At 40.2% G+C, this 111,610-nt stretch overlaps 1 protein-coding gene across 1 annotated transcript; it reads left to right on the top strand.

The window, feature by feature from the left end:
* The first annotated feature begins 34,565 nt into the window (after positions 1-34,565).
* Positions 34,566-97,318, top strand: NCEH1 (neutral cholesterol ester hydrolase 1). The gene is made up of 5 exons (XM_079923150.1): positions 34,566-34,757; positions 78,729-78,957; positions 80,937-81,006; positions 94,113-94,284; positions 95,742-97,318. Exons 1-5 carry the CDS (start codon positions 34,620-34,622, stop codon positions 96,357-96,359), a joined length of 1,227 nt encoding a protein of 408 aa, XP_079779276.1. The 5' UTR covers positions 34,566-34,619; the 3' UTR covers positions 96,360-97,318.
* Positions 97,319-111,610: the final 14,292 nt, after the last annotated feature.

The raw sequence follows: 111,610 nt of genomic DNA, 5'->3' as shown, positions 1-111,610 counted from the left end.
CATTTCCTAACCATGTGACATCCTTTTCCATTTCCTAGGCAAGTAACCTCAAGCAAATAATTTAACCTCTCTATGCCTCAGTTTGAGTCTTTATAAAAGGGCATGATAATACTTACCTCAGAGTATTGTTGTGAGGATTAAAAGTTAATATATGTAATTAAAACATATTCTAGCATATAATAAACATTCAGTAGATGTTAGCTGTTAATATTACTACTACTTTGCTGCTGTGGCTGCTGCTACTATTACCACTACTGTTACCTCAGCTGAGACCCTATACTTGCCTGATGGGACTGATGGTCCTCTACACCGCCTTCTCACCCCTGACCACAGGAGCAATGGCAGCAGTGTTTCTGTTCCCTTTGCCCCACCCATCCCCAGCCACAAATCCCGCCACCCACCAGACAAAGCTTGGTGCAGTGAAGACCTCCATTGCATTCTTTTCCTACCAGAGAGAGGACAGTCCTTCTACACCAAACTTAATCTCTCTTCTCTTTTAAGGGAAAGCCTGCAATGCTCAAGATGTCTCCTCTTGTCTGAAGATACGGCGTTCTTGCTGCTGCCCTTGGCCAGGCTTCTGTCCCCTTCCAAGGCAAGTCCAGCCAAGATTCTTTATGCTAAATGCAAGCCTCTTCCTTCAGGTGCCTTCACTGGAAATGTAGTTATTGAATTCATATGTCAAGGGGACAAAACTGTTTACAGTACAGGATAAATAGATAGATAGATAGATAAATCAATATGAGAAGTTCCTTGAAAGAATAAACCATTTAAAAAATTCTTACATGTCATTCACAGCTCCTAAGATGCTGAATGAACAGTTTTCAACAAAAAATACTAAAGGAATTGAACTAAAGTACTTAGTATATTAAAGTACGTGACATATTTTCATCAAACAATATGATAATTTCTGAGGTGGGGAAATGAAATGTGGAAGATAGAACTACTGAGATTCTTCCTTTGGAGGATCAACTTCCCCACCTCCATCTCTGAATTGAGTGACACGCTGGACCATCTTTCCTGACTCTCATCTTAACACTTGTTCCTCTTCCTGTTTATTCCCTCCTCTTTATTTATAGTTCCTTTCTTTCCTTACACCCTCCCCTTTCCATCTCCATCTTTGTTTTCCATATGTACTCCTTCAGGGCAGCAGAGAATGGGGAGTTAGGAAAGTTAGTTTGGGGTTATGGAATATCTTTTTCCACCCTATATCCACCCGCATTCACAAGTATGCACACTGCCCACGCCATCACTCTTCAAATCAGAATGAAGAAGATTTCTCACACTTTTGTAGTTTGTTCTAATCTGCTAATAAGAATTAGTATATCTGAAAAGACTATTAAATTTTTGCAATAAATGGGCAATATTTGTTGTGGTGGATTTTGTTTTTATTACCTAAAGTTGTGATGAAATATAATTTCTAGGTTTTACTTTTTATTTTTTAAAGGAACATTTCTTTCTCTTTTTTTTAATAAATTTATTTACTTATTTTTGTCTGCATTGGGTCTTCATTGCTGCACACAGGTTTCCTCTGGTTGCGGCGAGTGAAGGCTACTTTTCTTTGCGGTGCATGGGCTTCTCATTGTGGTGGCTTCTCTTGTTGCAGAGCACAGGCTCTATGTGCATGGGCTTCAGTATTTGTGGCACATGGGCTCAGTAGTTGTGGCTCGCTGGCTCTAGAGCAGAGGCTCAGTAGTTGTGGTGCACAGTCTTAGTTGCTTCGTGGCATGTGGGACCCTCCTGGACCGGGGCTTGAACCCATGTCCCCTGCATTGGCAGGTGGATTCTTAACCACTGCACCACCAGGGGGGGAAGTTCTAGGTTTTATTTTTAAGTATGAAATGTCATCGACCAATAATACCATCTACTTTATAGTAAATTTAACTATTTCATCATAGAATTAAATGTTTTACTGTAACTAAATATTAACATTGTAATGGCACATAGAACTCATATAATTGTTTTTCTCCTCTGTCACCATCCTTACCACCTCAAAGCATTTGTGAAATACATAGCTATGTATAAAGCCACACTAGGTACAGTTACAAAGATTCAGTCCCTCTGAGAATTTATCACTTAAGATTTTTGTTTCAGAATCTTTAATGAGTAGCCATGGAATTCTGTACTTTCTTGGAATTATTAACATTTTCCAATTAAAATGTTGTATTTCCAAGTCGGTTATAATATAGCATCTTCTAACCTGTCATCTCTGCCTGTGAAACAAGCTTTAGAAATTATAATCACTGTGAGCCAGAAGAAGCTATTTTACATACCTCAATAGTCAGTAATTAGGATATGACATTGGCAGTTTTATTCATATGAATCATTAGGCTGTAAATCACTTGACATAGATTTGCAATACTATACAAATTTACCACTTGAAGTTTCACTTGGACAAATAGAATTACCATTCCTTGATGGAGCAAGAGGTTTCCAAATATGGTGAGGCCATTTTTCAAATTATGTAATTTGATTAGCAAAATTTTAGATGTAGAAAAAAGAATCTCAGTTCACTAGTGTCATTCTTTATTTTACAAATGAATTTTACCGAGGCCCGCAACATAGAGCTTATATTCCTTTACCAAGGTCAGGTAACTGGTTAATGGAAAAACCAAGATCAAAAATTTTATTTCTATTAAATCTATTTTGTCTTTATTAAATTAAAGATACTAATATTTATATTTTACATTAAACTTATAAAAGTACCAGTATCTTTATTCATACTACTTGTATATTTTACTTTTGAGGACATTAAGATGCTTTCAGGGACTTCCCTGGCAGTCCACGCAGGGTGCGTGGGTTCCATCCCTGGTTGGGAAACTAAGATCCTGCATGCCACCCGGCATGGCCAAAAATAAAAAAAATTTTTTAATTAAAAAGAAAAAGATGCTTTCAGTCCCATAAGAGCCTTGTTGGTCTTGTTCACCAATGTATCTATCTCCAGCACCTAGCAACAGTTCCTGGCATATAAGATGTTCTCAAAAGTTGTTGCATGAATAACATTGTAATTGATCTTCAGAATCCATATTGCCTTCTTCTAATTAATTCTCAAGTTTGCATTTAGAGTGACATTATGCAAATCCAAACTCATCATATCACTACCTCCTTAAAACCCTTCAATACTACTAGGCCTCCATGGCCTGACCTCTACTCATTTCCAGCTTCATCTTACACCATGTTCACTTTCTTTCTCTTGAGTTCTATACCTGCCTTCCTTCTCAAGGATTTTTGCATCTGCTCTTCTCTCTACCAATTCCTTTGATCCCCATCCTTTTAACCTAAGAGACAACTTCTAATCCTTTTAGCATTTGCTCACTTACTACTCCTCAGAAGATGTTTGCTAACTACCCATATCATCAGAATCCCCATTATATAGCCCCCAGCACCATGAGTATCTCTTTTGTGGTACTTATCAAAGATGTGATTATTGGATTACTGTCTCTCTCCTCCACTATCTAAGCTACTTGAAAGGGAAAATGTTTTTTTGTTTACCATTTTGTCCACAGTGAAGGCACTCAATGAAATATTTGTTGAAATAACAAGTAAATGAATTAATGATTAAATGAACTTATTTTTATTATAATATCAGTGATGTCCTTTCTAAAGTTATTTTAAAAGTTTTCTTTTTTTTTTTTCTGATTTTGTTTTTCTTTGGCTGTTCTGTGCAGCTTGTGGGATCTCAGCTCCCCAACCAGGGATTGAATCCAGGCCACAGCAGTGGAAGTCCAGAGTCCTAACCACTAGGCCACCAGGGAACTCCCCTAAAAAAGGTTTCTATTATTTTTACTTTTATCTAACCCACTATTTATGACAATTTTTCAGGAAAGATTAAGTGGCATATTTCCAAAATTAATAAATTTACAAAAGGATAAAATAATTTACATCTTTTATTGACAGTTGAGTAAATTACCCAAGGATTGAATGCTTTTTATACCACGCCTATTCCAGCTATGAGTGGAAGAGAGTTAATGCTAATAGTACTAAACTGATTGGATAAAACTTGCCAGTGTTTATGAACATAGGCAATTATCCATATCAAAAATTCAGTTTTTATACAACCTACACTTTCATACATTATAAACTGATACTTATAAATTGCCTTTTCCACACTGTCAACTGACTTGTAGACATCAAAGTTTTCCCAAAGTGATTTTGTCTTCAGTTTAGTTTTGACAGTAACTCCGTCTTTGTAGAGTAGTACTAATATTTACTATGACAACAATTTGAATACTTTGATTGTACTTAGCAATATTTTGCTGCTGCTATTCAAATGAATGGAAAAATGGAATTGCTAATGCAATTGAAATAAAAATGGAACCCAGGTCCTCAAAAAATGGTGGATATTTGACCTCAGTTGGCATGAGGATTTAGCATAAGCAGATTAACTGTGGGTTTAATAATGAAGGAAAAATTACATGTAAATAGAAATGCATTGGGGAAGGTATTTTAAAGGTGAGATATACTGTTGTAAGTGATATTCAAGTGTATAGTGCAACTATATATAAATCCTATGCCTAGAAAAAAATTAACATTAATGAAATACACAAAATGTTCTTAGTGTCTCTATCTTGGCCATTGCATTTACATTATTTCCCCTTCTTTCCTTTTTTTTTTGGTACTTTTCAAATTTTCTATCATGAGCATTTTAGTGGACAGTTGTTGCTTTCCTGGCTGTTGAACATTTAACCATTCCTTCCTAATAATAGTCTGATTTCCCTTTTGAGAAATCCCTCATTGAATATGGTTTTAGTGCAAGGTCATGTTCATCTGTTACCATAGATCTGAGTGGAGCCACATTCTCTTCCCATGCTTAAAGCTCAGTCATCATCTGCTCTTTCAAAGGATTTTGAATTTTTAGCATGTGCTAAAGATATGGGAAGGGTTAAGGATCATATATTGATACATTCTAATAGCATCAACAGTGTGCAGACCAGCTTCTTTGAGTCCAGTAATCTTTGATGGTATTTCCACTGACTACACCTCTGGAGCTCTCTAGCTCCTCCCAATTCCCAAGGCTGACCCTCATACTGATTCTGTGAATTTGCAGAATAAATTAAATCCTTTTTTCCTTCAAGATAGTTAGAATTGGTTTCTATTGCTTGTGACCAAGAATGCCCAGATGTGTTGCTTTTACAAATCCAAATCTTGTTGGCTCTACCTTCAAAATATGTCCATAATTAAACTAGTTCTTATCCCTCCATTACCCTTTTCTACACTACCGTCATCTCTCACCTGAATTATTGCAATAGCCTCCTAACTCATGCCCCCAATTTTACCCATAAATCTTCACCATCTATCCTCAAAGAAGCAACTGGAATATTCCTGTTAAAATATAAGGCAGATCATGTCACTCTGCTCAAAACCTTTATTGGCTTCCAATTTCTTTCATACTAAAGCCAAAGTTCCCACAATAGTCTTCATGGCCCTACATAATCCTCATTGACATCCTCACCCTCTCCCTTTCACACCTTTACTTACCTCTAGCCACACTGGCTTCTTTGCTTCTCCTCAAAGACACGAGGCACACTCCTAACTCAGGCTGATTCCTCTGCTTTTATGTTCTTCCTTCATATGTGCCTGACTTACCCCCTCTTCTCCGTCAATTCTTGCTCAAATTCACCATATCAGCTAGGTGGCTACCCCTCCAAAAATTGCAGCTCCTCCTCAAGCTCTCCTGGTCCCCTTTGCCTTGCCCTTTTAATTTTATAGCCATTATCAACTACAAGTATATATTTATTTGTTATGTTATTATTTATTGTCTGTCTCTCCATACTAGAATGTGAGTTCCATGAAGGCAGCAGGGGGGTTTTGTCTGTTTTTTCCCTAGTATATTTCCAGTGACTAAGTCAGTACCTGCCACATGATAGGTACTCAGAAATTTTTTGAAGAAAAGAATAAATGAAAGAAGAAAGGAAGGAATGAAAATAAGGAAGAAAGGAAATAAATATTTCTAAATATTACTTACATAATATAATGAAAATTTAGTTAATAGTTTATCCACTGTTTTCAAGCTTTTTGCATATTTCTTCAAATGAAATGTCACAGTGAACTCCAATACATAAAACAGATAAATGCCAAGCTGAATTGACATAGAAGAAGAGAGGTCATGATTTATCTTCGTAGAGACTGCAGGAATTTTAATTCTTCTAGAACATAGAATTTGAAAACCACTGACTACTGACAGAATTTGAAAATGATTGACCACGGTATCTGAAGGGCCAAAGCCTTTATTTACAAAACAAGAAGATGAGATTTACTCCTAATAGATATTCACACCCATCTATGAAGTTATCTAGAAAAAAAAAATTCTTTTTGAATTTGAATCTAGTTAATCTCTAGATCTGATTTTTTAGGAAATACAGAGAACAGAGAAACGTGAAAAATTATAGCACAGGGATACAGTCAGTAAGATCTAGCCTTGTAGAAACTCTACAAGAAACCCTGATTTCTTCAACAAATAATTGAAATGGGAAAATGATTAGTAAAGGGATAATCAATAGATGAGACTTAAAAGACATAAAACCAAATACAACATGTAGATTTTATTTGGATCATGATTCAAACTTTTTTAAAAATTATGACACCAGGATTTCTGCTTCTCCTATAGCTGAGTAAACTGCTAAACAACCAACTCTTTCACAAGTAACTATAGATATAGGGGAAAAGTACAAAAAACAATTATCCAAAAGATTTGAACAGTGAACAAAAGCAGGTAGACTCTGCAGAGGAGTAAAAACTTGGATTGACATGGGGTGTTTAAAAATGTTATGACTTTTAGAATAAGAAAACTCTGCAGTTATTGTTATGCAGAGGCCAAAACTAAGAGAAAAGTCAGTCTTTCTGTCATAAGGAGCAGAGGACAGAATTTGGGGCAACCACAGCTGCTGGAAAGTAAGGGGGTACAGAGGGTCCTCTAGAGAGCCTAAGAGAAGCATGCTAAATTCTGCATATAAACTGAAACGATCTCTAGCTGAACCCTTAACCATGCAAATACAAGGAGGACTGCAAGTAATCCTGTCAAGGAAAAAAGAACAGAACTGAGATTTGAGCTGCTGCTCAAAAGACAGAGTTTTCAGTTTCAGTTCAAACAAGTAATTGCCTGACAATACAAAAATATCAGCATTTTTTTGAAGAATAAAACAGAATTCAGAATCTCCAAGATATAACCATCATGTCTATGTTCTGTGCCATATCAAAAAAAAAAAAAAAAAAAACAGGCATGACACATTCTAAGAAAAATAAACCAGTAGAGGCTAATTCTGAGGTAGCCCAGATTTGAAGATTAAGATACAAGGATTTTAAAGCAGTTATTATAACTATGCTGAACGAGATAAAGGAAAGTATTCTTGTAATTAGTGAAAACACAGAGAAATCTCAGCAGAGAAATAGTATTAAAAAGAATCAAATGGAGCACAAAAAGCAAGAATCATCATATAAATTAAGAAAAATTTTATAAATTATATTTCATAAAATTAAAACTTCTACCCTCCAAAAGTCACTGTTAAGAAATGTCAACAGTTAAGAAAGTGAAAAGACAAGCCACGGACTGGAAAAAAATTACTTTCAAAATACCTATATGACTAAACATTGATATTCAGAATATTTAAAGAACTCTCATGACTTAATAAAACAAGCAACACAATTTTTTCAAATGGGCAAAGAAAGATTTGACAGATACCCCACCAAAGAAGAGATACTAATGGCAAATATGCACATTATAAGATGCTTAGCATCACTATTCATCAGGGAAATACAGGTTAAAACCACATTCAGGTACTACTACACATCTATTAGAGTGGCTAGAATTTAAAATAAAAATGGTCAGTACCAAGTTCTAGTGAGGATGTGGAGCAACATGACCTCTCATACATTGCTGGTGTGGATGTCTTTTACAAAGTTAAACATAATTGCCAAATGACCCAATAATCCCATTCCTATGTATGAGAATCATTGAGGAAATTTTATTCATAATTGCTAAAAACTGGAAAGAACCCAACTGTATATCATTAGTGAATGCATAAACAAGTACATCCAAAACATGGGAAACTACGCAGCAGTTTACATGCAACAAAATGGATGACTCTCATAAGCATCATGTTAAGTGAAAGAAAACAGAAACAAAATACATGTTGTATGATTCCACTGATGTGGTATTCTGAAAAAGACAATGATAAAGGGACAAAATACAGATAATGGTTGACAGAGGCTAAAGGGTAGGAGTGGAGGCTTACTGCAAAATGGCACAAGAGAACTTTGGGGGATGATGGAAGTATGCATGTCTTGATTGTGGTAGTGGTTACACAAATGTATATCTCTGCCAAAAGTCATGAAGTTACTGTATTGAATAATGTCTTAATAAGCATAACTTAAAAAAAAGAACAAAATGGGAATTCTAGGATGGAAAATAAAATAGCTAAAACAAAAAATTAACTGGATGAACTTAATAGTAGATTATGAGCCTGGCACACTGCCTACTGTGCTAAGGAGACAGATGGATGGACCTAACAGAAGAATGAAGAGTCAGTCAGCTGGAACATAGACCAATAAAAATTATCCAATCATAAGGACAGAGAGAAAACTTTTGGATAAAAAATGAGAGCTTTAGGAACCTGTGGGAAAACATCACATATAATTGGAATCCCAGGAGGAGAGAGAGAAAGAGGAAAAAATAATTTTAAGAAATAATGGCCGAAATTTTCTCAAATATGGGAAAAGACATAGCATTTGCCAGAAGAAAAGGTTTCTATTTCCAGAAGCTCAGAAACCCAAATTAGGATAAATACAAAGAATGTCTTTCATATCATAGTCAAATTGCTGAAATCCAAAGATAAAGGCAAAATCTTAAAAGTGGCCATGGGGAAAAAAAAAAAAGACACATTACAAATAGGAGAACAAGAGTTTGCAAATATACTAACTTCTTATTAGAAACTATGGAGACCAGGAGACAGTGGTACAACATCAAACAAATACTGAAAGAAAAAACTATTAACCCCAAATTCTATATCTAGTGAAAATATCCTTCCAGAATGAAGGCAAAATAAAGACATTTTCAAATAAAAGAAAACTAAGAATTAACTGCTAGCACACTAGTATTACAAGAAATGCTAAAGAAAGTTTTTCAGGCTGATGTGAGATGATTCCAGCTAGAAACTTTAATACTCATGAAGAAATGAAGAACTTTAAGAAATGGTAAATAACTGAGTAAATATGAAAGACTATTTTTCTATTGGTTTCTTTAAAACACATGTAACGGCTTAAAACAAAAATTATAGGCTTTTTTATGGGGTTTATAATGTAAGTAGATGTAATACATATGACAACTACTGCATAAAGAAAGGCAGGAGCTCTAAACGAACCCACATGGTTGCAGAGTTTGCACATGTTGTCTTAATCTGTTTAGGCTGCTTTAACGAAAACAACATAGACTGGTTGGTTTATAAACAGCAGTAATTTATTTATTTTATTTTTATTTTTTGATTTTTTGACTGTATTGGGTCTTCATTGCTGCATGCGGGCTTTAGTTGCGGCGAGCAGGGGCTACTCTTCATTGCGGTGCGCAGGCTTCTCGTTGCGTTGGCTTCTCTTGTTGTGGAGCATGGGCTCTAGGTGTGCAGGCTTCAGTAGTTGCAGCACGTGGGCTCAGTAGTTGTGGCTTGCAGGCTGTAGAGTGCACGCTAGAGCTAGAGCAGGCTAGCTAGCGCAGGCTCAGTAGTTGTGCCGCACAGGCTTAGTTGCTCTGTGGCATGTGGGATCTTCCTGGACCAGGGCTCGAACCTGTGTCCCCTGCATTGGCAGGCGGTTTCTTAATCACTGCACCACCAGAGAAGCCCCAATGGCAGTAATTTATTGCTCACAGTTCTATAGGCTGAAAATCCAAAATCAGGGTAACAGGTGGTAAGGTTCTGGTGAAGACCTTCTTCCAGGTTGCAGACTTCTGACTTCTCCCTGTGTCCTCACATGGTGGAAGGGGTGAGGGATCTCTGTGCAGTCTCTTTTAAAACAACAGTAATCCCATTCATGAGGGCTTCAGCCTCATGACATAAGCACCTCCTAGAGGCCCCACCTCCTAATATTATCACATTGGGCATTGAGATTTCACCATATGAATTTTGGGGGAATGCAAATATTGAGACCACAGCACATATTATACGAGGTAGAATATGAAAAGTTGACTGTATACTGTAATCCCTAGAGAAAACACTAAATTAATAATTCAAAGAGACATAAATAAAAATGCAAAGAGGCAGAGAAAAAAATTAAGTAAAATTCTAAAAACATTTAAATAAACCAGAAGAAGGCAGAAAAAGGGAAAGGAGAGAATAAAAAACTGAGAATCCAAAAAACAAATAATAAATGATAGATCTAAATCCAGAAGGTTTAAACAGACACTTTACAAAAGAATACAAACTAATGGTAATGACCAAGAAGCACATGAAAAGGTGCTCAATGTCATTAGTCATCAGAGATAAGCAAATTAACAGCAAAATGAGATAGCACTATACACTCATTAGAATGTAAAAAGACTGATAATTAAAAATACTGATAATACCAAATGTTGGCGAGGATATGAAAAAATCAGAACCTTCATTGTTGATCCGTGTAAAAGCTACAACCTCTTTGAAAAAAGATCGGAACCATTTCCTGTAAAATAAGTATGCACCTATCCTATGACATTAATGCTTACTCAAGAAAAATCAATACATCTGACCACAAAAAGACTTGTATAAGAACTTTCATAGCAACTTTACTCATAATACCCCAAAACTGGAAACAGCTCAGATATCCATCAGAGACTATATAAACAAACTGTGGTATATTCATACAAGGGAATATTATTCAGCAGGAAAAAAGGAATGAATCACTGATTTCCACAACAATGTGGATGACTGACTCTCAAAAACATTATGCTGAGTGGAAAAAAGCCTCACACAAAAGAGTAAGGCTATTTATATAAGGTTCAAGAACAGTAAAATCTAATCTATTATGGAAAATAATCAGAACAGTGGTTTTCTCTTAGGTAATGGAGTTAGGGAGTAAATGGGGAGGGTCATGATGGCAATGGCAATATTCTGTATTTTGACAGCAGTTTGAGTTACAGATATATGCATTTGTCAAAACTCAATATATACTTAAGATTTGTGCATTTTATTGTTTGGAAATTTTATGACAAAAGAAAAAGTAAACAAATATTTTACTGTAGTTAATGATGTGCATATTGAAGTAAATATTTAAGGGAAATTGTACTGATATCTGTAATTTACTTTGAAATGTGTAAAAAAAAATAGATGAACTAATGGATACACAGAGGGATAGATATATGATAAAACCAGAAATAGAAAAACATTAATGGTATCATCTAGGTGGTCTGAAAATAAGTGTTCACTGTAAAATTATTTCGACTTTGCTGTATGAAAATTTCACAATAAAATGTTGGGGGAAAGATTCAGTAAAAATTTATTTAAAATAAGAGGATATCAAAGAAATGTGAATGCAGACTGGATATTTGATGGTATTAAGGAATTATGTTTATTTTTGTGTGTGTGATAATGGTATTGTGGTTATAGTCTTTAAAGGTATCTTTTAGAGATGCATTACAAAAAAAAATCACATTTTTGAGATCCTTGCATGTTTTTCTTTGTTTGTTCCCCAAATTTATACTTTTTTATTCATGTAAATTGACCTTATGGGCTTCCCAGTTCTCTGTTTTCCTATGATTGTGATATATTGACCCTGAATATGATACCTTTACTAAATTCTGGAGCAGAAATAGAACAAAAGAGTGACTGTTAGCAGGATTCACAACTTATGGGATATGAGTTCAAAGGCACTGGGACTCGAGAAGTTTTAGACCCATGATGACTGAGCTACTAAAATTCTAGCAAGCGTTAGGGATCAAATAGTATGTAAGATGCTATAGACCAGAGCCACACACAGGAAAAGAAATTCCATACTTTGGACAACAAATGTGAATCAGAGGAAACCTAAAATTCAGGCAATTGTGTGATTCCAGAAGTTCTTAACCTTTGCCCTATAGCAAATAAGCTAATGGGTACCCCATGAAGTGGTCTGTGAGTTTTTGTGCGAGTTGTATAAAATGGTGTTAGTGCTTAGAATAATGACACATAGAAAGCACTCAATCAATGCTAGATATTATTATTATTATGTATTTGACAAATATTTTTAGGTACTTATTATACATCAGGCACTGTGCTAGGCACTGGGGATAAAATTATGAAACAAATTCGTGCAGCCTTTGCCACCATAGAGCTCAGAGTTTAGTGAGCTCTATGTAGAAAATCCTCATTCCATCATAGTGCTTTCCTTTTTTTACAACTGGAGTTCACAAGGCCATATAGCATGCTAACCATCCATAACAGGTAATTTTATGTTAATATGTATAAAATAGAAAAATGTTTCCCTAATGCCTACTAACATGAAAGTTGTGATGCTTGGTAGAATCGCAGATGTGAAAAAAAAACACAACTAATGCTTTACGTCTCATTATTTTTACCTTCTCTTTCACACACAGTTGAACTTATAGAGGCTATTAAAATATTAGGCTATTTTCTCCTTCATTAAGCATAATTTCCTTTAATTTTTAATTAACATTTTGCATGCTTCTCTTTTTGAAGATTAAATGGAGCTATTATGTATAGTATCATAGAGTTGAGATGTTTATCAATATTTTCAAATTATATTGTTTCATTTTCCTAATTAAAATCCTTTCTTTGTTCTCTTTTTTGCATGAATGTGACTGACCAAGGAATTGGTATATATTAAATCACTGCTCTTGAGAACACCAATGTGAAATTAAAAGCCAATATCTTATCATATAGTAGATACCTTTAGACAGCACTTGTATGTTGATTTTTTTTAAATTGTAAACATGGATTACTTTTATAATTTAAAACTTGGGAAAACGAAGCAGTCCTAATTATGCCATTTTCTTTATCAAACCTTTGACTTCCTGTTACCAGTAGCATATGTCCAAGCACTTTCCCATGAACATCCAAGGCCTTTTACCAACTCTCTCCCAAGCAGAAAGTACAAATATGTTTCCATGCTTTGAAATTAAGGAACATAAGTTAAAAGACCCATTTCCTGGAAACTCTTGGAATACTTTAAGGTAGAAACCACAATTCATATATTTATCTGAAGTTTTAATAATATCTAATTAGATATTAAATCATCTACCCATAAACTTTACAAGTATAGTGTAAATCTCAAAACAAAACAAAGCTTGAGTTTCTAGTCTATTCATCTATTACATTATCTTGTTAAAATTGTAATGAATATATTTAGTATTTTACTATCTTAGGTTCCTAAAGAAAAACCAAATATGTGTTTGATTATCACAAGATTATCATAGGGAAAAGAAGTTTTAGTAAAACAGACTTTGTACTGTCTTAAGCAAGGTCTGGCTTGATTTCTTGAGCGTATTTTAGAATTCCTCAAGACAGAAAAAAGTTTATTATTGTGGCACAATTACTTTTCTTGAACCAGGAGAAGGGGGTTTAAGTATAGGCTTTGTTTCCTAGGCCACAGAAATGAAGGACTGGGTTCTAGTTCACCATCTTTGGCTTATACCACATTACTGGGCTTTACCTCCACCTGCTTCACTTGGTGGTCCTTTTTTATATCTCCTCTCAAATGTGGACACATTCACCAGGAACCAGGGATCCCACAGTGGTCTCCCTTTTCTATGGGTCCTAAATAGCTTAGGCTGGGTCAGAGTACACTGGGCTCCACTATATTTGTAAAGGATGTGAATCTGCTCCACAATCATGGATCCAAAAAAACATCATTTTCTTTATTGTTCTAAATTAGATATGCATGCCTAAGCTTTCTACTCAACAGGATTTGTGGGATATTTAATTCATCTTGTTTAGCTGATTATACAGGAGAATGCATATAAGGCAGACGGGCTGCACCCCTCTCTAGTATCATAAACAATCTGGGTCATTGTATACAATCCAGAAAATTTGGGGGAAAGGATTCTGGTCTTCAGTCCATTTTGATCAGTGCTGAGATGTTAATTATTGCTGCCTGCATAAATTATTTACAGGCAGCCACCTCTACTCTTGTCATACCATGCTTGAAGAAGAGTACCATCTGTTCCCCAAATGATGACACTTCGCTTCAGTCCCCAGGCATCCCCAAGCTGCCCCTACTCAGCAGCTGCCCCGTTTCTTACTTTTCCTGGGGAGCCGCGTGGGAGTGGGTCTGAGATCTTCATCACTCTCAGGACTGCCTCCACCATGTTTCAGGAAAAATGCCCCAAAAGTCAGACCAGAATCCATCTTCACCTCAGGGAACTGGTCTCCATCTTCTCCCTCTCCTTCTTTCCAATCTTCTGAAACACAAAATGGCCTTCTTCCTTGAGGGCAGCGGTGGGAGCGCAGATGGGATCTTCAGTGTTATGGAGCTTTTCACAGAAAGGAATGCTCACTCCTATATGTACTTTGTTTAATGCTAACTTACTGCACTAACTAAACATGAGTTATTATGAGACACTAAATCAAAACAAATTTAAACAGTGATTATTTAATGAAACAAGTGTATAAAAAATTTCATATTTATTAATTAAAAATCATGTCTGATATATCAGGTCTTCTTAAATAATATATACACATTTATCAAACTAAAAAACACAGATTATATTGATTAAAAAACTTATTACTACTTTTATACTTCAAGCAATTAAAAAGTATTAATACTATGGATTTAAATTTATTTTTCATTATTTCTATACTATTCTCATTCTTATTTCTCATAACTGTTAGTGGTTACGTTCCTAGGGTTACAGAAATATTAATTACCTGGAGGGGTATAGTGCCAAATTAAAAAGCAGAAAGCATCAGTGCAGGGTAGCCAAGGTTACAGTTTCTGGATTGTTGGTATGTTAGGTCTGGCTGTGTCTTTCAAATCTCAGCTGCTGATCTCCAGGCTGTACTTCCTTTTCATAATTATTTTTGTAGCAAAGACTCTAATGTGAAATTTATGATAAGGTATTGTGGGCAAAGCAGAGCCAGAGTCAATAAGAACAGCAGGGGATAAACCATGGAATATTAAAGCTAGAGAACACCTTAAAGTCAGTCTCTGCTCATTTCATTTTTCAAATGAGGAAAAAGAAAAGATGCTGGTGGTAAGGAGACAATTAAGATGGCCTTTTTTTCCCCCCAGAAAACTGTTTATGTGATACTCTTCTTTTTTTTAAATAAATTTATTTATTTGTTTGTTTTTGGCTGCGTTGGGTCTTCGTTGCTGCGCGTTGGGTCTTCGTTGCTGCACGCAGGCTTTCTCTAGCTGCGGTGAGAGGGGGCTACTCTTCGTTGCAGTGTATGGCCTTCTCATCACGGTGGCTTCTCTTATTGTGGAGCATGGGCTAGGCATGCGGGCTTCAGTAGTTGTGGCATGGGGGCTCAGTAGTTGTGGCTCGCAGGCTCAGTTGCTCCATGGCATGTGAGATCTTCCCAGACCAGGGCGCAAACCCATGTCCCATGCATTGGCAGGAGGATTCCTAAGCACCGCGCCACCAGGGAAGTCCAAGATGACCTTTTTAATAGCCCAGGAATTGTGACTCTATGGTCTTGAACAAGGATGGCAGCAGTAAAAAAGAAGGCAGATGTCAGAGACAGGGTAAACAAAACTGAAGACTTGCTGCTGACTAAGTTGAAATGCAAGTTTCTGTAATTGGTAACATGCTATCGGGAGTTGATTTGATAACAAAAGTGTAGTATATTTACAGCAGAGCTTGCCTTGTTTCTCAAAGCAGTAAAATTAGTAGAGCCAGCCAGCGAATGAGTGATTGCCACTGAACAGTGTTATATCCCCAAAAGGATTGGTTATCAAATTGGTTTTTCTTCATACTATGCAGTAATTTTAGGTGTTCTAAAACAATGTTACCTAAAGTATGATCTGTAGATCAGAACCAGTCTATAAACAGTTATCAATTCACAGTGAGATAAATACAGAAATTGTGAGTAAGCATTTAGAAACTTTAATACCAATTTAACATTGCTGTGACATTCAACTGCATGATCAGAGTAACTTAACAAAATATTGATCTGAAAGGATTGGAAAAATCCCTGGTCCTTCACAGTTTGAGAAACTCTGTTTTCAAAGACAAGGGAAGACTGGTGGCTCAGTGGTTAAGAATCCGCCTGCCAATGCAGGGGACACGGATTCGATCTCTGGTCCAGGAAGATCCCACATGCCACAGAGCAACTAAACCCGTGCGCCACAACTACTGAGCCTGCACTCTGGAGCCCGCGAGCCACAACTACTGAGCCTGCGTGCCACAACTACTGAAGCCTGCATGCCTAGAGCCCGTGCTCTGCAACAAGAGAAGCCACCGCAATGAGAAGCCCGCGCACCTCAACAATGAGTAGCCCCTGCTCGCCGCAACTAGAGAAAGCCCGCGCGCAGCAACGAAGACCCAGTGCAGCCAAAAATAAATAAATAAATAATAATAATTTTTTTAAAAGACAAGGGAAGATACTCACAATATATGAAATTACAAAAGCAGGTGACAAAAAACTTAATATTGTATGAAACTATTTTTATAAATATATACACTTATCTATAGTAAAAATAGAAATATATTAGCCAAAAGAGAGATTAAATAAAATAATGTATATAAAATACTTAGAACACTGCCTGGTACAGAGAAAGAAATACTCCATAGGTGTTCCTCATGATGATGATGACAATGCTGGGACCGATCTGCAGTTGCCAGTCCTATTCTGGCTGTTCTATAACCATCAAGGATTTTAATTCTATTCCATAGCTGCTGCTACTGCCACCATTGTGCTTGCTGGTCCCTCACTATTGGTACAGACCCCACCCCAGGGTCTCTGCCTTATCACTGTGCCATTCCAAACATAAATTCATCATTAATCATGGATTGTTCCCTCGGCAGCCAAGTCTCATGGCTCTTTCTCTTTCTGAGTCAGTTTCAACAGGAGTTAACAGGATGTTAAGCCTACCAAGAAACGTAACAATACTTTAGGCTGCTTAAAAATCAAAATGCTTAGAGTTGCTTGTGAAAGTCAGCTTACATCTTCCTTGTGGTTCTTATCTAGACTTACAAAAGAATACATTTATTTAGAGGGGTACAGCTGAAAGAAACACAAGAGATCACCTAATGAAGGTTAAAGAGTAAAGCTTTGGTAACAATGTGTCAAAGTCCATAGTCCAGCTCTGCCATTGCCTAACTTTGTGACTTTGGGCAAGTTACTTAACCTCGCATAGCTCCTCTCTTAGCCTGACAGAGTAATATTACTTATCACTCCTTCAGCAGTGACTAGCAAAGTATGTGCTCAATAAATAATAGCTGTTGTTATTAACACAACCCTACCATTTACAGAGGAGGAAACTAGGTCAAAGAGGCCCAAGATCACATGATTGGTGCATTATTGAACTAGGACTAGATGCCAATACTCTTTCTCATACCTCTTGCTGCCTTTCACAACTCTGTTCTGAAATTCTATAAATTCTCAGAGATGCCTCAGCATTGTGTTTATTTGTGTCTTGGAAAACATGGTAAAAAATATAGATATCAGGTTCAGCATATGTTTTTATTTTGTGCATTCATTAATTCTGGAAATGCGGTGGTATAGACCTATAGATGGATGTATACAGAGGAGGAGAGGAGAGGAGGAGAAAGAACAAATGCAACTAAGTTGTCATTCCTCTGTATCCTATGGATGTGCCACCACTGGCTAGCCTCTACATTCAGGAATTCTCATATATTATTGATCTGGGTTTATAAAGTATTAAAAACCATCATAATTGTGAATTTATTCTGTAAACGATTGTATCTGGGCTTTCTGTTATAAACAACAGAACCAACTCAGTCTAGCTAGTTTTAACAGAAAAGGACCAATCATTCTCAGAGGCTAAAGCTTCTTGGAGCAGTACCAAAGCCATGAGACTGTCCACTGTGCCTCTGGGAACAATGAGGACAGACAGTATCACCAACCTTCACCTCTGACACCGCTGAGAGCTCTGTGCCTCTCAGCCAGACTCTTCATGATGCTCTTTTGAGTCAAAGGCATTCCATGAGTGCTGCTAATGGCAGAACCTAGGGCACATACTGGGTGTCTGAGATGTGAAAGAGACTGGAGCGTGACATTTATAGCTTCTAGCTTGCAGACCTGGGATTTACAATGTGGGAAGTTACCAACATTTAGAGTGTTCAAAAGATTCTGAGAGGCCACAGATTTTCAAAATGCCCACTATGATCCTCATGCAAGTTTTTTTGGAATAGTGTCCCATTCACATGCCCCCAAACATATTTACTGTAAGATGTATGAAGAGTCAGATGATTCACCTTTTAACATGGAATAAACTGAATATTTCTGAGGAGTTAAATAGTTAAAAATTTTTTCTTTTTGTTCTCTTTCCCTCCAACACTCCCTCTTTATCCCCTACTTTCCTTCCTATTCTCCCTCCTTTTTCTCTTGTCTTTTTTCTGTATCTGTGATTTCTCTAAATACTTATCAATAAGCTGTATAAGTGACAATTGTCATTAAATTTTAAGAAAATATTGAGTGAATTTACCAAGTTTTTTCATACTGTTAATGTTTTAAGTATTCAACTCTACATTTCACTAAGATCTCTCTCCTGAGATCCACACCTATACATTGAACTGCCTCCCAGAATCTCCCTTTGGAAGTCTCACAATTACTCAATCTTCAGTTAAGCCCCAAACTGAACTCAATATTATCTTACACAGACCTTCTTCTGCTGTATTTTCTAAGTGAATGGTGCCACCTACCCAACTGTCCATGACTTTAGAAACTTTGGAATCATCTTCCACTCCTCCCTTTTTCCAAGCTGTAATAGCCCAGCAATCCTGTGTACTATGCTCCTCTAAAATCCATCCAGTATTTCCACCCCTTCTGCTGCTATCTTATTCAGGGTCTCAGCTCTTTTCACACAGACCTTGAAGTGATGCTTCCAGGCTAACATCCTGACTTTCATCTTGCCCTACCCACTACAGCAAGCATATGTTATCAGAATTATCTTTTTAAAAATGTTGATCTGATTATGTTATTTACCTTCCATTAGACTATCTCAAACAACTTCCTTAGCCTTCAGGTCAGTACAAAGCTTAAGCTACACCTTGACAATCGAAGTCCTTCATGATGTATTTACTGTCCCCTTCTCCTGCCAAGGGGTAGGGCTTAACCTGAGTTGTATATTGGAGTCCAAGGGTCCAACTGGGGCAGGGCACTCTACCTACCTAAGGATGGCATATATGCACACTTTGGACCAAGGACAGCTTTGCAGCATTCCAGGTTACCTTCCTCAAGTTTTTGAAGGGTTGCATTTAGCAAGTGAGTGATATATATTTGTTTAGTATCTGAGACCATACAAGATTGAACATTTGTACTTACGAGATTAAGCTTAATAAGCAGGGATTTTGGTTAGTCTTAAGAGAGATAAGTGTTTTCCTGTTAGTTTGATTAATCCTGAAAGCAAGTTGTCAAATCTCTAGAAGTGTTCAAAAACGTAATCTTTTTTTGTTTTCGTGGTTCCCGGGCCTCTCACTGTTGTGGCCTCTCCCGTTGCGGAGCACAGGCTCTAGACGCGCAGGCTCAGCGGCCATGGCTCACGGGCCCAGCCGCTCCACGGCATGCGAGATCCTCCCGGACCAGGCCACGAACCCGTGTCCCCTGCATCGGCATCAGCAGGCGGACTCTCAACCACTGCGCCACCAGGGAAGCCCCCCCAAAACATAATCTTATTTTAAGTAATTAGACATTAATCTAATACCAGGAGACATGCAGTTGTAGGAAAGAATTTTTTTTAAAACAAAACATTTTATTAACAAAGTAATGGATTTAATATACACAAAAATATTATATCTTATCACAAGATACCATGGTCCACTTTACATACTAAGGGGATAAGGCACAAGCTTAAAGTTTTATGGGGAACGTCATCCCCCCAGTCCTGCTGGAGTAGCTCTGTATTCATCCATTTGACCTCATTTGGAAATAATTCAAGGTTCATCTTTGAGGTTGTTTGTTCGTGTGAGTTCAGGGCCAAATGGCCCTCTGCAACAACCCCTCCCTCCAGTTTCTGGTTATGACTTTTATTTTAAAAGAATACTCTTTGTTCAAATAATCAGTACAAATTAACAATGCTAAAATAAATAGCTACACAGTTTCAGGCAATGCTTGCCAGAAGGGTCTCTAAATGTTCACTGATTCATCAAGGGTAGGTTCCCACATCCTCTTTTGAGGGGCTTTAACTTGCTGCAGAAGACCTTGGCAAAGTGATATGTGATGGTTCCCTGCTCTGCCCCTGAGTGTTGGGCTGCAAAAAAGAGCCAGGATCAGGCAAGAGAAACACGGATTTTAGAGCTGAGCACCAGCAGAACCTTATTTAGAGTTTGTGTCAGTACTCCATATGGGTGTCTACAGGGCATTCACTGTTCCCTAGGGAAGGGTTATATCACCTCAGCACTGAGACATGAATGGGGTTTCAGTCAGGCCAGTGGTCACTGTCACAAAACAGCTTTGCCCACTGTGCCAATCATACTGTCATTCTTGTTGACCTAAAACAAATAGACTGCCAGTTATTTCACCAGCAGAAAAGAAGTGAGTTTATTCAGGATCAGCAGAGAATTGCAGTTTGGGTTCTACAACCGTGATGAGCCACGGGCAAGTCCTTGCATGGCAAGGGAAGGAGAACGCTTTGACAAAGGGGTAAAGAAAGTTGGGAGGCTATAGTAAACAAAGAGTCCATGGCTTTTCATTGGTTGAGTCCTTCCAGGAAACCAGTCTTTTTTCTTCCTGTTGGGCTCTGCTATCATTCAGGGTGTGAGAGCTCCCCCTTCTGGCTTCCCAACTCAATTTTTTTGAGGTTTCTGTTCATTAATATTTTAGTTGTAATAATTGTTATCATTGGATCAATACCTTCTAATGTATATCACTCTTTACAATTTACAGCATACTCTCACTTGCATACTCTCAGATTGTTCTCCCAACCATCCTATGATGTGGGTGTTATTATACTCCCATGTGTCAAACGAGGAGACTGAGGTTTAGAGAGATTATCTCACAGCTAAGTCATTGGCATAGCTGGGATTTGAATTGAGAGTCCACGTTCTTTTTTTTTTTTTTTTTGGCCGTGTCACACAGCTTGTGGGATCTTAGTTCCCTGACCAGGGATTGAACCCGCGCCTTCGGCAGTGAAAGCAGAAAGTCCTAACAACGTGCGAGAGTTCATGTTCTTAACTGCTCCACTGCAACCATCTCAGCCAGAGCCTCTCCATCCCCAAAGCTGGTGCCAACCAGACTCTATTTGTTGAAATAGTCTGCTTTAGTGACTCAGCAGTCAGTGCAGTGGAGTGAAACGAGAATGGCTGTGCAGTCAGACCCAGGTTCAAATCCCAGCCATCTATCTGAGTAACCTTGGGCAAATGACCATGTCATTCTCAGCCCCAGCTTCCCGTGGCGAAATGAGGCTATTGAAAGTATGCCTCAGGGAATTGTCATGGGTGATGGATGAGGGTGGGCAGGGCAGGAAGGGCAGAATTTGCTACTTCTTTTACCTTTATTGTATCTGTGGCTATGTTGTATGTTGAATGTCACACATATGATCTGGTCCCTAACTTCAAAGAGGGGAGGGCCTTATGTAAAGTGGGAAACGAGTTAGAAAATTCAGAATAGGAATTAATTCTGCCAAAGGAGGCTTCACCCAGAAGAGAGTATGCAAATAAGGCTTTGAGAGAGATGAGGCCACTGGCCGGCTACACTCACATCTGCACAGGATATGTGGTTGACAAGGAATCTCATACCTGTTATCCAGTTGATCTCCACAGTAATGCTGGGCTGAGAAGGGTCTTTAGCAGATTACACCTTTGCAACTGGGGAAACTGAAGCAGACTATATTCAGTCAAGGTCACAAGTCAGCAGGGAGCTTCCTGCCTGTCTTCTGACTCTAGACCAGTGCCCAATGCCTCTGTTCCTCTCATAATAAAGTGACCCCAGGGTACCCGACTATCCCTGAACGGCTTGACAGAGCTTGTGTGCCTTTCTTTGGTCTCTGGCTGTAGAGACCAGGGTTATTCACATCTCCCTGGATTCCCACAGGGGACAGGCCCCACTTACTTCAGAAGGGGAAGGTGCCCAATTTGTGCAGATTCTCCTTCAGCTTTCCGTAGTCCACTTCTGCAGTGTCAGTGGAGGGGGTGGTCATGGAAGTAGATGTTTGTGATGCCCACCTTCCTCCCCTCCCTGAGGCCCAGCCGCCCAGGTTCCTAGACAAGTTCAGGGGCCCAGCATCTCTGTAGGAAGGAGAGGCCCATTTGGTCTCTGCCCCAAGGGAGGCTAAGTTTGGGCTCCTTCCTACCCCTATTAATGATAAATGTGTCTAATTAAAAATTTGCTACCCCCTGACTTGTCAGCCCTGGGGCAGGCCTGGGCTGGGTGGACTTAGAAAGTCCACATGGACTTAGAAAGAAGAGTGGAAAGGATAACATTTTAAAACAACAAAGAAAATCGACAGGGACTTAGAAAGAGTGGAAAGGATAACATTTTAAAACAACAAAATAAAAGAGTTAGCATAAAAGATAACTTAAAAACTAGGGAGATGCAGTTATTAAGTAGATGATCAAAGAATTTATAAAATTAATGAGACCTTCATTTAATAGAAATAGACCATTATATACAATAAAAAACTCATTATATATATGTTTTTCAGGCTAGCCTGGGAAGTAAGTTTCTTCTTACTTCCTTACTAGGACTAGAAAGAACACAACTTCCTTTGTTGGGTGCTGAGATCTCTACCACTGATTATAGAATTGATCTTGTAATTCAATTCATTAAAGCTCTATTTATAAAGTAATTAGTAATGAGTTAGTCATAAGTATTGCAAAAGCTGAATGATTCATTTTACCTAAGGAAAGGAAAAATAACTTTAGGCCAGTGAGTCTAGAAGAGCTTAATTATGCTCCATGTTTTTTCCCAATGATAGAATTTCTTGCAAATATACATTTCTGTGGATTATGATCACCTATTGAACTAATACTGTATTTTAATGATTCCTTATTTTTTCCCACATAAATTACTTTTTTGTGTGATAGATTTTGTATTTTTCTTATAAAAGTACATTTTTAGAGCCTTAAAGTGCCTTTTGGAATATGATTAGCCTGTATTTGCATTCTCATATGACTGGTAGCTCTTGGAGCTAGAAGAAATCTTAGAGATACTAGGTCCAAACTATTATTTTACAGATGAAGAAACTAAGAGTCAAGAATGATGAGTAATTTTCCCTAGGTCATATAGGTAGCCTGTGATAGAGCCAAGTCAATAACTCCCAGCCAGCTTCCTTTCTATTAGGATAGGCTGTTTGAGGCAAATAAATTATAAAGAATTGTTTTATAAATAGAATTTTAAAACTGGATAAACAGATGTAAATAATGTAACTTTCAATGAAAGTCCAGGTTTATCTGGTATAAGATGGTTCCAGTACCAGTTTTCTTTGGCATCTTTGTGACTTTTTGTTTCTAAGTTATTTTAAAAACATTATAGAGTAATGAATGAAGAAAATAGAAAATTTCAAAGTAACAAAAAGAAAATAAACGTATTCAAAGTTCTGTTATACAAACACACATGCATTTGAGGTTTGGGTGTATTTCCCTCCATTTGTTGTATTTGTGGTGTTTTTTTTTTTTTTTTTTTTTTTTTGCGGTACACGGGCCTCTCACTGTTGTGGCCTCTCCCGTTGCGGAGCACAGGCTCCGGATGCGCAGGCTCAGCAGCCATGGCTCACGGGCCCAGCCGCTCCGCGGCATGTGGGATCTTTCCAGACTGGGGCACAAACCCGTGTCCCCTGCATCGGCAGGTAGACTCTCAACCACTGCGCCACCAGGGAAGCCCTGTGTTGTTTTAAACGTAATTGTTGCCATAATATATATTCATTCACTTATAACTAAGCAGTTGTTTGTGGTGGTGGTATCCTGTTTTTTAAATTATTTTAGGGAGGTGTTCTATTTACATTTAGATATTTATTTTACCATGTAGAAGAAACATTTTAATATGTAGAAGAAACTTATATGTATTTATTTTAAAATAAATATTTTTCTACAAGAAAACACTTACATAGTTTCCAAGGTGTTTTTTAAGAAAACGTAGATAACTAATCTGTACTAAAGAATGTTTTCTACATAAAGATTCATAGCATCATTTATAAAAGGAAACTGGATACTGTCTATTTACCTACCTTCCCCAACATCTGTGTAATCTATTCTAACTTTATAATTTTTTGGAGGAAAAACAGGACCCTGGAAATTATTTTACATTCCTTGACTCTTGGAAGGTTAAACATTCTCCTATGTGTCTCTTTACTACCTGTGTTTTCTGCTACATGAATATAAACATTGTTAAAATGTACTTATTTTATCAATGGAGTTTTATGCTGATAAAAATTTTTAAATAACAGAAATTTTTAATGTTTAAACAAATGCCTCAAAAGTCTACCATATTTTTTACTATGTGTAGCAAATTATCATACCTGAGTTATAAACTTGAGGGGAAAAAAATCCTAAAACAGCGTTGACATGATACAATGCTGCAATAGTTGAATCACTTTTCAGGAGTCTTGAAATTACAACTTGCTGAATTAATTGTAAAACTCCCCCTTTAATGACACACATGCACAAGCAAAAAATAAAATCCTGCACATTTTAACAATTTTTTCCCTTACCTTTTAATTCTTTGTTTCAAGAGTTTGTTTGTTTGTTTGTAAGGGTGGGGGCACTGATATTAATATGATGGTTCCATAGATATCCCTCATTTCTGTCTTCCCTCCCACCCCAGCAACAAAAAAGTCAGCATCCATCCACGGGCACAAGTGCCTCTGAGGGGGCTGTGGGTCCCCACATCATATGTCAAGGGACCCAGGAGGAGTCTTGCCTACCCCTGTGTCAGGTAATAGGCAGATAAACCTTGACTCCAACTGTGAACCTTGCAGTGACCCATAAACCATTTCCAGCTTTTCTCGGTCAAGATCTGGGAGTCCCTGGAGAACACTGACTTGGACAATCACTCACAAACCAAAGAGCCTTTGTGGAAGTCCATGTTTGCAGAGAAGTTCCCACACTCCACTGGAGAAAAAAAAAGTTGAGACACATTGAACTGAGCATTTAGTAAAGACTAGAGGAAATGAGAAGACAGCAACACAAAAACTCCAAGGAACATGAAAAATCAAGGACACATGATACCACCAAAAAAATCACAATAATCTTCTGGTGACTGAACAGAAAGACATGGAGGTCTCTGACTTACTGAACAAAGACTGCAAAATAACTATTTTAAGGAAACTCAGTGAACTACAAGAAAACACAGAAAGACAATTCAGCAAAATCAGGAAAACGATACATGAACAAAATGAATTTAACAAAAAGATAGAAATCATCAGAAAGAACCAAACAAATTCTGGAGCTGAAGAATACAATGAATGAAATTAAAAATGCAATAGAGAACATAAGAGCAGACTTGATCAAACAGAAGAAAGAATCAGTGATTTTGAAGACAGGAGCTTTGAAATTTTCCAGTCAGAAGAGAACAGATAAAAAAGAATGGAAAAGAGGAAAGAAAGCCTATGCGAGTTATGGGATACCATCAAAAGGATCAGTTTGTGATCATTGCTGTTACAGAAGGAGAAGAGAGGGAGAAGGGGGTAGAAAACTTAATTAGAGAAATAATGCTGAGAAGTTCCCAAATTTGGGGAGAGATTTGGATATCCAAGTTCATGAAGCTCATAGGTGACTAAACAAAATCAAAGAAACCCTTCCAAGACACATTAGAATAAAATGTCAAAAATCAAAGACAAAAAAAATCTTAAAAGCAGAGAGGAAAAAGGGAAACCCTCAAAAGGCTATTAGTAGACTTTTCAGCAGGAGCCTTACCAGCCAGAAGAGAGTAAAATGATATATTAAAAATGCAGAAAGGGCTTCCCTGGTGGCGCAGTGGTTGAGAGTCCGCCTGCCGATGAGGGGGACACGGGTTCGTGCCCCGGTCCGGGAGGATCCCGCATGCCGCGGAGCGGCTGGGCCCGTGAACCATGGCTGCTGAGCCTGCGCGTCCGGAGCCTGTGCTCCGCAACGGGAGAGGCCACAACAGTGAGAGGCCCGCGTACAGCAAAAAAAAAAAAAAAACAAAAAACCAAACATCAGAGGGGAGGAGTAAAGGGTAGAGTTTTTGTATGCAATCAAAGTTAAGTTGTTACCTGCATAAAATAGACTGTTATGTTTATACTTTATGTAAGCCTAATGGTAACCATGCAGCAAAAACCTAAAGTGGATTCACAAAAGATAAGGAGAAGAGAATAAAAGCATACCAATACAGAAAATCATTAATTCACAAAGGAAGGCAGCAAGAGCGGGAGAAAGGAACAAGGCAACTGCAAAACATCCAGGAAACAATTGATAAGATGGCATATGTAAGTTCTTACCTATTAATGATCTCTTTTTCACAGTCAGGCTTTCAGATCTAAATATTAGACTTTACCAGCTATAACATTTATTGAACTTCAACTATGTGCCTAGAACTGAGAAGAGACCTGGATATAGGGCTCAGAGCAGGCACCGGAGTAGATAATAACTTTAATTTTGCATTCAAAGTTTTAAAAAGAATAACTTTCTGGGAATATGCTACAGAACTAACAAAAGTAAATGCCCAAAAGATCTAACCAATAGTTTATTTTTCCAAGATGAGTATTTAAAAACCATGAGGCAGTAGAGAAACCTAACTGTATACATAACTCACTTGATTTACTTTTAACATATCTAGTTGCTAAAATTAAAATGTCATTTTGACTACTTCACCAGACATTTTTAATAGCTAGTTATTACAAAGCATATTTTTATCAATATAAATCATTTATTCCTGAGAAGTATACACTGATTATGCTATCATTGATTTACATAAATGCAATTAAATCACTGAAATGAATTATGATTGTAAATCACTAACTCGGGTCCCACCAGTAGTTCAGTTAAAAACAGACTTGTTTATATGATTCATAAAATCAACAGAAGTTGCTCCTTGAAAGTGTCATGCTCTTGCACCCAAACCTTTGATTACACAATATGCTTGCATATGCCTTTCTGCCCTTGTCTGTGTACTTCTACTCCGATATTCTTTCTATACCTCTCCTATAGCACTTAGCAAGTTTTCTTCTGTTTATTTATTTTCTTTCCTACTAGACTGAGAACTCCTTCCCTACATGGATATTATCCCATTCCCAAGAATGAAACAGTGTTCAATACTTAATAGGTCACCGGTAAATGTCTACAGATTTTGAAAATAAATGACATCTATGTCCAAAGATAATAAGGGAATTGTAACATATTGTGATATTATATAAGTTTAAATATTATCAATTCCTTTCTACATAGTTTCATGCATAGACCATGAAAAGATGTCTGGTTCTTGAATGCACACATAAAATGCAAGGAGCTACTTTATATCAAGAACTATGAAATCATTTTCTCAGGGTTTAAAGGAATATAAGCCTTAAATGTGTTATGCACAGTCGTTTGCGTCAATCTGAAAATCTGAAAAAAAAATGGAAAATGAAGAAAAGATACTTAACCAGAACCCTACTAAAAGGCTAGCTTTTAAGCAGGCAAATATTCAATAATCTTTCCGAAACAAGATTCTGAAATAAGAAAATCATGTTAGTATTTCAGAAATATTGAAAATTACTTTAAAATAGGTTTCTTCAGGATACATATATCCAATAACATAACTTTCTGTCTAACTCATCCCCTTTACCCAGAGGCAGGTCCTTTAAGTTGGCTTTGTGAGAAAGGTAAGAGTCTTAACTGCTGACTGATCAGGTAGCAGTTATAGAAGGTGCTTCTATGACAAGCTTCAAGGTCCAAATGTATTACATGCTTAACATTGTAAGATATTGTCACTCCGAGGAAGTGACATTTAAACAGATACCTAAATAATAAGAATGGGCCAACTAGGATGAAAAGTAGAGGGCAGAGAGTGCCAGGTAGAGGAAATGGCACAGAATGACACAAATAAAGACCCAGAGGCAGAAGAGCCTTCATAGAAGTGACTTACTGAAAAGAAGCCAGTGTGGCTGCAGCATAGAGGACAGGTGAGGAGGGCACTAGGTGAGTTACAGAGTAGGCAGAAGTGGACCAGCCAAGGTTGGTAGGCTTGGGAAGAACTTTGGAATTTATTTGAAGATTATATTCAAATTCACAGGTGACTGACTGGAACCCTGATTTCCAACTCATCACTTTCCATCAGATGCACCCCAGGACCAACAACCATGCCCAGTCATCTACCTGGGTCACACCTTTTCTGGTGGATAGATTCACCAAGGACACCTTAATAACAATCAGTTCCTTGGAGAGCACAGAAGATTTTAGGTAATGGAATGTGCCTGACTTTAAATGAGAAATACCTTTGGTCAAAGATCCCACCTTGTATCTTATTGCTGAGTACCTTTCTCCTTTGGGAGTACCTGAGCTAATGCTGACCAGATGCTGGTTTAAAAGAATGGTGTCATGTTTTCTACTGACCTTACTTACCTTCTGATTTTTAAATTTCTATCTTATTTTATTTAATTTTTTTTTTAATTTAAAAAAAAATTTTTTTTTTTTTTTTGCCGTACGCGGCCTCTCACTGTTGTGGCCTCTCCCGTTGCGGAGCACAGGCTCCGGACGCGCAGGCTCAGTGGCCATGGCTCACGGGCCCAGCCGTTCCGCGGCATGCAGGATCCTCCTGGACTGGGGCACGAACCCGCATCCCCTGCATCGGCAGGCGGACTCTCAACCACTGCGCCACCAGGGAAGCCCTCTGTCTTATTTTAGAAGATGTGTGTGTGTGTGTGTGTGTGTGTGTGTGTGTGTGTGTATGTGCGTGTGAACGTGCATGCACGCTGTAGATTCTTTGAGCAGTGCCATGGCCATGTTTCTGCAAACAGCCATCACCACTAGCCATGATCCTCCCCACATATACTCTTCTTCTATCAGCCTGAAATCTGAACAGGACAGTTTTTTTGTCTTTGTCAATCCAAAGACAAAAGACTGAGCTTCAGAAGATGAGCAAGGGGAACATCACCTGTATAGGAACTGCCCAGACTATCTCAGGAGGCCTGGGAACCATGTGCACAGCCACTGTGGGGGAAGGGGCAGGATGCCCAGCTAATGTGCTTCCATTACTCATCTGACTCTTGGGTACCATACTGGATTGAATAGTGCCACACGCCCTTCCCAAATTCTCTTCCTTCCCAGTACCTCAGCATATGACCTCATTTAGAAATAAGGTTGTTGCAGATGTAATTAGTTAAGATGAGGTCACACTGAGATAGAAAGGACCCTTAATCCAATATGACCGATGTCCTTATAAGAAGATGAGACACAAAGACCTGTACACAGGGGGATAGTCATGTGAAGACAAGAGGCAGAGATTGGATGCATCTACAATCCAAGGAACGTTGAGGATTGCCAGCAACCACAGAAGGTAGCATGAGCGAGGCAAGGAAGTATTGTCTCCTAGAGCCTTCAGAGAGACCATGGATGTCTGACACCTTGATTTTAGGCTTCTAGACTCCATAACTGTGTGACTATAACTTTCTGTTGTTTTAAGCCACTCAGTTTGTGCTACTTTATTACAACAGCAATAGGAAGCTAATACATTACTGAGGGCAAGATCCAGGAAACTGGGAGATTGGACGTCACTGTGGTCGCTGAGTTGTGTGTTTATGATGGGAAGAGGAGGCAATATGATGCTCCCAATCAAGGAGCATCACGGCTGTTTTTGTGAAGTTGCCATAGGCTGGTCCATGCTGGATTTGTGTGTGTGTGTGAAGTCATAGATCTTTGGATGATACCATAATAGGATGGTTGCAAGAAAAAAGAAAAACTTCCTTTTGTTCTTTGAACACAAGCCAAGGTTTTCTGTCTTAAGAGAGTATAATGTCACAATTGGCAAGATCAAGGATGAGCTTCAAACCATAATCAGTAGAGGGATTATGAAAATTAGGCACATACATTATAAATGTAGTAATTCACAAACTAATTTTCTTCAGCATAGCATGTAGTGGCTTTGACCTTAATCAAATATTTAACACTGAATTTAGATCATATTGATAAGGATGTTGCTGAAAATAATTCTTAGTACATCACAGCACTGAACTCATCATCTTACCCTCAAACCTGCTTTGCATTCAATATTTCTTATGTCAGTTGATGACATTACTCAAACCAGAAACTTTGAAGTCATTTATTAACTCCATCCTCTCTCTCCCCTTTCAAGAATCCAGTTAGGAAACTCCATAAATTTAACTTCTGAATGAGTTTCTCTCACTTTCACTATCCATCATTACTCAGTTGTCTAGATCAGACAGTCCCCTTTCTGACCACTTCTTCTTGGCCTCTGTTGTCAACTTGTCCTCTTCCTTCTCCTAATCAGTAAATGGCAAGGCCCTCAGGCCTGCCTTTCTTCCTTGCACTTCCCAAGCTCTTAGCTTCTCTCTCTTCCACTGTCAGGGCTTCAGTTATAGGATGAAGGCTCCCACACTTACGTCTCTAGCTTGGACCTCTCCCATGAGCTCCTGACTTGTTTGTCTAGGAGTCTACTCAATATCTCTTCTTGGATGTTCCATAGAAACCTTAAACCCAAATACTCCCCAGTGAATTTGTCATTTTCCCTCAAATCTTTTACTCTTCCACCATTCTTTATCCAGTTGCTTCAACAAGAAATCTGGGAAATCACCTTTTCCCTCCCTCTCCAAGTCCTTCTGATTCTACCTCTTAGATCTCTTTGGACTCTTCAACCCCATTACCAACACTTCATACAAGTCTGAACTACAATAGCATCATCTTTCTCGGACACCTTGGAAGCAACACACTGCCAGCAGCTTCCCCTGCTCTCCTCCAGACCGCATACCCTCTCCATTGTCACTAGATCTAACATAAATCATCCAGTGCCTTCCCACTGCCTAGGGGATAATGTTCAGACTCCTTGGCACAACCCACCAGGCCCTGCATCTCATGACCTCTGCCTAACTCTTCAGGTTAATCTCTCCACCTTCCTGCATTTGATGCCCGAGAAGTATCTGAACTGCTTGCAGCTCATACCACATTTCAGGACTTTTGTGTGTGCTCTCCTCTCTGCTTGGGATGATCTTACCTAATATCCACCTGCACACTCCTGTCCAACCTGCCCAATCGCTCAGTCATCACCTTTCTTGTAGGTCTTCTTACTCCTCACTCTTCTAGAACAGATCTACTCATGATTTCCTCCTCTCTATAGCTCTGGAATTTGTATATTTCAGATAATAAAAAGTTTATCTGACTTTCTCTCTGACTAGAGTGGACATTGTTTTGTGGGAAAGCGACCATTTTTATCACGACAGCACCTACCACAGTGCTTTGTAGACAGCAGAACTCAGTAAGTGTTTGCTGAACTAAAGTTCTGCTTGTCCTTAGATGAAGAAGCCCACTTCACATGGCGTAGTATATGGCATTTTGGGTAAATTATTTCAAGTAATAAAAGTAAAAATTCTGTTAAGCAATGATATTACTATGTCATATAATTAGGAGATCTTAATAAAAACTAATTTAAGATATTCTATATAAATAGAAACATCAATTGCCTAAACATCAAATCACACATTATTTCCTTAGAAGCAGAGTATTTTATTGATTCTTCTCCTTTTATCACCCTTCACAATCTGTGAGTATGTCCTGTCTCCCCTATCTCTAAAATGTATTCTAAATCTGCCCCTTCTCTCTGTCCCACTGTTAACTCTGCCCATCCAGGCCACCATCATCTCTGATCTGGATGACTGAAAAAGCCTCCTGTTCTCTACACTGCAGCTGGAGTGCTTCTTTTCAAATACAGATCAAATTCTCTTGCTCCCCTGCTGCAAGGTCTTCAATGGCTTCCCATGCCACCTCCTTATCATGACCCACACAGTTCTAGATGATCCACCCTTCTGCATCCGTGCTACCTCTCTGACTGTGCCTGCTCTACCGCCCCTTGCACATGACCCCTACCTCTCCAGCACTCTCTCTGTTCCCTGACCTCGTAACACCTCAGGGCCTCTGCACTTGTTCCCCACCCTCTAGATTTCTGCATGGCTGTCTCCTTAGTCATTCAGCTGTCAGCTCAAATGGCATCTCCTTAAAGAAGTCCCCTTCATCACCCAGTTTAAAGCAGCAACCAGCCACAAGGTATCACACTACCCTGTTCTATTTTCTTCCCAATCCTAACCACTCGGCAGCAGAGTTGAGCAGTAAAGCACATGAGCACAAGAGCCAGACTCCATGGGCTCAAATCCCAGCTATACTTCCCACTACCTAGGTGACTTGGGGCAAGCACTTCATCTTTCAGTGCCTCTGTTTTCAGAATAAGAAGAGCACATACTTCATAGGAATTGTTGTGAAGACTAAATGAGTTAATGCATTCAAAGTGTCAACCACAGAACCTGGCTTGTGGTTAGCATTCCATGCCTGTTAATTGTTATCATTTATCTATTGTTTGGCTCTCCTTTCTCTACTTTCCTTACTCTCACCCCACAACTATCATCACTACCAAGCACGCAAAATCAAAAAGAGCAGAGACCTTACTGCCTTGCCCCCACTCCTTTATTTCCTAGTGTGGACCAGGTATATTTGTGGAATGAATGAAGTATTAGAAACAAGTGATGAAGCTGTTTAAATTTATCTCAGATTGGTTTCATTTTATAAAGACTCTCAGATCTACAGAAGAAGCACTGAGAATCATAGTGGTTTCTTTGTTTTTTCTTGGTTTCTATCTCTTAGTGCACTGCTGAAGGGAAGCTACAGAGCACTGAGAGGCAGGAGTTAATGCATTCAAAGTGTTAACCACAGAACCTGGTTTGTAAGTTCTATCACTTACAAACTAGAAGACTATGAACAAGCTGCTCTGGGCCTCAAAAGACTCATCTATAAACCAAGCGTGTAACTACTGGCTGAAGATGGAAGGATGGGTCAGGTGTGAGGTTGTTGTTGTTTGTTTGTTTTGTCATCAGCTCTAAGATCTATGATTTTATGAATATAATCAAAATCCAGGAACAAAATATTAAAGTCTACAAGGTAAAACTTTGAATTATTTTACAGATTACCTGAAAGAAAATTATGTGAATCAATCCAGTTGTCAATTCGGTTGGTAGCTCTGGGATTGTTTGTAATTACCCGTAGAGATTAGCTTCTAACTTTATGCACATACATTCACTCACAAACTTATATATCTCTTTCTGTTTAGACTTACATGCTTAACTAGTAACTGCAAAGAAAGATAAAATGATGATCTCAAACTTGAATGCTTGAAACATCATTGACGTGTACCCTTCATATAAATGTTTTATTCCAAACTTTGAATAGGAAGCCAACTTTCTCCCAAGAATCTCATTTTCAGTCCCAAATTTATGATTATTTCATTACTTTGGATTAGGTTAAATTTAAATTACTATATTAAGTTGCAAAAGTATATGTACCAGGTGTTTTAAGGCCTCGATCAATAAGTTTGGAGTTATTCTCTAACCACCTCCTTAAAACAGTTCTTCCAATTTTTTTTCTTCTGGATCTCTGGTTGTAATTCTGCTAGTGAAGTTTCTCTCTCTCTCTCTCTCTCTCTCTCTCTCTCTCTCATTCTATATCCCCTCCCCTCTCCCCATCTTTAATAGGAAATCTGGATTCAAATGCTTTTTCTGCTACCAGCAACCCACTTGAAAGAATTTTTTTCACGTGGTGTTTCCCTGTTTATTTATATTGGTATAGACTCCTAGATATTTATTTTATTCAATGGTTTGTAATCCATTATTATTTATTTTGATGCTAAAATTATTCCAGCTTTAGCCATGGGAGACCCTTCAAGCTGCCACCTGTGTCCTTTTGACCAGTTCCCATCATTTTTTAGCACTTCCTTATCTTACAGAGCAACAGGTTCATCCTGTACTTTACCTGTCCCAGCCCTATAATCAGGCTTTTCTCCACGGTGCCATGGCAAAGGGTCATGGTTCCTTTTATTGGAGAATGAGATCTGGAAACCAAGATTTGGGTGCTAGATGTACTACTGGCTTAGCACTGCTTGAGCTATAAGAATTTGTTACTTTCTCTTACCACATAACAGCTAGAATTTACATTCCATTGCAAATCTGGCTGAAGACAGTGGATTTTTATCACTATCATCTTGTTATCTTTCTCACATCGGACTCCATTTTGAGTCAGACTGGCCCACGTAGTTTGGACAGACAGAAACTCATCACACCGAAACTATTCCGGGCGTGTTTTCGTTTGGGAACCTTCAGGAGGGAGCCTTTGGTCACAAAGGTGCAATACACACCTGTGTCCTCCGGAGTGCGCTGTTCTGCGCCCAGCACAGCCCCAGAGCTTTCTCAGACCTGAAGCTTCTGCAACACTTTGCAAGGACACAGTGGAGGGGCACGTCAGCGCTCCGACTTCCTCCTGACGCCGCCTCTGATTGGCTCCTGGACATGTAAGAAACCGGTGAATGAGCTGCTGGCCCTTGCAGAAACTTGCTTGAGGTCTTTGGTGGCATTATCCTTTCCTCCTCGTCAACCCGGCAGGCCAGCCGATCCGGGGGAGGATGAGGTCGTCGTGTGTCCTGCTTACCGCCCTGGTGGCGCTGGCCGCCTATTACATCTACATCCCCCTGCCAAGCTCCGTGTCCGACCCCTGGAAGCTGATGCTGCTGGACGCCACTTTCCGGAGCGCACAGCAAGTGGTGAGACGTAGCCCAGCGCCGATTCTCTCTCCCTTCTCTTAAGCAATGTTTAAAGAGGGAAACAGAATTTCCGGACCTTGTCCCACGAGAATACAAATTTTTCTAACGCAATGATGCGATCGCTTTTTAAGGTGGTTCAGACTGACATTTTCAGGGTGTCGCATTCTCCTCTTTGCTAGCAGAGGGTTAGGTCTATGTGTGTCTCTTCTTCTGTGTTGGTAATGGAGAAGGTGAAGTTCTTGAATAGAATTTGACGACTGTTTAATCCTTCGTCTTTCCTAAATGTCCCCCTCTTTCTTGGTTTGCAGCGCCAGAAACGGATCTTCCAGCCTTTTATAAACCACCCCTCCTCCATTTTTGTTCTCCTATAGAGGGCGGCAGAGAGTGAGTTAAATGTTTTAGGAAGGCTCTGGGAAAAACGGGTTCTGGTTCCTGGGAGTGCAGCCACCTTAAAAGCAGACTCGGGCGCGGGTGACCTCCCAATGTCCCCGACAGTGGAGCCCCCCATTCCCGGGGGCAGCAGGCTGGGCTCCTCCAAGTACTTGGGGAACAGCACAGATCTCGCATTTCATGGGTGGCACTCATCAGCTCAGCCAAGAAAAGAGGCCAGGAGACCTGGCTGGCTGGAGAGGCAGTGGCAGCCGGTGTGTGCATGATGCATTTCTCTCCGGCCTGCCCTGCAGAATTTAGTTTGTCTTTAACTGTCGCGGAGGTAACCTTTGCCTGAGCCAGGATACCCTGGCTTACCCTGGCAGGGTGACAGTTCTCTCTACTGTGTCACGGGTGTGTATTTCTTTAACCCCGTAGACAGGAAAATGTAACTTTCTGGTTTATTCTATGTAAGAGGCATTATTTTCAGTGCCAGACAATCTAAAATCTAAGCTACAATCTGTAGTCAAGGCTGAGCCCTATGACTGAACAGTATTTCTAAGCATCCTGCTCTATCTAAACTCCTAACCCTCCTCCAAAACCGAGTCTCCTCCCTTCCCCCAACCTTGAGCTTTAATCTCGGGTTATTTTGGTAAACTCCTTTCAAGAATGACAACTAGAGGGAAAAAAAAACCCCCATGATTTTCCTAGAGGGTCGATGTTCCTTTTCCCTGTCCATTCTAATTGTGTGTAGGATTACATAGTCTCTGAAGCTTTGTCCTATCAAAAAGTCTCTTGGGCTTCCCTGGTGGCGCAGTGGTTGAGAGTCCGCCTGACGATGCAGGGGACGCGGGTTCGTGCCCCGGTCCGGGAAGATCCCACATGCCGCGGAGCGCCTGGGCCCGTGAGCCATGGCCGCTGAGCCTGCGCGTCCGGAGCCTGTGCTCTGCAACGGGAGAGGCCACAGCAGTGAGAGACCCGCGTACCGCAAAAAAAAAAAAAAAAAAAAAAAGAGTCCCTTAACTAGGGTATTGTAGCACATTCCTACGACTTTGCTTTTCTTGAATCCAGCATCGTTCTCCACCCCTAATCCCCTATTGTCTCTTAGGTATGATCCATTGAGGCTATAGAGCCTCTTCCTTCCCTCCTGCTTACTACAGTGTTGACGTGGTGCAAGAATTACCATTCCCTTCTCTAGCATTGGCTCCAAGAAAGGCAATTTTTGTACAGGAAGCCCCACAATCACTTTCTTCCTCCAGAAATTATGTAGCTGGGGAGTAAAACCCTTCAAAGATTCTCGGGTACAATGGTATTTACCTGGGTGGCTTAAATGACCCTCTACAATAAAAAGAATAATGACTAATAATAATAAGAAAAACAGGAAAAAAAAAAAAAGTCAAACTACTATGGTGGCCACAGAAATTATTCTTCCTTTTCTGGTCACCAAGGAAATCTTCCCTATCATAAGTAATTTGGGAAAAGCCAGGTTTGGAAAAAAGCTTTTCTTCCCCAACGAAGCAGCCAACCCATTAAGGCCTTTGGATCATACAGTCCTCTGCAGAGTACGCTCTCAGCTGGTGTTTGGGAATGATAATGTTTGTAATGCCAGGTCACAGAGATAGATAAGGTAACAGAGTGTCCTTACTTGACACTGTGGCCGGAGGTGGGTTAGCACAGAAGTGGCTCTCATCACTTGTCTTCTGAATTGTAAAGTATCAGAAAGATCATTCAGACCACAAGGAAGCATATTCTACCCAGGAAAGCAATTTACCAATGTCACTTCAAATTGTCCTAGGGAAAAGGAAACATGGCTTGACACTTGGTAGTAAATAGAATATGACTGTTAAAGTTAAGAGTCCTGCTTCCCTGAATCCCACCTCAGCCAGGCCACTTGCTGGCTTGAGGCCAGCCCATTTACTAACCTTCTCTGACCCTCAGCTTTCCTTGTAAAATAGGGCTAATAGCTACTTTGTAAGAGTGCTATAATGTATTTAAATGGCTAGAACTGGTTGTAGTTATTCTTCTAAGAGTTGTCCCAAAGGGCCACTATGGGTTGTGGGGAAAATCTGTGGTACTGCCCAACTTTGTTGAAACAATAAAGCAAATGCAACCTGGAAGCAGTTTACCTCCTGGAATGAAACCTGGAATGCTGTCACTAAATTGCATGGCATAACATTTGTTACCCAAATCATTTTAGTTTGAGTTGATTAGCTTAACTACAAAGGCTATCAATACTTCAAAGATGAGGCTTGGCCTGCTTCCTAACACAGCAGGCACCTGCCTAGCCTCAAGAAATGTGACTGCTCAGGACTTTCCTGGTGGTCCAGTGGTTAAGACTCTGCCCTTCCACTGCAGGGGCTGCAGGTTCGGTCCCTGGTCTGGGAACTAAGATGCCACGCGGCCAAGAAAGTGAATGCTACTCTTATCCTGTTGTCATTGGCAAATGATTCACCCCTAGCTGCCCCTTCTAATCTCCTTTATCTTCTGCAGATGAGTCAGATTATTGAGATTATGTTCCTTGTACTTTTTCTTCCTTGGCATCCTCCAGTATTACGTAAGAAGAAACTACTTAGGATCTTTCTTAAGTCATCTCAAACACAGATGCTACATTAGAGTCACCTAGGGAGACTTCAGAAATCCTAAAGCCCAAGTCACACAGTATACCAAATCTATTCAGAATCTTTGGGAGATGAGTCCCAGGCAGCAGTATTTTTAACAGTTCCCAAGGTGATTTCAACGTGCAGCAAAATTGAGAACCACTGCCCTGTAAGTTAAATAAATGCATTGCTGATGTAGATAATATATTTTTGTTAAACTGCTCGAGTTATATTTCACACATGTGGCTGGAAATGAGCCCCTTAACATTAGCATGGATTAGTTTATCAGATTTGTTGGTTGATACTTTGGCTCTAAGAGGCTAAGGGGATAAAATACTAGCTAGGCAACTTTCAGTGTTATAGCAAAGCCATTGTAAGACTTGAGCAGTGGAAAAGCACAAACAAAAATAGATCTGGAAAGGACAGTGGAGAGAGGTTTAGATGAAGATCGGGCAGCAGGAGACTAGAAGAACAAAAGGAGGGAGTTTGGGGGAGGTTCTGAAGACATTTCAAAATGCTGTGCAAGCAAAGATTTTTTTAAAAATTGTAATCCCAGTACAGGTAGAGATATTGAGAAGTATACACTGCTGGAGAAAATGTAAATTTTAACAACTGTTTTTAGGGCAGTTTGGCAATATCCATCAGAAACTGTAGAAGTATTTATTCTTTGACCCAGAAATCCCTCTGGATGAATTTATTTTAAGTAATTATGCATATAGTCAAAGCTGTAGCTATAAAGATAGAAACATTTCACAGGTGGTACAGAAATCTTTTTAAACTAGTCCAAAAGCACTGCCACTTATGAGAAATATGAGGGAGCATTCAGCAACCTTTCTCTTCTTTTTTCTGCCGTTATTTAAAAGAATTTAAGAACATAAGAGATTAAGTAAATATGGTAAACCCATATTTTGGAAACTATGCAGTAAAAAAATTTAAGTTGTAAAAATAAAGTTTAATGGTCTACAAATGATTTGTACTGGGTGTTAAGTGGGAAAATGGTACAAAACAGCATATATGCTGTAATCCCATTTAAAATACCTATTTATCAAAACATACAGTTTTATATATCTATATATAGATGTATAGAAAGAGCTAAAGGATATAATTTAAAATATAGTGTTTTTTTTCTGGGCCATAAGATTATATCTTCAGTTTTCCTATCTGTATAGTCTAGTTTTTCTACAATGAACATGGAATAAGAAATTAATTTAAAACTTTTTTGTAGGAGGTTTTCTACTTCTAAAGCAGAATTGATGTGCAATGCATATCAATGTGATTAATATTTTTTAATATTTTAGTAATTGTTCTATGAAGAAAATAGATCTCTTTCTTTCTTTTTTTTTTTTGGCTGTGCTGCATGGCTTGTGGGATCTTAGTTCCCTGACCAGAAACTGAACCCCGGCCAAGGCAGTGAAAGCACCGAGTCCTAACCACTGGACTGCCAGGGAATTCCCAAAAATATTGGGGAAAAGTGCCTTTGGTTTTTAAGTAAAAATAAAAGACACATTTTTCATTTTCACCAAGAACTTTATTGAACAATGTATTCACTGTTTTGTTCCACTACCTTCTGTCATTTTCCAGGCAACTTCATAATTCCATCTTCCCAAAACTTTTTATCTTTTTTGAGCAAAGAACTGTTCCAGGTGCCTTTTACAGTCTTCCAGGGAATTTTCCATTAAGAGAATTTTGGGGCTTCCCTGGTGGGGCAGTGGTTAAAATCCGCCTGCCAATGCAGGGGACACAGGTTCGAGCCCTGGTCCGGGAAGATCCCACATGCTGCAGAGCAACTTAGCCCGTGAGCCACAGCTACTGAGCCTGTGTGCCACAACTACTGAAGCCCGAGCACCTAGAGCCCATGCTTCGCAACAAGAGAAGCCACCGCAATGAGAAGCCCACACACCACAACGAAGAATAGCCCCTGCTTGCCGCAACTAGAGAAAGCCTGCATGCAGCAACGAAGACCCAATGCAGCCAAAAATAAATAAATAAAAGATAAATTTATTTTAAAAAAAGAATTGTGTAAAGACCAAAAGAAATGAAAATCCGAAGGTATAATATCTGGTGAATATGGGGGATGAATCTGAACTTCCCAGCCAAGCTGTAACAGTTTTTGCCTGGTCATCAAAGAAACATACAGTCTTTCTTTATCCTGATGGAAGATTCTGCATTTTCTGTTGACTAATTCTGGACGCTTTTCGTCCAGCGCTGCTTTCAGTTGGTCTAATTGGGAGCAGTACTTGTTGGAATTAATTGTTTGGTTTTCTGGAAGGAGCTCATAATAGAGGACTCCCTTCCAATCCCACCATATACACAACATCACTTTCTTTGGATGAAGACCAGCCTTTGATGTGGTTGGTGGTGGTTCATTTCGCTTGCCCCACGATCTCTTTCATCCCACATTATTGTACAGTATCCACTTTTCATCGCCCGTCACAATTTGTTTTAAAAATGAAACGTTTTCGTTAGGTTTAAGCAGAGAATTGCACGCAGAAATATGGTCAAGAAGGTTCTTTTTCACTTAACTTATGTGGAACCCAAACATTAAAGCAATTAACAAAACCAAGCTGGTGCAAATAATTTTCAGTGCTTGATTTGGATATTTTGAGTATGTCGGCTGTCTCCCATGTGGTATAACATTGATTGTTTTCAATTAATGTCTCGACTTGATGGTTACCGACTTCAACTGGTCTACCTAACCGTGAAGCATCATCCAGTGAGAAATCTCCACCACGAAACTTTGAAAACCACTTTTGACATGTTTGATCAGTCACAGCACCTTCTCCATACACTGCACAGATCTTTTTTTGTGTTTCAGTTGCATATTTACCTTTCTTGAAATAATAAAGCATAATATGCTGAAAGTGTAGCTTTTCTTCTTCCATCTTCAATATTAAAATGAAAATTCACCAATTTTGATAAGTTTTTTAAAAATGCACGCTGATATGACAGCTGTCACAATACAATCTAACAAAATTGTTTCGAGTGAAGTTAAAGACAACTTAGCGCTACTAGAGCCATCTTATGGAAAAACTGAACGAAAGAACCTTTTGGCCAACCCTATATATACATTGCTTTTAAAAACACATCCTGGATCCTTTGACAGCTATCACGATAGCAGGCTTCACGCTCAGTCACTTGGATGTAACACAGATTGAAAGCTTACTGTTTGAGTCTGACCTACAAGAAATTGCAGTCTAGTACGATGAGAAGCCATGTTAATATACAGCTATTAAAAAGGCAAGGGACTTCCCTAGTAGTCCAGTGGTTAAGAGCCCACCTTCCAATGCAGGGGACTCGGGTTTGATCCCTGGTTGGGGATCTAAGATCCCACATGCTGTGGGGCAACTAAGCTCGTGTGCTGCAACTACTGAGCCCACCCCTCAACTAGAGAGCCTGTGTGCCACAAACTACAGAGCCCATGCGCTCTGGAGCCCTTGCACCACAACTAGAGAGAAGTCTGCGTGCTGCAGCGAAAGATCCTGCGTGTTGCAATGAAGATCCCGTGAACCGCAACTAAGACTCAACACAACCAAAATAAATAAATAAATAAAATAAAATGTAAAAAAAGCAAGAGCTGACAAGTTTTTCAGAAGCTCATAGGAGGGAGTGGTTATGTACAGTTCAGAGGGGTGATAAAGATGGTGACTAAAGGTAATAATGGTATCTCAAAAGAATTCAGAGCCAGAGTGTGGCTTGTCTTACCTCGATCATTTCCTAGCTTTCTAGTTCTTACCCTACGTATCTTTTTGATGACATAATATAAAAGAGAGATTATTGAACCTGGTGTTTCTGCTGACTTTATTTATTTCTTATAAATGGCAGTGCTTTTGGACTAGTTGAGCAAGGTTTTTCATCCCGTAAAATATCTCCAAACTTGTTGAAATCTAATGTGACCTCACCTGAATTCTCTGTGCATGTGCCTTTGGACTGTGTGGGTATGGTTTAAATGACAGCTCAGCTGGATGCCATGCAGAATTCCGACTTGGTAACCTTTTTCATAACCATTCATGAACTGGAATGTTTACTACTGTCACGTAAATTTAACTTTAAATTAGAGATTTCACTAAGCACAATTTTTAGCTGATTTAATGGGATTTTCTTTAAACACCTGGCAGCAGAATGGCTTTAAGAATAGCTTAAGGGCACAGTATTTAATCAGCATTAGTTCTGACAGGTGCTCAATGTGAGTTGGTCTCGGTAGACAGTACCTGCCAGTGAATCCAATCAAATATCAAGGTCAGATTGAATCAGCTACAAGTGTGTAAGACAATACCTAATTTATAATTCTCCTTTTTATTTTTCCCAGAACTCTACAAATATGGCCCTGAGCACAGAAATGCCATCATTATTACTTTATTTTAATGGGACATCCTATTTCTAACATGTGGCTTGAGCTTGATATGAAAACATTTCTCTGAGGTGTGAAAGTGTAATAATTGTTCTTAAACATTCTATTAATGTACAGTTACTTCTTTTAAATTAGTGAGCATATTTTTACTTTTACTGCCAAGTGAAACTATATGGGAACTATCACTTATTTTCTTCTTCATTTATATTTATAAAGAATTAAGACATATAATTAAATTTCCAAGTGGCAAACCTAGCTATATTCCCTACCTAATCTGTCTTATTATGAAATTTTAACAATCTATCTTTCAGTGTTTCCAAAATGAAATTTAAATCCTACTTTAATATCCTATCCTTAACAAAATTAAAATTCAGAAGTCATCATTAATTCAATGAATATTAACTGAACCCTAATGCTAGGAGTTGGAGAAACAGAATAAGACACACACCTAATCTGGAGAAGTTTACAGTCTAGTGACGGGAGACAAACCTACTGACAGTTACAGATTGTGCACTTGACTGATAGAGGAAGAGTTATGATGGAGGCATTTGGGGGTTGCTATAGGAGCCTTGAAAAGGACAGCTAATGTTAACCTGGGCATTAGGAACAGATGTCTCCCTTTCACATTGATTTCTACTGTGAATTATCAAGGTTGAGCATTTATGGTAAAAATAACATCTATTAAGGATATAACTCAGCATTTACTCTGTGCCAGATACTGTGCTATGTGCTTTACATGCAATTCATTTAATCCATGCTATAATTCTATGAGATGGATGTTCTTATTTTCCTTATCTTACAAGGGAGGAAACTGAACTGTAAAGAAAAGTAACTTGCTCATGATAACAAAGCTTTAAGAGGTGGAGTCACGATATAACTCAAGCCTGTCTTACTGTGAGTTCAAGGGTTCAACCATTGTTGACTTTCCGTAAGAGCTAGCTGAGTGGAAGAGTTGGGGAAGAGAAGAGGGAGAGAAAGGAGAGTGAAAAAGGCATTCCAGCCAAAGCGATTGTTCCAATGGGACAGGATGGTACAAGCTAAGTCTCTAAAAGTGGTTCAGAGTGGCTGGAGCATAAAACTCCGAAGTCAGAGAGATAAGGTAGGAAGGAAGCACAGGCCAGGTAATGAAGGGCTCTGTGGGCCAAGAAAGGAGCCACTGAAAAAGATTTTTAGTAGGGAAATCACATGCTCAGATCTGTGTTTGAGAACAGTCTTTCTCAGTGGCAGTATAGACACTAGAGTTTAAGAAACCAAATGAGGGCAAAAGACCACTTGGAAGCAATTATCCAGGTAAGAGGGGAGGACATGAACTAATAAAATGGGACTGGTTTGGAGTGAGGCTGACCAGAGTTGCTGATGGAGGGGGCGTGGGAGGCTAATATGGAGTGAAGGAGAGAAAGGAGTCAAAGATGACTCTTGGGACAGACTCTGGAGTAACTGGGTGAATGGTGATGATGACCCTGATTAGGAAAAGGAGCATATCTGAGGGTGAAGGTAATAGAGTTTGGCACCTTGCTTTGAAGTGTCCATGGGACTGGTTTAAGGATAGCTGTTCATAAATAGTTTGCATATACAAGACCAGAGCTTGGGAGTGAGAGGGAGAGAGACAGCTGGGCTCGAGACATGGATTTGGCAGAGGTCAGTGAAGGGGTGGTGGTGGGAGTGGTGGGAATGAATGTGTGTGGGGTGAGAGGAGGATTGGTGATCCTACCAAGGAAACCCTAGAGGCTCACCAGTAAGAGGAGGAGGGGGCTAACCCTAGTAGAAATGAGACCCTAAAGAACATAATTGGGCTTCCCTGGTGGCGCAGTGGTTGGGAGTCTGCCTGCCGATGCAGGGGACACGGGTTCGTGCCCCGGTCCGGGAAGATCCCACATGCTGCGGGGCGGCTGGGCCCGTGAGCCATGGCCGCTGAGCCTGCGCGTCTGGAGCCTGTGCTTCGCAACGGGAGAGGCCACAGCAGGGAGAGGCCCACGTACTGCAAAAACAAAAAAACAACAACAAAAAAACCGCATAATTTTTTATTATACCTTATATGTATATAGCACTCCAGGTTTTACAAAGGGTTTCCCTTACATTATCTCATTTTATTTTTACAGTGAATAACTGGCTGGCATTAGTTATTTCCATTTGTCAAGTGAGGAAACAGGTTCAGGAAGGGTCGATGATATCCCCAAGGTCACATGATTAGTTATAGTGGCAAAACAGAACTAGAATAAAAATTCCTAGACTCTTAATTTCACGTTCTCACTGCTGGGCCTGGGTGACCTGAAAACAAAGTCCTCCATGATGGATTTGCCCATTTTTGTCCCTGGTGCTTGCTCTCTGACAGGCCCCTCATGGCTGTGGCCATGCACTTGGGAACGCTCATGATAACTTTATCACAGCTACACTGTATCTTGACTATTTTTTGAGCTCCTACCATTAAATTAATCTACACTGGTGTTTCCCAGTCTTTTTTCATGTCAGAGACTTGATGACTTTTGTATGCCAGGAAAAAGTGGAGGAAATACCAGGGGAATCTATAAGGGCTTGAATGACAGAATTCACAAGATTCAGAAATAAAATTATACAAATGGCTCTCAAAGAGAATACCAACTCTGATAAATTTTGAATAGTTATAAAAAATGGTTTTAAGTTTTTACCTCTGTAAAACACCTAACCATCAATCTCTTATAGCCCATCTGTAACCCGTTAGCAGCCTACCTGTTGGGAAGCTCTCTTCCTTACAGTTTGTAACTATTTAAATACACGTTTATTATTACTGCTATTAAACACAAAGATATAGTCCCCGAGTTACATATACCTAGGTAGCCACAAAATTTATTGTCCAAACCATGACATTTTTGAGAGTGATAGGGGCTGCTCTTAGTAATCTTGCCAAGACAACCGTCTTAAACCAGAACTATTCCCAGACAAATCTGGACATATGCTCAGCCTGCATTTATGTGACTTGCATTGATCAGCATAATCAACGCAAAGTTATGGAGTGATTCCTGTGCTCCCTGTTCTGCCCAGATTTGACTGTTAACCCTCCAGGGAACCAGCTCCCATCCATCACCCCCAGGTGGAATTCCTGTTCCCTAGGATAATGGCCAAATAAAAGTACTAAGTTCCTTAGCTGGCACTTAGGGTCTGCTCCAACCTGGTACCACGCTGCTGAATCTAGCCTCACAGTGTTCCCATGATAATCCTGACAGTTTTCCTCCTGTTGTCACCTCTGCCTCACATGCCCTCCCACCCTCTTACTTTAGCCAACATCCCACGTGTCTTTCAACACCTACTCAAAAATCATTTCTTTTGGAAACTTCCTCTTTTTCCCCAGTCAACCCTAATTTGTCTCTCCATTATACTCTCTTAGCATTTCATTTTTCTTTTATGGCCCTTGTATGTTTCTTTCCTAATGTTGATATTTCTTTATGTACAAGCTCCCCACCAAATCATAAGCTTTCTCACCTATCATAGACATAACTTTTCTCTTACTATTTTAGGGCTTTTGTTTTTTGGGTTTTTGAGAGGGGAGGCTTGAAGATCATTCATGATAGAGGAAATAGGAATTCATAGTTCTGCTTTCTTTCAATCCTCTGTGTTACTCCATTTGCCCCAAAGGGCAGACCTGGTGCTTTCTTGTGCTTCTGACTCTGAATTTATCCCCAAATGGCTTTTTGTTGTCCTTTGCAACTTTTTTTTTTTTTTGTGAGGCTTGCTGTTTTCTGGGTTTCTAACTTCCTCGTAATGTTTTTGTAGATTTATGGTTGTTTTTGAATTTGTAATGAATCATGTGTTTCTAGCTAAACATTAGTTATCATTACAGGCCATCTCCTTAAAAGATCACTAGCAAATTCCCACATTCATTTGGTATCATTCTACTTTTCTCTTTTCCTCCAGAATGGATAATTGATGAATGCCCCCTGAGAAATTAATTTGACTAACACTCTTCTGTGCTTCCTGTATCATAATATTTTCTCTGCGCTAGGTACCTTTTCCTTGACCATTCTAAAGTCTACTTTTCTAAAATGCAAGCTGTTTATTTCACTATTCCTACTTTATGCCATTTTGTGGCATAGTTCTTCCCTGTTAGAAGCAAGTCCAGAGCAGCAGTAATCCCTGCTTCCTTGACTTTCTTAGCAAGACAAATCAATTTTGCTTTTAAAAGATGATCTGCTTTTAATAGAATAAGATTACTGGCAGATATCTGCATAATAATGGATCCATTTATTGAATAATAAACACAGCCACCTTGTGAAATAGCAGTTAATGCCCTCACTTAACGAGAAGGGAAACAGAAGCTCAGTAAGGTTGGGTAACTGGTTCACAAACACATGACTGCCTGGGAGGCTGGCCGTGAACCAGGCCTGCTGGACTCCACAGCCCTTTCAACTGTATTCCACAGCTTCCTGTTATGACTGTTCAGTCTCCCTTCCTCTCCTTGTCACTTGCCCACTCCATTCTAAAATCTTTTGTGTAATCCACATTGAACAAGCATCACGAAGGCAAGGAGTGTGTTATGTAATACTTACAAATTTTAGTCCTGGAGGGTTTTAATATATGTTACACATTGAAAAGTGTTCCATGATTAAATAAGACTAGGAAATGCTAAGTTAAAGAAATCAGGATTTCTTTTTTAACTGTGAAACATTTCAGAATTCCTACCATACTAACATGTATTTTGAATTTTAAAGACAGAATATTTAGTGAGTCCCATATTTAATTGACTATAGATCCTTATTTGAACCTCATGATACTCATGGTATATTTGCTAAATTTGGGGGTCCAGTTTCATAGTGTTTAAGAGCATGGATTTTGGGGTTAAGAAGACCTGTGCTCAAATCCAGGCTTGAGCTATACTAGCTGTGTGACCTTGAAGAGTTTATTTAACCTATGCGTGTTTCCTGATCTAGTAAGTGGTCATGATACTTAGCCCATAAAGTTATGGTGGAGATTGCATGTGATAATGTGTACAGAGCTTTATCGTTTGTCATCATCATCACACAGTAGTTAATACGTAAAACACTTGGAACAGTACCTGTCACATAAGAAATATATTTGGTCCAAGTCTGATTTTTGGCAATTGTCTACAGTATACTCCAATAGTAATATGCAGTTTTTTTATTTTTAACTTTCACCATCATTCTTGCTCTCAGGTTTGTGGATTTCTATACAGCTGTAGATCTTTTGCACCTGGACTGCTGTTGGCTACGGCTACTGGGCTTAAATCGTGACTTTAGCACTTACTAGTCGTGAGACTAATTGGGCAAGTTACTTAAACTCTCTAAGCTTTAGTTTCCTTATCTATAAAAGTGGGATAATGACAGTGCCTCCCTCAAGGCTTGTTATGTGGATTAAATGTGATTGTGTATATAAAATTCTTAGCACAGTGACTGGTATACAGCAAGAACTAAAAACCTCTTCCTGCAGTTAAAATTTTGGAGTCCATGGGCTTAGTTTGCTGATGTTCTAACTGGATATATGAGTCATCGTCATCATAGCTAACTCATACGGTCTAACCATTTCACATATATATTAATTCAATCTTTATAACAGCCCTGTGAGGTAAGTACTATTATTCCTATATTAGAAATGAAGAAACTGAGGCACAAAGGGGTTAAGTAACTTGCCCAGATCATACTCCCGGAGCCAGAACGCTAATTCAAGCAGTCTGGCTTTGAAGTTAGTGCTCTAAAAGCTGAAGAAATTGAATGTCTTTTAGACTGTCATTGTCTTATGTCAAAGATCTTCATCAGACTCTGCCAAGGTATCAATTCATTTTAGAATAATATGTGTCACCTGAAAAGAGTTCTTTAGACTTTAGGTACCTAAGGTACAGTTGGTGACATGACATTTTGTTATATAAATTAAAGTGCCTTACTTGAATTCTGCCCTGATGGTGAGCTGTGTGCCACAATGTGAAGGTAGTAAAGAAGCACTTTACTTAAGGGTTGATGCTGTCCTAAACAAAGGGCTTTGGATTTGCTCAAATGATTGCCATCTGTTGGGCCCAGAGATCTGGCCTATAACCTTAGGAAATATGACATTGACCTCTAAAGATACTAAAGGCATGTGTCTTCAGCTGACCGCCATAATAGAAGAAATTCACATGGCCTCTATCACCTGTTCAATTGAGCAATCATTAATTGCTGGGCACTGAGGTTATAGCAATTCACAAAACAAGTAGCACTTGGCCTTCCTAGAGCTACAACACTGAGCCAAAAATATGTGGCAAATAATTATATAATGGAAAATCCAGGAAATATGGCGAAATTTGTTGGCAGGTCACTGGTAACTGAAATCCCCTAAAGACATGAAAGTCCCCTAAGGAAACAGTGTTGAATAAGAGAATAGTTTTAGAGTTGAGGAGAAGAGGCGGAGCCAGCAGAGGAGATAGAGCAATCAGAGAACAAAGGAAAACTGGGGAAATAAGAGTGTCAAACAGGGCTTCCCTGGTGGCGCAGTGGTTGAGAAGCTGCCTGCTAATGCAAGGGGACACGGGTTCGAGCCCTGGTCTGGGAGGATCCCACATGCCGCGGAGCAACTAGGCCTGTGAGCCACAACTACTGAGCCTGCGTGTCTGGAGCTTGTGCTCTGCAACAAGAGAGACCGTGATAGTGGGAGGCCCGCGCACCATGATGAAGAGTGGCCCCCACTTGCCACAACTAGAGAAAGCCCGCTCACAGAAACGAAGACCCAACACAGCAAAAATAAATAAATTAATTAATAAACTCCTACCCCCAACATCTTCTTAAAGAAAAAAAAAAGAGTGTCAAAGAAACCAAAAACCACCGAAGAGCTCCACTAGGAGGGGTGGTCATCTGTGTCGAATTCTCCTGAGAAATGAGGAATCTGAAGATGGAATCAAGCCCATCAGCTCTGCATCCTGACCTCTCAGTGGATGAGCCACAAAATGTGCTTCCAGGCAACAGTGGCTTTTACGTTTCAGTGTCTCAACCTGTAGCCTCTTCATTGGAATGGTTTCAAGGATGTCTGTCAAAACTAATGTTTGACTTTGGCAATGTTGTTATTGAGCTATCACTTATGACAGGAGATAGCCAGAATATCCTTTATAACTTGCGATTAAAAAACCTGAGATGAGGGCTTCCCTGGTGGCGCAGTGGTTGAGAGTCCGCCTGCCGATGCAGGGGACACGGGTTCGTGCCCCAGTCCGGGAAGATCCCACATGCCGCGGAGTGGCTAGGCCCATGAGCCATGGCCACGGGGCCTGTGCTGCGCAACGGGAGAGGCAACAGCAGTGAGAGGCCCGCGTACCACAAAAAAAAAAACCAAAAAAACAAAAAAAAAAACCTGAGATGGAAGTTACCGATGGATATTACTGAGGTACTAAATAGGTTTATCTATAAATATATATGATAATTACATAACTACTTAGTACATTAAAGAAGTAAATATATATTTAAAAATAAAAATGTATATTTAAAAAATAAAAAACAAGGGGAAAGAAAAAGTCAGAAACACCCCTTCCCCAAATAACTATGTCTAAATTTGTGTTGGTTGGTTCATCTATGTGGAAACATATTTTAAAATCTAGGCTCTTACAGGCTAAGTAGCTTTTCCTGTCTGCTTCCCAATGAGGTTCACATCAGATGAATATTAAACTTGCTTCCTTGCAGGTTGATGCCTATTAATCCTATAGTTAGCAGTGTACCATTTAAATGCATGTGCTATACTTTTGTCAAGGATAGTGGGCCAGTATTTTACAGGACGCACAGTGTGCCAGATTCAGGGCTTACTGGCCCCCTACTGACCCAAACCAATAACTTCTCAGCCTTATTGCCTCACATAGCTAATCCAAATGGCACCGTCCTGCAACTTAAATGAAGATATATCTTGGATGAAAAGAAGAACATTGTTATTGGTTATGTCTACAGAAGGAACCTGTTTGGAAGTGATTTTCAGTTACTCTAAAAACAGTAACATGATTTCCTGACTCCATAAAAGTGTATTTTGGGGCAAATCATAGAATTTAAACTGCTTAAAAAGTTGGACTGTCATTTAGGTGTTGTCAGTGGTTAAATGTCTTCTGCTCTTATCTCCCCCACCCTCCTTTTTTGTTTTTGTTTTGTTTCATTTCCATTTTCAGATTTCAGAGAGTGGCAAGCAACCATGGGTAGCATTTTTTAAGTTCTATACACCTGTGATCCTTAAAGTTGCTGTACTACAGATTGGTTCCTGTGGTTTTTAGTGCATGTGGGAGAGCCAGGTTTCCTTAGGGTCTTTTTGTAATTATTGAGATTATGCTTAATGTATAGCGTTATGCTGTTTCACCTCTTTCTCTTTCTGTTCATGGAGGAAAATGGTGCATTGTTCATTCTCTAAAGTGCTGATATACTTTCAGCAATTTATTGAAAGGTGTCAGACACCGCAGAGACATTGAGGTGCTCACACTCTATTGTGTTTGGAAAAGCCAAGGAGACACTTCCAACAAAACCTACTAAGTGCTGTGGTTCATGGTACATAGTGGGTGCTGTGGGAACCCAGCAGAAGAAGCTTCTGTGTGTCTGGGGAACTCAGGCAGAGGATCCCAGAGGAAGTGCTGGCTCAGCTGAGTCTGGAAGGATGAGAAGAAAGACATCACACAGGTGTAGAAGGAAGGGCATTGCAGGAAGAGAACAGCAGGTGCATATCCCTGGGGTGGGACAGCATGACACATACAGGGAGTTATTTCTATTGCATTTCTGAAAGTTATAAAATGTTTGAAGGAGATCTTTGCATAACTGGGCCATGGGTGGAACTAGTCTCAGTCTTGTGTTGTTAAGCTTAATACATTTCACTGTTTTAATTATGGTAACTTTAAGTAAGCTAATATGATTATGAAAACACACAACCAATATATGATTCTTCAAGAATAAGAACTACTTGGTGAAATAAGCTTTAATCTACTTATTAAAAATATTCTCTGTTATAAACCAGTAGAATAGCATTAAATTCTGGTGCCCAAATACAGTTTTTAAAAATTAATTTATTTTTGGTTGTGTTGGGTCTTTGTTGCTGTGCACGAGCTTTCTTTAGTTGCAGCGAGCGGGGGCCACTCTTAGTTGCGGTCTGAGGGCTTCTCATTGTGGTGGCTTCTCTTGTTGCAGAGCAAGGGTTCTAGGTGCGTGGGCTTCAGTAGTTGTGGCACTTGGGCTCAGTAGTTGTGGCTTGTGGGCTCTAGAGCTCAGGCTCAGTAGTTGTGGCGCACGGGCTTAGTTGCTCTGTGGCATGTGGGATCTTCCCAGGCCAGGGCTCGAACCCGTGTCCCTTGGATTGGCAGGCAGATTCTTAACCACTGTGCCATCAGGGGGCCCCCAAATACATAATTTGATTGGAAATAAATTATCTTTCTACTGTGGTTTGGTTTTAGTAGCTTTTTGTCTTAGACTGACTTAACAAAATTATTTTTCTTGTTGTGTTTCTACTGTGCTGCTTCAGAAGGTCTTTCTTTGTTTAAAGTTTGAAACAGACACTGCAGCTGTTGGCAGCTGTGGTGCCTTAATTGAGACAAAAACTTCTTGCGTGTTCATCAGAGGAGTTAGGTGTCTGGTTAGAGACCTCTTGTTTTAACCACCCAGTCTAGTTTCTGTCTCACCCCTATTTTCCTCTCTCACTCTACCCTGACTTTTCCCTCCATGGAACATACCGCTATTGGTGATTGTTTCTTTAATTACTCCTAAGTAATTTGTCTCTCTAAGTAATCCTGTCTCCCCTGCTGGGTTGGAAGCTCTGTGAGGGGAAGGAGCAGGTCTGTGGGCTTCGCTCCTCCTAAAAGTACCTGGCAGAAAGTAAACGCTCGCATAATTGCGGAGTGAATCGATGATGAGTGATTCAACATCCCTGGACAGCTTCCACAATAACGAGGGTTGGTGATAACAACCGGCCAGGAAGCTTTCCCTGTACATCCTACTTCTCAAATAAGGCATCATCATCAGTAGGACCAAACAGCAAAACGTATTTGCTTTTACCCTGGATTCCTGTTTCCTTTCCTTGAAGAGCCCAAGTAGGAAATGATAAGGGGTAAGCTGCCTGCTTTTTCTCAGAAAGCAGGAACTTAGAAGCAACAGTAAAAGAAAGCATAGTCAACAATATAAGCCATTCATTCAGCAATTATACTGAGCACTAACTATGTACCAGGCAGTGTGATGGACCAAGCAGAACAAAGGTGAAGGAGATAGCTCTAGAAATTCATAATGACAATACAGCAAGTATCAAAAATAGGAACTTGAACCAAGTCCTAGAGAGCACTGAGGCAGGAGCAACCGTCTGAGGAGTGAGTTGGACAGGGTGTCACAGAGGAGGGTGCATTTGAGACGGACACTGAAGGAGGAACTGGAATTTGGTCAAGCGGGAGAAATTCCATTAGCAAATGGAGCCCTGCAGTGCAGCCTTCTGTTATCTTTGAGGAAAGTAAATACTTCATGGGCAAGACAGACAAGGTTTATAGGCAAAGGTGTGTACAGGGAAGTAGTGTGTAGGAATATGAGTAGGTATAGGGTGTGTTTGAGCAGTAGGTGGATGTCAGACAGTGGAGAGTGTTCTTTAAGTTCTATAATCTCTGGCTATCACAGCCACTTAAAATTTTTTCCCATAGAAGCATATTTCCTTTAGTAAATTAGAGGACTGGATTATTTTATATACTATAACAGGTACATAATTATGCTATAGAAAATTTAGAAAATAGAAAAATTCACCTACTCTAACTGTAACACAGCCACCATTTGCTTTTTGTTATATTTCCTTTCAGTCTCTCTTTTTGTGTATATGTTGTCTTTTGGTAGATGCTGTCATATTATACAACTTTATGCACAACTTAATTTACTTGTCATTTTACCAGAAGGATATACCACATTATTACTGCATAGCATTCCTTTCTCTTTGTAATGGACGTATCAAAGAGCAGGTACCATTTTTAACATGACTATTTCCCTATTACCAGAAACTTAGACTGTTTAGTTTCTTGCTATTATAAGTAATGTTATAGTGAACATATTTGTGTCTATAATCTTTTTTGCTTTTAGGATTTTTCCTCAAGAGATTCCCCCAAATTAGAACCACTAGATCAAAGAGTATAAATATTTTTGCAGGTCCTCCTTCTTATTTCCAAGTTATTTTCCTATTTATATGATTAATAGCAATGTGAGAAAATGCCAGTTGTGCTATATTCTTTCCAGCGTGAACTGCTGTAATTGATTTTTTAAAAAACTTGTTAATTTAATAGCTTGCATGGATACCTTGTTTAATTGTAATTTCTTTGAAAACAGTTGACATTAGAAGTTTTGTTCATTCCTTCAATGACTATTTATTGCATATGTATTTTGTATCAGCTCTACTCTAGGGAAAAAGTGGTACACAAGTGTAATTCCTGCTCTCACACTATATATTCTTACATTTAAAGAAACTTTCATTTAAAAAAAAAATACTTGAGAGGTAAAATATTTTTTAAAAACTCATACAGCTGGTAAGCGACTAAGAAGGAATTTTAACCTAGTCTCTTATTTCAATCCCTTGGTCTTTCCAATCTGCTACGCTACCCTTCAAAGGGAAATATAGTGACTTGTTAGTAGAGTGCCTGTTCCTCCAGGTATCTTCCTCTAAGCTTTAATCTAATGATGATGCCATCGCTAATACTCAGAACTTGTCTAAAATATATATATTTTTATTTTTATTTATTTATTTTTGGCTGCGTTGGGTCTTTGTTGCTGCATGTGGGCTTTCTCTAGTCGCAGCAAGTGGGGGCTACTCTTCGTTGCAGTGCGGGGGCTTCTCATTGCGGTGGCTTCTCTTGTGGAGCATGGGCTCTGGGCGTGCGGGCTCTAGAGTGCAGACTCAGTAGTTGTGGCACATGGGCTTAGTTGCTCTGCGACATGTGGAATCATCCCGGACCAGGGCTCGAACCCATGTCCCCTGCATTGGCAGGTGGATTGTCAACCACTGTGCCACCAGGGAAGCCCTAAAATGTTTTTTAGGAAATTTCATTCCAAGCCATTTCTTGTGGTGCATGTCAACGTCATTCTCATTACTTTATAATCTCATCTTGTTTATGAACGAAATGTGATCCTCAGCTTCATCACACACCTTGTTATCTAGAGGAACTTTGGCTTTTCCAGAAATCAAATCCAACTTCAGGGAAAGAGGATTTGTCCCCATTAAGGGTATACAGAGGAGTGAACCAAGGTCTCTGAAAGCAGTTATAAAAAAATACTTTAGTCAGTATTCTTAGTCAGTTGGATCACACATGTGAACTCCCTACTTCTTTGCAAGGGTTAACATTTACATGCTATGGAAGCTGCTTTCGTGTTTGGTTTGTGTGAGGACTGTCAGCTTCCACTCCTGCTGGAGTTATAGGGCCCTGCATGTCCAGAGCACCTGTGGGTTATTACCAAGTGTTTAACACATCTGTCAACTTCAAGGAAAAGGGCCAGTGACCCTTAGCACAGTACTGGGCACCTATCATTGTAACACCCAGTTTTAAATAGCCCACTTCCTGGTATCCTTGGGGTGGAGGGGAGAAGAAGGACGTAGCATTTAGGCAGCTTGGACCTTCTTTCATACTCATATCATATGTCATATCATATTATAGTCTCTTTAACATATTTTCCTTTTATCTTCTTACTCTAACCCAGCTAATTGTCTCAGAAAAATTAGTCTTTACCCCCCATTTCTTTTGTGATCTCTCAAGAATGACCATAATTACCTCTAACAAGACTATAGTCAAATCAAGGAAAAGGAAATCTGTGTGGTTTTAAAGGAAAATAATTTTTTTTATTAAAGTATAGTTGATTTACAACACTGTATTAGTTTCAGGTATACAACAAAGTGATTCAGTTATATATCTACTATATATTTTTTTCAGATTATTTTCCATTATAAGTTATTACAAGAAATTGAATATAGTTCCTTGTGTTATATAGTAAATCCTTGTTGCTTATCTATTTTACATATAGTAGTTTGTATCTGTTAATCCCATATTCCTATTTTATCCTTCCCCCCGCCCTTTCCCCTTTGGTAACTGTAAGTTTGTTTGCTATGTCTGTGAGTCTGTTTCTGTTTTGTATATACCTTCATTTGTGTTATTTTTTAGATTCCATATATAAGTGATATCATATATTTGTCTGACTTACTTCACTTAGTATGATAATCTCTACGTCCCTCCATGTTGCTGCAAATGGCAATATATCATTCTTTTTTATGGCTGAGTAATATTCCATTGTACGTATGTATTACATCTTCTTAAACCAATCATCTGTTGATGGGCACTTGGGTTGTCTCCATGTCTTAGCTATTATAAACAGTGCTGCTATGAACATTGGGGTGCATGTATCTTTTTGAATTAGAGTTTTTGTCTTTTCTGGATATATGCCCAGGAGTGGGACTAGTGGGATCTCAATTCCCTGACTGGAGATTGAACCTGGGGTACAGCAGTGAAAGCCCAGAATCCTAACTGCTAGGCCACTAGGGAACTCCCTATTTTTAGTTTTTTAAGGAACCTCCATACTGTTGTCCATAGTGGCTGCACCAATTTACATTCCCACCAACAGTGTAAGAGGATTCCCTTTTCTCCACACCCTCTCCAGCATTTATTATTTGTAGACATTTTGGTGATAGCCATTCTGACTTGTGTGAGGTGATACCTCATTGTGGTTTTGATTTACATTTCTCTAATAATTAATGACATTGAGCATCTTTTCATGTGCCTGTTGGCAATCTGTATGTCTTCTCTGGAGAAATGTCTATTCAGTTCTTCTGCCCATTTTTTGATTGGGTTGGTTTTTTTTTGATATTGAGTTGTATAAATGCTCTGTATATTTTAGATATTAACCCCTTGTTGGTTGCATCATTTGCAAATAATTTCTCCCATTCTGTAGGTTGTCTTATTGATGGTTTCCTCTGTTGTGCAAAAGCGTGTAAGTTTGATTAGGTCCCATTTGTTTCTTGTTTGCTTTTATTTCTTTTTCCTTGGGAGACTCATCTAAGAAAATATTGCTATGATTTATGTCTGAGAATATTTTGTCTATGTTCTCTTCTAGGAGTTTTATGGTGTCATGCCTTATATTCTTGCCTTCTTTGTCATAGATTAACTGACTGTAGGTGTGTGGGTTTATTTCTGGGCTCTCTATTCTGTTCCATTGATCTATATGTCTGTTTTTGTGCCAATATCATGCTGGTTTTTGTTTTTTGTTTTTTTTGTGGTACGTGGGCCTCTCACTGTTGTGACCTCTCCCGTTGTGGAGCACAGGCTCCAGACGCGCAAGCTCAGCAGCCATGGCTCACGGGCCCAGCCACTCTGTGGCATGTGCAATCTTCCCAGACCGGGGCATGAACCCATGTCCCCTGCATTGGCAGGCAGACTCTCAACCACTGCGCCACCAGGGAAACCCCACCATGCTGTTTTGATTACTGTAGCTTTGTAATATTGTCTGAAGTCTGGGAGGGTTGTGCCTCCAGCTTCATTCTTTTACCTCAGGATTGCTTTGGCAATTCTGGGTCTTTTGTGGTTCCATATAAATTTTAGGATTATTTGTTCTAGTTCTGTGAAAAATGTCATGGGTATTTTGATAAGGATCACACTTAATCTGTAGGTTGCTTTGGATAGTATGGACATTTTAACAACTTTAATTCTTCCAACGTAAGAGCATGAGATACCTTTAAGGGAAAATCATTTTTAAAAAGAAACAAGTGCATCAACCTGTGCAGTCCTTGGGAGGACCCATAACTCCCATTCAGAGTCTCTATAATCCCCATTGCCATCACCTTCTAATTAAACTGCTTCTATGCATCACTGTAATTTAAAATGTAAGATGAAAACAAAAAAAGCCAAATATTTCTAATTTTATGCCTTAGTTTTGTTATTATTGTCCAGGTTTGGGGATAGAGCATTGTCAGTTACACACATTGTCTGTCTAAAACAGTGATCTGACTTTCTCAAACAGCAAGCGTGAGAGCTACAGATTGACATGCAGATATTATTTTTGGTCCACACTGCTTATTAAACATTTAAAAATTCATTGCCAACATCTAAAATTCAAAATATCTCACACAATAATCTGGACTTCCTATTTTTTGAAAAATCAGATCATCTGACAGCACTGGGCCAGACTTTCCACATCACAGAATCACCTGGGGAGCCCCACAGCTTCTTCCTTATTCAGGGCATTGTTTTTCCAGTTTGCTGCAAGCCTCCCCACTCCCTGATGTTTACACCTGTTTTACTCATTTGCATGAGCAGCCCTGGCCCCTGAAGGCATGAGTTTATGACCTATGTTCTACAATTAACACTCATTTAATGTTTCATATAATTAACAAGTATGTTTCATTTTGCACAAGTGTTCCAAAAGGTTCCTGTGCTTGAATGGTTCAGAATCTATTTGGGGAAACAAGACATAATTGCATAGCCAATAAAGTCATAACAAGAGCATAAACCTAGAGATATCAGGACTCAGTAAATACATGGGTAATTTTCAAATGGGCAGTGGAGTTAACAAGGGCTGTAAACTCCAAGATTGACTGGAATGACCTTGGGAGGGTTAAGATCAAAGCTGTACCTTAAAGAGTGGGTCAGAATAGCATTGCAGGGAGGCTAGGGGAAGGGGATGGGGGGAAGAAAAGAATAAAATATGCACAAAAGCAAGTTGATAAGAATGAGCATTTGGGGGAACTATAAGCAGGCCTGTGAGTTTAGTTGGATAAAGGAGCTGTTTAGCAGAGTATGGGCTGCCCCTCATCAGTGAATACTATCTGGCATCCATCCTTTAATTCTTCCCATCGTTATCTATTCACTTTACAGTTGTTCTGGAAATGCCCACACCAAAGGCAGCAAGCAATTTGTGCAAACACTTGGCCCACCACTGGGCCATGCAAAGCATGTTATCCACTCTCTTAAAACTCCTTCTTTTTGTTACTGCTTCCTAGCTCTCCCTCCCTCAAGAAAATATGGAGAGGGACCTTGATTCCTGGCCTAGTAAGGTCTCTAGAATCAACTAGGAAAACTTGGAGAAAATGAAAAGGAAGCACAGAGAGGAAGGAAGGGCAGTTTGACATGCAGCAGCAAATTTTTGGAAAGGCCCACGTTCACCTAACTCTTACCTAGAGACTAAGGCCCCCATCTGGAGAGTCTTACCCTCAAATTGCCTCCATGACATTTTGCTCAGGACTTGTACCTCTAATTCCCTAGAAACCCCTGAGAAAGATCCTTACGATGGCTTTGCGTGCCTGTGTCCCAGTGTTTAGTGTTGCACAAAAGTTGTATAACTGAGTAAACCCAGCCCAGTCCTATGTTGAATGGATGTAGGATCAAGCTGAAATAATATGATCAAGCATCCACCCTTCTCATCTCCCCTCACAGGCATACACTACATGAACATTTGTAGTCCATCCCGGGACAAAGGGTTGGATCTTGAGTGTGCTGAAGACCAGAAAGAATTGGATCCAGCAGAGGGGAAATAATACTTAAAGAGTAGGCCCTGGCCTGAGACTCAGAGCTGGATTGGAGCCCTGGCTCTGGCCCCAAAATAGAGTAGGACCCTGGTCAGTCATTCAAATGCAGATTCAGTTTTGATTGTAAAACAAGGGGGGTGGACTAGGCAAGGCCTTCCCCAATCAGTTTTAAGGGAATTTAATAGGTGGAAAAGATGAATGACTCAGCAGAGTTAAATAAATTTCTCGTTTTCTTTTGGGATTGTCAGTGTCTTTAAAAACCTGATGTGCACTGTGAATCTCTGAGAAAAGAATTGATATGCAGCATATCCTAAGCTTAGTTGATCACACGATCACAGAACCCTTCACTCTTTGTCCTCTGTGAAATCATCCCCTCAGAACTGCTGCTCCATAGAACTCAGTTTGGGAAAATGTGCTCTGTAGTTTTCCTTTCAGATCTCACATGCTAATATTTTAAGTATGTAAAGAGGCAACAAAGGCCTAGAAAGCCAGAGGTATCAAAGAGAGCTCAAGAATCATGTCTTTGGACAGTTCTGTAAAGATTGCAGATGGTGAGGATTTAGGAGGATGCTGTTGAAACAGGGATGCTCTAGCTGTAGTTCTGGGAGGCAGATGGAATGGTAAAGTGGGAGGGTGGAATTAAAACAACAAAAATAAGTGTAGAGTTAAGCAATTTTGCTAAGAAGGGGAAGCAAAAAAAAAGGTTAGGGTCTCAGAAACTTTGAGGTAAATTGAAACTTTTTTCCGTAGAGATGTAGTCAAAGAACCTGGGACTAGGACTCTGTTGACCTGAGTTGTGGTCCAAACACGTCAGTAACTGGATGATTTGGAACTTGTCACCCCACCTCTCTGTGCATCAGTTTCCTCAGTTTTCAAAGAAGACAGTCTATATGCATAGGCCCTTAATATGTTAAAATTATATGACTTTATTGGCATCTAGTTTAAGTTAGTAAGGATTGAGTCCTTCAGAAAGGGATTTGGCGAGAAAGATGTATGAGTAAATGAGAGCAGAGACCTAGATTAGAGAGAATTAGGTCAACAGAGGCCCTTTACAAGTTCCACAGGGATGGATCTTTAATGGTACTCTGTGAAACAGTGTGTTCCAAGTCCTGGCACTTCTCTGCAGCATTGCACATAGACTAGATGGTATCTGTTCAGTTGGCTTTTTAATGTTAATGTGGTTTAATTTCCCAGCTAAACCCACCAGACATTTGAACTAGATGAGTTGTCATTAACTCTGCTGAAGAATTGATTTACTTGATTAACTTTCACCCTGATTTATTGAGTTGGCCAAAAAGTTCGTTCGGGGTTTTCCGTAAGTTACGGAAAACCCCGAACGAACTTTTTGGCCAACCCAATATGTTTTTTCTGTTAGTAGAGTTTCTGGATAATGACAGTTTAGTGAGCCATTGCCAATTTTCATTGTTTGTAGTCTTGTGACGTTTTCTACATTTGATTTTCTTGGGTATTTGCTAAGGTAAATTTAGTTTTAGTAATTTCATAATTATGAGACATGATAATGTATATCTTGGTAAATAGTTTAGGTATATGAGAAGTACCACTGTATTTCTTTTTCAAGCATTAAACACATACTTCTAAGTGTGCTTATGGACACCCATTTGTTCCACAAGTGTTTGTTGCACGTGTACTGAATGCCACGCAATGTACTGGAGATGAAGCAGTGCACAAATGCATTGTTATTATCCTTACAACCTGTGTTGACAGGTATCTAGCTTCAAAGAACTGTTGCCTATGCAAACATTCACTCCCTAATTCATTTTTATTTAATGATTCTATTCATTTTGTGTTATAAAAGAATGATAAAGTGGCAACTTTCAGGGAAGCATTGACGGAAAGAAAATATGCTTAGTCACCTTATTTATCCAATACTCAGTAAGACAGGAAGAACATGTTTGGCAATACTAGGTTTTATTAATACCACAGTGGTAAATAACCTTATGTTTATTTAAAATAAATTTCTGAGTCACTCGCAATTCAAAACCCACAAAGAAGCTGAGTCTTTTTTTTTTTTTTTTTTTTTTTTTGCGGTACGTGGGCCTCTCACTGCTGTGGCCTCTCCCGTAGCAGAGCACAGGCTCCGGACGCGCAGGCTCAGCGGCCATGGCTCACGGGCCCAGCCGCTCCGCGGCATGTGGGATCTTCCCGAACCGGGGCATCGGCAGGCGGACTCTCAGCCGCTGCGCCACCAGGGAAGCCCAGAAGCTGAGTCTTTAAGTTAAATGCACTCTTCCTGAGAATTCTTAGCTGCTGTGTCTATCCTTGAACAGTAACGTTTTATTATTTACCATTCAGTATCTACACAGCAAAATAATGAAGGTGCAGCTAATGCAAGCAAACTTAAATCTTTTCTGCTTCTGAGCTGGGGGCGTGGCCACACACTTGGATTGGTGGTTTCCCTGGACTCGTTAACAATAATGTCTTGATCTCCATCCAACACAACCTTCTTCGAATCCATCACTCTCTTCTGAAGTGTAAAGCTGATGATCTCTGGGTTACAAAAGACAACATTTTTCTTGGGTTCTGCTTTTTCTGCACTAGGAAATTTCAGGGCTGCAGGCGGTGAAGAATTAAGCATCAAAAACATGTTCAGTTTTGGCTTGGTGTTCCACGGGTAGCATGCTGTTATGATGAATGGGTTTCAAAATGAAAATCTTTACCTTGTACCTACTTGACAACCTTTAAAAGCCTCAATTTCCAATCCTCCCAGAAGAGATCACGAAAAGGTCATCTCAAGAGTAAATCTTCTCCCACAGCTTTGGATATATTTATTGTGTTCAAATGAGAGTCAAATTTAAAACTAAGGGGCTGGCCAGGATCTGACTGCTTCCATTTCATGTATTTTAGGACTGTCTGACTGGGTTCACGTATTTTAATGAAAAACCTGGGCGTTTCTTAAGTTCACCAATACTTAAAATGCTTTAGTGTTTGTTTTTTTTTTTTCCCTTAGTTTTCTTTCTCCTCTTCAAGCTCTGCCCTTTCTTATTTCTCTGGGTCATCAGACACTTCAGAGTGGGGATCCTGACCATTAAATACACCTCGTTATCATCTTCTTCATCTTCCTCCTCCCACCTCTTTGACCCCTTTAGGGGTTCATCCCTGTCCCTCCATTTCGCCTGTGTGCTCGTGGATCTTGGCAAATGAGACCTTAGAGATGTCATTGTACTTGTTTCCCAGGGACTGAAATTCCTTCAAATATGGCTTCTATCTGATCTTGTTGCTTCTGCAACTTTTGGAGGGCAAGGACTGGGCTGTTCACAGAGCGCATCAAGCTCTCACGGAAGCCGTTTTTAGGCCTGGTACGTTCTCCTCCGGGGCCTGGGGCTCCTCTTGCAGGTGACCAGTGCACCCTGAGTCCCCACTGTGCTCCGGCTGTTGTGCCACCGCCTCTTCCACCGTCTGGCTCGCCTCTGGGGGTCCTTTGTTCCCTGAGTCTGGGGTGTTAGAGAAGTGGCAAAGGGGAGGGGTGGCATTTGTGAGGGCCCAGCTGCAGGGAGAGAAACTGGGCCATGCCTGGGAGGGGCTGGAGGGGGCAGGCCTGTGACCGGAGCTCCTGTACAAAAGGAGGCTGGGGAGTAGAAGCCTCCCCTGTCCGGCAGCTTTGAGGCACATCTAACTCCCCCTCTGTATCCATTCATCTCTGAGCACCAGCTGCTTGGATATGCAGATTTCTTCAAATGGGTTCCTACTCTCAAAGAGTTGATGGGAGAGCAGGACACAAACCAACCCTCACACTGAGAAAGGAGAGGTGCAGCAATGGAGATACGTTCAAGCCACATCTTGACACACAGACTGTGACACACAGAACACAGAGAGATCATTTCTGTGCCGAGGAGGGTACAGTCAGGGGGTCCTTTACAGAGGAGGTGTCTTGAAGGATAAGGGGGAGTTCAGAGGAGGGATCATTCAAGCCTGAAGGAAGCCAGTGTGGTCCTTCAGACGTTCCACTGTGGCTTGTCATCGCAAGCCCCGCCCTTAGCAGCATTGTCCCAGGACTTTGACCCATTGCTGTTGCAAAGAAAATCAGTCACAACAAAAACTGCCTAATGAGAGACTGTCTCACACTTTGAAGAGTATAGGCCAGTGTTTCTCAACTCTAATGTGCAAAAGAACCACCTGGAGAGATTCCTGGCTCCCACTCCCAGAGATTCTAATTCAGTAGGCAGAGGTAGGGCACAAGAATTTGTACTCAGATGCTGCCAGTCTGAAGAACACCCTTTGAATAATCTTGGACTGGACAACTTGCCTGATTGTGTAATGGTGGTAATAGAAATAAGAGACAAAAGAACTAGTTCTCAATGACCTTCTCTTAAAAACAGGTGAATTTTTAAACTGAATAACTTACTAACCTATTGTTTTGCCAAACTCCTTTAGTGTCTTCATTTGGGATTTATATCTTTTAGTGGAACCAGACTTTTGCTTCCCTAGGTTTTGTGCCTGGGATTGAAAGGGAGGGGTGCATGGAGAGGAAGAATAGATGTTCTTAAAAAGTACCATGAAGAGAGATGATTCAAAGTCATATCATAGATATGGACTATTTTTCTTATGATGGTATATCTAACCTATAAGTTCACCTTAGGACAGCAATACAGTCAGTCCTCGGTTTCCACCGTTCCTCACCTGGATGGATATTCTATGCTTCAAGCCCTGGATGTAGAGAGCCTACTGCATTACGCCACTTTATATAAGGGGCTTGAGCATCCACGGATTTTTGTATATGCTGGGGGTGGTGGTGCTGGAATCAATCCCCCACTGGTAACAAGGGACCACTATAGAGTTATCTCATCTGTTATACAGATATTTTGACTTAGACTTAATATGTTATACATTAAACACATTAGATTGTTGTGGATCATGATTAAATGTTTGTAAGGAGTAAATTGTTTCAATTTCCTGAATCTGTTAAATCGAGAAGCCTCTCCTGGGGTAAAAGTAAAACCTCCATCATTGGGGACTCCAGATTCTATCCCAACAGCCCTGCCTTCTGCTTTCCTTCTTGAGCCTGGTGGTCCAGCCTGTCTCCTAATGCCTCAGGCCAAGGAGTGACTGAGCTGTATTAACTTGACACTGCTGGCTGTAGAAATTCTAATTGCTGTCAACACTGGCTTTTGCACTGATGCCAATTTTCTTAGTCACTGTTTACATTGGCAAACTGGTCCTGCTAGCCAGCTCAGCAGATCTCCTGGCAAAGAGAGTATGTAGCTGGTAGGGTAGAGTTTGGGATACATTTCATGACCTTCTTCCCCTCTCTACCCTGATTTTACACTTTTTACTCCTAAGTGTTCAAAACCTGTGTGATGGGAGAAACTCAGCTTTAAACAGTAGTTTGATTGTTGATTTTCTTCTGAGCTCTGAGTAATAACATTCAGAGTGATGGGGCAGCCAGCTGGGCTTTTGGGTACCCGTACTCACTTTGTAACTTGGAGCTTTACGATCCTGGGCAAGGCATTTAACTTCTCTAAGCCTCAAATGAGCAAAAAATGAGTGTAATACCTGTTCTTCCTATTTCACAGGTCCTTGTGAAATTCAAACAAGTGAAAGCTCAAATGGTCATAAACTGTAAAGCATTGTACAAAAGAGTAATTATTATAAATATTGTAATTTATTATGTATTTTATAGAGTATGTATTAATTTATTATAATCACATTCTGAATGTGCCAAAGGGGTCTTAATTTATTATAATTATCATCTGAATGTGTCTCTTCAGACATGAGTAGATATCTATAAAAATCACTTGCCTTTTATCTTTTGGGTTTATATACCATTTAATAAACATTTTTTCAAAGAGACATCTAATTTGCTGCTTTCTCCACTTTACATAGAGCAGAAGATTAACTCAACTCCTGGAGTATCCTGTGTAACACACTTGTGAAGTCAGGCAGAGGGCATGAGTGGGCAAGCTCTGAACTGCCGAAAGCAGAAGGGAGTTTAGGAGGTTTTGTTTAGAAGTTTAATTCTTTTGTGCTGCCTTGATTCAGCTGCTATTTGGAACACTCAGATGAAGACAAATGCTGCTTGTCCTGACAGTGGAGGCTTTTTGCAGCTTGAGTAGCCTCATGAAGGACATTTGTTTATGACCATGTACATGGGACACTGGAAAAAACTTTGATCTCCAAGCCTCAGACCTTGCCCCAAGGAGCTCACAATCTAGTTATTGCTATTGTAGGTAACAGAGATGTGAGTACAAAAGAACTCTAATTTTTTTAATCAGCTGTCACGTGCGTGTCTATGGAAGGTAAAGGGGAGTAAGATAGGAAAAAGACTGAGACAGGTGTTAGCAGAGAAGGCTTGAGAGAGAAATGTGCTGGTGAGGAAGAGCTGGAGGACAGGGGCAGAGGGGAGTGCCTTCTCAGCTCAGAGTGGTCAAGGCTAAGCTGCTGATCCTGGGAGAGTCATGTGTCCCTTCTGGGCCTCAGTTTCCCTTTGTGTAATATGGGAGACTAAAGGGTCATTCCAGATGTAAAAATCTTCCAGTTTTCTGAAGTAGGTTTGAGAATCAATTGACTAGTGAATGGCTATAGAGGATGATGGCTGAAGGTTCTGGAGCCAGAGGGGGTTCAAATCCAGCCCACCACTTTATGCCTATGTGACGTTGGGTGATTCACTGGAGCACTCTTGGTCTGAGGCTCCAGACTAAGAACAGTGACTGGCAGAGAGCAAATGTCAGTACATGTGAGCTCTTATCCCCCTTGAACATAGGAGGCTTTTGGAGCTAAGCAAGTACGTTGGCAATACAGAAACCGTCGTCTGTGTGATAGTAAAAAAATAAACAAAAAAGTTGAGGGACTGGAAAGGAACAAGCCTCTCCTTTTTGTGTTCCCCCAGGTTGAATTGCAGTGAGAGAACACACTGAAGGCTTTAGGGTGAAGGCGTTAGGGTGTCAGATCCCTTTGAGAGCTCTTGCCTTTCTCTCTTCTAGATTACCTTATTAGTGAGTGGTGGTGAGGTTCTCCTCAGGTTTGCTTTGTAACTTATAATAAAATCTTCCATAGAGGACTAAACAAGTATGAAATTGTAATAGAGCAATCTCGTCAGAGAACCCTACTGTTACATAATCATATTTGTGCTTCACAGTTTGGCTTCATAATTCCCTCCAGTGCTTTGCTCTATGGAGAGAGTGCCCTGCACAGAACTCTTTTGGTCCCTGACTATTCTCAGAGTGTGAGCCAAAAGGTTTACTTTATAAAAATAATGCTGACTAGAGGAAATAAGGGAGAAAGGTCAACTATAAGAAGGGTCCTTAACTGGATGGGGATCTACCAAAGGGCTGAGCAAGAATCCTGCCAATTCTGGGCCTCTGGAGAGAGGGGACAACAATAGATAACGTGGATTTACTCCTCACGTGCACTCTTTTTTACTCCTTTATCTGGGAAACTTGGGCCCAGACAACTGGGGAAGCTTGCTCAGGTCACGTAGCTAATAAATGATGGAGCCAGGACTTGGCCTTGGGCTCTGTCCAAATTCTGTGCTCTTGTCTCTCTATCATATTTTGTTAAGCCTTTCTGCCCTTGCTCAAAGAATCTCAAGGCAGGATAATGAAAAGTGATTCTTCACAACCTTTTCTTCTGAGGAAGCCTTGAAGATGGGGTTTACGTCACTGAAAGGGCTCTGCTACCCAGAAGTCCTTATATAGCTCTCAGTTTAGGAACATGCAGCTGATGATTCAGCCTGGCTCCAAGCTACTGTGAGACTGACTTTGTGAGTTACCAGAGCTGAGCTAAGGTAGCAGGACTTCATTACAGGACAGACTGAAGTGCTACGAAGCCCTGACATAAGCAAATAAAAAGAGGTAACATTATGAGAACTTACGTACTAAGTTCTATGCCAGGTATCCTTTACAAATCACTATAAAATATAGGTATTATGATCACCCCAATTTTACAGATGAAGAAACTGAGGCATAGAGAAGTTTGTGACTTGCCCAGAACTACCCAACTAGCAAGTATCAGAGCCAGGATTGAGCCTTGGCTGACTGCCTTTATCATCCACACCCTAAAATGCTATGCTATGCTCTGGATGAGTTGGGGATGGGGAAGGATGAAGTAGAGGCAGTGGAGTGCTCTTTGGGGGTGCGGTGTGGGGAAACGCTGATTTGGAGCTATTGCTGATTTCCATGATATAAATACCCACCCTACCCCCATGGTCACTTTCAAGCTACTGACCTGATGTCAACTGACTTGTACATTTAACAGTTGGTTTTCGTGACATGGCAAGAGCTGGCTCCAGCACAGAACTGAAGGGTATTGCCAAAGAGAATAGCAGGTACTGAAAAAAATTGAGTTATGCAAGTTATGCCTGGGTACGTTTGACTCTAGAGAACTAGAAAGCACAAGGGGTGGGGTAGTGAGAAATAGGGCTGAAATGTAGAGAGGGGGACCAGACTGCAATGTGAAGTTCAGATTTTTTTTTCTGTAGGAAACTGGAAGTCAGTGAAAGTTTTTAAGCAGCCAGGTATTGTGATCAGTCTTTTAGGATAAGAACTCTGACAGCAGTATGGAGCAGGTTATAGAGAAAGAAAGTGCTATCTAGAATTCAAGTTAGTAGGCAAATAATGGAAATAATGAGCATCTAATCAAGGCAGCTATGGGAGTTGGGGTAGAGTCTTAGGGTAGAACTAGATTCAGAAAATGTTGGCAGGTAGAGTTGACATGAATTGATGATTGATTAGATATCATGTGAGAGAAGGAAGGAGCTGAAGAAAATATTAAGATTTCTAGCTTGGAAGCTAGATTTACGGTCAGTTCATTAATTGAGAATTTAATGGAGTGAGTTGCTGAGTCAGGAGTGGAGAAGCAAGTGTAGAACATGTTCATTTTGAAGAGCATATAGGCTATAATCCTGGAGATGGTTGGAAAAGTGAACCCAGAGCTTAAGAAAGACAGATCCTGGATGGGAGATGTGGAAGTCATCAGCCTATGGATAAAGCTCATAGCCATTTAATTTATCAGGCTGCTAGTAAGCACTTCCTATTTGCCACGCATTATGGCATGGTGGCACATTGGTCTGCTCAGGGAAAGCAGGAATTATGTAGCTGAATAAAATAAAAAATGGAACCTTGGGGAAAACCATCATTTACAGGGCCAAGGGAGAGGAAAGGAAGAAACAATCAATTAAAAACCCAAAAGAAAAAAAGGAGGAATTAATTATTAGCATGGCAAGAGACTACAGAAGTTCAGGAGGAAGAGAGCTTCAAGAAAGAGCAAGTTGGGCTTCCCTGGTGGCGCAGTGGTTGAGAGTCCGCCTACCGATGCAGGGGACGCGGGTTCGTGCCCCAGTCCGGGAGGATCCTGCATGCCGCGGAGCGGCTGGGCCCGTGAGCCATGGCCACTGAGCCTGCGCGTCCAGAGCCTGTGCTCTGCAATGGGAGAGGCCACAACAGTGAGAGGCCCACGTACCGCAAAAAAAAAAAAAAGAAAGAGCAAGTTATTAAATGCTCACCAAGTAGGTCACTGGTGTTGGCAGTGGGGGTCATAGTGTCATTGGTGAACCTAATAAGTCCAGTTTCATCAGAGATATGGGGCTGAAAGCCAGATTGTAATGGGTTGCCTTCAAAGAGGGTAGTCTTTGAAAAGTCACTGTCTTCTCTAGGGTAAAGGCAGAACTGACTCAACAGAAATCAAGTTCTATTTAGAGGCAGATCTTCTCTGCTTTCCTCCCTGCTTCCTATACACTCCTCTCTTACAGCTTCCCCCAAGTCTAACCCTTCCTTCTGTTTTCTATATCCTATCTCCCCTTCATCCTCCAGGATCGTAATTCACACATCATTTCTTTTCTCCTCTGTAACCTTTGTTTCTCCTTGTTCACAGGCTCTTTCCCTAGAAGTGTGCTTAAGTGTCTCTCATCTTGGGAAAAAAAAAAAGGTTTTTCTTTACTGTTTCCCTCAGGCTGTTGTCCTATTGCCTTCTTTATCTCTACAGTGAAAGTACTGCCTATATTCACCGTATCTATTTCTTCACTCCTATATACTTTGCAACCCGTTACAATCTGGCTTCCAGGCCCACATCTCTGACTAAACTGTACTTGTTGGGTTCACCAAGATCCCATGACCCCATTGCCAACACCATTGACCTACTTTTCCTCTCTGCTGGCATTTTTTTTTTTTTTTTTTGCGGTACGCGGGCCTCTCACTGTTGTGGTCTCTCCCGTTGCGGAGCACAGGCTCCGGCCATGCAGGCTCAGCGGCCATGGCTCACGGGCCTAGCTGCTTGACGGCATGTGGGGTCTTCCTGGACCGGGGCACGAACCCGTGTCCCCTGCATCGGCAGGTGGACTCTCAACCACTGCGCCACCAGGCAAGCCCATGGCATTAAAAAAAAAATAAATGTATTAATTTATTTATTTTGGCTGCATTGGGTCTTCGTTGCTGTGCACGGGCTTTCTCTAGTTGCGGCGAGCGGGGTGGGCTACTCTTTGTTTTGGTGCGTGGGCTTCTCATTGCGGGGGCTTCTCTTGTTACAGAGCACGGCCTCTAGGTGCATGGGCTTCAGTAGTTGCAGCACGCAGGCTCAGTAGTTGCGGTCAGCAGGCTCTAGAGTTCAGGCTCAGTAGTTGTGGTGCACGGGCTTTGTTGCTCTGCGGCATGTGGGATCTTCCTGGACCAGGGCTTGAACCCATGTCTCCTGCATTGGCAGGCGGATTCTTAACCACTGTGCCACCAGGGATGTCCCTCTGCTGGCATTTAACAGCTTGCTCTTTCTTGAAACTCTCTGCCCTGCTGAACTTCTCCAATCTTTGTTTTTTCTTGCCATGATAATAATTACTTCCTCCTCTTTTGGGGGTGGAGGAGGGATCTTTTAATGATCGATTCTTCTCTCCTGCCTGCTATCCCTCTAAAGGATGGTGTTCCCTAAGGTTTCATTTTTATTTTATTCAACTTTAGGATTCCTCCTTTCCCTGAGCAAATTGACTTTCCCTCTTTGGTGCAATTTACCATGTGGCCTAAAGCCTGCCAGCAGAGCCCCATCCTTTCATCAGAGTTGAGTTAGAGATCCAACCCCCAGCAAATAAAGGGATGTTTTTATCCTTGTAATCTGGGTGGGACTAGGAAAGAGGACTTTGATGCCTTCTTATCCTTACTGGAGGAGGGTGATGCTGAACACTTGCAAAGCAAAGTAAGATTGACGGGCAGAAGACTGAAGTGTAGCCCACATGTCCCACAACCACAGACATCTGTGTGCCTTTCCCCACCCTCCTCTCCTTCACCAGCCTACTGATCACTCATTAAACTCATTTCAGTCAGCTACTACTATCTCCAGGCAACCAGATTAGGCCGACTCTGTCCTCTCCTAAGCTGGTTATACTGATACACACCTTTGTACTTTAAGGTACATATCTCTACTTTTTAAGTTTCTACATCATATCATAATCATCTATTATGTCTAGGATGTTCCCACGTTTATATGTTCCTCAAAAATAGGCCATTGTGCTTTGTTCATCCTTGTACCCCCAATGCGTAGAGCAGTCATGACCAAATAGGTACTTAAATGTTGGTCGAATGAATTTGTTGATTTACATAGTGATTCTCAACTTTGCTAGGTATGCAAGGAATTCCTCTAGGAATTTACCTAGAGAGCTGAAAACAATACCTATGCCTTAGGTCACATTCCCAGACATCATTATATAATAGGTGTGGAATGGGACTCAGGCATTGGTAATTTTTAAAAGTTTCCAGGTGATTCTAATATGCTTCCAGCTTTGAGAACCACTGGCTTAAAGGAGTAAAATAAGATACACCAATGCCTGCTATGTGCCAGATGTTTTAATTACATTCGCACAATAACCAAATGAAAGGGGATGAGGTTCGATTTTGTTAACACACGGGAAAAAACTGAGGCTCGGAATGACATAATAACTTTGCATAAACCACAAAGTTGCTAAGAGGCAGGGCTAGGACCTGATTCTGTTACCTTGCATTACCTTTCTATCTTCCCAGGCAGCTTCCCTCCAGTGGTGAGGAATCCATTCAATCTCTTATCAATTCTCTCAGAGGTGGAGCATTGGCCAGCTGGCTGAATTGTGTAACATTAGAAGAAATGTGTGATTAGCTCTATTCGACCTCCAAAAGTGAGGTTGGATTGGAATCAGCCCATGTAAGGACTTGTCTGTGTCACAACTTCGTGTCTTTCACATTTGTAGGATAGTTATGCCTTTTTTTTCTTTTTTCCCTGGGCTGGGCACTCAATCTTGCCTCTGGGTCTCTTTCTCTGAAGGATGGCCATTCCAGTAGCTTCTTGGTCAACCTTTTACAAACCCCCTCTTACCCCTTCCATCTCTGAAATGAGCCTATAATTCTAATTTTTCTTTCCAGGTCACTTGCAATTTCTTTAAGGTTCTGATGCTAACAGTGTTTCTCCTTCTACAAGTTCTATATGATATATATTTATTACAAAGAGAACTAAAAAAATCACTTAGAGTTTTTGGAGAACTTTATAATATCTCAAATTCATTAGAAGATATGCTGGGATCTTACAAGTTAACCATAAATTACAAGTTCACATAAAAGTTACTGATAGCCAAAAGCAAGTCAAGTTGTTCTAAACATTTAATTTGTAAATTTTAATAAATTAAGCAAACATTCTCTAAATACTCTAGTTAGTCTTAATTAACAGTAAGTTAGACCTAAATATTGTCAAGTTTGTTCTGTGGGATAAAAACTAAGTAACACTTTCACAATATTAATTATGAGTTGGTAATCATCATAATTAATAGTTACGTAGTGTTTGCTATGTGGCAGGCGCTGTTCTAAGTGCTTTCTACATGTTAACTCATTTAATCTTCAGAAAAACTCTGTGAGTTAAGTACTATTATTCCCATTTTATTTTTTATTCCCATTTTTTTTTTCATTTTAACATCTTTATTGGAGTATAATTGCTTTACAATGGTATGTTAGTTTCAGCTTCACAACAAAATGTATTCCCATTTGATAGATGAGGAAATTAAGGCATAGGAACATTAACTAAGACATACAACCAGTATGTAGTAGAAATAAGATTCAAACCTAGGCAGTCAAGCTTCCTAGTCTTTGCTCCTAACCAGTTTTCTAGATTTGCCTAACAAAGCTTGGAAATTAGACCAGTTTTGCACATGAGTGAGGAAGACTGATATGGTGCTGTAATTTCTGAGTATCACTTAGCCTGGACTGACACTTTTACCACTTGTCTTAAGCAACCATGAACACAGGAATTCTCTGCAGGTTGGAATGGGAGGCATGAGAAGATCTTGACAAAGCCAAAAGGTTGGTACAGCCATTAAATCTTTAAGGGAGCAGTAGTCGGAATGCAGAGCTAGCAATGACGAGGCTGTTGAAATAATTAGATTATGCCTCCGCAATGTGCCTAAAACTTCTCCTGGCTAGTAGTGATGACTTCCTAATTATGTTAATGGCCATTTTTTTAGTCCTTAGCGCCCTCAAATTGCCAAATAATCAGTCTTTTTAAAAAATTCTTCCAAATTTGACTTTTACTTTCTGATTCACTCTCAGTTTTCCTCTTGCCAATCTCTGGATTTCTCCCTCTAGATTCTTCTTTTCAGCCTGTCAAAGAATGTTTTCCTCCCTGGTCTATTTCTTTGTCACTGTGTTCTGTCTCTTCACTAAATCTCCTGAGTCTTACTACTGTCTGAGTTGTTAACAGTTACCTCTGAGCTCTTCCTCCAGGCCTGACCTCCTTGAATCTCTGACCCTGCATTTGCTATCTGTCTTTTGGACCTATCTACCTAGATGTCCCATTGGCTTTAAATGGAATAATTTTAAAATGGAACTTTTCTTACTTTCCCTGACTGTTCTGCCTGTTTTCTCTGTTTCTCATACTCCAAGTGAGGACCCTCCAGGATCTTTCAATCCTTTCTCTGTGTCCTACCAACCTGATCCCATATACTACTATGTGAGCAGTTACCAAGGCCTATCAACTCCGTCTCAGTGATCTCTCTTGAATATATTCCCTCCTCTATATTCTCCTGGGGCAGACCTTCATTTCTCTCCTGTGGACAATTGCTAAACTATTATAGCTGTTGCCCTCTAGTCTCTTCTCCCACCAATCTACTGTGTACACCTCAGCTGTATAATTTTTCCCAAAGTATAGTCTCATTAAAGAGTGTCCACTGTATAGCACAGGGAATTCTGCTCAGTGTTCTGTAACAACCTAACTGAGAAAAGAATTTGAAAAAAAATAAATACATTTATGTGTATAACTGAATCACTTTGTTGTACATCTGAAACTAACACAACATTGTTAATCAACTATACTCCAATATAAAATAAAAAGTTAAAAAGAATGTCCAAAATCTTTGTTGTTTAACCATTAACAACTAAGAGCATTTCATCTGCCACCACCTTTCCAGCTGCACCTGCAGTAAGACTGGATCATCCTCTACATCAGAAGTTGCAGTTTGTGGCCCTTAGTCCAGATTTGGCCTGCAGGCAAGTTTTGTTTGGTCTGTAACTTAAAAAAAATTTAATCTGAATCAATGCTTTCAAACCAGAGGATTTCCCTTAAAAGTTAAAGTCTTAGAGAAAGTTCAGAGAACTGTGAAAACTTAAAGACAGATGGAAATTTGCGGGAGTCAGGCAAGATTTAAATTCTTAGCTACTTAAGTTCTCAGTCCATCTTTCACCCATCTTTGTATCCTTGTAACATGTAGCAGAATCTTTACATACAGTAGGTGCCTAATTAACACTTGTTGAATTATAGTTACTTGACTTTTGATAGTTCCTTGGCGCAAACATTTAGGTTGTTTGTAGAACAAAAGCACTGCATTAGTGAATCACAGGTGATCTGTACAGTGGTCTTAAGTGAAGGTCATATAATTTGTGCACCAATAGAAAAAAAATAAATCTGCATTTTAAAGTATACTCAAACTTTACAATGTTTAAAAAAATGTGACCATAAATTTTCATACAGGTAAGTGTTCTATGAAATTGTTTTCCTGTAATAGGCAGGAATAGAGCAGAATCTGGAGGGGAGAATTTAAAAGCTGCTTGACAGAATGAAATGGCCATCACTGGAAAAGTTGGGAAACCACTGGCATGGGATACAAAACTTTGAATGTGAGAAACGAAGCAGGTAGTGAGTTATAATAGATGCTCTAATTATTTAATGTGGTTGGTTCATGTTGAAATTTGACCACATGCTAAGTTGTTGATGTGTATGGAATATCAGAGTACTATGGCTTTTCCCCACCTCTCCCTCCCACTTTGACATGAGCACACAGATGAACTTTTTAGAAATAAATATTTGACATCTTTTTCACCTGTAGTAATTTCAGAACTTGGTGATCATTGGGGTCCTAGTAACAAATGTACACAATGGGAGAAAATGATCGTCTCAGCTTCCCTGGAAACATTGAGCTCTCTGTCCCTGGGCTCACATTTCTTCATGCAGTGATCTTCCAGATCAGAGGTGTGACAGTAACGATAACCAACTCATAGAAGGCTTGGTATGTGCCAGGCACTGTTCTAGGGGTTTTTACTTTTTTAAGCTTCACAACAGTATTTTGAACCAGTTAGTATGTCATTTCTGTTTTACAGATGAGAAATTGAGGCGCAGAGAGGGTGAAGAACGTGCCCAAGACCCCACTGCTGGAAAGCGGGGGAGCTGGGCTTTTAACCAGGTATTCAGTCTGCAGTCTGTGCTGCTGACTTTGGCTTCCTACCTGCCTCCTAGACTGAGCCTTTTATTGCCGGCTCCCCCTGCCTACACTTGCCTTACTTAGCTTTTCTTCCCATAGGCTTTTGAATTATAACACTTGCCCGGCACTTTGGCATCTTGGATTCCTATCCTTTTCCTTGCTACTCGCACTTCGTCTTCTATTAAGGCACGATTCAGAATAGATGCCGTATCAGATTTCATCCCAGAACGAACAGACACAAGTAATTCCTTCCTTCTCTGGGCTTGTGCAACCCTTTGTCTAGGCTTCTCTTACTAAGACTGTATTGCTTAACTAACATCAGCTATTCATTTACAAGTCTTGGCTCTCCTCTGTTTCCCTCAGCTCCAGAAGATGGTCTAGGTCTATTTCTCCCCCTTAAGTTTCCCTGCCCGTTGAATAGATTTTCTAATTTGTATGGTGAATGAATTAGCAGAGAACAACCCCATTTATAAACTAACAACGAACATATTTTAATAAGCAGAGTATAGATTCTGCTTGGCTGCCTTTGATTTTTGCTTGTCCTCTGACCTTTGGTCATCAGACCTGGGTAGGGAGCCAGTGGCCACCTATTTTGCTGTATCTGGTTCTACTGAAGTGTAATGAGTACCCTTCATCCCTTCCACCTCCTCAGGCAGAATTCCCTTCTAGAGCCTGAAATGGTTATGGGGCAAGTTTTAAGACCTCTAGTACTGCCCTGGAGTACTTCATCTAGACAAAACTGGGTCAGTTCGCAACCTGTGAAATTCTTAACACTTGGCTTGCTTCTTTGTGCTACTGGAGTTTTCCAGCTACTTCTAAATAGGTTTCAGGAAACTTTGTTAACTAGAGAATGTTTCTTGGGTGGATCTGAATCTCATTTCACAAACTCAAGGATGCAAGAAATATAACTTGATCTATATTTTGAGTCTTCATTCTTTAGGTAGAACCTAATTCCAGTGAATTTAGGTATTCCCCCATCACTGTTTTCTTTTAGGTTTTGAAGTGTCTCATGTGATGTTGATGCATAATGCATGGGGGGAGCCATCTGGGTACTCATCCTTAGCCCACATTCATATTCCACCTGGTCCATGGTGTTTGGTTCCTACAAGTTGCCCTGGGATATCCTTTGTTTTTACTTATAAGAGCCCTTCAGGTCCATTAGTACTCTCTTCTATTCCTGTTAGACCCTTGAGAACATGTAGTGGGCCACGGATAACGGAGAAGTTGTCTCAGACCCATCTGCAAGACATTCATGCAGCCTTCCTGTTTTTATGCCTTTCTGGACACATGGAGTCATTCTGCTGCTCCTGCACAAGCTGGAGCCTGAGGGGGGCTCTCTGAGGCCATTTGAGGCACCACCTTCCTAAACATACCTTGCGGTCACTCTTCCCTAGAGTCTTGCCTTTTTCCACGGTTCTGTCTGGGCATGGGGTACATGTCTGTTGCTCTCAGATTACATAGACATGTCTGAGGGTTGCTGTGTCCCAAGCTTCTTTTTTCATTGGATCTCAGATATCAATCCGTTCATTCCTCATTTCATCTCTAATAATTTCTCCTCCCCTCTTCCACCACCTAGCTCGGAGAATCACTTCCTATTCTAGGAGACTTCTTACTCATCATGTAATCTCCTAAATCAATGTCTTTTTTAATTCTCCAAAGGATATAGGCTTTTGAAAATCAAAAACAGGAGGACATTTCTGTTTCTTTGCTATTTGTTCTCATATCCCTTCCCTGAAATAACAACTACATAAAGGCTTGGCTACTGATTTTACCTGTTGGACAGCAGGGATGGGAGGGGAGTAGTAAGAGGAGCTAACGGAAACAGATATTAGGGAACAAAGTTAGATACCATTCACAGTTTTATCATGCCACATGACAGCACATACACATATGTATGTCATCCTATCCCGGATAGGACTCAGAGCAGCTTCCTGGGCCCACACTGTTCTCAACCAGCATCTCTAGGGTAATTCTGTATGTCCTGCAGCCCTCTCATAGTTCCAGGAATCCAGCTTCTATACTGGTTACTTAGTCTCTAAACTTCTCTTCTCTCTTCTTCACAAGGAGGAAAATAACAGAATTGTAGCCAGAATTCAACAACCTCTCCTCATACTGTAGGCACTCAGGCAGTGATAACTATTATTATTAATAATAGTAACGATAAATTGGTTAATGACAGATTACTGCTTGTTTCTCTTCATTTTCAAATTTTGAAACAAAGTCATTATTGTCTGCAGGATAATGATTTTTCATTCTCTAATTTATCAATACAATTCCAAACCTTAGCACAATTTTATTTTAATACCTTTCTGGATTCTTCTTTTCCCACCCATCCAGCCTTTCTTACACCCATCTGCTTATTTTTTTCTCCTTCATAAACAAACTGTCCCTTCTCCAATCAGCACTTCTGCTCCCACACCACCCTGTCAATGTTGTGAACAATGCAGATAGTTGTTCAGAAATTCTATTAATGCAAGTGCTCATAAGCTAATACAGCAGAGGTGCTTCTGGAAAGGTATGGGCAGATTGAGGCAAGTCTGCATGCACTCAGGGCATGCAGTACACATAAAGGAAACCCGGGGTGGATTCTATGAAAATGAATACTCTTCTCTAATCTGCCTTGTAAAGACAACTCACTTGTTTTACAGCTTTCCTTTAGTTGAAGAAACTCATATGATTTGTCTTATATATTCAATGAAGTCTTCATTTAACTAAAAACAAAAAATGTAGTTCAAAAAGTAACAGAGCCAAGCCTGCCATGTCTTTGTTCATAGTTTATTATTTGATGCCTATCAAGCTACTTGGCCTGTGAGAAATGGAATGGATCTTGTGTGTTCTCTGTTAATTGACAAGGGTTTATTGTGTGAACTCTAGAAATCTTAGTGAATACATTCTCGGCCATGCCCTGGCAGATCTCCATATTCCCCAAGTTAGACTGACGTGTTACCACAAAACTTAAGTGATGATTGCTTTTTCCCAATTTGCCAAAGACCTTAAACCCTTAAACTTGTGGTTAGGGTGCACGCACACACTCACATTTGTTTGTTTCGTATCGAGAACGTTAACAGTTGCTTTAACTTTTTCAATAAATTGGTCAATTGTACATATAGAAATTGAATTATTTTCTTAATAGTCATTTGCTTTCCTGTTGCTTATATTTCCAGCAAATGAATATTAATAGAATTATTGGAAAAGCTGTTCATGGTTAGATAAATTGCCTCTTGTTCTTGTTTTTCATGAACACTTGCTAATGGTTTTATAATGCAGTCTTTCCAACTCTTCACAGCAGGGCATATGTATACAATTTTATATGGGACACTGGGGTAAACAACTCAGGAACTTGGCTGCCCAGGGGCTGAGGGGATCAGTGTCACAGCACATCTGTATCCTCTTCAAGGCATACCAGTGTGCCCCATGTACATGCTGGGAAGCTGTATTATGGTGTATTGCAGACTGCATACAGTTCTCATTTCTATTAGGAACATTGTTTTCTTGATCTTATGAGGGCATTAAATATTTCACTAATCATCAGCATTCTGTTTCATATTCTACAGAAGGGCACTGTTATTCTCCAGCTGCTCCCCTTCAAGGTTTGAGAGCCACTAGGCGATACGGTATCTGAGTTCACGCGCCTGTGCCGGGAAGGTTTCTAACCACTCTGTGACACTTCTGGGCCTCTCTACCTTAACTAGTCACGGGCTTCCAGATGGCTTCTAATTCTCTGACTTTGAAACATGGCCGGCCAGTAGGTCTTGCAGGGAGGTCAGTTTTATAAGTGTACTCAATAGGAAGAGCTTGTATAAGAAGTAGAAAGAGGGAATACACTCCACAGGGTCTTTGCTGGGTGGATGGCCTGGGTCTCCTCTCCAACCAGATAACTTCCTGTGAACACTTAATGCAGAGCTCAATGCCCTCAGGGCTCAGAAGGGAAGAGACAACAGGCTGCATGTTTTTTGTACATTTCTGGAAAGCTCCTGGTTGTGTCTGAGCTGGTCTGCCAGGACTGCAGTTGACTCCCTCTCACACACTCATTCCTTTCTCTTACTCTCAAAACAACCAGACACACTTCAATATATAAGCTTAAAAACACTTTAAAAATACTTATAGTAAATATAAAACTCTCCTCTCTTCTATTTGTATTCAAATAAAGTATTCTTCCTCCGTTCCTAGTATGTTATTGGAACTGTGATGTGCTGATTTAGGGTGGGCAGGGGTCGGAGGAAGGGACTGAATCCTGGAATTCACAGTTCCTAGGTTTGAGTCGCAGAACTGCCATTTATCCAGCAAAATGGGCAAGTTCAGCTAATTTCTAAACCTTCTTGATAAAATGAGACTGATGACAGATTTCCCTCTCAGAGACCATCTGAAGATCAAAGGAGATTTACTCTGATATTTTCAGATGAAAATACTCTCGAAGTTCTGAAAACGAAAGGTAAATATGATTTGTTATTGTATTAAAAGTAGCCAGTGAGTCCTCAAGGGCAGCGGCAATTGCTTGTAAGAATTCGCATACTGAAGGGTTGGCGAGTGTGGCTCAGGTGATAACTTAGCTGACACACACTCTCCCTCATTCCCCCCTCATCCTGCAGAGTAACCTGATACACTACTTGGGCCTCAGCCATCATCTGCTCGTGCTGAACTTCATCATCATTTCTTTTGGCAAGAAAAGTGCATGGTCGTCTGCTCAGGTGAAAGTAACAGACACTGACTTTGACGGTGTGGAAGTCAGAGTGTTTGAAGGCTCTGCAAAGCCAGAAGAGCCGCTGAAACGCAGCGTTGTTTACATTCACGGAGGAGGCTGGGCCTTGGCAAGTGCAAGTATGTCCTGGTCACATTCAGGTTGTTTGGGGTTGTAGCTGGCCCACAGAGATGTGTGATTGAAATGACTTTCTTACTGGGTGAGGAGAAGGGAGCCATTGGGCTTGGTTCCCCTGGCAGTCCCAGTTATCCCTATTGTCTCAGCAAAATTATTCATAGTGCCCCCCCTTTCCATTCTTGAAAGGGTCCTGGTTTGGATGATTGATTATGTAGCTACCCTATATGATTATATAGCTACCCTACATCAAGGGTTTTGCCTGTTTGTTTGTTGATTCAGGCAGACTGTTTTGAAAATATTTCCTGTAACCTAAATCCTAGACTAATGTATTGTGAAGTACTGAAGTTGCTTTCTGCACCAAAACAAGGTAAAGTTTCCCTGGGCCAGAATATGAGGCCATTATCTGTAGCTCTATGCCAACTTGTGTTTTGAAGACACCTTTCTATGAAATAGAACAAGTATTTCTGAATACACGTTAACTCATCAACATTTCATCTGCTTGTGAAAACAAAGATGAAAATATAAAACATACGCCACAGTTAAAAGGAAACGACCTTGCAAAGTTCAAGAACATTCTCTTTGGTATTGGAAAACTTTCATGAACAGATCACACATTAAAAATGTCAGGCAAAAAAAAAAAAAAAAAAGTCAGGCAGCCAAGGGGAGCAGCCTAGTGAAAAGCATACTAAGGAGGAAATAAGGGCCTTATCTCTGCTTGTAGTTATTATGGCGCTACTTTCTCATCTTCAGCCCAGAGCTTTTGGCATCCCCTAAGTTTAAAGGCGATGGCAACTTGTTCTAGTTTGTCTTTGTTTTTTTTTAATGCAGCAAAGGCCAAAAAGTATAACTTTTTCTAGTAATCTCATTTCATTTAACTCCATATTCATCATTTATTCTTTCATTCATTGATTTGTTCACATTTCCATAAGATGATTACTGAATATGTAGGTTTGCCCAGGACTGAGTAGTTTCCCAGGGTGCAGGACTTTCAGTATAAAAACTCAAAGAGTTGTATGCAAACCTGGACCTCTGGTCACCCTAATGTGTGCTTGGTGATGGGGATACAAAACTGAGTAAGACAGAGTCTCTGCCCTAGAAAAGGGTGCATCTGTAGCACTGGACACTTGCCAGGTGAGATAGTATCAATACATCAGAGGCCAGGAAGTATAAGTGCCAGGAATGGTATGGATTGTGAGTCAGCCTGGCCTTTTCCACATAATTTTGGCTGATCACTTCGGCCAGAGGAAGAGCTGGAGGTAGGTGTGCAGGTGTTTACGTAGTTATTGAACTTCTGGTTCTTAGACTGCCTTGGAAAACCTATAAATAAGGTAGTATTTGGCTTTCTGTTGACGCAATCCAGCTCTTAATATATTATAAAAACATTAATATATTAAAAGAACAGCCTAAGGGATTAAATTTTTACATATTAAAATTGCTTCTGTCACTGCAAACCTGTGGATTCTCTTTCTAAGAAATGCTAAGACTTCCTAAAATTCTATTTGTTCTGTGTTGGTTTAAACGGAATCCCATATTCTTCAGATTGGTGACTTTTCTGAATCACAGCAAATGATGGTGTTAAAAGAGAAAAATTTTTTGGTTCTAAGGAGGAAACTGCTTATTTTCTGTGATTTCTGGAAAGGCATACATTTGAAGAACTACAAAATCAGAATGAATCTGATGCACTTCATATCGTCCATTATGAAATAAATTTTTAGTCAGTTAAAAACACATTCAAAGGTAATCTAATATGGATTTCCTGTTATTTTATAGTAATTGCATTTTATGAGAAACCAGATTAATTTTTTACATTTGTACATGTAGCTCTGTTAATGAGGTATATGTTCATATTTACTTTTTATTGTTTTTATTATTAATAACTTAAGTCCAAGTCCAAAAACAATCCATAGTTAGCAGAATTTAAGAACGGACAATATTAAATAAACTGCTTTATAGTGAGTGTTTGCACCTTTGTCTCTTTCAGAAATCAGGTATTATGATGAACTGTGTAAAGCAATGGCTGAGGAATTGAATGCTGTCATTGTCTCCATTGAGTAAGTAATTAATAATAGTCATAGAAAAACATTTAAGAAGGAATCCTAGATAACCATCTAGTTATTTTATTTTACAAGTGCTAGAGTGTAAAATGAAAGTCCAGAGAGGTGAAGTCATTTTCCCAAAGTCACAGAAAATGATTTCTGTTGTAACTTAGAATTTCTTGAACTAGCTTTATAATGCCTCAAACTATCATTTTATTTTAGTTTTGGAACCTTCTGGAAAAGGAATTAGCTGAAATTAAGAGAAATATATAATCAGTTATTTATAGTATATAGTTTGATTACTGCCTTTTTTTTTTTACTTTAGTATAGCTCTGTATTATTAGACTATTGAAGTGTAAGAAAGCCATGCAATGCCTTTCAAGAGGAATTAAAGTATAGCTAACTAACTTTAATAAGTTACAGTTGAATCATTAACCTTGTGAACTGCAAGGTCAGACAGTGCTCATGGAATTTCAGGAGAAAAACCCTAAAGGGAAAGATTATTTTGTTATGCTGTTATGTGGAAATAAACTATGATAAAAGCATAAGAGAGAAGGGATTTTTTCCATCAGGTTTTTTCTTAGACAGCCAAGTAAAATCATATTCTAAAAATTACCACTGTAAATTTCAACTGATGTTGAAGTTAAAAAAATTCCTGTATAGTGTGACTGTTTTCTGTGTTAATTCTCTCACTTTACCTTCACAAGTGCTGAGAAAGCAAAGGAAGTATGGACATACCAGATAATTCCTACTATTCCATCAGATCCACTCATTTAAAATTAAGTGGAAATACTGTTAAGTCCCCTAAGTTCCGAGAGCGCATTCCTAAGTCCAATTTGTTCGTAAGTCCAACAAACACAATCGTTATCACTTGGTGCTTCTTAGCAGTGTACCAGCTACTTCACCGCTGCTTTTACACTTGCTTCCGGACACCCTGGGCTTGAAATAAAGATACTGTACTACTGTACTCCAGACAGTACTATACATGATTACTGCCTTTTTAAATCTAAAAACCAATCAGCATTTTAAGAGAATCTCTCCTACACCAAGAGTTGGAGAAGTTATCCTCCTGGAGTTAGGTTCTGTAATTCAGACCTTGTAAATAATAGTGTGTTCAACCAATCTTAGTTAATGTAGGTATTATTATCACTATTAGTATTAATATTAATATCAGTGTTTTGAGTTGTTTCTACCCGTTCTATATTAGCTATTTTTCTGGGACACTAAGAAGAAAGTGAATAATAATTATAATGATTGCGGTGATGGTAATACAAAAATCACGGCACCAATTCCATGGCAGGCATTGTGCAGGTGCTATGTATATATTGTTTCTCCTCCTTCAGATCTTTGTTCAAGTATCATCCTTTCAGCAAGGCCTTCCTTGACACCCCTAAAATTGCAGTCCACTTTTCTTCTGCTTTATTTTTCTCCAAAATTATCATCAACATCTGACAGACCATGTATATAACTTCTTACGTATTTATTGTATTGGATATAAATAGACAATGTAAGTTTTATGAAGGCAGAGATTTTAGGGATTTTTGTCTGTTTTGTTCATTGCTGATCATTAGTGTCTGGAAACGTCCCTGGCAGATAGTGGAAATTTATGATATTGTGATTTGTAAGAAATATATATTTGGTCATTCAGATGACCAAAGTGTATTTTTCACATGTACTTGATCTTTGTCCAAAGTTCCTGGCTCACAGCTCCCCAAATCCTTCAAATTTCCTAAATGTTCAGAGAGTTAAAGGAGTCTTTTGTGGGACTTCCCTGGTAGTCCAGTGGTTAAGACTTCACCCTTCCACTGCAGGGGGCAAGGGTTCAATCCCTGGTCAGGGAACTATCCCGCCCCTGCCCCCCTCGCATGGCCAAAAAAAAAAGGTGTCTTTTGTTATGTGAATGAGGTGACTTTTGGAAGCACCTAAGGATGGGGGCTGGTTGCCAGGAGAACCAACCATGTGATTAGAGGGTTGGGACTTTCCCACCCTGCTGGCCTCTGGGGAGGAGAGATGGGCTGGAGGTTTTATCAATCACCATTGGCCAATGATTTAATCAATCATAACTAGGTAATGAAGCCTCCATAAAAACCCAAAGGACAGAGTTCAGAAAGCCTCCAGTTGGTGAACACATGCAGATTTGGGGAGAGTAGTGCACCTCCAGAAGGCATGGAAACTCTGCACCCCTTCCCACCTACCCTGACTTTCGTACCTCTTCCATCTGGCTGTTCCTGAGTTGTATTCTTTTTATAATAAATCAGTAATCTAGTAAGTAAAATATTTCTCTGAGTTCTTTGAGCCACTCTAGCAAATTAATTGAACCAGAGGAGGAGGTTTTGGGAACCTCTGATTTATAGCCAGGTGGTCAGAAGTACAGTAACAACCATTGGCATCCTGAGTTGGAGGGGATTGTTGGAACCTCCAATCTATAGCTTGGGGAAAAGCATAGGTGACAACCTGGGTTTGCGTCTGGTGTCTGAGGTTGGGAGTGATCCTACAGTTTTGCAGGACTGAACCCTTAATCTGTGGAATCTGCTGCTATCTCCAGGTAGATATTGTCAGAATTGAGTTGAACTGTAGGACACCCAGCTGGTGCCCAGAGCATTGCTTGTTGGAGGTGTGGGGCACCTCCCCCATCACACACACATGTTGAAAATTAGTCACAGAACACCAAAAGAGCATTTAATACGTATTTATGGAATGAATGCATAAAGAGTCTTGCCTAACTTTCGTATAAGTCATCCAAAGTAAGTATTTTGATATTTTCCTCATAGATGAGGAAATTGAGGTCCAAAAAGTTAAGTAACCTGCAAGAGGTCACATAGCTACTTAGTCACATATGTGGAGTGGGGAATTGAGCCAGGTGGAATCACTCCCCAGGCTCCTATGCTTCTTTGGCCCATTATCAAACTAATATATATATATATATATATATTTTTTTTTTTTTTTTTTTTTTTTTGCGGTACTCGGGCCTCTCACTGTTGTGGCCTCTCCCGTTGCAGAGCACAGGCTCCGGACGCGCAGGCTCAGCGGCCATGGCTCACGGGCCCAGCCGCTCCGCGGCATGTGGGATCCTCCCGGACCGGGGCACGAACCCGTGTCCCCTGCATCGGCAGGCGGACTCTCAACCACTGCGCCACCAGGGAAGCCCTCAAACTGATATTGAAGGAAGCTGATGATGCTGAGTGACAGGGTTATGGCAACATCAGCCACTTTCCATGCCCTGAGCTTATGTAGCTCTCCCCTTCCCTCTGCCTCTCTCTGCCAGCTGCACTCCCATTCATAACTCATCTCCTTCTTGCCCCTACTCCAGATCACAGACCTAAGAGAATCCTTGCTTCTCCAGTTCCTTGGAAGGGTTGGTCTCCTAAGTCATTTAGGCAGCTCTGACCCTGTGAATGGGAGCCTTAGAATCAGAGTGATGCTGTGGCTTCCTCCTCTGCAAATGTGGCACTGGACAACTCTGGACAGCTCCCCGGCCTCCCTGGATCCTCAGCTGGGCCTCCCAGATCACTCAAGGGCCCTTGATGCAGTTTTATAATGCAGGAACCTTCAAGTAAATGATTGTATCACCTGGCCTGGGTAGCGGGCCAGAGGAAGGCAGGGCTGTTTAAGCAGCTGAACTCCTTTATGGAGCAAGGCCCTGCAGCTTGGTGCTGGTGAGCTGGTCTCAGGGCCTCTTCAGTGGTTTCCTGTGTAGTTCCAGCTCCTCAAAGGCCTGAGGAAAGGAGAGAAGGTGGACTTGTTTTACTTGGTACCATAAGGATTCTCCACACAAGCCTTATCCTCCAGGACTAATGTAAGCAACTGGCAACATGACTAAGCTCTTCCTACATGCCCTTCTCCACCTGTTAGCATCTGTCTCCAGTGAAACAGGTGTTCTTTTAAGTCTGTGCTTATCATAAAACAAAGAAGGATGGATAGGGTGCTTTTTTTTTTTAATAAATTTATTTATTTTATTTATTTATTTTTGGCTGCATTGGGTCTTCGTTGTGGCACGCGGGCTTTTCATTGTGGTGGCTTCTCTTGTTGCAGAGCACGGGCTCTAGGCACACGGGCTTCAGTAGTTGTGGCTCATGGGCTCTAGAGCGTAGGCTCAGTAGTTGTGGCGCATGGGCTTAGTTGCTCTGCGGCATGTGGGATCTTCCCGGACCAGGGCTTGAACCTGTGTCCCCTGCATTGGCAGGCAGATTCTTAACCACTGCTCCACCGGATAGGGTGTTTTTAAGAAGATTTTTTTTTAAAAAAAGAACTAAAATATAGAGGGGCCGTGCTTTCATCTTCACTTTCCACTGCGCCAAGTCTGTCAATGTAGCACCCGGTTTATCAGCAGATAAGCATCACAGCAGTGGGCAATTACTATTACTCAAGGCTGTAATCTCAGGCAAGTCACTTAACCTCACGTGCAAAATGGGCTTAGGAATCTTTCCTGTGTATGTCAACGTGAGCTACTGGGAACAAGAATCATTTCCTCTTTTCTTTGGGCCCACCGCACCCAGTATATGGCTTAAACATGTATGCTAATAAGTAGATACACTTTGAGTTAGGTTAATGATTTCAGAGAGTTGTTATGAGAATCAGTTTGGACATTTGAGATAAAAGGGCTTCTGATATTCTAAATCACTAGACAAGACTGAAGGGTTATTGCTCTAGCCCATAGGACAGAAAGATCATAGGACAGAAAGGTCCAACTTAACTAATTTATTTATCAACATGTTTGGAACTCACAGCACTTTTCTTTGCAGAAATAATGAGCTAAGGTGATTCGGATCCATCCAGGCGAGCCAGCCCACAAAGAGCCACATAACCTGTGCTCTAGTTGAGGTATAGCCAGCATCATATGACCGTGATGTTTCTCTTGGAAAGTATGTTCAGAGGTCTAACTTGGGACCTCTTCTCACTGCTCACCTCTTTCTTTTATTCCATAAACGCCTATTGAATTCCTGTTATGTGCCAGCTACTGTGTTAAATTCTGGTGGCATAACAGTGTGAGTAAGAGAGGCATAATTTCTGTCCTCATGGAGTTTACAATCTAGATGAGAAATCAAACCTTGAACAAGTAATATTAAATGTGATAAGTGATGTGAAGTAGTAATGGAGGCATCGAGTAGGTAAGATCTTACCTAGTTTGAAGGGTTTGAATCGAGCTCCTAGGGATGAGCAGAACCTAGTTAGACAGAATGAATTGGTCATGGAAGTCCAAAGTGGTGTAATGAGAGGGCTTGGGAGGATGGGAGGAGGCAGAGAGCATTAAGGGAATGAAATATGAGAGAAGACAGATGAGGGGACCTATGCTTCTGGCAATGACTAAGGAAAATAAGAAATAAGGGTGGATAATCCTGAGAGCCTTCACAAGGATGGTGGACTCTTGGTTCTCTTGGAATTCCTTCTCCTAGCAGGGAGGTTGTCTGGAGACAGCTTCTCCTTATCCTTGAGGCCAACAGGAGTGGGTAGTGGTGTCATGGCTTTACTTCATGTAGGGAGTGGCCTTGTGGAAGGTTAGATATAATCTGAGGAAGCTGGTAGGCAAGGGTTGGGGGCAGCTCTGGTGATGGAATCACTTCACATGAAGCAACACCAGGAGCTGGAACTTCTGAGTTTGCCTCACTGCTATTGGCTCAAGATTCTGGGAACAGATCCAACAACTGAGGTAGACAAAGATCTCAAGGTATGAAAATAGGCCATGAGTTCTATTTAGTAGCTTCTACAACACTATGCTATTTTTACACATAATCGCACAGTAAGTATTTATGAAATAAATGGAAGAGTTCGTCTTATCATACCCAAGATACATGGATGTATCCTCATTTACATAATCTGGGAAGGAAGTTTATATTCATAAGCTTATTTTCATAAACTTCATTGCAGTTTAACTATAATATGGTACCTTTTTACCTGTAGTTTATATAATAAAACACAATACTAGAACCATAAGACATCAGGAAAAAGGAAGATTTAATTTCTTTCTTCTTTTTTTTAAAATTAATTAATTTATTTTTATTTTTTTGGCTGTGCCGGGTCTTAGTTGCAGCATGCCAGGTCTTCGTTGAGGCATGCAGGATCTTTTGTTGCGGCGTGAGGGCTCTTCGTTGTGGCGCGCAGGTTTTCTCTTCTCTAGTTGTGGCATGTGGGCTCTAGAACGTGTGGGCTCTGTAGTTTGCCGCCCGTGGCCTCTCTAGTTGAGGCGTGTGGGCAAAGTAGTTGTGGCGTGCAGGTTTAGTTGCCCCGCAGCATGTGGGATCTTAGTTCCCCGACCAGGGATCGAACCCATGTCCCCTGCATTGGAAGGCTGATTCTTTACCACTGGACCACCAGGGAAGTCCCTAATTTCTTTTTTTTTAAATTTATTTATTTTATTTATTTATTTTTGGCTGTGTTGGGTCTTCGTTGCTGCGCGTGGGCTTTCTCTAGCTGAGGCGAGCGGGGACTACTCTTTGTTGCGGTGCTCGGGCTTCTTATTGCGGTGGCTTCTCTTGTTTTGGAGCACGGGCTCTAGGTGCGCAGGCTTCAGTAGTTGTGTCACATGGGCTCAGTAGTTGTGGCTCGCGGGCTCTAGAGCGCAGGCTCAGTAGCTGTGGCGCACAGGCTTAGTTGCTCCGTGGCATGTGGGATCTTCCTGAAGCAGGGCTTGAACCCATGTCCCCTGCATTGGCAGGCGAATTCTTAACCACTGCGCCAGCAGGGAAGCCCCCTAATTTCTTTTTTTTAAAGATAAACTGCTAATGTACAGCATGGGGAGTATAGTCAGTAATATTGTATTAACTATGTATGGTGACAAATGGTAACGACTTATTGTGGCAATCATGTCATAATGTAACATAGTGCATAGATCATGGCACTATGTTGTGCCCCTGAAACTAATATAATATTGTATGGCAATTGTACTTCAATTACAAAAAGATAAAATGTGAGATAATAACAAAGTAGGCATGTCAGATATTATTAAATTCTACAAGGCATTTACATTGCTTTTTTTCGCTGTCAAAAACGGTTTCAAGTTGTGTTTTGCTTTTAACTAAGTCTGTACGACACTAAAACTCTATTTTGTGTCAGTGGAGACCTATTCCCATCCACCAAATATCAGGCGGCACTATGCACAGAGAACTTAAAGCTTGACAGAGCTGTAAAGAAGAACGTTGCTCACGTAGACAGAATAGAAGCTGGACCACGTATCTTAGTCTGCTGCTTAAGCAACGGGACTTTTATGACTCTGTCCTGCTCATCCATAAATTTAGATGAGTACAAGCCGACAAAACCACAGAGCTTCTAGAGGCACAATACAACACACATCTCGATAAATAGTTGTTCAAACAAGATACTCTGGAAGACACGAGCCACGGTGACCTAGCTGTGACTCTCCCTCTGCTCCTTTTCCTTCTCTTCTTCCCAGACCAGCACGCAGAAATCCTCATGCCTCACCCCAACCTGGGCAGCCCTGGGAGATGGGCAGACTGAATTCCTCAGGGTTCCCCTCCAAGAAAGGGAAAATGTGTCCAAAACTTTCCTTTTACTCAGTCCAGGCTACCTTATTAGCAAACCCAAAGGCCAGTGTTACAAATAATTTATTAATGCTACAGAAAGATAATATTGAGGCTTCTTTTAAGAAGTAGGTTGTTTTAGTTCCTTCACTATCGTTAACTAATGAATCTCCTTTTTAGACATATTAAGCTAATGTCTTCTTGGCTCTGTTTTCTACTAACATTAAAAAAAAATCTACTGGTTTCTCTCTTGTGGTTTAGGTCTTTTAGAATTTGGGGGGAGGGGGGCATGGAGTTGTACAGAAAGCCTGTGCTGCACACTGCAGCGAGGTTGGGAAGCCTAGTTCCGCCCTCACCTGAGCCCAGAGCTCTGTTCAGCTTCTGAAATCACACAGAGAAAGGAGGTCCGACGGACATGGACCCAAGCCTGCTTGGGATTCTGTAGCCACCTGAGGGAATGTTTGGCTCTCTATTTATTCCTCCTTGAGCTTAAAGGCGAGGTTTATATCTGAATTGGGGAGGGGAGGCCTGGGGAGCTCCCTGCCGTGTCCATAGACACGTCTCAGGAAGTCTTAACTCGTAAACAGCGTCAGAGCATCATATCATTTACACGGATCACAATTCTAGGTTCAATCAGTCCTAGGATTTTGGTGACACATCCTGACATCTGTCAGTTCTTTTGAATGTACTTATTATCCATTCAGCCAAGCCTTTGTTAAGCTGGGCTCTGCCTTGCTGAATGACTGGTAGTCAAAGCTATTTCGAGAGCCAATTTTGAGAGTAGAAACAGAAAGGAAGACCCTTCCTCAATCTTTATGCACAAACCTCATTGCACAAATGGAAAGAGAAACAATTATCCATTCACAGTCTTTCCACTTTTATGTAATTTTATTATATATTCTTTTAATGGAAAGGAAGCTTCTACCTATTAGAGGAATAAATAGATTCTTCCCCTGGAGTTGTCCCTCTCAAATAACACATATGACTGTAATTGTTGATTTGTTTCAGATAACCCCTACTGATATGGGTTCTTTAAGACAGGAGAATGTTAACCTTTTTATGTTCTCAAGATGAATCTACTGAGCTCTTCTTGGGAGACAGTGAAAAAGGAAAAGAAAAACAAAAGAAGGCCAAAATGGAATGTGATTTTATCTCACTCCTGAATCAAATAGGAGTATAATTTCATTCCGGAATATCACATGTACCTTTCACCTAACTGGCACTACGTGAAGAGAACTCAGTGTCCTTGCCCGCTGCAGAAGACTGTCTCAGTGTTTCCAGGCTAGGTTATTTTGAGGGAGAATGCACTTTACAGCACTCTTAGAACACTAGTATTATTCAGGGCTTCCACATCCATAGTCTTGGAAGCAGCTCACATTTTCCTTCAACTCTGGGCTGTGTATCTGCCTTTGACTTAAGGAAGAATTTGTCAGTCTTTCTGAGCATTGCTCCATCTCCCTGGTCACTAACAAAGTAAATAATAAAGTAATAGGTTGTAGAAATGGTGCTGCTTATTTCAGGTGGGTATACATCGAACTCTAGTACATAGCTGTGTGACTTTCCGTCTACTCCTAGAGGAAGTTGACATGTCTGTTATGACCTATTGTAAGAGAGACTTTGAGGGCTTCAAGAAAGGAGAGTTACTTTTGGCTGGGCTCTTAGAAGATTTCATGGAGGAAGTGGCATTTGAGATGAGACTTAAAGAATGGCAACATTTGATGAGGAATTGCTGGGGGAAGGGCATAGGGGATGGAGAGAAGGACCAATGCATTGGGAACAGGAACAGGGAGTTGTGTTCAGAGGAGAGTGACAGTATGGTTGGATTCAGTAATATTTCTAAACCCTGGCTACACATTAGAATTACTTGGGGGAATTTTTCTTCAAATATAGTTATGCTGGGCCCCACCTCAGATCAAATAAATTGGCATGTTTTGTAGAGGAGCTCAAACCTCAGTGTTTTATTATAAAGTTCCCAAGATTATCCTATGGTGCATTTAGAGTTGAGAAACTCTCAGCTATGCAGAGCATACAGGCAGGCAGTCCTTGGAGATGTGCCCAAAGAGTAGGTGGGTTAGGAACAATTTCTTTTTTTAAATGTTTTTTAAAGGCATATAGCTTATTACTTTTCCCACCATAAGAGTATGTAATAAAATATGACATATTTTATATGTAAAAAGTATAAAATAAATCTCTAAAATTTTGTTTGGGACAAATAAAAATATCTTATTAAAGATGTACCATGTGCCAGGTACTCTGCCAGGTGGTTTGTTTTGAGAATATTGCAAAAACATTGAAATCATGAGAGAAGTTATGGGATGTCAGAAATCTACAGTTTTGAGAACTTACTGCTTTGGTGAGGTAATGAAAACACACACACATACATTTAAAGGCTGTGGGTTTGGAAGAATGAGAATATTTTAAAAGGGGGCGGCATGTGGATTTTGAAGTCAGTTGTGAATTCAGATCACAGCTTTGCCACTTACTAGCTGTTGTAGACTAGTTATGCATCCCCCTTGAGCCTCATGTTTTCATCCTTAAACCCACAGGTTTGCTCTGAGATTTGAGTACCTGGTGAATACCTGGTGAGGTACCTCACCTAGCAGGAAAAAGATAATTTTTATAGAGTGTACATATTTATTAAATTGAGTAAACCTCATTCCTGAATTTACACCAAATTTTGTTCTTCTAGTGGGAGGCACCTGCACTAATAGGTAGGTAGAAGCTGACACTGCAGAGTCATGTATCCTGCACTGAGCTGGGCAAATTGAGACTGTATGTGCCACAAATTCATCAGGTGCTTTCACTCAAGATCTACAATTAAAAAAAAAGGCAGAATCCTCTTTCAGTACTTCGCAGGGACACAGCCTTGAACAAAAGCATCAGATAAATGTATTTGTGCATGCTTTCTTTGACTACACCACTCATGAATCACCTCCTGACTCTCAGTTTTCTGTGTCTATAATGATATTACAGAACCTTCGTGATACTTCTCAGGTCAATTTCAAGCTCCTTTGAAGGCTCATCTTAAAAATATCTAGGGCTTCCCTGGTGGCGCAGTGGTTGAGAGTCCGCCTGCCGATGCAGGGGACACGGGTTCGTGCCCGGTCTGGGAAGATCCCACATGCCACGGAGCGGCTGGGCCCGTGAACCATGGCCGCTGAGCCTGCGCGTCCAGAGCCTGTGCTCCGCAACGGGAGAAGCCACAACAGTGAGAGGCCCGAGTACCGCAAAAAAAAAAAAAAAAAAAAAAAAAAAAAAAAAAAAATCTAGTTTCACTACATCCTTCAGTCCATGAAAATAGTATCCCTTCTTAATGTATAAAACTAGAGAATGTTTCCAGAATGAACAAAGATAAGGGGAGGAGGGCTTAGGAGATAGATCTTCAAGGGCACCAGAAGGACTAGGATATTTACTGTTATCTGAGCCAGTTATTAATCAACTCATAAGATTTGAAGTATTAGCATATTTTTTAGATTACCAGTTCCTCTTTTTTTTTTTTTTTTTTTTGCAGTACACGGGCCTCTCACTGTTGTGGCCTCTCCCGTTGCGGAGTTCCTCTTGATTCAAAGTCATTAAGACCTTTTGTGAAACAACATCTGAAAATTTGATTCACGTATGTGTTCTAGCAAAATATGTTCTGACCTCTTGGGCCACTAGGAAGATAGTCTATCATGCTATCTAGAATCTTCCTGAAACAAAATAGCCTTTATTTTCACACCTTGAGTCATAAAGTGCATTTGTTCTTATTTCATTGAAAGAATTAAGAATTCAGCTTGGTAATATTGAAAGTAACAAATTGAGACCTCATCCCAGAACTGAGGGTAAATAGAATCATATGAGATGACTCCACCTATTGGACAAAATGGTGTACTCCTACTCCTTTTACCCATTATTAATGAATGAAATAAAGTAGCAGCAGCTTCACTAAGACATTGTGAAAGTCAGCTGGAGAAAAAATATTTCAGATGATTACTTGATCATCACAGATGGAAAAAAAAAAGAAATTAGAAAACTTATTTTATCTGTTATAGGGCAACCACTAAGGGAATTTCTTATTGCATTTTGTGTTTTAAAAATGTAGTCATTCCTGAAAGAGCAGATCTACATTCACTACTTATCAAAGTATTTCACAAATATTTGTCGATTTGATTGTATCTGCACAGAATGTCAGGTTTTTTTTTTGGCTGCGCTGTGCCGCTTTTGGGATCTTAGTTCCCTAACCAGAGATCAAACCCGTGCCGCCTGCAGAGGAAGCACGGCGTCCTAACCACCGGACCGCCAGGGAATTCCCAGAATGTGAAGATATTTAATTAACTATCTGGAATTTAGATGGGGGAAATGAATGACCTTATATAGAGTAGTATAGAAAAAACTAGTTTCTGAGAATAAATATGCTTATTACAAATTGGAAATCAAAAGACTTGAGTACTAGCTATTATTAGGTTTTAATTAATTAGTTCCTATCCTGCCTTGTTTTGATTTGTGTTTGGCTTATTTTACAAATCAAGTAGTTTTTCTATGCCTCAGTTTCTTCACTTGCAAAATGAAGGTATGTTAATGCTCAGAAAAGTTTTACTAGATGCATGATTATGTGCTCAGCACATTGATAGATATACACTGGAAACCATAGTCCCTGATATCGGAGAACACACTCTTAAGAGGAAATACGGAAAGAAATCATGTTACTATGAGGCAATATGAACAATATACCCCAGCACATAGAAGTATCAAGGAATGGTAGCCAGCTGAGCCCCAGAAGCAAGTGGAGTTGTAGTCAAGGAGAGCTTCCTGGAGAAGGCAAACCCTCAAGGAAAGCTTAAAGGATGAGTGAGAAGTAAGGAGTGTGGAGGATGAGAGGGCACCTCAAGCCGAGACTACCAATGGATTTGTAAGGTGATATTATATATAGGTGGGGCGTTTGACAAAACCGGGGCTCTTGGGGCTCTTAAGGGAATCTGAATCCTACTAAGTGTACAGAGCAGGATCCCAGAGGGACTCTAATCTTGCAAAGTGGGGCAGTAGGAGAAGCCCCAGAAGTGTCCCAGCAGGCCTGCCATGGGCCATCTGGAAACTTGGTTTCCCTTTTGCTGGTTGACAGCTGACGTTTTAGTTCCAGCCTTCCAGAGAGCAGATACATTGCTTGGGTTTAATGTCGGGCTGGCATGACCTCTTCGATGGAGTACAGTTTTACTATATTTATCAAGTAAATTATGAAGAATACCATATGCACTCATTAAACTGGAGACCAATGAAGTGGTTAGTGCTGCCGAGTCACCTTCTAACCCAGAGGTGGTGTGAACGGAACACTGACTTCCAGAAATAAAATTCCAGAATCTTTTGTGGGTCTATCTATATTTTAATAATCAACATCTGCCTTTTACTTCAAAGTTTTGTTTTTGCCTTGGTGGTGGTTGTAGGTTTTTGTTTTTGTTTATTTTGTTTGGTGGCCCACAGTAAAAATTACTATGACAAAATCATGACTTTTTAAAAGTATTTGAATTGCAAGAAAATGGTTTATTTTTATATTTATTATAATTCCTTACCTGTTTGTTTCTGGCTTCAAAAGAACCAGTTTCCCCTTAAACTTTAAATGGCCTCTGAAGACTTGGTGAAGTCCTTAAATGAATACAACTTTTGTCTTCACAGATACAGGCTAGTTCCAAAGGTTTATTTTCCTGAGCAAATTCATGATGTTATACGTGCCACAAAGTACTTCCTGCAGCCAGAAGTCTTACACAAGTATTCAGTTGACCCAGGCAGAATCGGCGTTTCTGGTGACAGTGCTGGTGGGAATTTGGCGGCTGCCCTGGGCCAACAGGTAACAGAGAGCCCTGAGGTGCTGGTGGCAGGAGAGCATGTGATAATGTTCAACAGATCGTCCACTAGGCATGGCAAAGGCCTAGCTGGGTGGGCTGGTCACTTGGGGGCCAAGTAATTCAGATGACTGTACTTGGCAAGCTCTCAGAGATCTTTTGAAGTAGGAAGAGGGGTCATTGAAAGAATTGTAATCTCTGAGTCCTTGGAAGGGCCCTGATTACAATTAAGGTGAGGAATGTGAGAGGAGGGCTAACATTTTAGAGGGCTCCCTTGCTCCTCAGGGATATGCATGGAAATTAAGTATCTTCTGCTCCTTTTCCATGTTGGACTTACAAAACAAGATAATTTTGCTTAAATTCCAATTGCTAAGGTTGTTTCCTTAAACTTTGAGCCAAATTAAAAAATTTAAAAGTGTTTCCCAAAGGCTTTTTTTTTAATATAAAATAAAGAGTTAAATGGTTCATCCACTTTAAATGTTACAATACAAGTTAGTCTGAGCCTTAGCTGGTTAAATTCTTTGAAAACTGTCTAGCTCTAGTAGCATCTCCAATTTTGGACAGCTGTGTAGACTCAAAGATAAGTACATTTTCTTCCTTTTCTGAGTTAAATAATTTAAGAATAGCATCTCTGTCTTCTTACCTCCAAATTTCTTTTGGCATTCTGAGATAGCATCTGCCTTTTCATTTGTGTCATGTCCTGATTTCTTCTCTTTTGCTATAAATAAAGAACTTTGTCCTCCACTTGGCATTGGTGGGTTTGCTATCCACACATCCAAAGCGGTAAGAAGAAAGTCCTGGTACAGTGGGGAGAGCCTCATGGGCTTTAAAACTGGCCACAACCAGGATGGAATCCAGGCCCCGCTGTGAGAGCTGTGGGGCTTTGGCAAGTCCTCTCACCTCTCTGAGCCTCAGGAAAATGAGGCTCATGCCATTTGATTGCAGGGCTGTTGCCAGGATTTAGTGATATGAGGTATATACAGTTCTTGGCACACATTAATAATACTATTAACTGATCATTTCCTCCTGCTTTTACAGAGCAGTTGCATCTTCCCTCGGGATGGGTTCTAAAGTGCGGTGTGAAACAAAATTGTATGGCTAACGTTACCTTGAAGATTGTTTAGCTGCTCGTGAAACACAGTGACCTAGTTAGCTGCCTTTTAGATGGGGGTTTAAGGACCTAAGAGATCATGTACCTTTGAAGTGTTCACTCAGAACTATGAGTTTCAAACATCACACCTTTCTCAGTAAATATCCAGCAGCTTGAAGGGTGCTGGTAGTGGTGGCGATGGGGAAGTATTTATTTTTTAAACTACATTCCTTAATACCATGCCTGGTAGAAATGTAACACTTATACCCCTTTGATTGAGTCAAGGTAAAGCACTGGGCTACTTTAAAAGGTATGGTTTCTGTAAAAGAAGCCATTCAAAATGAAATAATGTGTTCGCTTTTTCTTCTCCAGTTTAATCAAGATGCCAACCTAAAAAACAAGCTCAAAGTGCAAGCTTTAATTTATCCAGTTCTTCAAGCTTTAGATTTTAACACACCCTCTTATCAGCAAAATGTGAACACCCCCATCCTGCCCCGTTATGTCATGGTGAAGTACTGGGTGGACTACTTCCACGGCAACTATGACTTTGTCCAGGCAATGATAGTTAACAATCACACTTCACTTGATGTGGAAGAGGCTGCCGCCCTCAGGGCCCATCTAAACTGGACATCCCTCTTGCCCGCATCCATCACAAAGAACTACAAGCCTGTCATGCAGACCACCGGCAACACCAGGATCGTCCAGGAGATCCCTCAGCTGCTGGATGCCCGCTCAGCCCCACTCATCGCAGACCAGAAAGTCCTGCGGCACCTCCCAAAGACCTATATTCTAACCTGTGAGCACGACGTCCTAAGAGACGATGGAATCATGTATGCAAAGCGTTTGGAGAGTGCAGGTGTGGAGGTGACCCTTGATCACTTTGAGGATGGCTTCCACGGATGCATGATTTTCACCAGCTGGCCTACCAACTTCTCAGTGGGAATTCGGACTAGGAATAGTTACATCAAGTGGTTGGATCAAAACCTGTAAAGGCGTGAAATTTCTAAAAGGCTTGAGCCCCTCTTGATCTCCTGCACCTGCTCTGGAAAGACATTCACTCTTTAGGTGACTAATTTCCCCTCGTTACTTGAGTTATGGAATCTCTATTCCCTGCAGACTTTATGTTAATTTAATTTCAAAAAATGCTTTTGAGTAACATAAGTGCAAAAACATCTGAATCTGGTTCTCTAAGTGAGCCAGTCTCTCTGTTCTTGTTTTAACCAAATTTCTACTAACACCCACAGCTGCAGAAAGCAGGGCTAGGAGCTGGAAATAGCTTTGGGTCTTGCCTCCGTCAAGAAGTTCTTTGTGAAGAAATTCTACCAGCTGCGGATGACCTTTAATGAGTAAAAAGAAAATGTGGGCTCTTCAACTTGCTAGAGTTTACTTTGAATTAAGAACAGTGTTAAATGTGTTCACTTCAAGGTCAGTGCTGGCTACCAAGTGCCCTCTGTTCTTTATGGATGAATGGCTTTGTTTCCTGTGGGAATTTTGGCAGAGCTGTTCTAGCAAGGACAAGTTTCTCAAATGACTTTCCTCCTTTAGAGTGTTAATTTTATGTGATAGCTGTCTCTAAGTCCAGTTGGATTATGATAATACTTGAAAGTTACTTTCTACCACTATTATTAGAAAATATGAGGTTGCATGCACTGGATTCCTGTACATCATTAAGTTTTTTGGCTATGCTATCTCCCTGGTGGAGATCTTTTGGGAGCAGATTAATTTAGATTTAGAATAAATTTTCCTTTACAGAACAAGTAAAAACAGACAAATGAACCAACCTATTGTTTTCATAATGAATACTTCTCACATAAATTACCAAGAATGGTGTGTATATATTTGGCATAGTCAGAAAAGAAGATACATTTAATATTAAAATTATGAAAAATACCTTTAGAGGGTCTAGTTTATTCTTGAAAACTCAACTTTTTCACTTACATGGCTTTAAAATGGGGCTATTTTGGTATATATAATGTACTGTATTGTTTATTTTTTTAAGTTATTGAATGTTAATATATATAGCTAGACAAGATTTTTCAGAATAAAGTCAGTAATGAATATTAAAAATAATGATTTTTTTTAAAAACTACCTTAGGGTTTAAAAAAACAACTTTAGAATTATATCCACATGTAATTTTATGGAAAGAGGTAAAATACCTATTAATATTACTATATATAAGGCCTAAATATTTTGATGTTTATATGCATATACAAATCACAATAATTAGAAACTATGACTACACCTAGTAAAGTCATCTAAGTTTATAGTTCAATAGCTTAGACAAGACACACATTGGTCATTTCTGCTCCCTGTGGTCGGAGGAAATACTTCCTGCTCTTCTGGGTGACACCCTTCATTATCGCCTTCCAAGTAGGTCTAAAGTTACAATAGACCAGGCTTAATTTCATGTGAAGCCTTCACTGCCTGTGGGACATCTTTGGCATACAAGGAAACTCCAATTCTGATTTGACTTGTGTACCTTCGCCCTCCTTCCTGCCACTCTTCGTACTGCTGCAATCTGTGCTACTTTCAGGGACTGCAGAGAGCAACTACACAGCCAAGTCATGATACAGTAAATTTATCAGTGGAAAGAAAGTAGAGCCTTTTCACTCATTTGAAAGATGGGTATTTCCTACTTATGAGGATGAAAAAACAAATGAATATATATGTGAAAGTGACTTGCACTATATCCCACCTCAGACCTTTCTTGAAGGTCTTCCTTGAAATTTTCCTTGGTGTAATCATTGGGGATCATGATACACAAAAACCACTAGATACAAGAGAGGCTAAACCAACCAAAAATCTGAGTGCTAAGAATTCCTTTGGGAAGCGTACAGAGTTTATATTGAAGATATTTTGGCCTGGAATCCGTTTATTTTGTTTTAATTTTTGTTCTTATAAAAAATCTTTATGCTCTGCAGATTGATTTTTTTAAGTGTTATGGCTTTGTTTTGTTTTCCTATTTTAAGAAAAAATGGATAGTCTTTTTACAATATCGTTGTTGTTTGTGAAATGTGACCATAAATATATGAAGAAAAAATCTTGAAGTGCTACAAAATCTAGTGAAGTGTGAATTAGTTACTGTTTTATCATTGATTTGTGAGGAAGTTAAGACTGTTGCATATCTTGGTGGATATAATATTTTATGCATGACCTTTTAACCTTTGACTTTTTGCTTATTTCTCACTGCAAAGGGCAAGGCAGATTTTATGAAGGATTTTGGTAGCCAGTCTATTTTGTAAGATGAAAATCCACTGTGGAGGTAGGAAAGTATAAATCTGTTTTGATTCATGTTGGTAAATAAAATGTCTCTATCTGGAAATGTGCCTCTTTCACTTCCCCTCATCTCATTTTCTGGTTCCCCCCTCTCTTTCTCTTGGTATCCTACATCCCTAGCCACAATTCAGCCCAAATCTTCTGCCCCCTGGAGTCCTCCAGCTGCCTTTCACTTACTGAGAGGTGACTCAGTGGCCTCTCTGATGACATCCATTTCATGTCTGGATACAGTATGTGCTGCTCGTACTGGAAACCTGCCTTGGACTGGCTAGAATATTCATAAAAGTTAGGCAGTTAGGCAGGCCATGAGACAATTTGGGGACTTTCCATACACATATTAGGAAGGGTTGATCTCAGTGCAAATGAATTTGGATTTGAACTAGTTCAGGCAAAGAAGTACTGATACCACTGAAGGCAAGTTTTCACATTGACTCTGTCATTACAAGCAAAGCTAATAATTTCACGCTTGAGTTCATTATACTTAGTTCACTTCAATATCATAGGAATTTGCAAAACTTTTTTTTCCAAAGTAAATTGTTTGTGTTGGTTCTAAATGGTCACATATGTGTGGGTAAATTAGATTTTCCTATTCAATTAGAGTAATTTTCATCTTCTCCAGCAAAACCTCTGGTGCGTGGCTATATTTTGCTGAAGGGATCCACTAATGGTTCCAACAATTCTCCTTTAGGGCATTTAAAATGTACTCTATGTGTTTTAATATTGTTTTTTCTTGTGATTTTCATTCTTTTTTAATCCCCCATTTTTTTTAAAAAAACTAACATCTCATATCTTCCAGTGGATCCCCTATTTAAACATCTAGAAGATACTGATATTAGCATCATATTCACCAAATTTGAGATTGAAAATGTAAATATGATTTCCAGTAGGCATACATGTATTGTTCAGCCCTGTCACTCAGCATTTTGTGTCATTAGAGAGAGAGGCTGATGACATTTTGTGTCTTGTTAGAAATGTCCCTACCAGATTTTCTCACCACTGGTATTTCAGATTGAGAGCTCCATCTTCTCACATAGGCTGCCTACCCAGACTAGCTATTTGTTACTGTTTTTCTGTCGTAAGTGTAGAGTGGAGTTTTCCAGCTGCTACTTGACATGTGGTGTTGTAGTAGGTGGGCTGTAGAGGCAGATATGAGAATCCAGATGGCTCCTGTTAAGCCAGACATTAAGGAGTTGCAAACACGTAAAATAATGCCACACTTCTCACTCGTTTGTGTTTGGAAAATTTAGTGATTTTTTTCCACCATAGAATATAGCTTAAGGTAACATGTAATTAAGTACATGAATAACTGTGTTTACAGTTTCTCAGTTTTAATTCCTAATACAGTAAACATCAATAAAGTTCATATGAACAGAAGCTATTTGGGGTCCTCAATAATTTTTCAGAATGTAAGGTCCTGAGACCAAAACAGTCAAGAAGTGCTGTTGTACATCATCTATGGCAAGCCCTGTATTCTGTGCTAGGCTATATAGCCAGCCAACGCTGACCTTATCATCATGGGAGACACATGCCATATTTCTCTTACCTAATACTCTTCCCTCTACCCCGATGGCCTTTCTTTCCCCTTCCTTGTCTTCCTTTGCCAACCTGCTCCAGGAAGCCCTTCCTAACTCCTCCCTCCTCAGGATATTTTGGTGTCCCTCCTCTGGTCCCACATTGCACTCAACACATGGCACGTAATTGGCTATTAGTGGGTCTGACTCCCTCACAAGACGGTGGGATCCTTGATGTGGGGTCATGTCAGCATCACTTTTGTGACCCCAGTGCCTAACACAGTGCTTCTCACAGAATAATCACTCAATAAGTCTTTGCTGAACAAATGTTCTTATGTTGTTGGAATTAAAGCATAGTGTCCTTTTCAATGGCATGTAAAACTATGCCTGGTGCTATTGTATATATTTGCTTATTTATATTCTTAAGACACAAATCTCTGTTTGTTTTGATTGTTTTCCCCCAGCAGATGTTTTCTTTCTACTCATGCATTAAAGACATATGGTCAACAAATGAAATCCCGGAGCCCACAGAGTATTTTTAAAATTCAAGGCAACTGCCAGCAGAGGGCACTCTTGAAAGTAGAAGGCGTTAGACATCCTCCACGCTGCTGCTTATGTTTCACCTGGAATTTAAAAAGATTTCCCAACAGCTTATAAAAGGTAAATAAAAAGACACGCTATATTTAATCACAGAATAAATTAAACTGAGTATTTTTTTAAAAATAGACTTTAAAATCCTCATAAGTACCTAGAGAAAAAAAGACTGCATTTTCAAAACAAAGAAAAACAAACCTAAAAAGCACTCACATTGATTCTTTGTTAAAGCATGACTCACCTCTCTGCCCACCAAAGTGCTTTGTCTTTTTTTTTTACATGTTTTTATTCAAGGTAGGTATTTGCCATCCATTTGGAAAAAGGCTGACAGAAAAATGGTGTTCTACATTTTTGAAGGACCATTTAGTACAGTGGGAAATAGAGGACCTTCATCTTTTGTTGTGCGCACTGGCCAAACCCAGCACCCAGCACCAGATGAATCCCTAGTTGGGAAGAAACTACCTTTGAAAACATTAAGTAAGGTAGAGCTAGATGGCCTTCAAAAGCTAAAGCACATTTCCAATTCAAACAACATTCAGCAGTGACATTTTCAGTATTGCCATACTTTTTTTTTTTAATATTTAAAATTTGTTTATTTCTTTATACAGCAGGTTCTTATTAGTTATCCATTTTATACGTATTAGTGTATATATGTCAATCCCAATCTAGTATTGCCATACTTTTAAAAACAGATATAATATGTTCCATGGTTAAGGGAAAAAACCTTGCCACTCAGCTCACGTGGAACAGAGGAAATGGAATGAACTAGAATTTAGGAAACCACAATTCCAGTTCCAGCTCTGCCAGAAATTTCTCAGTGAATTTAGGTAAGTCTTTATTGGTACCTTGGTTTCCCCATTTTAAATTTATCTAAACTTTTTTTTTAACCTCTTTATTGGAGTATAATTGCTTTACAATGTTGTGTTAGTTTCTGCTGTATAACAAAGTGAATCAGCTATACGTATACATATATCCCATATCCCCTCCCTCTTGCATCTTCCTCCCACCTTCCCTATCCCACCCCTCTAGGTGGTCACACAGCACCAAGCTGATCTCCCTGTGCTATGTGGCTGCTTCCCACTAGCTATCTATTTTACATTTGGTATCTAAACTTTCTCACTCCATGAAAATACTTGAAGCAGCTTATAATGTAAAAATACAATGAAATAGAGATATGGAAATAGGAGCTTATAGCCAAGGAAAAGAACAAAAATATGCCAAATAGAAAAATCAGTTGTGGTTAACTTCTGGTTTGGCTGAGTCCCCTGGCAGTTGAGGAAAAAAGTAAAAAACATGATTAGTGATTTGGCATTTCTGTCAGTGTTTCTGAGGCATTCCAGTTTCTTAGGGTTGATGGTCTTTCCCTAAGACTGAATTCTAAACGAAAATCCCTCCATGTGACTTAATGGAAAATCTCCTCAATTATTTTAAAGCAAATACAATAGGAACTCTTACATAGCTATTTATTTAGTCCATTTCAATGAAAACTGAGGACATGATTTTAAACCTCAGTGTATCCATATGTTCACTCAATGAAAGTTAATAGTGCTTACCTTACTGCCTGCCTCAAAGGACTATTTAAAAAATAAAGCTAAAGAAGGAGATTTTTTTTTTAAGTCATGAGTTTGTTAACCTGGAACAAATAGGCTGCCAGATATTTCTCCAGCAATGATGGGTTTATTCGGGATCAGCAGAGAATTGCAATTCAGGGTCTGCGGCTATGGTGATCCACATGCAAGTCCCAGTATGGCAGGGAAAGGAGAATACTTTTACAGAGAGGAAAAGGAAACTTGGGAGGACTATTTAGTAAACAACGAGTCCAGTGGCTTTTCCACTGGTTGAGTCCTTGTGGGGAAGAAAAGGAGGCTGTCTTCTTTTTGGGCTCTACTATCGCCACAGGGCACAAGAGCGCCCCCTTCTGGTCTCCCAACTCTATTTGATTGAGGTTTCTGTTCATTCATTTTTTACAAGTTAAATGTTAGATACTATTAAATGTATCCCTCTAGGTATAGTAATAATAAGATGATCAGCTTTCTGTTCTTTTATTGATGCCAAAAGGGAAAATATCAGGGGGCATTATAGGTAAGGTACATAGGAAAATGATTAAAGGTTATACAAGACACTTAACTGGTTACCTCTGGGGAGTGAAGATAAGGGTCCTAGGGAAAGATCTTTTTTTCTACCTTGCTTCCCTCTGAAATTTTTGAATTTTTTATAATGACTATGCATTATTTGATATTTAAAAAGCATAAAAGAAAAGGCAATCTGCTCATAAATAATATCTATACAATCTAGGGTATGCAAAATAATGCCAAATATCTATTTATATTTCCTTTTAGTGGTGATTTAGTTCATCTCTTTGCAAGTCATCTCTTGCAAGAAACAGATACTCATTCAAGCTAGCTTAAGTAAAAAAGGGAGGTTTATTATAAGGATACAATCAGAAATCTTCTGTACATCCAAGATAAAAAAATGAAAGAAAGCCTGCTCTCATGGAGCTTGGTATAGAAAATTCAAGGAGCCAGTCTTCTTCCTCTGTCTCTCAGTGGATCTAATTTCTTCTTCTTTCTTCTTATCTTTCTAAATAACTAACTTCTCTCAGAAGATAGGCTTTCTTGGCTTGCTTTATGAATCCATCATAACTTTGTATGATCAAAAGTGACCATCAATTCTGGATGGTCCAGAAGCACCCACTACTGACTTTCTAAAATGTTTATGCCTCTTCAGCCAGCACTTGTCAAATGTTAATCTGCATTGGAATCACCTGAGGATCTTGTTACAACACAGATCCTAATTCAGTAGATCTTTGTGGGTCCTGAGAACCCTAGGTGATCCCCTGATGCTGCTGGTAGGCAGACCACACTCTGAGTAGCAAGGCCTACTAAAAATAGCAAGTGCACATTTCTGAGAGAAGGAATCTGATTGGTGGCTAGCCAGCCAATGCTTTGGATTGGATGCAATCATCTGGCCTGGGGTAACTATATGACATGCCCGCTTAGCATGAGCTATGGATGGAAGTAGAGCCTCGGAGAGAGTGGGGAGGCACCTCAAAACACAGACATTTTACTCTTGTCTGCATCTAAAGTTGCCACAAACATGACCCAGCTACATACAACAGAAAAGCCCTCTCTCCCTGTTCCCAGTAGGTAGCAATCTAAATAAAGTCAGGTCCAAAGGTAACTCTGGTTTCTTCAGAGCTCTCAACTTCATGATGAACATTCTTCCTTCAGGTTTGTTGCTGTCGGTTCCAGCTGTGGTTTCTCACCGTTTTGAACTGATGGCATGATCAGTGGTTCCCAAACTTGAGATTCTGATTCAGTGAATCCGATGTGGGACCTGGGCATCGGGATTTTGAACAAGCTTCACGGGCCATTCTGATGCATCATCGCACTCTGGTCTGAGACCACTAAACTGAGGGAAAAAAAAGTCCTTTCCAGTGGAGTGGAGGGTGGGGGAGTGGAGGATAGCGTCCCTAACATTAAAATGCATGGGTCACCATATGTTACATCAGTGGTTTTCAAACTTTAGCATGTATTAGAATCCTTTGGAAGGCTTGTTAAAACACAGACTCTTGCCCAGATTGCTGGCTCCCAAATTTCTGATTCAGTAGGTCTGGGACTAAGCCCAATAATTTATATTTTTACAGGGTCCCAGGTGACACTGTTGCTGCTGAGGCTGCACACATTGTGAGGGCCTCTGTGTTATATGACACCACTAGTGATGATCACCTACCTCACAATCCTATGAGTATAGGATTGGTGGCAAGAGTGCATGTAAAAATTTACGGAATAACTTAGAGCTATAAAAATGTCCCTTAGTTGTCAGTGAATAACAGAGGAATGGATAGAAGATGGTTTCCATTCAGCTACTGGCTAATTTTTTTTTTCTTTTTTCTTTTTTTTTTTGCGGTAAGCGGGCCTCTCACTGTTGTGGCCTCCCCCGTTGCGGAGCACAGGCTCCGGACGCACAGGCTCAGCGGCCATGGCTCACGGGCCCAGCCGCTCCACGGCATGTGGGATCTTCCCGGACGGGGGCACGAACCCATGTACGCTGCATTTGCAGACGGACTCTCAACCACTGCGCCACCAGGGAAGCCCTACTGGCTAATTTTTAAGGACCTAAGATAGAAAGGCCAAAACTCACAGATGCATTATATTCTCTCTGCACACGAGGTGTATCAGTCAGAGTCCTGGCACGTGAGAGATAGCACACTTAAATTGGTTCATTTGAGAAGCATTTAACAAAGTGACTCTTTGCAAAGATGTGGGTAGGGTTTAAGGAAACCAACAAGACAGGGCAGTACTCTGCGGCTGGTAGCAACAGGGAGCTGTTATCTAGCCCTAGAAACACAAAGGAAGGAAGTAATCCCCCATTCTAAGAGAGGGTGGCTGTGTGAAGAAAGCCTGGCATCCACTGTGTCTTTTTGTGTGTGTGTGTGGTACGTGGGCCTCTCACTGTTGTGGCCTCTCCCGTTGCGGAGCACAGGCTCCGGACGCGCAGGTTCAGCGGCCATGGCTCACAGGCCCAGCCGCTCTGCGGCATGTGGGATCTTCCCGGACCGGAGCACGAACCTGCGGCCCCTACATCGGCAGGCGGACTCTCAACCACTGAGCCACCAGGGAAGCCCTCCACTGTGTCTTTCAGTGGACCATCAGAGAAGGAACCAGGGGAGTAAATTCCCAAAACGTCTTTCTTCTTCGGCCCTCTGTTCTGCCCGTGCCTTCCCTGTTCTAAACTGGAAGTGAGGGAGCCCATTCACGCAGTCCTTATCAGTCAGATTCTGTGGGCCCCCAGCAGGATAGAGAAGGGTAGAGAATGGATCTGCAAATAGAAGACACCCAACACACAGGTTCTGTAGACTGAACCCCACATCTAGTGCTTTTGTAGTCCAGGGTTTAGTAGCAGAGATAAAAAGGAGAGGTAGAGGTTTTCCATGTCAATTTCACACAGGCATTTTAGCTCTTTATGCTCTCTGAAGTAATTATACTTAAAAAAAATAATAGAAGTGATATTTAATTTAGGATGGCACTTAGCAGAAGTAATAGGTGTAGCTGTATTATGACATCTAGCCCTAGTGGTTACCCTGGCTCAAAATTTGTAAGCACAGTAACTAACAAAAAATACACTACTAGCCTTTCCTTTTAAGTATGAGTTTTAGGATCAAATGATTTTTCCTGCCTACTTCAGAGAAATAGCTTTGGCTTGTAGTAGGCAACAAAAGGACCTCATAAACTGTAATTCCAACATTCATAGGGATGAAGAGTTCACTTAAACTGTCAGTTTACTGGTCAGTCAAGAAAGAGAATTGTGCTTCTCTTCTATGGCCAATGAGGACTGTTCAGGCACAGAAGGGACACAAAGATGGTACATTCAGCAAAATATTGGGTCTTAAAATACCCTCTTCTCCCGTGGTCTCTCATTGATTCATTCATTCATTTAATAACTGCTGTTTCATCCCTCCTAAATGCCTGGCCCTGTTCCAATCTCTAGGGATCACTGGTAAACAGAGCACCTCCAGGCTCTCGAGGAACTTGCAATCCTGTGACGGAAACGCAAAAGTTAATGATATTCATCTAATTGTGAAAATAACTAAACATGTTCATAATAATCCATGGTTTACCAGAGCAGTTTTTTTACAGATGTTATCTTACTTAATCCTCATTCAACTTGGGAAGTAATTTTAATTGTCCTGATTTTACAGGTAAATAACTGAGACTCTGAAAAGATGGGTACTGACCAGCGATTGGCAGAGATGGAACTGACTCCCAAGTCGTAGGACATACGCCTCTGTGCTGGGCATTGCTCTGTAATTGCCATCTTTGTTTAAAAGCCAAATACACAGGAAGGGTAAAGTATCAAGACAATTCCAAAATATAAGTCGACTTTAAGCGGACAGGAATAGAGCACCTTGAGAGAACACAGAAAAGAAATAAGTATGTAATGAAAGTTGGCCTGGAAAAGAGGAAAACAGCATAAAAATAGAAGATGAAGGTCACCAACAGGCAACAGTCTCTGCGTTATAACTTCACTCAGCTCTGGCCCTGTTACCTACACAGTCTCCATGACTGCTGCCCCCAAGATTCATTTCCAGGCTTGAGTCTATAACCAGGTCAATTATAATTAAGCTGAATTACTTGTCTAGCTTTGCTGAGAGGGAGTGGGATACCAGGTTAATGTGATAAACAATGTTCTATCTGTCCTTGTGGTCAGCATTTGTTCTTTTCCTTGGGGCCATAATGAATTTGTGCCCCAAACAGCACATGAAGTTCTATGTAGCCAATTAAAATGCCCTGTAAGTAGTCCCAACAGCATGTTTTGTTTTGTTTTTTTTCCAGTTTCCAAATTGGCATGGCCTAAAAGGGAGAGTTTTGAAAACAAGTGGGAACACTTTGTTGTCCATCAATGGAGACGTGCTCTATTTCCTCCATGGCTTACCTTACCAAGTTTGGTACATCAGACACCCAGTGAAGATTCAGGATGTATCAAAATCAAAGCACATGATAGAGGAACATGAAACATACTAAGTATTAACGTCATGGTCTGGTTTGATTTTTAAGACTTTACTAAAAGTTGTGGATACATTTTGGTGATTTTAAAAGAACACTGAACATACCTTAAAAAATACTACATTCAAGCTACTCTGATTCATCTTCCATCTACAAACTATTTTCTATTTTACCTAAAGTACCAAGTGCAGAATAATTATTTTTTGGAACAATGCTATATAAACCTGAGGGAAACACTAATAATAGATATGATGCACTGAATGCTTACGTATGTGATAAACACATTGCAATATTTTTCCCTAACAATCTGGAATATTTTGTGCTTTGGGGATGAGGAAATTGAGAGGTTAATTAGCTTATCCAAGATCACATAGCTACAAAGTGGCTGAGATCAGGGATTTGAATCCAGATCAATTTAACTCTAAATCTGTGCTCTTTCATCACATCACTCTATCCCAAGGAGGTGAGTTTTCTTTTCTTCTTTTTTTTTTTTTGTGGTACGCGGGCCTCTCACTGTTGTGGCCTCTCCCGTTGCGGAGCACAGGCTCCGGACGCGCAGGCTCAGCGGCCATGGCTCACGGGCCCAGCCGCCCCGCGGCATGTGGGATCTTCCTGGACCGGGGCACAAACCTGCGTCCCCTGCATCGGCAGGCAGACTCTCAACCACTGCGCCACCAGGGAAGCCCTGGGAGGTGAGTTTTCTGATCCCAAGTTCTGACTTTAATGTCTTAAGAGCTGCATTGATTGTTTTGGACAGTGGGGGAGATCCTGTTAGAACAACTCGTGATGGTTAATTTTATGTGTCAACTTGACTGGGCCACGAGGTGCCCAGATATTTGGTCCAACGTTACTCTGAGTGTGTTTGTGAGGGTGTTCTTGGATGATATTAACATTTGAATTGGGAGACTGAGTAAAGCAGATTGCCCTCCCTAATGCGGGTAGGCCTCATCTAAACAATTGAAGGCCTGAATAGAACCAAAAGGCTGACTGCCTGTGAATAAAAAGGAACTTCTGTCTGCCTGACTGTCTTTGGGCTGGAACATTGGTCTTCTCTGCTTTTGAACTTGGACTTGGACTAGAACTTACTCCATTGGCTTTCCTGGTTCTCAGGCCTTTGAAATTGAACTAGAAATATACCACCAGCTCTCCTGGGTCTCAGCTTGCAGACTGCAGATCTTGGGAGGCCTCAGCATCCATAATGACATAAGCCCATTCCTTATTATAAATATTTGAATATATATATACATATACATATATATATATATATGTATGTATATATTCAGTTGACTCTTGAACAACACAAATTTGGACTGTGCAGGTCCACTTATAAGATACGGGGATTTTTTTCAATAAATATAGTGCCTGTATTTTCATTTTACAGATCTTTACATTAACAAAGTGTGGAGGAAAATTTGTGTTCCATTAGAACAATATGTGGAATCAACAGAACTAAGGTTTGAGTCTTGATTTTATTCAAACGGTTTCAGCTTCCTGTCCTTGGGTGTCACTGATCAATTCCTTGTTTTTGAGGAAGAGATAGCAGTACACAGATTTTTGATCGGGGGTCGGGGGCGGGGGTTGGCACTCCTAATTGCCCCGCATTGTTCAAGGGTCAGCTGCATATATGTGTTTGTGTGTGTGTGTGTGTGTGTGTGTGTGTGTGTGTGTGTGTGTGCGTGCATATATATCTCCTATCTCCTATTGGTTTTGTTTCTCTGGAGGACTCAGACTAATACACAGCTCTTCTCATCATATATTCTGAGGTCAGCCAGTTGGCCAGCTGTTATTTAAGTTTCATTTGGCCCATCTCCAAGCCTCTGACACATTCATCTCTGGTAATAGTCTGGAAATTCCCACTACACTTCCCTGATGACAAAATCCACACCCACTTACCCTTGATGTTACTGAGATTTTCAGGAGATAAAAGTGACTCACCATCCAAAAAGAACTAAAACCTTCTATCTTTTAAATTAAATTTGTAAACATAAAATTTATTTTTTAAAAGGTCAAGTTCTTTGGTTCAAAGTAGAAATTTATTTTATATTGAAGTTTGCATATTCAGTTCAACATTCTTTTTTCTTTGGCTGCATTGGGTCTTTGTTGCTGTGTGCGGACTTTCTCTAGTTGTGGCGAGTGGGGGCTACTCTTCATTGCGGTGCACGGACTTCCCGCTGCAGTGGCTTCTCTTGTCGCGGAGCTTGCGCTCTAGGCACACAGGCTTCGGTAGTTGTGGCACGCGGGCTCAGTAGTTGTGGCTTGCAGGCTCTAGAGCACAGGCTCAGTGGCCATGGCTCACAGGCTTAGTTGCTCCGCTGCATGTGGGATCTTCCTGGACCAGGGCTTGAACCCATGTCCCCTGTACTGGCAGGTGGATTCTCAACCACAGTTCCACCAGGGAAAGCCCCTCAACATTCTTAATTGATAAAACATACTGCCTAAACTACTTCAAGTATATCTCAAGCCATATGAAACTCATCTTTGGGTCAGAAAGGGGGACATTAAAAACTTGAAATGCATAAAAATCAAAATGGATAATTCACCCAATTTCTAAGACCACATTTTGAATTAGATAGTATAATCAACTGTGCCATACCTAAGAGGGTTTTCCAACCAGTCGCCTAAATTGTATTGAGGAGTCTGTGAAACAAACCAGTTGAATAGGATGTTGCCCTGGGCAGGAGCATCCTGACCCACCTGGGAAAATGTTGGCTGCCTATCTGCCACCAACGGGCCCTGGCCTCGGCTCTCTGACCTATTTGACATTCAGGGGATTTTCTGTGACTGCCCTATCTCTGTGGCTGTAAGAGTAAATGTGCACACAAAGGAGAGCAAATTCATTTCCAGGATATTAATGGGATCAGACCCAAGGACAAGTGAGAAAGAATCCTATTTTTAAAAGCTCAAAAAATTGTTCATGAGTGAAATGCAAGCTGAATCTGCAAGTCACTGGCTACATTCAAATATCCCCAAAAGGGGAGGTGTTTCTGTGCATTATGGTGTATTCCCCCAAGCTCATTTTGTAAATATATATTAAAAATGTGTACCTATTTGCCTGCCACATCATTAACTCATTTATTTATTATTCTTTTATTCAATACACATCCATTAGGTATCTTCCATTTTTGAGCCATTATGCTGGGTACTATAAGAGGTTTTAAGATAAATAATAGAAGCGTAGGGGGAAGACAATTAGCCAAATAACTGAAATGCAAAACAGCTTTATATGTATAGGCGTATGAGGGAGAACAAATGGCTATCAGGATTCAAAACAGGCTAAAATTTAAATAGCGTACTGCATGAAGTAAATTAAGATATACTAAATGAAAGATGAAGAATGTGATTTTAGCATTGAAGGTTGGCAGACACTTCAGCAAAGGGCCACTATGAGCACACATGTGTAAGTGGGACAGTTCACTGACCAGCACAGTTGGTTGATGGGAAAAGCATGGACAATTGGAATGGGATGATGGACCCAGCCCTGATCAAAGGAGAAACCAGAGAGGCATATAGGAATTAAAGGTTAAACTCGACCAGAAAGAAATTGCCCTGTGCATACCATGGCCAGTATGACACGGTGGAGCAGGGGCTGCCAGGTCTGTGAGTCAGAAAATCTCAACTCTGGCCTCTTCCTTGTCTTCTGGGGGCTCCTTTCCCCTCTTTGGGTCTCAGTGTCAATATATGTGAAATGGGAGTACTAATCTGCCTACTTCACAGAGTCCTTAGGAGGATTAGACAATGCAGATGATTACTGATCTCCAGTGTAGAGTGGAAGATCAGTTGGTTAGCACTATGCTATTCAATTTTTGAGAGCTCAGAACACTAATTCATTTTTAATGTAAAAACATCCCTCAAAATTCTGCTTGGGGGCTTCCCTGGTGGCACGGTGGTTGAGAATCTGCCTGCCAATGGAGGGGACATGGGTTTGAGCCCTGGTCTGGGAAGATCCCACAGGTCGCGGAGCAGCTAAGCCTGTGAGCCACAACTACTGAGCCTGCGCGTCTGGAGCCTGTGCTCCGCAACAAGAGAGACCGCGATAGTGAGAGGCCCGCGCACCATGATGAAGAGTGGCCCCCGCTTGCCACAACTAGAGAAAGACCTTGCACAGAAACGAAGACCCAACACAGCAAAAATAAATAAATTAATTAATAAACTCCTACCCCCAACATCTTCTTTAAAAAAAAAAAAATTCTGCTTAAACAATATAACTACTAGATGTAGAGCAAAAACAATCTAATCATATTATAGCAATGATGATAAAATTTACTTTGATTTTTTAAATAACCCTCTTGATATGGATACTATTATCACCCCTAATTCAGAGGAAACTGAAAATTAAAGGGAGTAAATCAGTTG

Source organism: Stenella coeruleoalba (genome assembly GCF_951394435.1).
Source record: "Stenella coeruleoalba genome assembly, chromosome: 5".
In the NCBI taxonomy this organism is placed as follows: Eukaryota; Metazoa; Chordata; class Mammalia; order Artiodactyla; family Delphinidae; genus Stenella; species Stenella coeruleoalba.
The sequence above is the reverse complement of the archived record's forward strand: the minus strand, read 5'-3'. Positions and strand labels throughout refer to the sequence as shown.

Coding starts and splice junctions, on each gene's coding strand:
- NCEH1 (XM_079923150.1), top strand. CDS start 34,620: ATGAGGTCGTCGTGTGTCCTGCTTACCGCCCTGGTGGCGCTGGCCGCC. Junction 34,758..78,728: donor TCCGGAGCGCACAGCAAGTG/GTGAGACGTAGC, acceptor CTCATCCTGCAG/AGTAACCTGATACACTACTT. Junction 94,285..95,741: donor CGGCTGCCCTGGGCCAACAG/GTAACAGAGAGC, acceptor TTTCTTCTCCAG/TTTAATCAAGATGCCAACCT.